The following is a 144,179-nucleotide window of genomic DNA, read 5'->3' on the forward strand; positions in this document are numbered from 1 at the left end:
TAGCGAGGTATAACTATTATACCTCACTATCAGCGAGGAGGTAAATAGCGAGGTTTAACTATTATACCACACTATCAGCGAGGAGGTAAATAGCGAGGTATAACTATTATACCTCACTATCAGCGAGGAGGTAAATAGCGAGGTATAACTATTATACCTCACTATCAGCGAGGAGGTAAATAGCGAGGTATAACTATTATACCTCACTATCAGCGAGGAGGTAAATAGCGAGGTATAACTATTATACCTCACTATCAGCGAGGAGGTAAATAGCGAGGTATAACTATTATACGTTTCTATCAGCGAGGAGGTAAAAAGCGCGGTATAACTATTATACGTTACTATCAGGGAGGAGGTAAATAGCGAGGTATAACTATTATACCTCACTATCAGCGATGAGGTAAATAGCGATGTATAAATATTATACCTCACTATCAGCGGGGAGGTAAATAGCGAGGTATAATGATTATACCTCACTATCAGAGGGGAGGTAAATAGCGAGGTATAACTATTATACCTCACTATCAGCGAGGAGGTAAATTGCGAGGTATAACTATTATACCTCACTATCAGCGATGAGGTAAATAGCGAGGTATAACTATTATACCTCACTATCAGCGGGGAGACAAATAGTGAGGTACAACTATTATACCTCACTATCAGCGAGGCAGTAAACAGCGAGGTATAACTATTATACCTCACTATCAGCGTGGTGGTAAATAGCGAGGAATAACTATTATCCCTCATATTAAGCGGGGATGTAAATAGCGAGGTATAACTATTTTACCTCACTATCAGCGAGGAGATAAATAGCGGGGTATAACTATTTTACCTCACTATCAGCTAGGAGGTAAATAGCGAGGTATAACTATTATACCTCACTATCAGCGAGGAGGTAAATAACGAGGTGTAACTATTATACCTCACTATCAGCGAGGAGGAAAATAGCGAGGTATAACTATTATGCGTTACTATCAGCGAGGAGGTAAATAGATAGGTATAACTATTATACCTCACTATCAGGGAGGAGGTAAGTTGCGAGGTACAACTACTTTACCTCACTATCAGGGAGGAGGAAAATAGCGACGTATAACTATTATACGTCACCATCAGCGGGGAGGTAATTAGCGAGGTATAACTATTATACGTCACCATCAGTGGGGAGGTAAATAGCGAGGTATAACTATTGTACCTCACTATCAGCGAGGAGGTAAATAGCGAGGTATAACTATTATACCTCACTATCAGCGAGGAGGTAAATAGCGAGGTATAACTATTATACCACACTATCAGCGAGGAGGTAAATAGCGAGGTATAACTATTATACCTCACTATCAGCGAGGAGGTAAATAGCGAGGTACAACTATTATACGTTACTATCAGCGAGGAGGTAAATAGCGAGGTACAACTATTATACGTTACTATCAGTGAGGAGGTAAATAGCGAGGTATAACTATTATACCTCTCTATCAGCGAGGAGATAAATAGTGTGGTATAACAATTATACATCACTATCAGTGGGGAGGTAAATAGCGATGTATAACTATTAACCTCACTATCAGAGAGGAGCTAAATAGTGAGGTATAACTATTATAGGTTACCATCAGGGAGGAGGTAAATAGCGAGGTATAACTATCATACCTCACTATCAGCGAGGAGGTAAATAGCGAGGTTTAACTATTATACCTCACTATCAGGGAGGAGATAAATAGCGAGCTATAACTATTATACCTCACTATCAGCGAGGAGGTAAATAGCGAGGTATAACTATTATATGTTACTGTCAGCGAGGAGGTAAATAGCGAGGTATAACTATTATACCACACTATCAGCGAGGAGGTAAATAGCGAGGTATAACTATTATACGTTACGATCAGCGAGGAGGTAAATAGCGAGGTTTAACTATTATACCTCACTATCAAGGAGGAGGTAAATAGCGAGGTATAACTATTATATCTCACTATCAGCGAGGAGGTAAATAGCGAGGTATAACTATTATACCTCACTATCAGGGAGGAGGTAAATGGCGAGGTATAACTATTATATCTCACTATCAGCGGAGAGGTAAATAGCGATGTATAATGATTATACCTCACTATCAGAGGGGAGGAAAATAGCAAGGTATAAATATTATACCTCACTATCAGTGGGGAGATAAATAGCGAGGTATAACTATTATCCCTCACTATCAGCGAGGAGGTAAATAGCGAGGTATAACTATTATACCTCACTAACAGCGGGGAGAAAAATAGCGAGGTACAACTATTATACCTCACTATCAGCGATGAGGTAAATAGCGAGGTGTAACTATTATACCTCTCTATCACCGAGGAGGTAAATAGCGAGGTATAACTATTATACCTCACTATCAGCGTGGAGGTAAATAGCAACGTATAACTATTATACCTCACGATCAGCGATGAGGTAAATAGTGAGGTGTAACTAGTATACCTCACTATCAGCGGGGAGGTAATTAGCGAGGTATAACTATTATACGACACTATATCAGCGGGGAGGTAAATAGCGAGGTATAACTATTATACCACTATCCACGCGGAGGTAAATAGCGAGGTATAACTATTATACCTCACTATCAACGGGGAGGTAAATAGCGAGGTATAACTATTATACCTCACTATCAGCGAGTAGGTAAACAGCAAGGTATAACTATTATACCTCACTATCAGCGCGGAGAAAAATAGTGAGGTACAACTATTATACCTCACTATCAGCGAGGCCGTAAATAGCGAGGTATAACTGTTATACCTCACTGTCAGCGGGGAGGTAAATAGCGAGGTATAACTATTATACCTCACTATCAGCGTGGAGGTAAATAGCAACGTATAACTATTATACCTCACGATCAGCGAGGAGGTAAATAGTGAGGTGTAACTAGTATACCTCACTATCATCGGGGAGGTAATTAGCGAGGTATAACTATTATCCGTCACTATCAGCGGGGAGGTAAATAGCGAGGTATAACTATTATACCACTATCCACGAGGAGGTAAATAGCGAAGTATAACTATTATCCTTCACTATCAGCGAGGAGGTAAATATTGAGGTATAACTATTATACGTCACTATCAGCGAGGAAGTAAATAGCGAGGTATAACTATTATACGTTACTATCAGGGAAGAGGTAAATAGCGAGGTATAACTATTATGCCTCTCTATCAACGGGGAGGTAAATAGCGAGGTATAACTATTATACCTCACTATCAGCGAGTAGGTAAACAGCGAGGTATAACTATTATACCTCACAATCAGCGGAGTGGTAAATAGCGAGGTATAACTATTATACCTCACTATCAGGAAGGAGGTAAATTGCGAGGTATAACTATTATGCCTCACTATCAGCGAGGAAGTAAATAGCGAGGTATAACTATTATACCTCACTATCAGTGAGGAGGTTAATAGCGAGGTTTAACTATTATACCTCACTATCAGCGAGGAGGTAAATAGCGAGGTATAACTATTATACCTCACTATCAGCGAGGAAGTAAATAGCGAGGTATAACTATTATACCTCACTATCAGTGAGGAGGTTAATAGCGAGGTTTAACTATTATACCTCACTATCAGCGATGAGGTAAATAGCGAGGTATAACTATTATACCTCTCAATCAGCGAGGAGGTAAATAGCGAGGTATAACTATTATACCTCTCTATCAGCGCGGAGAAAAATAGTGAGGTACAACTATTATACCTCACTATCAGCGAGGAGGTAAATAGCGAGGTATAACTATTATACGTCACTATCAGCGAGGAGGTAAATAGCGAGGTATAACTATTATACGTTACTATCAGGGAGGAGGTAAATAGCGAGGTATAACTATTATGCCTCTCTATCAACGGGGAGGTAAATAGCGAGGTATAACTATTATACCTCACTATCAGCGAGTAGGTAAACAGCGAGGTATAACTATTATACCTCACTATCAGGAAGGAGGTAAATTGCGAGGTATAACTATTATGCCTCACTATCAGCGAGGAAGTAAATAGCGAGGTATAACTATTATACCTCACTATCAGTGAGGAGGTTAATAGCGAGGTTTAACTATTATACCTCACTATCAGCGAGGAGGTAAATAGCGAGGTATAACTATTATACCTCACTATCAGCGAGGAAGTAAATAGCGAGGTATAACTATTATACCTCACTATCAGTGAGGAGGTTAATAGCGAGGTTTAACTATTATACCTCACTATCAGCGAGGAGGTAAATAGCGAGGTATAACTATTATACGTTACTATCAGGGAGGAGGTAAATAGCAAGGTATAACTATTATACCTTACTATCAGCGAGGAGGTAAATAGCGAGGTATAACTATTATACCTCTCTATCACCGTGGAGGTAAATATCGAGGTATAACTATTATACATCACTATCAGTGAGGAGGTAAATAGCAAGGTATAACTATTATACCTCACTGTCAGGGAGGAGGTAAATAGCGAGGTATTACTATTATACCTCACTATCAGCGGGGAGGTAAATAGCGAGGTATAACTATTACACCTCACTATCAGCGAGGAGGTAAATAGCGAGGTATACCTATTATACCTCACTATCAGCAGGGAGGTAAATAGCGAGGTATAACTATTATACGTTACTATCAGCGAGGAGGTAAATAGCGAGGTATAACTATAATACGTCATTATCAGCGAGGAGGTAAATAGCGAGGTATAACTATTATACCTCACTATCAGCAGGGAGGTAAATAGCGAGTTATCATTATTATTCCTCACTATCAACGAGGAGGTAAATAGCGAGGTATAACTATTATACCTCACTATCAGCAGGGAGGTAAATAGCGAGTTATCAATATTATTCCTCACTATCAACGAGGAGGTAAATAGCGAGGTATAACTATTATACCTCACTATCAACGAGGAGGTAAATAGCGAGGTATAACTATTATACCTCACTATCAGCGATGAGGTAAATAGCGAGGTATAACTATTATACCTCACTATCAGAGGGGAGGTAAATAGCGAGGTATAAATATTATACCTCACTATCAGCGGGGAGGTAAATAGCGAGGTATAATGATTATACCTCACTATCAGAGGGGAGGTAAATAGCGAGGTATAACTATTATACCTCACTATCAGCGAGGAGGTAAATTGCGAGGTATAACTATTATACCTCACTATCAGCGAGTAGGTAAACAGCAAGGTATAACTATTATACCTCACTATCAGCGCGGAGAAAAATAGTGAGGTACAACTATTATACCTCACTATCAGCGAGGCCGTAAATAGCGAGGTATAACTGTTATACCTCACTGTCAGCGGGGAGGTAAATAGCGAGGTATAACTATTATACCTCACTATCAGCGTGGAGGTAAATAGCAACGTATAACTATTATACCTCACGATCAGCGAGGAGGTAAATAGTGAGGTGTAACTAGTATACCTCACTATCATCGGGGAGGTAATTAGCGAGGTATAACTATTATCCGTCACTATCAGCGGGGAGGTAAATAGCGAGGTATAACTATTATACCACTATCCACGAGGAGGTAAATAGCGAAGTATAACTATTATCCTTCACTATCAGCGAGGAGGTAAATATTGAGGTATAACTATTATACGTCACTATCAGCGAGGAAGTAAATAGCGAGGTATAACTATTATACGTTACTATCAGGGAAGAGGTAAATAGCGAGGTATAACTATTATGCCTCTCTATCAACGGGGAGGTAAATAGCGAGGTATAACTATTATACCTCACTATCAGCGAGTAGGTAAACAGCGAGGTATAACTATTATACCTCACAATCAGCGGAGTGGTAAATAGCGAGGTATAACTATTATACCTCACTATCAGGAAGGAGGTAAATTGCGAGGTATAACTATTATGCCTCACTATCAGCGAGGAAGTAAATAGCGAGGTATAACTATTATACCTCACTATCAGTGAGGAGGTTAATAGCGAGGTTTAACTATTATACCTCACTATCAGCGAGGAGGTAAATAGCGAGGTATAACTATTATACCTCACTATCAGCGAGGAAGTAAATAGCGAGGTATAACTATTATACCTCACTATCAGTGAGGAGGTTAATAGCGAGGTTTAACTATTATACCTCACTATCAGCGATGAGGTAAATAGCGAGGTATAACTATTATACCTCTCAATCAGCGAGGAGGTAAATAGCGAGGTATAACTATTATACCTCTCTATCAGCGCGGAGAAAAATAGTGAGGTACAACTATTATACCTCACTATCAGCGAGGAGGTAAATAGCGAGGTATAACTATTATACGTCACTATCAGCGAGGAGGTAAATAGCGAGGTATAACTATTATACGTTACTATCAGGGAGGAGGTAAATAGCGAGGTATAACTATTATGCCTCTCTATCAACGGGGAGGTAAATAGCGAGGTATAACTATTATACCTCACTATCAGCGAGTAGGTAAACAGCGAGGTATAACTATTATACCTCACTATCAGGAAGGAGGTAAATTGCGAGGTATAACTATTATGCCTCACTATCAGCGAGGAAGTAAATAGCGAGGTATAACTATTATACCTCACTATCAGTGAGGAGGTTAATAGCGAGGTTTAACTATTATACCTCACTATCAGCGAGGAGGTAAATAGCGAGGTATAACTATTATACCTCACTATCAGCGAGGAAGTAAATAGCGAGGTATAACTATTATACCTCACTATCAGTGAGGAGGTTAATAGCGAGGTTTAACTATTATACCTCACTATCAGCGAGGAGGTAAATAGCGAGGTATAACTATTATACGTTACTATCAGGGAGGAGGTAAATAGCAAGGTATAACTATTATACCTTACTATCAGCGAGGAGGTAAATAGCGAGGTATAACTATTATACCTCTCTATCACCGTGGAGGTAAATATCGAGGTATAACTATTATACATCACTATCAGTGAGGAGGTAAATAGCAAGGTATAACTATTATACCTCACTGTCAGGGAGGAGGTAAATAGCGAGGTATTACTATTATACCTCACTATCAGCGGGGAGGTAAATAGCGAGGTATAACTATTACACCTCACTATCAGCGAGGAGGTAAATAGCGAGGTATACCTATTATACCTCACTATCAGCAGGGAGGTAAATAGCGAGGTATAACTATTATACGTTACTATCAGCGAGGAGGTAAATAGCGAGGTATAACTATAATACGTCATTATCAGCGAGGAGGTAAATAGCGAGGTATAACTATTATACCTCACTATCAGCAGGGAGGTAAATAGCGAGTTATCATTATTATTCCTCACTATCAACGAGGAGGTAAATAGCGAGGTATAACTATTATACCTCACTATCAGCAGGGAGGTAAATAGCGAGTTATCAATATTATTCCTCACTATCAACGAGGAGGTAAATAGCGAGGTATAACTATTATACCTCACTATCAACGAGGAGGTAAATAGCGAGGTATAACTATTATACCTCACTATCAGCGATGAGGTAAATAGCGAGGTATAACTATTATACCTCACTATCAGAGGGGAGGTAAATAGCGAGGTATAAATATTATACCTCACTATCAGCGGGGAGGTAAATAGCGAGGTATAATGATTATACCTCACTATCAGAGGGGAGGTAAATAGCGAGGTATAACTATTATACCTCACTATCAGCGAGGAGGTAAATTGCGAGGTATAACTATTATACCTCACTATCAGCGAGGAGGTAAATAACGAGGTATAACTATTATACCTCACTATCAGCGGGGAGAAAAATAGTGAGGTACAACTATTATACCTCACTATCAGCGAGGCAGTAAACAGCGAGGTATAACCAATATACCTCACTATCAGCGTGGTGGTAAATAGCGAGGTATAACTATTGTACCTCACTATCAGAGGGGAGGTAAATACGAAGGTATAAATATTATACCTCACTATCAGCGGGGAGGTAATTAGCGAGGTATAACTATTATACGTCACTATCAGCGGGGAGGTAAATAGCGAGGTATAACTATTATACCACTATCCACGCAGAGGTAAATAGCGAGGTATAACTATTATACCTCACTATCAGCGAGTAGGTAAACAGCGAGGTATAACTATTATACCTCACAATCAGCGATGAGGTAAATTGCGAGGTATAACTATTATACCTCTCTATCAGCGAGTAGGTAAACAGCGAGGTATAACTATTATACCTCACAATCAGCGATGAGATAAATAGCGAGGTATAAGTATTATACCTCTCAATCAGCGAGGAGGTAAATAGCGAGGTATAACTATTATACCTCACTATCAGCGGGGAGAAAAATAGTGAGGTACAACTTTTATACCTCACTATCAGCGAGGCCGTAAATAGCGAGGTATAACTGTTATACCTCACTGTCAGCGATGAGGTAAATAGCGAGGTATAACTATTATAGCTCACTATCAGCGAGGAGATAAATAGCGAGGTATAACTATTATCCCTCATATTAAGCCGGGACGTAAATAGCGAGGTTTAACTATTATACCTCACTATCAGCGAGGAGGTAAATAGCGAGGTATAACTATTATACCTCACTATCAGCGAGGAAGTAAATAGCGAGGTATAACTATTATACCTCACTATCAGTGAGGAGGTTAATAGCGAGGTTTAACTATTATACCTCACTATCAGCGAGGAGGTAAATAGCGAGGTATAACTATTATACGTTACTATCAGGGAGGAGGTAAATAGCAAGGTATAACTATTATACCTTACTATCAGCGAGGAGGTAAATAGCGAGGTATAACTATTATACCTCTCTATCACCGTGGAGGTAAATATCGAGGTATAACTATTATACCTCACTATCAGTGAGGAGGTAAATAGCAAGGTATAACTATTATACCTCACTGTCAGGGAGGAGGTAAATAGCGAGGTATTACTATTATACCTCACTATCAGCGGGGAGGTAAATAGCGAGGTATAACTATTACACCTCACTATCAGCGAGGAGGTAAATAGCGAGGTATACCTATTATACCTCACTATCAGCAGGGAGGTAAATAGCGAGGTATAACTATTATACCTCACTTTCAGCGGGGAGGTAAATTGCGAGGTATACCTATTATACCTCACTATCAGCGAGGTGGTAAATAGCGAGGTATAACTATTATACGTTACTATCAGCGAGGAGGTAAATAGCGAGGTATAACTATAATACGTCATTATCAGCGAGGAGGTAAATAGCGAGGTATAACTATTATACCTCACTATCAGCAGGGAGGTAAATAGCGAGTTATCATTATTATTCCTCACTATCAACGAGGAGGTAAATAGCGAGGTATAACTATTATACCTCACTATCAGCAGGGAGGTAAATAGCGAGTTATCAATATTATTCCTCACTATCAACGAGGAGGTAAATAGCGAGGTATAACTATTATACCTCACTATCAACGAGGAGGTAAATAGCGAGGTATAACTATTATACCTCACTATCAGCGATGAGGTAAATAGCGAGGTATAACTATTATACCTCACTATCAGAGGGGAGGTAAATAGCGAGGTATAAATATTATACCTCACTATCAGCGGGGAGGTAAATAGCGAGGTATAATGATTATACCTCACTATCAGAGGGGAGGTAAATAGCGAGGTATAACTATTATACCTCACTATCAGCGAGGAGGTAAATTGCGAGGTATAACTATTATACCTCACTATCAGCGAGGAGGTAAATAACGAGGTATAACTATTATACCTCACTATCAGCGGGGAGAAAAATAGTGAGGTACAACTAGTATACCTCACTATCAGCGAGGCAGTAAACAGCGAGGTATAACCAATATACCTCACTATCAGCGTGGTGGTAAATAGCGAGGTATAACTATTGTACCTCACTATCAGAGGGGAGGTAAATACGAAGGTATAAATATTATACCTCACTATCAGCGGGGAGGTAATTAGCGAGGTATAACTATTATACGTCACTATCAGCGGGGAGGTAAATAGCGAGGTATAACTATTATACCACTATCCACGCAGAGGTAAATAGCGAGGTATAACTATTATACCTCACTATCAGCGAGTAGGTAAACAGCGAGGTATAACTATTATACCTCACAATCAGCGATGAGGTAAATTGCGAGGTATAACTATTATACCTCTCTATCAGCGAGTAGGTAAACAGCGAGGTATAACTATTATACCTCACAATCAGCGATGAGATAAATAGCGAGGTATAAGTATTATACCTCTCAATCAGCGAGGAGGTAAATAGCGAGGTATAACTATTATACCTCACTATCAGCGGGGAGAAAAATAGTGAGGTACAACTTTTATACCTCACTATCAGCGAGGCCGTAAATAGCGAGGTATAACTGTTATACCTCACTGTCAGCGATGAGGTAAATAGCGAGGTATAACTATTATAGCTCACTATCAGCGAGGAGATAAATAGCGAGGTATAACTATTATCCCTCATATTAAGCCGGGACGTAAATAGCGAGGTATAACTATTTTACCTCACTATCAGCGAGGAGATAAATAGCGGGGTATAACTATTTTACCTCACTATTAGCTAGGAGGTAAATAGCGAGGTATAACTATTATACCTCACTATCAGGGAGGAGGTAAGTTGCGAGGTACAACTACTTTACCTCACTATCAGGGAGGAGGAAAATAGCGACGTATAACTATTATACGTCACCATCAGCGGGGAGGTAATTAGCGAGGTATAACTATTAAACGTCACCATCAGTGGGGAGGTAAATAGCGAGGTATAACTATTATACCTCACTATCAGCGAGGAGGTAAATAGCGAGGTATAACTATTATACCTCACTATCAGCGAGGAGGTAAATAGCGAGGTATAACTATTATACCACACTATCAGCGAGGAGGTAAATAGCGAGGTATAACTATTATACCTCACTATCAGCGAGGAGGTAAATAGCGAGGTACAACTATTATACGTTACTATCAGCGAGGAGGTAAATAGCGAGGTACAACTATTATACGTTACTATCAGTGAGGAGGTAAATAGCGAGGTATAACTATTATACCTCTCTATCAGCGAGGAGGAAAATAGTGTGGTATAACAATTATACATCACTATCAGCGGAGAGGTAAATAGCGAGGTATTACTATTGTACCTCACTATCAGCGGGGAGGTAAATAGCGATGTATAACAATTAACCTCACTATCAGAGAGGAGCTAAATAGCGAGGTATAACTATTATACGTTACCATCAGGGAGGAGGTAAATAGCGAGGTATAACTATTATACCTCACTATCAGCGAGGAGGTAAATAGAGAGGTTTAACTATTATACCTCACTATCAGGGAGGAGATAAATAGCGAGGTATAACTATTATACCTCACTATCAGCGAGGAGGTAAATAGCGAGGTATAACTATTATACGTTACTGTCAGCGAGGAGGTAAATAGCGAGGTATAACTATTATACGTTACGATCAGCGAGGAGGTAAATAGCGAGGTTTAACTATTATACCTCACTATCAAGGAGGAGATAAATAGCGAGGTATAACTATTATACCTCACTATCAGCGAGGAGGTAAATAGCGAGGTTTAACTATTATACGTTACGATCAGCGAGGAGGTAAATAGCGAGGTTTAACTATTATACGTTACGATCAGCGAGGAGGTAAATAGCGAGGTTTAACTATTATACCTCACTATCAAGGAGGAGATAAATAGCGAGGTATAACTATTATACCTCACTATCAGCGAGGAGGTAAATAGCGAGGTTTAACTATTATACCACACTATCAGCGAGGAGGTAAATAGCGAGGTATAACTATTATACGTTACTGTCAGCGAGGAGGTAAATAGCGAGATATAACTATTATATCTCACTATCAGCGGGGAGGTAAATAGCGAGGTATAATGATTATACCTCACTATCAGAGGGGAGGAAAATAGCAAGGTATAAATATTATACCTCACTATCAGCGGGGAGATAAATAGCGAGGTATAACTATTATCCCTCACTATCAGCGAGGAGGTAAATAGCGAGGTATAACTATTATACCTCACTATCAGCGGGGAGAAAAATAGCGAGGTACAACTATTATACCTCACTATCAGCGATGAGGTAAATAGCGAGGTATAACTATTATACCTCACTATCACCGAGGAGGTAAATAGCGAGGTATAACTATTATACCTCACTATCAGCGTGGAGGTAAATAGCAACGTATAACTATTATACCTCACGATCAGCGAGGAGGTAAATAGTGAGGTGTAACTAGTATACCTCACTATCAGCGGGGAGGTAAATAGCGAGGTATAACTATTATACCACTATCCACGCAGAGGTAAATAGCGAGGTATAACTATTATACCTCACTATCAGCAAGTAGGTAAACAGCGAGGTATAACTATTATACCTCACAATCAGCGATGAGGTAAATTGCGAGGTATAACTATTATACCTCTCTATCAACGGGGAGGTAAATAGCGAGGTATAACTATTATACCTCACTATCAGCGAGTAGGTAAACAGCGAGGTATAACTATTATACCTCACAATCAGCGATGAGATAAATAGCGAGGTATAACTATTATACCTCTCAATCAGCGAGGAGGTAAATAGCGAGGTATAACTATTATACCTCACTATCAGCGGGGAGAAAAATAGTGAGGTACAACTTTTATACCTCACTATCAGCGAGGCCGTAAATAGCGAGGTATAACTGTTATACCTCACTGTCAGCGATGAGGTAAATAGCGAGGTATAACTATTATACGTCTCAATCAGCGAGGAGGTAAATAGCGAGGTATAACTATTATACCTCACTATCAGCGAGGAAGTAAATAGCGAGGTATAACTATTATACCTCACTATCAGTGAGGAGGTTAATAGCGAGGTTTATCTATTATACCTCACTATCAGCAGGGAGGTAAATAGCGAGTTATCAATATTATACCTCACTATCAACGAGGAGGTAAATAGCGAGGTATAACTATTATACCTCACTATCAGCGGGGAGGTAAATAGCGAGGTATAACTATTATACCTCACTATCAGCGTGGAGGTAAATAGCAACGTATAACTATTATACCTCACGATCAGCGAGGAGGTAAATAGTGAGGTGTAACTAGTATACCTCACTATCAGCGGGGAGGTAATTAGCGAGGTATAACTATTATACGTCACTATCAGCGAGGAGGTAAATAGCGAGGTATAACTATTATACCACTATCCACGAGGAGGTAAATAGCGAAGTATAACTATTATCCTTCACTATCAGCGAGGAGGTAAATAGCGAGGTATAACTATTATACGTTACAATCAGCGGGGAGATAAATAGCGAGGTATAACTATTATACGTTACTATCAGGGAGGAGGTAAATAGCGAGGTATAACTATTATGCCTCTCTATCAACGGGGAGGTAAATAGCGAGGTATAACTATTATACCTCACTATCAGCGAGCAGGTAAACAGCGAGGTATAACTATTATACCTCACAATCAGCGGAGTGGTAAATAGCGAGGTATAACTATTATACCTCACTATCAGGAAGGAGGTAAATTGCGAGGTATAACTATTATACCTCACTATCAGCGAGGAAGTAAATAGCGAGGTATAACTATTATACCTCACTATCAGTGAGGAGGTTAATAGCGAGGTTTAACTATTATACCTCACTATCAGCGAGGAGGTAAATAGCGAGGTATGACTATTATACCTCACTATCAGCGAGGAAGTAAATAGCGAGGTATAACTATTATACCTCACTAACAGTGAGGAGGTTAATAGCGAGGTTTAACTATTATACCTCACTATCAGCGAGGAGGTAAATAGCGAGGTATAACTATTATACGTTACTATCAGGGTGGAGGTAAATAGCGAGGTATAACTATTATACCTCACTATCAGCGACGAGGTAAATAGCGAGGTATAACTATTATACCTCACTATCAGCGGGGAGGTAAATAGCGAGGTATAACTATTACACCTCACTATCAGCGAGGAGGTAAATAGCGAGGTATACCTATTATACCTCACTATCAGCGGGGAGGTAAATAGCGAGGTATAACTATTACACCTCACTATCAGCGAGGAGGTAAATAGCGAGGTATACCTATTATACCTCACTATCAGCGAGGAGGTAAATAGTGAGGTATAACTACTATACGTCATTATCAGCGAGGAGGTAAATTACGAGGTATAACTATTATACCTCACTATCAGCGGGCAGGTAAATAGCGAGGTATAACTATTACACCTCACTATCAGCGAGGAGGTAAATAGCGAGGTATAACTATTATACCTCACTTTCAGCGAGTAAGTAAATAGCGAGGTATAACTATAATACGTCATTATCAGCGAGGAGGTAAATAACGAGGTATTACTATTATACATCACTATCAGCGGGGAGGTAAATAGCGAGGTATAACTATTATACCTCACTATCAGCGTGGAGGTAAATAGCAACGTATAACTAGTATACCTCACTATCAGCGGGGAGGTAATTAGCGAGGTATAACTATTATACGTCACTATCAGCGGGGAGGTAAATAGCGAGGTATAACTATTATACCACTATCCACGAGGAGGTAAATAGCGAAGTATAACTATTATCCTTCACTATCAGCGAGGAGGTAAATATTGAGGTATAACTATTATACGTCACTATCTGCGGGGAGGTAAATAGCGAGGTATAACTATTATACCTCACTATCAGCGAGTAGGTAAATAGCGAGGTATAACTATTATACCTCACTATCAGCGAGGAGGTAAATAGCGAGGTATAACTATTATACCTCTCTATCAGCGGGGAGGTAAATAGCGAGGTATAACTATTATACCTCACTCTCAGTGGGGCGGTAAATAGCGAGGTATAACTATTATACCTCACTATCAGCGTGCAGGTTAATAGCGAGGTAAAACTATTATACGTTACTATCAGCGAGGAGGTAAATAGAGAGGTTTAACTATTATACCTCACTATCAGCGAGGAGGTAAATAGCGAGGTATAACTATTATACCTCACTATCAGGGAGGAGGTAAGTAGCGAGGTATAACTATTAATCCTCACTATCAGCGAGGAGGTAAATAGCGAGGTATAACTATTATACCTCGCTATCAGGGAGGAGGTAAATTGCGAGGTATATCTATTGTACCTCACTATCAGCGAGGAGGTAAATAACGAGGTATACCTATTATACCTCTCTATCAGCGAGGAGGTAAATAGCGAGGTATAACTATTATACCTCACAATCAGCGAGGAGGTAAATAGCGAGGTATAACTATTATACCTCACTATCAGCGAGGAGGTAAATAGTGAGGTATAACTATTATACCTCACTATCAGCGAGGAGGTAAATAGCGAGGTATAACTATTATACCTCTCTATCAGCGAGGAGGTAAATAGCGAGGTATAACTATTATACCTCACTATCAGCGAGGAGGTAAATAGCGAGGTATAACTATTATACCTCACTGTCAGCGAGGAGGGAAATTGCGAGGTATAACTATTATACCTCACTATCAGCGAGGAGGTAAATAGCGAGGTATAACTATTATACCTCACTATCAGCGGGGAGGTAAATAGCGAAGTATACCTATTATACCTCACTATCAGCGAGGAGGTAAATAGTGAGGTATAACTTTTATACGTTACTATCAGCGAGGAGGTAAATAGCGAGGTATAACTATAATACGTCATTATCAGCGAGGAGGTAAATAACGAGGTATAACTATTATACCTCACTATCAGCGGGCAGGTAAATAGCGAGGTATAACTATTATACCTCACTATCAGCAGGGAGGTAAATAGCGAGTTATCAATATTATTCCTCACTATCAACGAGGAGGTAAATAGCGAGGTATAACTATTATACCTCACTATCAGCGAGGAGGTAAATAGCGAGGTATAACTATTATACCTCACTATCAGCGAGGAGGTAAATAGCGAGGTATAACTATTATACCTCTCTATCACCGAGGAGGTAAATAGCGAGGTATAACTATTATACATCACTATCAGCGGGGAGGTAAATAGCGAGGTATAACTATTATACCTCACTATCAGCGAGGAGGTAAATAGCGAGATATAACTATTATACCTGTCTATCAGCGGGGAGGTAAATAGCGAGGTATAACTATTATACCTCACTCTCAGTGGGGCGGTAAATAGTGAGGTATAACTATTATACCTCACTATCAGCGAGGAGGTAAATAGCGAGGTATAACTATTATACCTCACTATCAGCGTGGAGGTTAATAGCGAGGTAAAACTATTATACGTTACTATCAGCGAGGAGGTAAATAGAGAGGTTTAACTATTATACCTCACTATCAGCGAGGAGGTAAATAGCGAGGTATAACTATTATACCTCACTATCAGGGAGGAGGTAAGTAGCGAGGTATAACTATTAATCCTCACTATCAGGGAGGAGGTAAATAGCGAGGTATAACTATTATACCTCGCTATCAGGGAGGAGGTAAATTGCGAGGTATATCTATTGTACAAGACTATCAGCGGGGAGGTAAATAGCGAGGTATAACTATTATACCTCACTATCAGCGAGGAGGTAAATAGCCAGGTATAACTATTATACCTCACGATCAGCGAGGAGGTAAATAGCGAGGTATAACTATTATACCTCAATATCAGCGAGGAGGTAAATAGCGATGTATAACAATTATACCTCACTATCAGCGAGGAGGTAAATAGCGAGGTATAACTATTATTCGTTTCTATCAGCGAGGAAGTAAATAGCGAGGTATAACTATTATACCTCACTATCAGCGAGGAGGGAAATTGCGAGGTATAACTATTATACCTCACTATCAGCGAGGAGGTAAATAGCGAGGTATAACTATTATACCTCACTATCAGCGAGGAGGTAAATAGCGAGGTATATCAATTAAACCTCACTATCAGCGAGGAGGTAAATAGCGAGGTATAACTATTATCCCTCACTATCAGCGGGGAGGTAAATAACGAGCTCTAACTATTATACCTCACTATCAGCGGGCAGGTAAATAGCGAGGTATAACTATTATACCTCACTATCAGCGAGGAAGTAAATAGCGAGGTATAACTATTATACCTCACTATCAGTGAGGAGATATATAGCGAGGTATTACTATTATACCTCACTATCAGCTGGGAGGTAAGTAGCGAGGTATAACTATTATACCTCACTATCAGCAAGTAGGTAAACAGCGAGGTGTAACTATTATACCTCACTATCAGCGAGGAGGTAAATAGCGAGGTATAACTATTATACCACACTATCACCGAGGAGGTAAATAGCGAGGTATAACTATTATACCTCACTATCAGGGAGGAGGTAAATAACGAGGTGTAACTATTATACCTCACTATCAGTGAGGAGATATATAGCGAGGTATTACTATTATACCTCACTATGAGCGAGGAGGTAAATAACGAGGTGTAACTATTATACCTTACTATCAGCGAGGAGGTAAATAGCGAGATATAACTATTATACCTCACTATCAGGAAGGAGGTAAATAGCGAGGTATAACTATTATACCTCACTATCAGGAAGGAGGTAAATAGCGAGGTATAACTATTATACCTCACTATCAGCGAGGAGGTAAATAGCGAGGTATAACTATTATACCTCACTCTCAGTGGGGCGGTAAATAGTGAGGTATAACTATTATACCTCACTATCAGCGAAGAGGTAAATAGCGAGGTATAACTATTATCCCACACTATCATCGAGGAGGTAAATAGCGAGGTATAACTATTATCCCTCACTATCAACGGGGAGGTAAATAACGAGCTGTAACTATTATACCTCACTATCAGCGGGCAGGTAAATCGCGAGGTGTAACTATTATATCTCACTATCAGCGGGCAGGTAAATAGCGAGGTATAACTATTATATCTCACTATCAGCGGGCAGGTAAATAGCGAGGTATAACTATTATACCTCACTATCAGCGAGGTGGTAAATAGCGAGATATAACTATTATACCTCACTATCAGGGAGGAGGTAAATAGCGAGGTATAACTATTATACCTCACTATCAGCGAGGAGGTAAATAGCGAGATATAACTATTAGATTAGATTAGATTCCCTACAGTGTGGAAACAGGCCCTTCGGCCCAACAAGTCCACACCGACCCGCCGAAGCGCAACCCACCCATACCCCTACATATACCCCTTACCTAACACTATGGGCAATTTAGCATGGCCAATTCACCTGACCCGCACATCTTTGGACTGTGGGAGGAAACCGGAGCACCCGGAGGAAACCCACGCAGACACGGGGAGAACGTGCAAGCTCCACACAGTCAGTCGCCTGAGGCGGGAATTGAACCCAGGTCTCTGGCACTGTGAGGCCGCAGTGCTAACCACTGTGCCACCGTGCCGCCCTTATACCTCACTATTTACCGCCCCACTGAGAGTGAGGTATAATAGTTATACCTCGCTATTTACCTCCCCGCTGATAGAGAGGTATAATAGTTATACCTCGCTATTTACCTCCTTGCTGATAGTGAGGTATAATAGTTATACCTCGCTATTATACCTCACTATCAGGAAGGAGGTAAATAGCGAGGTATAACTATTATACCTCACTATCAGGAAGGAGGTAAATAGCGAGGTATAACTATTATACCTCACTATCAGCGAGGAGGTAAATAGCGAGGTATAACTATTATACCTCACTATCAGGTAGGAGGTAAATAGCGAGGTATAACTATTATACCTCACTATCAGCGAGGAGGTAAATAGCGAGGTATAACTATTATACCTCTCTATCAGCGGGGAGGTAAATAGCGAGGTATAACTATTATACCTCACTCTCAGTGGGGCGGTAAATAGTGAGGTATAACTATTATACCTCACTATCAGCGAGGAGGTAAATAGCGAGGTATAACTATTATACCTCTCTATCAGCGGGGAGGTAAATAGCGAGGTATAACTATTATACCTCACTCTCAGTGGGGCGGTAAATAGCGAGGTATAACTATTATCCCACACTATCATCGAGGAGGTAAATAGCGAGGTATAACTATTATACCTCACTATCAGCGAGGAGGTAAATAGCGAGGTATAACTATTATACGTTACTATCAGCGAGGAGTTAAATAGCGAGGTATAACTATTATCCCACACTATCCGCGAGGAGGTAAATAGCGAGGTATAACTATTATACCTCACTATCAGCGAGGAGGTAAATAGCGAGGTATAACTATTATACCTCACTATCAGGGAGGAGGTAAATAGCGAGGTATAACTATTATACCTCACTATCAGCGAGGAGGTAAATAGCGAGGTATAACTATTATACCTCACTATCAGCGCGGAGGTAAATAGCGAGGTATAACAATTAAACCTCACTATCAGCGAGGAGGTATATAGCAAGGTGTAACTATTATACCTCACTATCAGCGGGGAGGTAAATAGCGAGATATAACTATTATACCTCACTATCAGCGAGGCGGTAAATAGCGAGGAATAACTATTATACCTCACTATCAGTGAGGAGATAAATAGCGATGTATTACTATTATACCTCACTATCAGCGAGGAGGTAAATAACGAGGTGTAACTATTATTCCTCACTATCAGCGAGGAGGTAAATAACGAGGTGTAACTATTATTCCTCACTATCAGCGGGGAGGTAAATAACGAGCTGTAACTATTATCCCTCACTATCAGCGGGGAGGTAAATAACGAGGTATAACTATTATCCCTCACTATCAGCGGGGAGGTAAATAACGAGCTGTAACTATTATCCCTCACTATCAGCGGGGAGGTAAATAACGAGCTGTAACTATTATACCTCCCTATCAGCGGGGAGGTAAATAGCGAGGTATAACTATTATACCTCTCTATCACCGAGGAGGTAAATAGCGAGGTATAACTATTATACCTCACTATCAGCGGGGAGGTAAATAGCGACGTATAACTATTATACCTCACTATCAGCGAGGAGGTAAATAGCGAGGTATAACTATTATGCCTCACTATCAGCGGGGAGGTAAATAACGAGCTGTAACTATTATTCCTCACTATCAGCGGGGAGGTAAATAGCGAGGTTTCCCTATTATACCTCTCTATCGGTGAGGAGGTAATTAGCGAGGTATAACTATTAAACGTTACTATCAGCGAGGAGGTACATAGCGAGGTATAACTATTATACCTCACTATCAGCGTGGAGGTAAATAGCAACGTATAACTATTATACCTCACGATCAGCGAGGAGGTAAATAGTGAGGTGTAACTAGTATACCTCACTATCAACGGGGAGGTAATTAGCGAGGTATAACTATTATACCACTATCCACGAGGAGGTAAATAGCGAAGTATAACTATTATCCTTCACTATCAGCGAGGAGGTAAATATTGAGGTATAACTATTATACGTCACTATCTGCGGGGAGGTAAATAGCGAGGTATAACTATTATACCTCTTTATCAACGGGGAGGTAAATAGCGAGGTATAACTATTATACCTCTCTATCAGCGGGGAGGTAAATAGCGAGGTATAACTATTATACCTCACTATCAGCGAGTAGGTAAATAGCGAGGTATAACTATTATACCTCACTCTCAGTGGGGCGGTAAATAGTGAGGTATAACTATTATACCTCACTATCAGCGAGGAGGTAAATAACGAGGTATAACTATTATACCTCACTATCAGCGAGGAGGTAAATAGCGAGGTATAACTATTATACCTCACTCTCAGTGGGGCGGTAAATAGTGAGGTATAACTATTATACCTCACTATCAGCGAGGAGGTAAATAGCGAGGTATAACTATTATACCTCTCTATCAGCGGGGAGGTTAATAGCGAGGTAAAACTATTATACCTCACTATCAGCGAGGAGGTAAATAGCGAGGTATAACTATTATACCTCACTATCAGGGAGGAGGTAAGTAGCGAGGTATAACTATTAATCCTCACTATCAGCGAGCAGGTAAATAGCGAGGTATAACTATTATACCTCACTATCAGCGGGGTGGTAAATATTGAGGTATAACTATTATAGCTGCAAACGTGTTGCTGGTCAAAGCACAGCAGGCCAGGCAGCATCTCAGGAATAGAGAATTCGACGTTTCGAGCATAAGCCCTTCATCAGGCGAAACGTCGAATTCTCTATTCCTGAGATGCTGCCTGGCCTGCTGTGCTTTGACCAGCAACACATTTGCAGCTGTGATCTCCACCATCTGCAGACCTAATTTTTTACTCGTATAACTATTATACCTCACTATCAGCGAGGAGGTAAATAGAGAGGTATTACTATTATACCTCACTATCAGCGGAGAGGTAAATAGCGAGGTATAACTATTATACCTCAATATCAGAGGGGAGGTAAAAAGCGAGGTATAACTATTATACCTCACTATCAGCGGGGAGGTAAATAGCGAGGTATAACTCCTATACCTCACTGTCAGCGAGGAGGTAAATAGCGAGATATAACTATTATACCTCACTATCAGCGAGACGGTAAACAGCGAGGTATAACTATTATACCTCACTATCAGCGGGGAGGTAAGTAACGAGGTAAACCTATTATACCTCACTATCAGCGTGGAGGTAAATAGCGAGGTATAACTATTATACCTTACTATCAGCGAGGAGGTAAATAGCGAGGTATAACTATTATGCCTCACTATCAGCGGGGAGATAAATAGCGCGGTGTAACTATTATACCTCACTATCAGCGGGGAGGTAAATAGCGAGGTATAACTATTATACCTCACTATCAGCGAGGAGGTAAATAGCGAGGTATAACTATTATACCTCACTATCAGCGAGGAGGTAAATAGCGAGGTATAACTATTATACCTCACTATCAGCGAGGAGGTAAATAGCGAGGTATAACTATTGTACCTCACTATCAGCACGGAGTTAAATAGCGAGGAATAACTATTATACCTCACTATCAGCCAGGCCGTAAATTGCGAGGTATAACTATTATACCTCACTATCAGCGAGGAGGTAAATAACGAGGTATAACTATTATGCCTCACTATCAGCCAGGCCGTAAATTGCGAGGTATAACTATTATACCTCACTATCAGCGAGGAGGTAAATAACGAGGTATAACTATTATACCTCACTATCAGCGAGGAGGTAAATAGCGAGGAATAACTATTATACCTCACTATCAGCGGGGAGGTAAATAGTGACGTATAACTATTATACCTCACTATCAGCGAGGAGGTAAATAGCGAGGTATAACTATTATGCCTCCCTATCAGCGAGGAGGTAAATAGTGAGGTATAACGATTATACCTCTCTATCAGCAGGGAGTTAAATAGCGAGTTATAACTATTATATCTCACTATCAGCGGGGAGGTAAATAGCGAGGTATTACTATTATACCTCATTATCAGCGGGGTGGTAAATAGCGAGGTATAACTATTATACCTCACTATCAGCGAGGAGGTAAATACCGAGGTATAACTATTATGCCTCACTACCAGCGAGGACGTAAATAGCGAGGTATAAGTATTATCCCTCAATATCAGAGGGGAGGTAAAAAGCGGGATATAAGTATTATACCTCACTATCAGCGAGAAGGTAAGCAGCGAGGTATAACTACTATACGTTACTATCAGCGAGGAGGTAAATAACGAGGTATAACTATTATACCTCACTATCAGCGGGGAGGTAAATAGTGCGGTCTAACTATTATACCTCACTATCAGCGAGGAGGTAAATACCGAGGTATAACTATTATGCCTCACTATCAGCGGGGAGGTAAATAGCGAGGTATAAATATTATGCCTCACTACCAGCGTGGACGTAAATAGCGAGGTATAACTATTATCCCTCAATATCAGAGGGGAGGTAAAAAGCGGGATATAAGTATTATACCTCTCTATCAGCGAGAAGGTAAGCAGCGAGGTATAACTACTATACGTTACTATCAGCGAGGAGGTAAATAACGAGGTATAACTATTATACCTCACTATCAGCGGGGAGGTAAATTGCAAGGTTTAACTCTTATACCTCACTATCAGGGAGGACGCAAAATAGCGAGTTATAACTATTATACCTCACTATCAGGGAGGAGGTAAATAACGAGTTATAACTATTATACCTCACTATCAGGGAGGAGGTAAATAACGAGGTATAACTATTATACCTCACTATCAGCGGGGAGGTAAATAACGAGGTATAACTATTATACCTCACTATCAGCGAGGAGGTAAATAGCGAGTTATAACTATTATACCTCACTATCAGGGAGGAGGTAAATAGTGCGTTCTAACTATTATACCTCACTATCAGTGGGGAGGTAAATAGCGAGGTATAACTATTATACCTCACGATCAGCGAGGAGGTAAATAGTGAGGTGTAAATAGTATACCTCACGATCAGCGGGGAGGTAATTAGCGAGGTATAACTATTAGATGTCACTATCAGCGGGGAGGTAAATAGCGAGGTATAACTATTATACCACTATCAACGAGGAGGTAAATAGCGAAGTATAACTATTATACCTCACGATCAGGGAGGAGGTAAATAGCGAGGTATAACTATTATACCTCACTATCAGCGAGGAGGTAAATAGTGAGGTATAACTATTATACCTCACTATCAGCGAGGAGGTAAATAGCGAGGTATAACTATTATACCTCACTATCCACGAGGAGGTAAATAGCGAGATATAACTATTATACCTCACTATCAGCGCGGAGGTAAATAGCGAGGTATAACTATTATACCTCACTATTAGCGATGAGGTAAATAGCGAGGTATAATTAGTGTACCTCACTATCAGCGAGGAGGTAAATAGCGAGGTATAACGATTATACCTCGCTATCAGCGGGGAGGTAAATAGCGAGGTATAACGATTATACCTCGCTATCAGCGGGGAGGTAAATAGCGAGGTATAACTATTATACCTCACTATCAGCGAGGAGGTAAATAGCGAGGTATAACTATTATACCTCACTATCAGGGAGGAGGTAAATAGCGAGGTGTAACTATTATACCTCTCTATCAACGGGGAGGTAAATAGCGAGGTATAACTATTATACCTCACTATCAGGGAGGAGGTTAGTAGCGAGGTATAACTATTATGCCTCACTATCAGCGAGGAGGTAAATAGCGCGGTATAACTATTATACCTCACTATCAGCGAGGAGGTAAATAGCGAGGTATAACTATTATCCCTCACTATCAGCGAGGAGGTAAATAGCGAGGTGTAACTATTATACCTCACTATCAGCAAGGAGGTAAATCGCGAGGTGTAACTATTATACCTCACTATCAGCGAGGAGGTAAATAGCGAGTTTAAACTATTATACCTCACTATCAGGGAGGACGTAAATACCGAGGTATAACTATTATACCTCACTATCAGCGAGGAGGTAAATAGCGAGGTATGACTATTATACCTCAGTATCAGCGGGGAGTTAAATAGCGAGGTATAACTATTATACCTCAGTATCAGCGAAGAGGTAAATAGCGAGGTATAACTATTATCCCTCACTATCAGGGAGGAGGTAAATAGCGAGGTATATCTATTATACCTCACTATCAGCGAGGAGGTAAATAGCGAGGTATGACTATTATGCCTCACTATCAGCGGGGAGGTAAATAGCGAGGTATAACTATTATACCTCAGTATCAGCGGGAGGTAAATAGCGAGGTATAACTATTATACCTCAGTATCAGCGAGGAGGTAAATAGCGAGTTTTAACTATTATACCTCACTATCAGGGCGGAAGTAAATACCGAGGTATAACTATTATACCTCACTATTAGGGAGGAGGTAAATAGCGAGGTATAACTATTATACCTCACTATCAGGGAGGAGGTTAGTAGCGAGGTATAACTATTATGCCTCACTATCAGCGAGGAGGTAAATAGCGCAGTATAACTATTATACCTCACTATCAGCGAGGAGGTAAATAGCGAGGTATAACTATTATACCTCTCTATCAGCGGGGAGGTTAATAGCGAGGTAAAACTATTATACCTCACTATCAGCGAGGAGGTAAATAGCGAGGTATAACTATTATACCTCACTATCAGGGAGGAGGTAAGTAGCGAGGTATAACTATTAATCCTCACTATCAGCGAGCAGGTAAATAGCGAGGTATAACTATTATACCTCACTATCAGCGGGGTGGTAAATATTGAGGTATAACTATTATAGCTGCAAACGTGTTGCTGGTCAAAGCACAGCAGGCCAGGCAGCATCTCAGGAATAGAGAATTCGACGTTTCGAGCATAAGCCCTTCATCAGGCGAAACGTCGAATTCTCTATTCCTGAGATGCTGCCTGGCCTGCTGTGCTTTGACCAGCAACACATTTGCAGCTGTGATCTCCACCATCTGCAGACCTAATTTTTTACTCGTATAACTATTATACCTCACTATCAGCGAGGAGGTAAATAGAGAGGTATTACTATTATACCTCACTATCAGCGGAGAGGTAAATAGCGAGGTATAACTATTATACCTCAATATCAGAGGGGAGGTAAAAAGCGAGGTATAACTATTATACCTCACTATCAGCGTGGAGGTAAATAGCGAGGTATAACTATTATACCTTACTATCAGCGAGGAGGTAAATAGCGAGGTATAACTATTATGCCTCACTATCAGCGGGGAGATAAATAGCGCGGTGTAACTATTATACCTCACTATCAGCGGGGAGGTAAATAGCGAGGTATAACTATTATACCTCACTATCAGCGAGGAGGTAAATAGCGAGGTATAACTATTATACCTCACTATCAGGGAGGAGGTAAATAGCGAGGTATAACTATTGTACCTCACTATCAGCACGGAGTTAAATAGCGAGGAATAACTATTATACCTCACTATCAGCCAGGCCGTAAATTGCGAGGTATAACTATTATACCTCACTATCAGCGAGGAGGTAAATAACGAGGTATAACTATTATGCCTCACTATCAGCCAGGCCGTAAATTGCGAGGTATAACTATTATACCTCACTATCAGCGAGGAGGTAAATAACGAGGTATTACTATTATACCTCATTATCAGCGGGGAGGTAAATAGTGCGGTCTAACTATTATACCTCACTATCAGCGAGGAGGTAAATACCGAGGTATAACTATTATGCCTCACTACCAGCGGGGAGGTAAATAGCGAGGTATAAATATTATCCCTCAATATCAGAGGGGAGGTAAAAAGCGGGATATAAGTATTATACCTCTCTTTCAGCGGGGAGGTAAATTGCGAGGTTTAACTATTATACCTCACTATCAGCGAGGAGGTAAATAGCGAGGTATTACTATTATACCTCACTATCAGCGAGGAGGTAAGTAACGAGGTGTACGTATTACGCCTCACTATCAGCGGGTAGGTAAATAGCGAGGTATAAATATTATCCCTCACTATCAGGGAGGAGGTAAATAGCGAGGTATAACTATTATACCTCCCTATCAGCGAGGAGGTAAATATTGTGGTATAACTTTTATACGTCACTATCAGCGGGTAGGTAAATAGCGAGGTATAACTATTATACCTCACGATCAGCGAGGAGGTAAATAGTGAGGTGTAAATAGTATACCTCACGATCAGCGGGGAGGTAATTAGCGAGGTATAACTATTATACCTCACGATCAGGGAGGAGGTAAATAGCGAGGTATAACTATTATACCTCACTATCAGCGAGGAGGTAAATAGTGAGGTATAACTATTATACCTCACTATCAGCGAGGAGGTAAATAGCGAGGTATAACTATTATACCTCACGATCAGGGAGGAGGTAAATAGCGAGGTATAACTATTATACCTCACTATCAGCGAGGAGGTAAATAGTGAGGTATAACTATTATACCTCACTATCAGCGAGGAGGTAAATAGCGAGGTATAACTATTATACCTCACTATCCGCGAGGAGGTAAATAGCGAGATATAACTATTATACCTCACTATCAGCGCGGAGGTAAATAGCGAGGTATAACTATTATACCTTACTATCAGCGGGGAGGTAAATAGCGAGGTATAACTATTATACCTCGCTATCAGCGGGGAGGTAAATAGCGAGGTATAACGATTATACCTCGCTATCAGCGGGGAGGTAAATAGCGAGGTATAACTATTATACCTCACTATCAGCGAGGAGGTAAATAGCGAGGTATAACTATTATACCTCACTATCAGGGAGGAGGTAAATAGCAAGGTGTAACTATTATACCTCTCTATCAACGGGGAGGTAAATAGCGAGGTATAACTATTATACCTCACTATCAGCGAGTAGGTAAATAGCGAGGTATAACTATTATACCTCACTATCAGCGTGGAGGTTAATAGCGAGGTATAACTATTATACCTCACTCTCAGTGGGGAGGTAAGTAGCGAGGTATAACTATTATACCTCACTATCAGCGTGGAGGTTAATAGTGAGGTATAACTATTATACCTCACTGTCAGGGAGGAGGTAAGTAGCGAGGTATAACTATTATACCTCACTATCAGCGAGGAGGTAAATAGCGAGGTATAACTATTATACCTCACTATCAGCGTGGAGGTAAATAGCGAGGTATAACTATTATACCTCACTATCAGCGAGGAGGTAAATAGCGAGGTATAACTATTATACCTCACTATCAGCGAGGAGGTAAATAGCGAGGTATAACTATTATCCCTCACTATCAGCGAGGAGGTAAATAGCGAGGTATAACTATTATCCCTCAATATCAGCGAGGAGGTAAATAGCGAGGTATAACCATTATACCTCACTATCAGCGGGGAGGTAAATTGCGAAGTATTACTATTATACCTCACTATCACGTAGGAGGTAAATAGCGAGGTATAACTATTATACGTCACTATCAGCGAGGAGGTAAATAGTGAGGTATAACTATTATACGTCACTATCAGCGAGGAGGTAAATAGCGAGGTATAACTATTATACGTCACTATCAGGGAGGAGGTAAATAGCGAGGTATAACTATTATACGTCACTATCAGCGAGGAGGTAAATAGTGAGGTATAACTATTATACGTCACTATCAGCGAGGAGGTAAATAGCGAGGTATAACTATTATACGTCACTATCAGCGAGGAGGTAAATAGCGAGGTATAACTATTATACGTCACTATCAGCGAGTAGGTAAATAGCGAGGTATAACTATTATACCTCACTATCAGCGTGGAGGTTAATAGCGAGGTATAACTATTATACCTCACTATCAGCGTGGAGGTTAATAGCGAGGTATAACTATTATACCTCACTCTCAGTGGGGAGGTAAGTAGCGAGGTATAACTATTATACCTCACTATCAGCGTGGAGGTTAATAGTGAGGTATAACTATTATACCTCACTGTCAGGGAGGAGGTAAGTAGCGAGGTATAACTATTATACCTCACTATCAGCGAGGAGGTAAATAGCAAGGTATAACTATTATACCTCACTATCAGCGAGGAGGTAAATAGAGAGGTATTAGTATTATACCTCACTATCAGCGTGGAGGTAAATAGCGAGGTATAACTATTATACCTCACTATCAGCGAGGAGGTAAATAGCGAGGTATAACTATTATCCCACAATATCAGAGGGGAGGTAAATAGCGAGGTATAACTATTATACCTCACTATCAGCGAGGAGGTAAATAGCGAGGTATAACTATTATCCCTCAATATCAGCGAGGAGGTAAATAGCGAGGTATAACCATTATACCTCACTATCAGCGGGGAGGTAAATTGCGAAGTATTACTATTATACCTCACTATCACGTAGGAGGTAAATAGCGAGGTATAACTATTATACGTCACTATCAGCGAGGAGGTAAATAGTGAGGTATAACTATTATACGTCACTATCAGCGAGGAGGTAAATAGCGAGGTATAACTATTATACGTCACTATCAGCGAGTAGGTAAATAGCGAGGTATAACTATTATACGTCACTATCAGCGAGTAGGTAAATAGCGAGGTATAACTATTATACCTCACTATCAGCGTGGAGGTTAATAGCGAGGTATAACTATTATACCTCACTATCAGCGTGGAGGTTAATAGCGAGGTATAACTATTATACCTCACTCTCAGTGGGGAGGTAAGTAGCGAGGTATAACTATTATACCTCACTATCAGCGTGGAGGTTAATAGTGAGGTATAACTATTATACCTCACTGTCAGGGAGGAGGTAAGTAGCGAGGTATAACTATTATACCTCACTATCAGCGAGGAGGTAAATAGCAAGGTATAACTATTATACCTCACTATCAGCGAGGAGGTAAATAGAGAGGTATAACTATTATACGTCACTATCAGCGAGGAGGTAAATAGCGAGGTATAACTATTATACGTCACTATCAGCGAGGAGGTAAATAGCGAGGTATAACTATTATACGTCACTATCAGGGAGGAGGTAAATAGCGAGGTATAACTATTATACCTCACTATCAGGGAGGAGGTAAATAGCGAGGTATATCTATTATACCTCACTATCAGCGAGGAGGTAAATAGCGAGGTATGACTATTATGCCTCACTATCAGCGGGGAGGTAAATAGCGAGGTATATCTATTATACCTCACTATCAGCGAGGAGGTAAATAGCGAGGTATGGCTATTATGCCTCACTATCAGCGGGGAGGTAAATACCGAGGTATAACTATTATACCTCAGTATCAGCTGGAGGTAAATAGCGAGGTATAACTATTATACCTCAGTATCAGCGAGGAGGTAAATAGCGAGTTTTAACGATTATACCTCACTATTAGGGAGGAGGTAAATAGCGAGGTATAACTATTATACCTCACTATCAGGGAGGAGGTTAGTAGCGAGGTATAACTATTATGCCTCACTATCAGCGAGGAGGTAAATAGCGCGGTATAACTATTATACCTCACTATCAGGGAGGAGGTAAATAGCGAGGTATGACTATTATGCCTCACTATCAGCGGGGAGGTAAATAGCGAGGTATATCTATTATACCTCACTATCAGCGAGGAGGTAAATAGCGAGGTATGGCTATTATGCCTCACTATCAGCAGGGAGGTAAATACCGAGGTATAACTATTATACCTCAGTATCAGCTGGAGGTAAATAGCGAGGTATAACTAGTATACCTCAGTATCAGCGAGGAGGTAAATAGCGAGTTTTAACGATTATACCTCACTATTAGGGAGGAGGTAAATAGCGAGGTATAACTATTATACCTCACTATCAGGGAGGAGGTTAGTAGCGAGGTATAACTATTATGCCTCACTATCAGCGAGGAGGTAAATAGCGCGGTATAACTATTATACCTCACTATCAGCGAGGAGGTAAATAGCGAGGTATAACTATTATCCCTCACTATCAGCGAGGAGGTAAATAGCGAGGTGTAACTATTATACCTCACTATCAGCAAGGAGGTAAATCGCGAGGTGTAACTATTATACCTCACTATCAGCGAGGAGGTAAATAGCGAGTTTTAACTATTATACCTCACTATCAGGGAGGAAGTAAATACCGAGGTATAACTATTATACCTCACTATCAGCGAGGAGGTAAATAGCGAGGTATGACTATTATACCTCAGTATCAGCGGGGAGTTAAATAGCGAGGTATAACTATTATACCTCAGTATCAGCGAGGAGGTAAATAGCGAGGTATAACTATTATCCCTCACTATCAGGGAGGAGGTAAATAGCGAGGTATATCTATTATACCTCACTATCAGCGAGGAGGTAAATAGCGAGGTATGACTATTATGCCTCACTATCAGCGGGGAGGTAAATAGCGAGGTATAACTATTATACCTCAGTATCAGCGGGAGGTAAATAGCGAGGTATAACTATTATACCTCAGTATCAGCGAGGAGGTAAATAGCGAGTTTTAACTATTATACCTCACTATCAGGGCGGAAGTAAATACCGAGGTATAACTATTATACCTCACTATTAGGGAGGAGGTAAATAGCGAGGTATAACTATTATACCTCACTATCAGGGAGGAGGTTAGTAGCGAGGTATAACTATTATGCCTCACTATCAGCGAGGAGGTAAATAGCGCGGTATAACTATTATACCTCACTATCAGGGAGGAGGTAAATAGCGAGGTATAACTATTATACCTCACTATCAGCGAGGAGGTAAATAGCGAGGTATGACTATTATACCTCAGTATCAGCGAGGAGTTAAATAGCGAGGTATAACTATTATACCTCAGTATCAGCGAGGAGGTAAACAGCGAGGTATAACTATTATACCACACTATCAGCGATGAGGTAAATAGCGAGGTATAACTATTATACCTCACTATCAGCGAGGAGGTAAATAGCGAGGTATGACTATTATACCTCAGTATCAGCGAGGAGTTAAATAGCGAGGTATAACTATTATACCTCAGTATCAGCGAGGAGGTAAACAGCGAGGTATAACTATTATCCCTCACTATCAGGGAGGAGGTAAATAGCGAGGTATATCTATTATACCTCACTATCAGCGAGAAGGTAAATAGCGAGGTATGACTATTATGCCTCACTATCAGCGGGGAGGTAAATAGCGAGGTATAACTATTATACCTCAGTATCAGCGGGAGTTAAATAGCGAGGTATAACTATTATACCTCACTATCAGGGCGGAAGTAAATACCGCTGTATAACTATTATACCTCACTATTAGGGAGGAGGTAAATAGCGAGGTATAACTATTATACCTCACTATCAGGGAGGAGGTTAGTAGCGAGGTATAACTATTATGCCTCACTATCAGCGAGGAGGTAAATAGCGCGGTATAACTATTATACCTCACTATCAGCGAGGAGGTAAATAGCGAGGTATAACTATTATCCCTCACTATCAGCGAGGAGGTAAATAACGAGGTATAACTATTATACCTCACTATCAGGGTGGAGGTTAGTAGCGAGGTATAACTATTATGCCTCACTATCAGCGAGGCGGTAAATAGCGCGGTATAACTATTATATCTCGCTATCAGTGGGGAGGTAAATAGCGAGTTATAACTATTATACCTCACTATCAGGGAGGTGGTAAATTTCGAGGTATTACTATTATACCTCACTATCAGTGGGGAGGTAAATAGCGAGGTATAACTATTATATCTCAGTATCAGCGGGGAGGTAGATAGCGAGGTATACTATTATACCTCACTATCAGCGGGGAGGTAAATAGCGAGGTATAACTATTATACATCACTATCAGGGCGGAGGTAAATAGCGAGGTATAACTATTATAACTCACTATCAGCAAGGAGGTAAATAGCGAGGTATAACTATTATACCTCAGTATCAGCGAGGAGGTAAATAGCGAGTTTTAACCATTATACCTCACTATCAGGGCGGAAGTAAATACCGAGGTATAACTATTATACCTCACTATTAGGGAGGAGGTAAATAGCGAGGTATAACTATTATACCTCACTATCAGCAAGGAGGTTAGTAGCGAGGTATAACTGTTATGCCTCACTATCAGCGAGGAGGTAAATAGCGCAGTATAACTATTATACCTCACTATCAGCGAGGAGGTAAATAGCGAGGTATAACTATTATCCCTCACTATCAGCGAGGAGGTAAATAGCGAGGTGTAACTATTATACCTCACTATCAGCAAGGAGGTAAATCGCGAGGTGTAACTATTATACCTCACTATCAGCGAGGAGGTAAATAGCGAGTTTTAACTATTATACCTCACTATCAGGGAGGAAGTAAATACCGAGGTATAACTATTATACCTCAATATCAGCGGGGAGGTAAATAGCGAGGTATAACTATTATACCTCACTATCAGCGAGGAGGTAAATAGCGAGATATAACTATTATACCTCACTATCAGCGAGGAGGTAAATAGCGAGGTATAACTATTTTTCCTCACTATCAGCAGGGAGGTAAATAGCGAGGTATAACTATTATACCTCACTATCAGCGAGGAGGTAAATAACGAGGTATAACTATTATACCTCACTATCAGCGGGGAGGTAAATAGCGAGGTATAACTATTATACCTCACTATTAGGGAGGAGGTAAATAGCGAGGTATAACTATTATACCTCAGTATCAGGGTGGAGGTTAGTAGCGAGGTATAACTATTATGCCTCACTATCAGCGAGGAGGTAAATAGCGCGGTATAACTATTATATCTCGCTATCAGTGGGGAGGTAAATAGCGAGGTAAATCTATTATACCTCACTATCAGGGAGGTGGTAAATTTCGAGGTATTACTATTTTCCCTCACTATCAGTGGGGAGGTAAATAGCGAGGTATAACTATTATATCTCAGTATCAGCGGGGAGGTAAATAGCGAGGTGTAACTGTTATACCTCACTATCAGCGAGGAGGTAAATAGCGAGGTGTAACTGTTATACCTCACTATCAGCGAGGAGGTAAGTAGCGAGGTATAACTATTATACCTCACTCTCCGCGAGGAGGTAAATAGCGAGGTATAACTATTATACCTCACTATCAGCGAGGAGGTAAATAGTGAGGTATAACTATTATACCTCACTCTCCGCGAGGAGGTAAATAGCGAGGTATAACTATTATACCTCACTATCAGCGGGGAGGTAAATAGCGAGGTACAACTATTATACCTCACTCTCCGCGAGGAGGTAAATAGCGAGGTATAACTATTATACCTCACTATCAGCGGGGAGGTAAATAGCGAGGTATAACTGTTATACCTCAATATCAGCATGGAGGTAAATAGCGAGATATACACTATATACCTCTATCAGAGGGAGGGAAATAGTGAGGTACACCTGTTATACCTCCCTGTCAGCAGGGACGTAAATAGGGAGGTGCACGTATTAGACATATCTGTCCACAGGTAGGTAAATATCATACCCCTCTGTGTCAGCTGGGAGGTGAATAGTGAGGTGTACCTAGTATACCACTCTTTCAGCAGAGAGATAAATAGTGAGGTATAGCTATCATACTTCAATCAGCCGTGAGATAAATGGCATGGTATAGTCATGATGCTTCTCCATCAGCAGAGAGGTAAATATATGTGTATTATATCTCTCTGTCAGCTAGTAGGTAGTTTGCGAGGTATGCCAGTTACACCTCTCTATCATTACACACCTGAGGGTGTATGTAACAAGGTATATTTGTTTTACCTCACTATCAGCAGGGAGGTAAATAGCGAGGTATAACTATTATACATCACTATCAGTGGGGAGGTAAATAACGAGGTACACCAACTACTCTCCCTCTCCATCTGCACTGAGGTATATTGCAGGATCTCTGAAAGCTTGCAATTTCAAAAAACACCTGTTGAGGTATCATGGTTGATATTTTCCTGGTTCAAATACTTACCGGTGTGCAAAATATAACTTAATTTCAGTTTGTATTGTTGGGCTGTTGGTTTTGTCTCATCCCCTCTGGTGAAGGACAAAAGCACAGTATCTGCCCCACAAGGTTTGCACTCTTGCAATACAATCGAAAATAATTTCAAATTCTTTGCATGCTCTGAGCACTCGTTTTCGTTTATGAGTCTTGGAATTATTGTCACATACCCCACATGACTGCAGTGAAATGTTTTTAAGTTGCCACCTATGGTATCATTTTCGATACAAAGGTACCTATGTACAGATCCTTAAGTACAAATTCTTTGGGAGAAATATTTAGGAAAGCAAAGAAATAAAAATTCTGGTGTGACCCATCATAGGAATGAATTCGAACAATCACGAAGTAAAAATGTTCAGAACGATGGTCCTTCCGATCCTCCAGCCTGGCACCTCGTCTCTGGTCTGAACTGGTCCTTGACTCCAGACTACACCGGGCTTCATTTTGAGGCTGGGAGACCGCTCTGGAATCATCTCGAGGCCGTAAGTTCACGCTGAGGCCACGCCGGACCATCGAGAAATTGCCACGCTGTGCCAAATGACCACCATGCCAGGCTGGGAAATGCCCTCACTGGGCGACTGGCTCTTGATCTCCTCATAGACTCTAGTGTGTGTGTGTGCGCGCGCGTGCATGACCATCAAATTTGAAAAGGGGAGCTGAAATATTGTTTTATACGCTGGGCTTTATGCAGGCAACGGTGAATATGCAGAATAGATCATTGATGCTTGTTGAAGTATCTTTTCTGGGTGGTGTGAGGGCTGTTATGGAGTTTTTTAATCATTCGCTGACATGTCTGGCTACCATGAGGGTAATGGAAGGTAATTCAATGACCGTTAATTTGTAACAGTTCTGATCTGTAAGAGGAATGCAAAGGGAAATTGTTGTGGTCAAGCTGATCCTGAAACCATTAGCCCCTCATTAATTTCATCAAGTCTGTATGGCAGCTTTCCTGTGTATTCTCGAGGTGAGTAATGTAGTACCCACTTTATTGCTTGTGGTTGCAGTCTCCAGTCGAAGCACAAACAAGGCACTCTGATTGATGAAGCAGATCTATTGCAAAGTCTTCATTCTCATCAGGCAGTGCAGTGGAATAGTCTCACAATAAAGACTGTGGATGCTGGAAATCTGAAACAATCAACAGGGAGTGCTGGAGGAATTCCGCAGGTCCGACAGCATCGATGGAGACAGACACAGAGCTCATGTCTCAAATCCGGTCTGACTCTCTTTCAGAACTGGACTCGAAATGTTAACTCTGTTTCTCTCTCCCTGTATGTGACCAGACCTGCTGAGTTTTGTCAACATCCTCTGAGCTTTGCCCGATAATTTGAGCTGGATTATCTGTGCTTTTTAGTTGTTAGTGTTTGTCTTTGGCCTTAAGCTGTCAACCCAACGCTCCCAGAAGGAAGTGGTCCTTTCACATCATGTGTTGTTGACGCTCACATGCCAGGTAATGGATTCTAAAAGGACTGGTCACATTCTTAAACAATATATGTTGAGGAAAGCCATGAAGGAGGAAAACTAGGAAACAAATAAATAATGTACATTGTGTCTCAAACTAAGATTTGGACAGTAGTAATGCTTCACATTGCAATAGCAGTATGAGTAGCAATCTGTTTAGGAATTGTTACTTTTCATTCACTGGCTGTCCGTTAGTTGAAGAATTGTTTTTAAAAGATCTGTAAAGGTGAAGTACTGTAGAAGAATTCAAAACATTTGACCATGAGGCCTACACCATTCACAGATACTGTCAGGGGTGTGATGTTAACCGCCACCATTCCAGCTGAGCACAGAGATGAAAACATTCAGACCCTCCAAATTATCTCCTGACTTTCTTCAAAACGTGGAAATGCAGAAACCTTGGAGCAGGCTGTTCAGCCTTTCAGGATGACCCCACTATTCAAAATGTTCATGGCTGATCCAGTCTGGAAATGGCAAATTCCTGTTTTCTCCACATCAGTTTCCAAATGATCTCGACAGCTCACCTTGACCGTGAAAGGTCAGATCATAGAACAAACCCCCGTGCCCTTCTTTGGGAAGTACCAGGGAATCCTTTGTGCTCATCAAAGAATGTTGAAGGAGGTGTCCAACTGATGCCACATCAGAAACAGGTCCTGCCTGTGAAACACTTGATTGTCAACTTCTGTTTTATCTTTAAGTCTCTGGAGTGGGACTTAGTGATAAAGTCATGCAGTACAGAAACAGATCCTTCGGTCTAACCAGACCACGCCAACCAAAATCCCAAACTAACCTAGTCCCACCTGCCTGTGCTTGGCCTATATCCTTCCAAACATTCCTTATTCATGTATTTATCTAAATGTCTTTTACATGTTGTAATTGTACCTGCATCCACCACTTCCTCAGGAAGTTCATTTCACACTCGAACCAACCTCTGTGTAAACATATTTGTTCCCCCCCCTTGTCTCTTATAAATCTCTCTCCTCTCACCTTAAACATGTGCCCCTCATCTTGAAATCCCCCATCCTAGGGAAAAGACAACTACCATTAACCCTATCTGTATCTCTCATTACCATATAAACTTCTACAAGGATAGAACCAGCAATTTTCTTTGATTCGTTCACAAGATGTGGGCGTCGCTGGCGGAACCAGCATTTATTGCCTGCCATGTTGGTGTTGCTCTGGACTTGCATTATCTACCGTGGCTGGATTTAAACCCAAGTACTACAACTTAGTCTGGATCTCGAGATTAATAGGCGAGTGATAACACCTCTCGTCAAAAAGTGTGGAGCTGGAACAGCACAGCCGAGGAGCAGGAGGGTTGACATTTCGAGCATCAGCTCTTCATCAGGATTTCCTGTTGACTCAGAAATCTTCTAGCTCAAACAGAAATTCCCATCCGGTTTAAGATGTGTCAGGACTTACTAGTCCTCATTGCCAACACGATCGTCCATTTCCAACGGCGCAAAGGCCAAATTTGTGATGACCCAGAATCGGCTGTGATCAGTGGTCCTGCAGAAAGGCCTGTGTAACAGAATGCACAAAGCAATCTGAAGAAGTGAGAGAGAGCAAGGAGATCGGCAGGTGCAAGACACGCTCTGCATTGCTGAGTTGAGATGTGTGAAGCTGGTATGTTAATCTGATTTAAACGGGAGGTTTAAAGATATTTTGCAATCGAGGGATGAGTCATTGAGCAATTATGGTGCACTTTGCAGAGTTATATAACAGATGTATGCCAGTAAAAATGGCTGGATAATGGGAATGAAATTGTGTAAAGCAATTAAGAAATGCTGAAGCCAGAATCTGGTAAATGGAGAGAAATAAATGTGTTGGAGGAAATAGAATAGGAACTAGATTAAAATTTACATGTGGAATTAACATGTGGAAGAGGAGCTAAGGTATTGAGGAGAAAAACAGTTGTGACTTGGCAGTGTTCAAGGACATTGTATTATGCCATGCCTGAGGGTACTGCCTACTTTGGTCAAAACTGGATACAAATCAGCTATTAAAATGGCTGCTGCATGTCATGTGACCCTGGACATTTGCACTACAGACAGTCCCATAACCCAAACAAATACTTAATTAAATATGGGCTCTCACAAGCCATCGAGGGGCTTCACACATCTCCCTGTTTTAGGGTGGACCAGCAACTTTGAGACCCACGTGATCCGATGCCCTTCTGATTGAATGGACTATTCACAACCAAAAAGATTGACATTCTCAAATCCTCGGTGCTGCTGATCCACAACAAAAGATGCGAAATCAACGTAACTTAATTCCCCCACACTATCCTATCCTTTTTGGTAAAGGGATTTGAAGTTGTAATAGTCACATGTTGAGAGGGCTATGAGTTTATAGAAACCCCACAGTGTAGAAAGAGGCCATTTGGCCCATCAAGACTACAACGACCCTCCGAAGTGCATCCCACCCAGACCTACCCGTCCTACCTATCTCTGTAACCCTGCATTTCCCCATGACTAACCCACTTAGCCTGCACATCCCTGCACACCATGGGCAGTTTAGTATAGCCAGTCCAAAGGTGTGCAGGTTAGTTGGCTAAGCCAACATCAGTTAAAGTACTCAACAGAAATTTGGCAGGCCTCGTAGTATCTCTGGAGAGAGAAAACAAACTCACATTTTCAGTCCAATCATTCTTCTTCAGTACTTTCGTTTCTTCTTTCAGATACCCAACATCCTCGGTATATTATAAATATTGTCACTGTGCCTTCGAAGTTTGAGATCCCAAAGGGAAAAGGAATCCCCAGCCTGTCCCAACTTCGGTTTCAACCGAGAAGCAGAAATTCGCCTGCAAAAGAACTCTTATCTGTTCCGAATTCCTCAATGCTGGCTCTAACTTTAAAACATCCGCTTAATTCAAGAAGGCAAATTTCCCTAGGGGGCTATAGAGACAATAACCTCAGAGGTTGAACCCATAATAAGTTTGAAGTTTCCTGCCTCTGTATGTGACTTGTCTTTGTGTGTATGTGTGTACCCGCATGCACAAGGGAATGTGTGTTTCAGGCATCAGGTTTTAAATTCAAGGCAAATGCCGATGAGTATATGACCCTTTAATTTAAAACATGCACAATCGTGTTGCTGTAATTATTTAATTAAGGGATCTCATGCCTGTTCCATGAAAATATCCCAACCATGATTAGTCAAAGTTACACACACTGTTTTACCTCTGACAACTGTTGGTGTGGAGCGGAATGCAATAAAGAGTTCTGAAGTTTCAGGACTGGCAAAAGACTGACTTAAGAAGAGGTCTGAATAATCAAAGCGAAAATACTGTGAATGCTAGAAATCTGAAACCAACACAGGAAACGCTGGGGGCAGCACAGAGGCTCAATGGTTAGTGTGTCGCCTCATAGCGCCAGGGACCCAGGTTCGATTCCAGCCTGAGGAGACTATGTGGAGTTTGCACGTTCTCCCTTGTCTGCATGAGGTTCCTCCCACAATCACAAAGATGTGCAGGTTAGGTGAATTGGCCATGCTTAATTGCCCATAGTGTTCAGGAATGTGTAGGTTAGGTGCATTAGTCAGGGGAAATGTAGAATAATAGGGTCAGGGAATGGGTCTGGGTAGGATACTTTTCAGAGGGTCGGTGTGGACTTATTAGGCCAAATGACCTGTTTCTACACTGTAGGGATTCTCTGATTATTCTATGAACTCAGCAGGTCTGGCAGCATCAGTGGAGATCTGCACAGACCCCAGCATTTTCTGAGTTCGTTTCTGAAAAACTGAGAGGAGGTGAGGAACCTGAAAGCTGTTTAGAAGTTTGAAGCGTAAGGAAAGAAAAAAAGATAACATTGTATTGAAAGGAATGAGAGTTAAATGTCTCATACAGAAATGAAAATTTTAATAATGTGTAATTTGAGATGATTTAGTTGACAATTTCGCCAAAGGGTTAAAGTACATGAGAAATTAGTCAAACATAACACCGAAGGAGGATATTGATTTCTGATTTGGGAGGAATTTATCCTTTACGTAATATAACTCTGCCTCCAGAGTACAGTAGTTGTTGTTATATAGGCAAAGACAGCAGTATATTTACACACTAAACTCCCTCAAATGGCAGTGGAACTTTAAAAATTGTTCAGGTGGAAATAAAGCACCTGAGGAAGGTGAAAGAATCCCGCTGGTAATTCCTGAGGACAGTCAGGCAAGTTATGGGATACCAGGAATGAACAATCGTGTTTCCAATTTGTTCACAAATCTCAGCTTCCTTTTGAAGTACAGATCTGTATATCGTGGGTGACCGTGTTTTTATGGGTGCCCTGCACTGTGGAATTTTAGACTCTTTCTAATGTACAAAGTCCACATTCCCATTAATGTATCAATTCTGAATCTGAGTGGGTTCCTGTGTTGTTACTTTTCATCTACACACAACACTGCTGGAAATGTTGGATTTCCCAAATTCTAGAACAGAACAAGTCAGTAAAATAAATCAGTGACCTAAACTTTCCATTTCTGATGTTCAAGTATTCCCTGTAGTGTGTTGGATGGCATCATATTTACCAATGTCCAGGCAAGTTACCTCACACGCATCTCAGCTCATGAGATGTTGTGCGAGGTAATGGACAGATTTTGTGGTGAGTGAGTTGGAAGTTTTTGCCAACCTTCTGGAAAATGAAGATTCTGGCAGCCATATTTGAAGGAGATGAGGTATGGGTACCACTTTGGGTGCTGCAAAATGCTGCCACTCTGTCACTTCACCTAATGAAGGAACAGCGCTCTGAAAGCTTGTGATTTCAAATAAACGTGTTGGACTATAACCTAGTGTCGTCTGACTTATGACTTTGTCCACTTCAGTGCAACATCAGCATCTCCACAGTCCTTCAGATGCTGCTGAATGGAGTCACCAACGGAGGGGCATCTTTGTTCAGGTGACTGCACTCGAAGGGCATCTCATCAGCCTGTGCCAAGAAGGCAGTGCAGGTCAGTGCTACTGGCAAGCAGAGCAGGAGAAAAGGCAATGATCTGCTGTGCTCTGCATTGTGAAGTGGCACCATCGTCGCACTGCTTCCTTGCACTCTTGGGGTTGTTGCTTGGCCGAGCTCTGCTGCTGCGCAGGGAGCTCACAAAGCCACACAGCTTGCAAGCCTTAGCTTCATGTGCATGGCGTGCACTCAAAGGCTGACACCATTCTCACCCTCATACATCCTTCAGGCTTGCTTGCTTGCCATTTGCTGGGAAGGTGTTGCCTCTCCACCTTGCATGGTCACCCATCCTCACCAACTCCTCTTGTAACCATACCCATCAATCCTTCCCTCTCTGAGCAAGTTGACAGGAGGCCTAAGCCTGGCGGGGTTGAGAGGGATTTGGATTACTTTGGATCCAGCTTTGGATTACAAAGTCCTCATTCCCTTTTGAGTCAAGAAGGTTTCAAACTTGCCAGAGAAGACCCAGACCGTTGCTGTGGTGACGGGGACCCACCATTGGCATGGGCTGTTGCGCTCTGCTGTTTGGATACGCACACACAGGTTGCTCCACCTACCCCACTCCACACCTCCACCAGCTATACCAGATCCCTCTTCTCCATCAGGGATGGAGACACAGATACTTGCTGTGGTGGGAACTCTTGCATCTTGACCCCGAGAACGACCAGTTCAAGGCCTCAGCCCTCCCATGTTGGCATTTATCCAGGCACAAGGTGAGCCTGTCACTGTTTAACAGGCACAGTAGTGCAGACTGAGTGGGCCGCTTGTCACCGTAAGATTATGGAGCCTCTTGATCAGTCAAGCAGTGCCCGATCAAGGGATTAGACTTCAGCAATGGGGCATGTCAATGAGAGGTGCCCCGTGCCCGCCCTTCCAACTCCTTTTATCCTCTGGATTCCACCTTGCAAAATGCTCCTCCATGTTACTTGCCAATGGCCCAGATCCTCAAGATATTGGGACTCCAGTGTGGGGTACAGCAATGGCTATAACCTTCTCAGTGGCACTGCTGAGCATAAGGGTTCCGATTATCAGTTCTCGCTAGGTAGGGCATCCAGTGGAAGACCCACAGGTGGCCTATCTACCGCCTGACTCAGATGTTTTATTTTGGCAGCACCACTCTCTTTCTGGCTCTCCACACAGCATAGGAGACCTCTGAGGCTTCAACAGGTTCTGCCCCCATTGTCCCTTGATGTTTCACTCTGTTCTTCCTCTCAGAATACTTTCTGAGCTGCCCATGTGAACTTCCAGAAGAGTCTGTGCAGTCTGCTGATCATCTGAATGCCCTCAAGATGTTTGAAATGGCCAATAATTTGCATTAAACACTGCAAATAAATAGTGTAATGGGAATTCTGTGGTTGAATAATTCAGCAACTTGGATGAAATGTAGAATACTTGACTTCTGACCTTTTTATAAATGAGCACGCCATTTTCTTCTGTACAATCTTTTGGTGCTATGTTGCATTATGCAGCTTTCTCAACATATCCACGAGCGTGTGATTTTGTACCTCCTTTAACACTGTTTGTGTAAGTTGGGGCCATGCAGGCTTTTGGTGTGTGCTATATTGAGCAGCTCTGCAAACAATCATCATCTTGATAGTGATTATACATTGAATAATGAGCTGCAACAATTCCACTTGAATGGATTTCACTCGACTATTTTAAATCAACTAATTCAGCAAAATTATTGTAAACAACCCCTGAGGAGTGATGTAGTGACAATCAGAAAATCAAAGGAGACTTATCAAGTGTAATTTGAATCTTGTTTTGCAGGACTACATACCCCAACCCTGATGAGGCCCACCAGTGGCAGAAGGTGCATTTCACTCTTGAAACCCTATGCCCAATTGGTATACAGTAATTTAGTTCAATTTAGTCCAGAATTTCCTTTATTGAATTTTCCAGTAGTATCCGTCCCTACATGGTCACGAACAGAGCTTTGCTTTTCCCTGTTTGATTATCTTAATTCATTGAGGACATTTGTAACCAATGTCATTGCGATTTGCTAAGAATTTCTTAATCGTGAGCCCATCCCATCTGTTTGCTGTTGTCTCAGTTCAGGTCTCCATTTTTACACAGCAGTGAGGGGGGAAGGTGTCAGGACTGACAGGAGAATATAGGTCGACTAGAGTGTTGGGCGGAAAAGTGGCAGATGGAGTTCAATCCAGACAAATGTGAGGTGATGCATTTAGGCAGGTCTAATTCTAGAGCGAGTTATACAATGAACAGAAGAGCCTTGGGAAAAGTTGATGAGCAGAGATCTGGGAGTTCAGGTCCATTGTACCCTGAAGCTTGCTGCACAGGTGGATAGAGTGGTCAAGAAGGCATATTGTTTGCTTGCCTTCATTGGACGGGGTATTGAGTATAAGAGCTGGCAGGTCATGTTAACATTGTACAAAACTGGAATACTATGTACAGTTCAAATTATCAAAAGTATGTGGACGCTATAGAGAGGGTGCAGAGAAGGTTTACGAAGATGTTGCTTGGTATGGAAGGTGCTAGCTATGAAGAGAGGTTGAGTAGGGTTGGCATTACTTTCATTAGAAAAAAGGAGATTGAGGGGGACCTGATTGAGGTTTACAAGATCATGAAGGGTAAAGACAGAGTAGATCGAGATAAGCTTTTTCCCAAGGTGAAGGATTCAGTAATGAGAGGTCACACTTTCAAAGTGAGAGGTGAAAAGTTTAAGGGGGATACATTCAGCAAGTACTTTACACAGAGGGTGGTGGGTGTCTGGAACGCGTTACCAGCAGAGGTAGTAGAGGCAGACACAGTAGATTCATTTGAGATGCATCTGGACAGATGCATGAGTAGGTGGGGAGCAGAGGGATACAGATGCTTAGGAATTGGGCGGCAGGTTTAGACAGTAGATTTGGATCGGCTCCGGCTTGGAGGGCCGAAGGGCCTGCTCCTGGGCTGTAAATTGTCTTTGTTCTTTGTTGTAGGTCAGAAGAAGAACTTAGCGTTTCTATGAAAACAGAAAGGACTGCGGATGCTGCACATCCGAAACTAAAACAGAGGTTGCTGAAAAAGCTCAGCAGGTCTGGCAGCATCTGTGAAGAGAAATAAGAGTGAAGGTTTCCAGTCCGGTGAAAGGTCACCGGACCCAAAATGTTTATTCTGACTTCTCCTTCTCAGATGCTGCTGGACCAACTTAGTATTTAGACTAGTTTAGGAGTTAATATTTATTTACGATCAATCCGGGATTTGCATTGAAGGTGATACCTATCAAAAGTGGCTTCCTTTTAGATATTAAGCAAAAGGAATGAGGCGGTTTTCCCTTCTGTCATTGTGCCCCAGTTGGTTTTAATATTAGATTCATTACACAACTGCATCTTCTACATTGTGGTCATCCAACCTAGAATTGTTACATTTCTCTTTATTTTCATATTTCTAACCAACTTGCTCAGAGATGGTATGATGCGTAGTGGCTCAGAGGAAGGAACACTACCACTGTGCCACACACACTCCACTTTGTGTTTCTTATATTGGTGTGGTATCTGTGATATTTATTGCTGAACGAAGTGGTCCAGCCTAAACAAATCAGCACATGAGGACCTCCCCACCCCAGCTTTCATCCGACCAATAAAGTTGTAACTCTGTATACCTCTTTTAGTCATATATTAAACTAAACTCTTGGTGGAGGTGGGTGGAGGAGAACGATAGACAAATCTTAAATATCTGCAATATTCACATTCCTGTCTTGGTGAAAGATATTCATAATGACCAAGGTGTCGGATTGTGTCACCAAAAAGCAACTCTTCTGAGTTCAGGTATCTTGCCGTGGTACTAGGATAACCATGTTCCTGGAAATTGTTTGAGTGCTTTCTGGAAACTTCTTCCACGGCCATTTTGTTTTAATGAAATAAAGAAAATAATTCAATCATTGTCACACAAAAACAAATTTACGTAATGCATTATCGTCTGTGCCTTTTACTTTCTTCACAAAAGCTTTATTGCTTGACCTCCTCAGCCCCTCACTGAACTCTGAATGTGGCATTGAGTAATTTCGAGTAATTTCCCAGCATGCATCCAGTACTTAAGTCAAAATAGGGTATTTTTCTTCACCTGTGGGCTGGCAGTGCTGATGTATGAAGAGAGAGATTGCATTGATTGGGACTATACTCATTGGAATGTAGAAGAGGGATTGGGGATCTCATAGAAACTTATAAAATTCTAATAGAACTGGACTGGGCAAATGCACAAAGAGTGTTTCCAATGACCGGGGAGATCGGGTACTAAGTTGAATGATCAGCCATGATCATGTTGAATAATGCAGCAGGCTCAATGGGCCAAATGGCCCTCTCTTGCTCCTATTTTCTATGTTTCTTTTAGAAACTTCCACTCTGCCTTTTGCAAATAACCTTTATAAATCAAGGAATTTAGACTAGACTTTTTTTCCCAAAGGTAAAATTGTGATCAAAGAGGTTGCACGTGTCTGGGAAGCAAATGTCGTGGTTGTGATTTCATGTTTACTCTTCATAAAGTTGACTAAACTTGCATTGGGTTAGGGGGAGAAGGAGATCAAGACAGAGGGAAGACCTTGTGAGTATTTTCTTCACACAGTGCTACTTGGAATTAGAAGTAGAATTTTGTATTGAATCTGCCGCACAGAAATTGGCCTGTTCAGGCGATGATACACTGCAAGATTCTTCTCTTACTTCCACTTGTTTATAGGAAATAAGCTTGCTGAGTTTAATTGTCCATCCCTAATGGCCCTGGAGAAGGTTGTGGTGAGTTGCCTCCTTGGACCATACAGTTCATGTGATGTAACGCTGTTAAGGAGGGACTTCCAGATTAATGACACTAAAGGAGCAGCATTAGTTTTGTAACATGTACATTGATGTCAAACACCTTTACTTAGCTATTGTCTCTCTGAGCTCCTTCGCTGCTGTTAAATTCCGCCACGTTATGGGAGATTTTGATTCAAGTCTACTGTTCAGTGAGGGCGTATGGTCAATGTGAAGAAGGAGAGTTGGTCCGAGTGAGACAGAGATAGAATTTGAGTGAGTGTATCTGAGAATTGGTTTCAAAGGGGAAATTCAGTGCAAAGGGTGAAAGAGGTGCTTTAAGTAAGACTGATTACAAAAAGTAATGGTATGCTGAGTGGGGAGCTTGTCAAGAAGTGAGGAAGGAGATGTTTTCTCTTCTGTTTTTCCAAACTTTATTGTTGATTTTTACCAGGTTCAATGTTTAAATTGCTGCGAATTAGATAAGTTTGTTATTTTAAAGAAATCACTGTACTTCAATAGAGCTGAGAATCAACAGGAATAAAGGAAAGTCATGGCCAATATCATAAGATAATGTAAGCATTCCAAAGCAGAACAAAGTTCACATAAGGCAAGGAAAGTAAAGACATGGCAGCACAGCTCGATCAAGTGGAATGCTTGGGAAGTCATGAAGCGTAATATGTTGGTGATGACCGCACCTTCCAGTTGGAGAAACTGGAGCTCCAGAAGATGAAGCTGGAGTCATTGTGTACAACCATGAGGCTCAGAGGTTCATGGAGAGCACTTTCACATAATGGTCACTCTACAGCTTAGGGCCTGGAAGCAGGAAGGCCATAGATGGCCGCTAGCCAGTGGTTAGCACTGCTGCCTCGCCACGCCAGGGACCCGGGTTAGATTCCAGCCTCGTGTGACTGTCCATGTGGAGTTTGCACGTTCACCCCGTATCTGCATGGGCTCCCTCTCACAGCCCATAGATTTTCAGGTTAGGTGGATTGGCTGTGCTAAATTACCCATAGTGTTCACGGAGGTGTAAGCTAGGTGGGTTAGCTATTGTAAATGTGGGGTTATAGGATACGGTAGGGGGCTGGATATGAGTGGGATGTTCTTTGGAAGACTGGTGTGGACTTGATGGGCTCTTTCTGCTCTGTAAGGGTTCTATGATAAGAGACAATATTAGAAAATAATACCAGTGTTCACACAATTCTTTCTCTTGCAGAGAGACAGATAGCACTAACATAGAGGGTAGTAAGTGAATAGGTGAAGTCAGAGTAAGGGACAAAGTAATGAAGTCTGAATGCTGTGCATGTTTGTAAACGCACCAATATGACTGGGGGTGCCCAGATGCTGATTACCATGTGGGATTATGATGTTGTAGCAATAACAGAGACTTAGTTTCAGGAAGGGCAAGATCGGGTGCAAGACGTTCAGAAGAGCTAGGAAAGGTGGCGGGTTGGCAATATTGATGAAATAGATCATTACAGTGCTGGATGTTTCAGAGGTTCAAGGACAGGATTAATTTGGCTGGAGCTAAGGAACAAAAAGAATACAATGGCATTGCTCAGCGTGGTCTACAGACCACCAAATAGTGAGAAGGATTAAATCTGCAGTGGAACTGGTGACACACCATTAGAGAGTAGTTATAATGGAGGACTTTAATCACCCAAATATAGACTGGGAACTCAGAGTGTGCAGGGTTAGTGAGGGGAAGGTATTCCTGGATAGTGTTCAGAAGAAATTGCAACAGCAGTGTGCGTCCACTCCAACAAGAAAGGATGTGTTGTTGGGCCTGGTTTTTGGAAATGGGATGAGCTAGGTCGACCAATTATCAGTGGAAGGGAAATTTAGGAGAGAGTGATCGTTCAAGATTTGGATAAAGATTTGTAGCGCGGGTGCTGACTGCCGTGGTTGTGGGTATGTTCACTGAGCTGTGAAGGTGGTTGGCAGATGTTTTGTCTCCTTGTCTAGGTGACACCTTCAGTACTTTGGAGCCTCCTGAAACACTGCTGTACTGTCTTCTGGAATTTATTTGGGTCTGTTCCTGCTGCGTCCGGTTGCCGGTTCCAATTGTTCGTTGTACAGCTACTAGGGACAGCTGGTCATGGCGTTTCGTGGCTAGTTGGTGTTCATGGATGCAGATTGCTAGTTGTCTGCTTATTTGTCCCATATCGTCCTGTAAGACTGCATAAAACACTGTATAGCCATACACATAGATGACAAGGACCACAAATTTAACTGGGGAAACCAGCAATCATAGGGCCAGCTAAACAGCCAGAGAATTTCTCGAGGAAAGGCGCTCATCCACATAGACCTAGACCCAATATACCAGCCACTACAACGAGCAACTGGAAGCAGCAGAAATGGAACCAAATAAATTCCAGAAGATACAGTACAGTAGCACTTCACCGGAGGCTCCCAAGAACTGAAGATGTCACCTAGACAGGGGAAGAGACGTCTGCAACACAACTTCACAGCTCGACAAACGTAGCCACAACTACCGCAACAATCATTGTGTGGTGAGGTTTAGGATAATGGTGGAGAATAATCATTGTCAATCCAGAAAATCAGTTGATGGGATATCTGATTTCAGTGGAGTGGGAAACACAGAAACTCAGGGGAGGGGTAGGCCATTCAGTTGTTCGAACCCTTCAGTATGATCATGGCTGATCCTCGACAGTCAGAGTAGATCTGGGCAGGATATGCTGCAATGGATCATTGGTGGGAAAAATTGAACCATGATCAACCTTCAAAGAGGAGACAGATCTTGACATTCCTCAGAATGGAATTGGCGTGGACAAAGAAATCCAGAGCTCCCTAAATGCCAAAAAGGATTGAAATTAAGGGGAGGCTGAAATGTTGTGCTTATGACAAGTGTCAGGTAGAAAACACAATTGAGAACCAAAGAGAACACAGAACGCTCAAATGAGAGGCAATAAAGCATATTAGAGGAGCAAAGAGGAGTAATGAGAAAAGACTGGCAGCCAACAAAAAGGGGAATTCTAAATTATTCTGTGGTCATATGAACAGTAAGAGTGATGAAAGGAGATTTACACATGGAGATAGACAGCGTAGATGTGGTATTAAATGAATACTTTGCATCTGTCTTAACCAAAGAGCTGTGTGGTACCCAGGTCATGGACAATGTGAATGAATGAATGATTTATGCATGAATGATTTATTGTCACATATATCTTGGGAGATACAGTGAAAAGTGTTCTGGGGGGTAATATGTGGATGTGTCGGACAGACACTAATATACAGTGGGACTATGGATCAGAATGACATGCAAAGGAGAGGATCTATGCAATACAGTGCACTGAGGTGGAGGGTGGAATTGGTGTTGGCAGCAGAAGATGCCCTTAAACTACTGGCAATATGGACAAATCAGGCAAAGTTACAAGTGGCTCACTGTGGTAGGGAGTCACCAGGGAAGTGCGAGAGAAGAGAGTAAACATTCTCTCAAATCTAGCTCCCCCCAAAACCAATGTTGTTTAAGTTGATCTTTTCTCACTTTAAAGGGGTTGTGCTGATGTAGGAAAGTGAACAAGACAGGAAAGAGTGATTATATCCAATGGCTGAGCAGTGAATTAACATTAATTCACAGTGACACGGCCAATGAGCTAAAGTGGTTTGTGAACTGACTCAGTTGGTTTATCGCTGTCCCTTATTCGCTAGATAAAAATGTTCCGATCTGAATGAGCACATTTTGATTCTTTCCCTCTGAAAACCGACAACTTCCAAAGTCCAGTACAGCCTCGTTCCCCAGGCCGTTTTGAGGGAATGTTGATGCCTTGGCAATTTTGCTTCCTACTCTTGGCTGCTGTGACTTCCAACAACAACTGCTCTCGCGTGAAAGGCAGTCTGGGAGTTTCGAGCCTTGATTGAGAATTTAGGAGACCTTAAATTGTTTTATTTTTCCCTCTTTTCCCCAAAGCACCATAACTGTACATTGCCTTCTAATGAATCTATGGTGTGTTGAATAATTTATCATCTTTGTAATTATTTCTGTCTGTACTTTGCAGTTGTTGTAAAAGATTGCTGCTGTATGTGAGGGCCAATAATTGGTTCGGGATTTAGATTTTGTGTAAAAGCTCATGAGATGCAGCAGCTTGTAAGATACACGCATGAGTAACATGGCCAAATTCCAATTGCCGACTTAATCTTGTTTGGTGATCCCTCATCTGAGGAAGGGTGTTCTGTTTATAAATGGAGTGTGACAAAGGTTTACCAGATTGATTCACAGGACTGACATGTGAATTGAGACTGGATCAGCTAGGATTATATTCACGGGGTTTCAAAGTATGAGGGGGGGTCTTACAGAACCTGTAAGATTCTAACAGGACCAGACAGAGTTATTGCAGGAAGGATGTCCCTCATGACCAGGGGTCAGAGTCTAAGAATGCGGGATAGGCCATTGGGACTGAGATGCGGAGAAATGTCTTCACCCAGAGAGTGAAGGTGAGCCTGTGGAATCCTCTGCCACTAAGAAAGGTCGAGGCCAAAACATTGAATGTTTTCAAGAAGCAGCGAGATATAGTCCTTAGGTTCAAAGGGATCAAAAGGTTGAAAGCTGGAACGAGACAGAGTTGGATGGTCAGTCATGATGCTATTGAATGTCGGAGTAGGCTCGGAGGGCCGAATGGTCTACTTCTCTCCCATTTGCTATGTTTCCGTGTAACCATCAGAACGGTACTTTGGACAAAAATAGATCTTTGATGAGGGAAGGAGAAATTTGGGGGAAAAGTAAGTGGAATAAATCAGTGGAATTGGAAACAGGTGAAGGAACAAAAGGGAGGTTTTTGTTTTAAAATAGGCTTTTGGCAACCACTCTAACTCCTCTTTGAAGAGAGTAGTCATGATAGAACTCTGAACGACTCCCCAGGGCAATGGGAATGGAAGGTTAACCGGGATCGTCACACCATGCCCAAGGTCCATGTTCATGTGGTCTGAGCTCTCACTCTTCTGTTTCTGACTGAAGTGACAAGTAGAAATAAGTCTTTGCAGAAGACACTGTGGGGTAAGGGTCCTTTTTTACTAAAGGAACAGCACCGTGACACAATGACAAAGCAAATATACAGAATTGAGAACGTAACTGTACAATGGTGGGGTGGGGTGGGGTGGGGGGGTGAAGAAGCAACAAATTCATTGTGTAAGGCTGGTACTTTGTGGGAAAAATCCAACCATGCACAATCCTTCAGTACAAGGGGTGAGGGGCTTTGTTGTTCCGGAGCTCTGAGCAGTTTCTTGATGGCATTGAAGTGAATCAAATTGACTGAAGCCTGGCATTTAGCAATGCTGGAGACCTCAGAAGGAGACTGAGATGGCACTTTTGGCTGAAGCGGGCTGTAGAGACTGCAGCCCTGAGGTTTGCACTAACGTGTTGGGTTTCCTGGTCATTCAGGATGGAGATGTTGATGGACCCTCTTCCTCCCATTTGTTGTTTTCGCTGTCCATCACCATGCGTGACTAGATTTTGGATCTGGTCTGTTGGTCAGCAGATCCTTGAACTCTGTCACATGCGGCTGTTGCTGGTTCACACGTGTCTCGCCCCTTGTTGCTATTTCACAAGATTGACTCTCGTTGAGAGAGTGCCAGAAGTGGTTTACAAGAATGGTTCCAGGAATGAGAAACTTCAGTGACTGGGGATAGATTGAAGGAGTTGGGAATTGGGCTCCTTGGCTAGGAGGAGATTTGATAGAGATAATCATGAAATATTTCCTAGTCAGAATGGTGAGTGGTTTGGAAGGGAACTTGAGGGTGGTGGTGTTCCCGTGTAACAGCTGCCCCTTTCCTTCTTAATGGAAGTGGTTGTGAGTTTTGAAAGGTGCTGTTTGAGGATTTTTGGTGAATTTCTGCAGTGCATTTTGTAGATAGTACACACCTCTGCTCTTGTGTATCAGTGGTGGAGGGAGTGGATCCTTGTGGATGTGGTACCCATCAAGGGGGGTGCTTTGTCCTGAATGGTGTCAAGCTTCTTAGGTATTGTTGGAGCTGCACTCATCCAGGCTAGTCAGGAGTATTCCATCACATTCCTGAGTATGGAATGCACTGCTTGGAAATGTGATTGCAATTTCACTTGAGGTATTTCAGAGGAAATAGGATGATTATGTGGATAGAAATGGTGTCTAAGGAAATGGAGGAAAATGCAGTAGATTCACACAGGGTGATTATGCTGTTCTAATGAGCTGGGGCAGGCATGGATGGATTGAATGGGCTCCTTCCATGCTGAGATTCTGGGACTGTTTCCCAGGGGGTTCTCCTACACTCAGTTTTAACCCGAGTTATGTCACCCCCCCACCCCCATGTGCCGAAGGCTGAGGCAGTGCTTGTCCAATCACAGGCCAATTCCCCTGAAAATCGAGATGAGGTTGTCCCTGTGTTGGGTTGATAGATAAGAACCATGTTCAGGCCCACTCTTCCCCCAGGCTCCAGTGCAAGCCAGCTGTTGCAAACCCACCGTGTGGCACAACAGACCTGCTGGACCCAGCCAACTCGGGCACTTCTGAGCTGCATTTGGAGATGCACGTTGAAGACTGGCACCTACAGGACCTTCTGTGCCCCTGGCACCTTCCGTGGTGGGGTCCAATCTGGAGAAGTAGTGCCTGCTGAAGGCGAGACCAAAATGGTGATAACCAGCAAAATCCTTTTTCTTCCACCTGATGCCATGATACTCTTCTCAAGGCATCACCCCCTGGGGGCATTACCTGCTGTCCACCCCTCTGTGGGGCCTATCCTAACCTGTCGGTGAGGTAACATGCCCCTGGGAAACGCGAAGGTGCCTGTAGCGTTTATTGCAATGTACAGTTCTGTGAGAATGTCGAGCGGCCACACTCCACCCTCGAACCCCATTGCTCCAACCGCAACAAGGATAGAACCCCACCCTGGTCCTCTCCTTCCATCCCGCAAATCTCCAGATACAGCGCATCATCCTCTGACGTTTCCACCACCTACCGACAGACAGGGATATATTTCCCTTCCCCACCCCTATCTGCGTACCGCAGAGACCATTCCCTCCACAACTCCCTTGTGAGGTCCACACCCCCTACCAACCCACCCTCCATGCCCAGCACCTTCCCTTGCCACTGCAAGATATATAAAATGTGTGCCCACATCTCCCCCCCCCCCCCCCCCCCCCCCCCACCTCACCACCATCTAAGGCCCCAAAGGATCATTTCAAATCCAGCAGAGATCTTCCTGCGCATCCACCGACCACATCTACTCTATCTGATGCTCTTGTTGTGGTCTCCTCTACGTTGGGGAGATAGGATGCCAACTCATGGATTGGTTCAAGGAACATTTCTGGGATGCACCCACCAAACAATCACACCGCCCTGTGGCTGACCACTTCCACTCCCCCTCCCACTGACCCAAGGACATGCAAGTCCTGGGCCGCAGCCTCCACCAAACCAAATCCACCCGTCAACTGGAGGAAGAACGCCTCATCTTCTGTCTTGGGACCCTTCAACCATACAGCATTAACATCGACTTCACCAGTTTCCAAATCTCATCTCCCCAACCTCATCCTAGATCCAACCCTCCAACTCGGCACTGTCCTCCTGAACTGTCCTACCTTCCCACCTATCTGCTCCACCCTACCCTCCCCACCGACCTATCACAATCAGCCCTTACCTGCATCCACCTATCACCTTCCCAGCTACCTTCACTCCCCACCCCATCCTTATCCCTGCCTTCCTATTTATCTCTCGGCCCCCTTACCCCTCCTCATTCCTGATGAAGGGCTTATGTCCGAATCGTTGACTCTTCTGCTCCTTGGTTGCTGCCTGACCTGCTGTGCTTTTCCAGCATCACACTTTTCGACTAACTTTTGCTTGACTTGTCAACGGGACATTTGTTGCACAAGCCCTTGGCTGTAACTGAGGAAGACTGTGTCGGATCGACTCGGTGTGATGTACCATTGCCACAATCCAAGCTGAAGGCTTTTGTTTTTAATCAAGCTTTTCGGAACTCCATTGATATGACCTGACTAAAAATAAGGGCAGAAGTGACTGGTGTGTGTGTCTGTGTGTGTGTGTGTGTCTGTGTGTTTGTGTGTGTCTGTGTGTTTGTGTGTGTCTGTGTGTCTGTGTATTTGTGTGTGTGTGTCTGTGTCTGTGAGTGTGTGAGTGAGTGAGAGACTCAACATTGTTGTTCACTATATTATCGCATTGGCTTCCATGACGCTGTGCCTGGGGTAATGAGAGAAAGGTGATCTCTTAATCGAGGTATCCAGAATTAATAGCTGACTGAGAGATTCGAGAGAAACCTGAATTGCAGTGACAAGACAATATTTATATGTAAATTTTTAATGAAATCCGGTATTCCTGCTTGCAGCTGATACTGTGCAAAAGCCATCTTTCCATTTAAATATCTCAAGTACAAATTAACACCTTCCCTATTGAAGCCAAGCCGTTTATTTTGTCTTGTTTCCGCGAGGAGAAATTGCCAAAACGTTTCCTGCTGATTTGCAGATGTGCCAATGCTTCTTGAAAGTGATGGCTTCTGTCGTTGCAATTTGGGTTCGGAATGACTTGAGAAAGGTAGAGCTGGTTCTGAGACCATTCCCAGCCTGCCATGGGCAAGTACAAACATGGGTACTACAGCCCGGGAACTGGCAAGGGTTTGCACTTCAGAAACAATGTTTGATCATAATTTCCTAAAAGCTGTTTTTTTTTAGCTTGTAATTTGTTTGCAGGCTGGTCAGCTTTCCTGGGATGGTTTTGTCATTTAGCACACTTGCTGCTTATTCCAGGTCGCTGTGTTAATTAAATCTCCCTCACTCGCCATTTGTTTCATAATTTATTTCTATTTCTGACTTTGTTCATTGTAAGTTGCGGCCCCCTGCCCCCCCTCCCCATACATAATTGAGAGGATCAGTGTTGCATTGCAATCCTCTGTCAGCGCAGTTTGTCTAACTAGGCCCAAGGATGTGTGTAGCCGGTTGCCCAGTGTGTTCATACAGCGGGCAGCACTTTTTCCTTCTGTGGCACGGAGCAAGTTGACTCAGTAAGAAGTTTGTTCCTCATCTGCCCTGGGCCTGTGGGTGTCACTGGCTGGACCCAGCATTTATTGCCCATCTCTTGTTGCCCCTCGAGAAGTTGGTGGTCAGCTGCCTCCCTGAAGTCCCTGCCCAAGTACAAGAGCCAATTCAGATCAGACCCGATGAGCTGCTGAGTGGGAATCACATTGAAGTGGGGAAGTAGAGGGCCGACTAGTGGAGCAAAGCGCGGTCGTTTGGCCCGCTAATTTGGTCATAGAGTCATGTGGTCCTTGCTCAGTTGGCTAATAGAAATGGGGTGAAGTTTCCCTGAATTTGCCCAGAGGTTTTTCTGTCCTGCACTCAGCAGTTGTTAGTGATCTGAAGGAAAAGGCATGCAGATGGGCCTGATGTCAATAGCCCTGATGGTCTTTGCTCATCCACATTTTGTTATAATTACATCTTAATGTCCAACGCCTTGGTGTTTTACCTTCAGACCCTTAAAGTGATCTTCAAGAGAACTGTACCCCGAGGAAGGGTGATGAAACAAGAACAAAGGAGTCAGAGTGTATGTCGTCATGAAAAAGTTTGAGATTTATAACTGGGTATTAAAAGTTAAATGTGACATTATGAATAAGATTCACTCTGTATCCCTTATTTATTCGTGGGATGTGGGTATCATTGGCTGGGCCCAGCATTTATTGCCCGTCCCTAGTTGCCCCTTGAGAAGGTGGTGGTGAGGCTGCTTTCTTGAACCCCTACAGTCCATATTGTGAGTTGACCCTTAATGCTCTTCAGGGAGGGAAATCCAGGATATTAACCTAATGCCAGTGAAGGAACAACGATATAATTCCAAGTCAGGATCGTGAGTGGATTGGAGGGGAACTTGCAGGTGGTGGTGTTCCCATGTATCTGCTACCCTTCTCCTTCGAGATGGAAGAGGTTATGGGTTTGGAAGATGCTGTCTGAGGTTCTTTGGTGAACTTCTGCAGTGCATCTTGTAGATAGTACACACTGCTGCTACTAAGCATCAGAGGTGGAGGGCGTGGATGCTTGTGGATGCGGTGCCAGTCTAGTGGGCTACTATGTCCTAGATGATGTCTTTGACTGTACAACAGCATTGTTTCAGATTCTCTCTTGTACTAGCTTAGATTAGATTACTTACAGTGTGGAAACAGGCCCTTCGGCCCAACAAGTCCACACCGACCTGCCCAAGCGCAACCCACCTATACCCCTACATTTGCCCCTTACCTAACACTACGGGCAATTCAGCATGGCCAAATCACCTAACCTGCACATCTTTAGATTATGGGAGGAAACCGGAGCACCCGGAAGAAACCCACACAGAAATGGGGAGAATGTGCAAACTCCCCACAGTCAGTCGCCTGAGGCTCTGTAGTTCCATTAGAATAAGCAAATCTGGGATGAAACAAGGTTAAAATGATGTAAAACAAAAAGAGCAGGAACCCTTGTAAGTTGTTTTAGTTGCTGCTGGCCCAACCTTGCTGTTTTGTGAGCAATGTATTTTACGTTGTAGTCAGTACCTTTATTGCTTTCCCTAAATTAATTCTTTTCAACTCTTTACATTGTTGAAGAAGGCATTACAAGCAACATTTGGAAAAATCCTTTACTTCAGAAAATATGTGTGCAATTCAATGGACATGTATGGTTTCTACTCCTACTAGAGCAAGAAGGCTTGAAATCCAGAGATCCAGATGAATCCTCTGGGGCACAGGTTCAAATCTGACAATTGATTTTAAATTCAATTGATTTTAAATTCAATAAACAAATTCTGGCACTGAAAACGAGTCTCAGTAATGGTGGCCATGAATCTGCCATTGAATGTTTTTTTAAAAAAGAAATGCTGGTTCACTGCTGTCCTTTAGGGAGGGAGATCTGCCGTCCTTATCTGATCTGGCCTATACTTGACTCTAGGCCCACAGAACTACGTGAAATAATTCCAGGAAGGCCTGTCACCAAATCACCCTTAAGTTATATGTGCACAGTACATGTCAATGACCCAGCTAGCACAGAGGAGTGAGCAGAGCCTCTGTCAGCCAGGGCTCCTTGATTGAACCAGGTTAGCAGCCGCAATCAGGGAACTCATTCTGCAAAATCCATCTGGCTGACCTCATTCTAGTCACTCCCCCTGTAGGTCCTGTTCCTTGTCCTATAGCTTCTCCTGGGGCATTTTTGCACCAAGTCCAGTTCCTCCAACTCTGCCTCGGATACTAGTACAAAGAATAAAGAAAATTTACAGCCCAGGACCAGGCCCTTCGGCCCTCCGAGCATGAGCCGGTCCAAATCTACTGTCTAAACCTGTCGCCCAATTCCTAAGCATCTGTATCCCTCTGCTCCCCACCTACTCATGCATCTGTCCAGACGCTTCTTAAATGAATCTATCGTGCCTGCCTCTACCACCTCTGCTGGCAATGTATTCCAGAGGCCCACCACCCTCTGTGTGAACTAATTGCCGCATGTATCCCCCTTAAACTTTCCACCTCTCACCTTGAAAGTGTGGCCTCTTGTTATTGAATCCTTCACCCTGGAAAAAAGCTTGTCTCTATCCACCCTGTCCATACCCTTCATGATTTTGTAAACCTCAATCAGATCCCCCCCTCAATCTTCTTTTTTCTAATGAAAATAAACCTAAACCAGTCAACCTCTCTTCATGGCTAGCATCTTCCAGACCAGGTAACATCCTCGTAAACCTTCTCTGCACCCTCTCCATAGTGTCCATATCCTTTTGTAATGTGGCGACCGGAACTGTATACAGTATTCTAAATGTGGCTGAACCAGTGTCTTGTACAATTTTAACATGGTGGTGTCTATCGGCCCGTCTCTTACATCTGAATCATCTCGGCTGAAACTCGTCTTCTTCAGGCAGTAATGGCGTCATGGCTGCTGTGTCTACCTCTGTCCTCAGAGGATTTCTTCAATGCTGGACAGACGGAGGGGAGAACCCGCGGGTTCCAACAGCCTGGCTGGATATTCTGTAGGGCTGTGTATGTTTTGCTCCTGCCCCATTTGCGAGGTTGCAGTTTTCATGTAATCCGTCTGCTTCCTCCCCAAATTTTGTACGCCACGCGAACTGACCTCTCATTGACCATGACCCATGCAGGACCATTCTACTGGTTTTCATAGAATCCCTACTGCGTGAGGGACAGGCCATTCATCCCAGCAAGTCCACACCGACCCTCTGAAGAGTAATGTATCCAGACCTATTCCCCTCCCCATCATCCTACATTTACCCCCAACTAATACATATCCCTGAACACTGTGGGGCAATTTAGCACGGCCAATTCACCTAACCTGCACATCTTTGGACTGTGGGAGGAAACCCACGCAGACACTGGGAGAACATACAAACTCCACACAGACGGTCACCCAAGGCTGGGATCGAACCCGGGTCCCTGTTGCTGTGAGGCAGCAGTGCTAACCACGGAGCCACCATGCCAACACCAAACTTCATGGCTGAAATAAACTGCCTCAGTCACTTGGAGGAGCCTTGTGTCTGTCATTGGCATCCCTGATGCCATCTCCCTATGGGTTGACTCTTAACTGCCCTCTTGAAAGACCCAGCAAGCATTGAGTTCAAGACTAGTCAGGGAAGGGCAACAAACACGTACCTTACAACAATGTCATGAAAGACAAAATGCAAGGTGAAAAGACCTACTTACAAAAGGAGGTAAGGCTATGCAAGTTTTATATCTGATTGTCCAAAAATATGTCTTGATATTGTACTATTTTGCCTCATGATCTTCTGGTTGGAGGTCAAGACTGTGGTCGTAGAGTTTTTGACTAACAAATGTCACCCAAGCTGAACCTTCGGTTGGATGAGAAACGGCAGGGGCAAATTATGGAGAGTTTAACTGACTTTTGGTGCAGGCTCACGGGCAATAACCATGATTGGCTGGGAGTAACCATGATTGTTGGTTAAAAATAGGCAAGGTCAAACATTGCTGGTCAATGCGTTTGCATTTTTCTGGAATGAATATTCTGAACAAGACCTGACTCTCGCTGTCTCGAAACTTAAGATCTGCCACTCACTTTCTGCATGGTACGATTGGAATTGTTTTCCTGTCTGTCTATGCACTGGCTTCAATCTCTCTGTGGGTTGAACTTTCCAGATGTGAAGGCAATTGCTAACCTGGTTTTCTGAGTTGCATTGAATTCAGGAGGGGATGTTTCTAAGGGGATCGGTTTTCTGTTCAGCAGTGGAAGTGTAACTATTTACTGTCCCCATGAAGCTGTCAGGCTATAGCAATGCAATATACTTCCTTTTGCCCCCTTCTCCAGTGTCTGCAATGAGTTAACCCCTTTCAGCTCTGCATTTACTGAGAGAGAATTCATCTTCACAGAATCTCTACAGTGTGGAAGGACCTATCAAGTCCACACCAACCTTCCAAAAAGCATCCCAACAAGAACAACCCAGTCCCTGTAATTCAGCATTTCCTCTGGCTAACCCCTCTAATCTACTTTAAGTTCACGTGGACCATCTCGGACTCCTCCCTCCCCTTCATGGACCTCTCGATCCCCATCTCCAGCAACCGGCTCAACATGGACATCTATTACAAAGCCACCGAATCCCATAGTTACCTGGATGATACCCCCCAACCCGTTAAAAAAAAGATCTGTGACTCTCAATTCCTCTGCCTCTGCTCCCAGGAGGAGCAGTTCCACTCCAGTACATCCAAGATGACCTCCTATTTCAAGGACCGCATTTTGCCCTCCCACAGGATCAACACTGCCCTCCAGCACATCTCCTCCACTTTCCACACCTCTGCCCTTGAACCCCACACCCCTAACCGCAACAAGGATAGAACAGCCCCCGGTCCTTACCTTACACCCCACTAATCTTTGGAAGCTGCGCATCATCCTCGAAACATAAGAACCCTAAGAGGAGGCCATTCAGCCCCTCCAAGCCTACTCCACCATTTGCTACAAGCATGGCTGACCTCACCTTGGCTCCAACTCCACTTATCCTGCTCTCCAGAACCCTTCAACTCATTACTAAATAAGAATCTATCAGTCACCTCCTCAAATTTACTCAATGTCCCAGCATCCACCACAGTCTGGGACAGCAAATTCCACAGATTCACGGCCCTTTGAGAGAAGGGATTCCTCCTCACCTCGCTTTTAAATCCGCTACCCCTTATCCTAAAACTTTTAACACTCGTTCTAGATTGCCCTGCATGAGGAAACATTCTTTCGACGCCGGCTTTGTCGATTGCTTTCAGCAATTTTGTTTGCCACAGTTAGATCTTTGCATGTTCTTCTGAATTCCAGTGTGAAAAGGCCTCAAATGCTCACTCTCTCCTCAGAAGACATCTCCAGAGTTAATGTAGTGAACTGTCTCTGAGCTGCTCCCAGTGCTATTCCCACCACACCGCCTCCCCGCACAAAAAAAATAAAGGAGACCATACCTGCTGTCATTTTGAAGCAAGTGAGCTGGTTAAGCTGAATGGAACAGAGCCAAACTTCACAATTCAGTCCAGTGCTTGAAGATTTCCCAATGTTCATTGTTTTGGTGCCAGAATCTTGTCAGAAGTCTGCCTTATTAACAACGTAACACATAATTGTTCAAGACTACTTCAAGTTTTGCTGTCGATGAAAATGTTAGTAATTCGGTGGAGCTGCGCATCGTCTTCATTCACTGGAGAGTGTGGGACTTTGCTCTGAAAGCATTTGCTTTTCGTCATTGAACCCACAGGTAGATGGTGGGGGAGGAGGTACAGGAGTCAGGACCAGTTGCTCAAGATTCCGCTTCAGGTCGGCTCAGTGGTTAGTACTGCTGCCTCTCAGGGTCAGGGACCCGGGTTCGATTCCAGCCTCGGGCGACTGTGCCGCGTTTGCACATTCTCCCAGTGTCCGCGTGGGTTTCAGGTTAGGTGCAGGTTAGGTGAATTGGCTATGCCCCATAGTGTTCAGGGGTGTGTAAGTTCGGTGCATTAGTCAGGGGACACGTAGAGTAATAGGGTAGGGGAATGGGTCTGGGTGAATGGATTAGGTGTGAACTTGTTGGGCCAAATGGTCTGTTTCTGCAACACCGGGATTCTATTAATCTGGGAAAAATCATCGAACATTCTTTCACCAGATCACTGCCATGGTTTTCTTTAATTCGCTCGTGGGATGTGGGTATCACTGGCTGGGCCTAGTTGCTCTTGAGAGTGTGGTGGTGAGCTGCCATCTTGAACCTGCTGTGAGTTTACCCACAATGCCCTTAGGGGTGGAATTCCTGGTTTTTGACCCAGCAGAAACGGTGATATATTTCCAAGCCAGGATGAGGAGTGGGGGCTTGGAGGGGAACCAGCAGGTGGTGGCGTTCCCTCGTATCTGCTGCCCTTATCCTTGTAGATGGAAGTGGTCATGGGTTGAGAAGGTGTAAGGATATTTAGTGAGTTTTGTATGTGATACCAGTAGGAGGAAAGCTAGGGCTCAGTTATGATTCCATTTGATGTAAAACATTTTGGCTCAGACAACAATAATAAGCATTTGAAGAAGATGGTGGAAGGTGGGGGGCAGTGTTGCTAGAAATGTGCTGCAGCATAGAGAAACGAGCATCTCTGAATAATAAACAAGTTGTCAAATCTTTCCTCCTTTTGCTCATCAGGACAGACACAAGGATGCCAGATTTCAAAGGGAACAACAATTTACGCTGCCTTAGAAACAGGATGCTGATTGGTTGGCAAGTGGGCTTTAATTGGTCAAGGTGTTGCCATGGAGAAAGCACCAGGCACAATTGCCCCAAAGCTTTAGTGTAGTTGAAAAAGTCAGATGCCTGGACAAATTTCATTTTCCTGTGGGGAATAGGGCCCTAACATAGGTGATCCATGTTATTGGTTATCTCTGGAATCCTTGGTACCTCAGGATTGTTGAGAAAGTGCCATCCCAATATGCCTCATGTTGGCCTGAGCTTTTCAAGCAACAGACTTTCCAACAGCTGAAGGGGCATATTATTTGATATGACCCACAAGGAGAAATTTGTTGAAACACAGCACACTATCCTTGTCACTCCCATTAGAGATGCTAGTTTTTTTTTTATTGATTTTGAGTTCCTGTTGTTTATAATTGGGAAATTCTTGTATCTCCGATGCTGTCGATTCCTGCCAAGATCTGTCACCATGGGACTCCATCAGTTTGTTTGAGCTTCCCAGTGCAAGTCTCTCTTTCCTAATGGTCCATGGGGTACATCGCTCAGCAGCTCGCTGTTTTGGTGTAGAAGCAGAGAGGGAAAAGCGAATCCAAATTCAACACTTCCAGTGTTTCTAAACAATGAGTCTGAGTAGAATAGTTAACAGTGGAGCGTGATGCGATTTGTGAGACCCCAAAGGTCACTACAGAAAGCAGTGTCCTCTAGACTTGGCTGGACAATGAAACAATTACTCAACTCTGAACTAGATTATATCCGAACAGTGCAGCATACAAAGCACATTTGATCTGTCTTTTGTAAATGACAGGATAAATTACACCTAAAACGCACTTCTACCTGACTGAGTACGCATGTGCAATTTCTACCGTACACTTTTTGATTCTACTCAGTTAAAATTTTTATATGTAAGGTCAAATATATACAATGCAGAAAAAAATGTGCAATTTTAATAGAGCAATCATGATGTATTATCAATGACGATGTAATGAACTGCAACAGCAGGGAATTGAGATTCACAGTGCCAGGTGATCACTTCACATTATGGATTTTTGTGTGTCCAATAAGTTTAGGTCACGTCTGGGGTCACTGTGGGGTCTGGGCCGGGGTCACTGTGGGGTCTGGGCCGGGGTCACTGTGGGGTCTGGGTCACGGTCACTGTGGGGTCTGGGTCACGGTCACTGTGGGGTCTGGCTCACGGTCACTGTGGGGTCTGTGCCACGGTCACTGAGGGGTCTTGGTCACAGTCACTGTGGGGTCTGGCTCACGGTCACTGTGGGGTCTGTGCCACGGTCACTGAGGGGTCTTGGTCACAGTCACTATGGGGTCTGGGTCACGGTCACTTTGGGGTCTGGGTCACGGTCACTGTGGGATCTGGACCAGGGTCACTGTGGGATCTGGACCAGGGTCACTGTGGGGTCTGGGCCGGGGTCACTGTGGGATCTGGGCTGGGGTCACTGTGGGGACTGGGCCGGGATCATTGTGGGGTCTGGGTCGCGGTCACTGTGGGGTCTGGACCAGGGTCACTGTGGGGTCTGGGCCGGGGTCACTGTGGGGTCTGGGTCGCGGTCACTGTGGGGTCTGGGTAACGGTCACTGTGGGGTCTGGGTTGTGGTCACTGTGGGATCTGGGTAACGGTCACTGTGGGGTCTGTGTCGCGGTCACTGTGGGGTCTGGGTCACGGTCACTGTGGGGCCTGTGTTGCGGTCACTGTGAGGTCTGGGACACGGTCACTGTGGGGCCTGTGTTGCGGTCACTGTGGGGTCTGGCTCACGGTCACTGTGGGGTCTGGGCCGAGGTCTCTGTAGGATCTGGGTCACGGTCACTGTGGGGTCTGGCTCACGGTCACTGTGGGGTCTGTGTTGCGGTCACTGTGCGGTCTGGCTCACGGTCACTGTGAGGTCTGGGCCGTGGTCACTGTGGGGTCTGTGTCGTGGTCACTGTGTGGTCTGGGTCACGGTCACTGTGGGTGTCGGCCAGGGTCACTGTGGGGTCTAGGACACGATCACTGTGGGGTCGGGGTCACAGTCACTGTGGGGTGTCGGCCAGGGTCACTGTGGGGTCTGGGTCGGGGTCACTGTGGGGTCTGGGTCGCGGTTACTGTGGGGTCTGAGCCGGGGTCACTGTGGGGTCGGTTCGGGGTCACGGTCACTGTGGGAACTGGGCAGGGAACATTGTGGGGTCTGTTCTGGGGTCACTGTGGAGTCGGGGTCACGGTCACTGCGGGGTCTGGGCCGGGGTCACTGTGGGGTCTGGGTCACGGTCACTGCGGGGTCTGGGCTAGGGTCACTGTGGGGTCTGGGCCAGGGTCACTGGGGGGTCTGGGCCGGGGTCACTGTAGGGTTTGGGCTAGGGTCACTGGGGGGGTCTAGGTCACGGTCACAGTGGGTGCTGGACCGGGGTCACTTTGGGGATGGTGGCGGGGTCTGGGTCATGGTCACTGTAGTGTCTGGGCCGGAGTCACTGTGGGATCTGGGTCACGGTCACTGTGGGGTCTGTGTCGCGGTCACTGTGCGGTCTGGGCTGGGGTCACTGTGGGATCTGGGCCATGGAGACACTTTGGGGCCGGGGTCACGGTCGGGTCGGGGTCATGGTCACTCTAGGGTCTGTGTCATGGTCACTGTGCGGTCTGGGCCAGGGTCACTGTGAGGTCTGGGCCAGGGTCACTGTGGGGTCTGGGCCAGGGTCACTGTGGGGTCTGGGCCGGGGTCACTGTGGGGTCTGGGTCACGGTCACTGCGGGGTCAGGGTCACGGTCACTGCGGGGTCAGGGTCACGGTCACTGCGGGGTCTGGGTCGGGGTCACTGCGGGGTCTGGGTCGGTGTCGCTGTGGGTTCTGGGTCGCGGTCACTGTGGGGTCTGGGTCGCGGTCACTGTGGGGTCTGAGCCGGGGTCACTGTGGGGTCGGTTCGGGGTCATGGTCACTGTGGGAACTGGGCAGGGAACATTGTGGGGTCTGTTCTGGGGTCACTGTGGAGTCTGGGTCGCAGTCACTGTGGAGTCGGGGTCACGGTCACTTTGGGGTCTGGGTGACTGGCACTGCGGGGTCGGAGCCAGGGTCACTGTGGGGTCTGGGCCGGGGTCACTGTGGGGTCGGGGTCACGGTCACTGTGGGGACTGGGACACGGTGACTGTGGGGTCTGGGTCGCAGTCACTGTGGGGTCTGGACCATGGGCACTGTGTGGTCAGGGTCACGGTCACTGTGGAGTCTGGGTCGTGGTACCTCTGGGGTCTGTGTCGTAGTCACTGTGGGATCTGGGCCTGGGTCACTTTGGGGTCGGGGGTCACAGTCACTGTGGGGTCTGGGTCACGGTCACTGTGGGGTCTGGGTTGTGGTCACTGTGGGGTCTGGATCACGGTCACTGTGGGGTCTGGGCCAGGGCCACTGTGAGGTCTGGGCCAGGGTCACTGTGGGGTCTGGGTCGTGGTCACATTGAGGTCTGGATTAGGGTCACGATGGGGTCTGAGTCGCAGTCACCGTGGGGTCGGGGTCGCGGTTACTGTGGGGTCTGGGTCCCGATCACTGTGGGGTCTGGGCTGGGGTCCCTGTGGGGTCTGGGCCGGGGTCACTGTGGGGTTGGGCCAGGGTCACTGAGGGGTCTGGGTCACCGTCACTGTTGGGTCTGGGCTGGGGTCACTGTGGGGTCTGTGTCACGGTCACTGTGGAGTCTGGGCCGGGGTCACTGTAGGGTTTGGGCTAGGGTCACTGGGGGGGTCTAGGTCACGGTCACAGTGGGTGCTGGGCCGGGGCCACTTTGGGGCTGGTGGCGGGGTCTGGGTCATGGTCACTGTAGTGTCTGGGCCGGGGTCACGGTGGGGTCTGTGTCGCAGTCACTGTGGGATCTGGGTCACGGTCACTGTGGAGTCTGGACCAGGGTCACGATGGGGTCTGGGTCGCAGTCACCGTGGGGTCTGGGCCACGGTCACTGTGAGGTCTGGGTCACGGTCACTGTGGTGTCAGTGCCGGGGTCACTGTGAGGTCTGGGTCACGGTCACTGTGGTGTCAGTGCCGGGGTCACTGTGTGGTCTGGGTCACGGTCAGTGTGGAGTCTGGGTCGCTGTCACTGTGGGGTCTGGGTCACGGACACTGTTGGGTCTGGGCTGGGGTGACTGTGGGGCCTGGGCCGCAGTCATAGTGGGGTCTGGGTCAAGGTCACTGTGGGGTCTGTGTCAAGGTCACTGTGGGGTCTGGCTCACGGTCACTGCCGCGGTCACTGTGGGGTCTGTTCTGGGGTCACTGTGGGGTCTGGGCCAGGGTCACTGTGCGGTCTGGGCCAGGGTCACTGTGAGGTCTGGGTCAGGGTCACTGTGGGGTCTGGGTCACGGTCACTGTGGGGTCTGGGTCATGGTCACTGTCGGGTCTGGGCCGTGGTGACTGTAGGATCTGGGTCGCGGTCACTGTGGGGTCAGGATCGCAGTCACTGTGCGGTCTGCTCCAGGATCACTGTGGGGTCTGAGCCGCGGTCACTGTGGGGTCTGCCTCTCGGTCACTATGGGATCTGGGTCACAGTCACTGTGGGATCTGGGTTGCGGTCACTGTGGGATCTGTGCCATGGTCGCTGTGGAATCTGGGTCAGGGGTCACTGTGGGGTCTGGGCAGAGGTCACTTTGGGGTCTGGTCTGGGGTCACTGTGGGGCCTGGGTCACGATGACTGTGTGGTCTGGTCATGGTCACTGTGGGGTCTGGGTCAAGGTCACTGTGGGGTCTGGGTCGCGGTCACTGTGGAATCTGAGTCAGGGGTCACTGTGGGGTCTGGGCAGAGGTCACTTTGGGGTCTGGTCTGGGGTCACTGTGGGACCTGGGTCACGGTGACTGTGGGGTCTGTGCCGGGATCACTGTGGGATCTGAGTCATGGTCACTGTGGGGTCTGGGTCGCGGTCGGTTTGGGGTCTGGGCCAGGGTTACTTTGGGGTCTGGGTCATGGTCACTGTGGGGCCTGGGCCGGGGTCACTGTGGGGTCTGGGCCGGGTCACTGTGGGGTCTGGGTCGTGGTCATTGTGGTGTCAGTGCCGGGATCACTGTGTGGTCTGGGTCACGGTCACAGTCACTGTGGGGTCTGGGCCGGGGTCACTGTCGGGTCTGGGTCACGGTCACTGTGGAGTCTGAGTCGATGTCACTGTGGGGTCTGGGACGGGGTCACTGTGGGGTCAGTGCCGGTGTGACTGGGGTCTGGATCCCGGTGACTGTGGGGTCTGGGTCACGGTCACTGTGGGGTCTGGCTCGCGGTCACTGTGGGGTCTGGGTCGCGGTCACTGTGGGGTCTGGGTCGGGGTCACTGTGGGGTCTGGGCTGGGGTCACTGTGGGGTCTGGGCTGGGGTCACTGTGGGGTCTGTGTCGCGGTCACTGTGGGAGTCGGCCAGGGTCACTGTGGGGTCTGGGACACGGTCACTGTGTGCCCAGGGCAGGGGTCACGGTCGGGTCGGGGTCATGGTCACTCTAGGGTCTGTGTCATGGTCACTGTGGGGTCTGGGCCAGGGTCACTGTGAGGTCTGGACCAGGGTCACTGTGGGGTCTGGGCCAGGGTGAATGTTTGGTCTGGGCCAGGGTCACTGTGGGGTCTGGGTCACGGTCACTGTGGGGTCTGGGCCAGGGTGAATGTTTGGTCTGGGTCACAGTCACTGTGGGGTCTGGGTCATGGTCACTGTCGGGTCTGGGCCCTGGTGACTGTAGGATCTGGGTCGTGGTCACTGTGGGGTCAGGGTCGCAGTCACTGTGCGGTCTGCTCCAGGATCACTGTGGGGTCTGAGCCGCGGTCACTGTGGAATCTGGGTCAGGGGTCACTGTGGGGTCTGGGCAGAGGTCACTTTGGGGTCTGGTCTGGGGTCACTGTGGGGTCTGGGCAGAGGTCACTTTGGGGTCTGGTCTGGGGTCACTGTGGGGCCTGGGTCACGGTGACTGTGTGGTCTGGTCATGGTCACTGTGGGGTCTGGGTCAAGGTCACTGTGGGGTCTGGGTCACGGTCACTGTGGAATCTGGGTCAGGGGTCACTGTGGGGTCTGGGCAGAGGTTACTTTGGGGTCTGGTCTGGGGTCACTGTGGGACCTGGGTCACGGTGACTGTGGGGTCTGTGCCGGGGTCACTGTGGGATCTGAGTCATGGTCACTGTGGGGTCTGGGTCGCAGTCGGTTTGGGGTCTGGGCCAGGGTTACTTTGGGGTCTGGGCCGGGTCACTGTGGGGTCTGGGCCGGGGTCACTGTGGTGTCAGTGCCGGGATCACTGTGTGGTCTGGGTCACGGTCACGGTCACGGTCACTGTGGGGTCTGGGCCGGGGTCACTGTCGGGTCTGGGTCACGGTCACTGTGGAGTCTGAGTCGATGTCACTGTGGGGTCAGTGCCGGTGTGACTGTGGGGTCTGGATCCCGGTGACTGTGGGGCCTAGGTCAAGGTCACTGTGGGCCCGGGACAGGAGTCACTTTGGGGCCGGGGTCACGGTCGGGTCGGGGTCATGGTCACTGTGGGGTCTGGGCCAGGGTCACTGTGAGGTCTGGGTCACAGTCACTGTGGGGTCTGAGCCGCGGTCACTGTGGAATCTGGGTCAGGGGTCACTGTGGGGTCTGGGCAGAGGTCACTTTGGGGTCTGGTCTGGGGTCACTGTGGGGTCTGGGTCACGGTCACTGTGAGGTCTGGGCCGGGGTCACTGTGGGGCCTGGGTGGCGGTCACTGTGGGGCCTGGGTGGCGGTCACTTTGGGGTCTGGGTCGGGGTCACAATAGGGTCTGGGTCACGGTCACTGTGGGGTCTGGGTCACGGTCGCTGTGGAATCTGGGTCAGGGGTCACTGTGGGGTCTGGGCAGAGGTCACTTTGGGGTCTTGTCTGGGGTCACTGTGGGGCCTGGGTCACGGTGACTGTGTGGTCTGGTCATGGTCACTGTGGGGTCTGGGTCAAGGTCACTGTGGGGTCTGGGTCGCGGTCACTGTGGAATCTGAGTCAGGGGTCACTGTGGGGTCTGGGCAGAGGTTACTTTGGGGTCTGGTCTGGGGTCACTGTGGGACCTGGGTCACGGTGACTGTGGGGTCTGTGCCGGGGTCACTGTGGGATCTGAGTCATGGTCACTGTGGGGTCTGGGTCGCGGTCGGTTTGGGGTCTGGGCCAGGGTTACTTTGGGGTCTGGGTCATGGTCACTGTGGGGCCTGGGCCGGGGTCACTGTGGGGTCTGGGCCGGGTCACTGTGGGGTCTGGGTCGTGGTCATTGTGGTGTCAGTGCCGGGATCACTGTGTGGTCTGGGTCACGGTCACGGTCACTGTGGGGTCTGGGCCGGGGTCACTGTCGGGTCTGGGTCACGGTCACTGTGGAGTCTGAGTCGATGTCACTGTGGGGTCTGGGACGGGGTCACTGTGGGGTCAGTGCCGGTGTGACTGTGGGGTCTGGATCCCGGTGACTGTGGGGTCTGGGTCACGGTCACTGTGGGGCCTGGCTCAAGGTCACTGTGGGGTCTGGGTCATGGTCACTGTGGGGTCTGGGCTGGGGTCACTGTGGGGTCTGGGCTGGGGTCACTGTGGGGTCTGGGTCACGGTCACTGTGTGCCCAGGGCAGGGGTCACGGTCGGGTCGGGGTCATGGTCACTCTAGGGTCTGCGTCATGGTCACTGTGCGGTCTGGGCCAGGGTCACTGTGGGGTCTGGGTCACGGTCACTGTGGGGTCTGGGCCAGGGTGAATGTTTGGTCTGGGCCAGGGTCACTGTGGGGTCTGGGTCACGGTCACTGTGGGGTCTGGGCCAGGGTGAATGTTTGGTCTGGGCCAGGGTCACTGTGGGGTCTGGGTCACGGTCACTGTGGGGTCTGGGTCATGGTCACTGTCGGGTCTGGGCCCTGGTGACTGTAGGATCTGGGTCGCGGTCACTGTGGGGTCAGGGTCGCAGTCACTGTGCGGTTTGCTCCAGGATCACTGTGGGGTCTGAGCCGCGGTCACTGTGGGTCTGCCTCTCGGTCACTATGGGGTCTGGGTCACAGTCACTGTGGGATCTGGGTTGCGGTCACTGTGGGATCTGTGCCACGGTCGCTGTGGAATCTGGGTCAGGGGTCACTGTGGGGTCTGGGCAGAGGTCACTTTGGGGTCTGGTCTGGGGTCACTGTGGGGCCTGGGTCACGGTGACTGTGTGGTCTGGTCATGGTCACTGTGGGGTCTGGGTCAAGGTCACTGTGGGGTCTGGGTCGCGGTCACTGTGGAATCTGGGTCAGGGGTCACTGTGGGGTCTGGGCAGAGGTCACTTTGGGGTCTGGTCTGGGGTCACTGTGGGACCTGGGTCACGGTGACTGTGGGGTCTGTGCCGGGGTCACTGTGGGATCTGAGTCATGGTCACTGTGGGGTCTGGGTCGCAGTCGGTTTGGGGTCTGGGCCAGGGTTACTTTGGGGTCTGGGCCGGGTCACTGTGGGGTCTGGGCCGCAGTCACTGTGGTGTCAGTGCCGGGATCACTGTGCGGTCTGGCTCACGGACTCTGTGGGGTTTGGGCCAGGGTCACTGTGGAGTCTGGGTCGCGGTCACTGTGGGGTCTGGGCCAGGGTCGCTGTGGGACATGGGTCGCGGTCACTATGGGGTCTGAGCTGCGGTCACTGTGGGGTCGAGTTCGGGGTCACAGTCACGTGAGAACTGGGCCGGGGTCACTGTTGGGTCTGGGTTGCGGTCACCGTGGGGTCTGGGCAGGGGTCACTGTGGGGTCTGTGCCGCGGTTGCTGTGGGGTCTGGGTCGGGGTCATGGTCACTGTGGGGTTTGGTCTGGGCCGGGGTCACTGTGGCGTCTGGGCCGGGGTCTCTGAGGGGTCTGGGTCACGGTCACTGTGGGGTCTGGGTCAAGGTCACTGTGGGGTTTGGGTCACGGTCAGTTTGGTGTCTGGGTCACGGTCACTGTGGGGTCTGGGTCAAGGTCACTGTGGGGTTTGGGTCACGGTCAGTTTGGGGTCTGGGTCACGGTCAGTTTGGTGTCTGGGTCATGGTCACTGTGAGGTCTGGGCCGGGGTCACTGTGGGATCTGGGTCACGGTCACTGTGGGGTCTGGCCGGGGTCACGATGGGGTCTGAGCCACGGTCAATGTGGGGTCTGGACCAGGGTCACAATAGGGTCTGGGTCATGGTCACTGTTCGGTTTGGGTCATGGTCACTGTGGGGTCTGGGTCACGGTCACTGTGAGGTCTGGGTCGTGGTCACTGTGGGGTCTGGGCCGGGGTCACTGTGGGGTCTGCGCCGCGGTCATAGTGGGGTCTGGGTCACGGTTACTGTGGGGTCTGGGCCGGGGTCACTGTGGGGTCTGGGTCGCGGTTACTGTGGGGTCTGGATCACGATCACAATGTGGTCTGGGCCGGGGTCACGTGGGGTCTGTGTCACGGTCACTGTGGGGTCTGGGCCTGGGTCACTGTGGAGTCTGGGCCGGGGTCACTGTGTGGTCTGAGTCACGGTCACTGTGGGGTCTGGATCACGATCACAATGTGGTCTGGGCCGGGGTCACGTGGGGTCTGGGTCACGGTCTCTGTGGGGTGTGGGTCGCTGTCACTGTGGGGTCTGGGCCGGGGGTGACTGTAGGGTCTGGGCTGGGTTCACAGTGGGGTCTGGGCTGGGTTCACAGTGGGGTCTGGGCCAGGGTCACTGTGGGGTCTGGGTCGTGGTCACTATAGGGTCTAGGCCGGGGTCACTGTGGGGCCTGGGCCGGGGTCACTGTGGGGTCTGGGTCACGGTGACTGTGGGGTCTGGGTCACAGTCATTATGGGAACTGGGTCACGGCTTCTGTGGTGGCTGGGTCACTGTGGGGTCTGGATCATGGTCACTGTGGTGTCAGTGCCGTGGTCACTGTGGGACCTGTGTCACGGTCACTGTGCGGTCTGGGCCAGGGTCACTGTGTGGTCTGGGCCAGGGTCACTGTTGGGTCTGGGCCAGGGTCACTGTGGGGTCTGGGTTGTGGTCACTGTGGGGTCTGGGCCGTGGTCACTGTGGGGTCTAGGTCGCGGTCTCTGTGAGGTCTGGGTCGTGGTCACTCTGGGGTCTGGGCCAGGGTCACTGTGAAGTCTGGGTCACGGTCTCTGTGGGGTCGGGGTCACAGTCATTATGGGAACTGGGTCACGGCTTCTGTGTTGTCAGGGCTGGTGGCTGGGTCACTGTGGGGTCTGGGTCACGGTCACTGTGGGGTCTGGGCCTGGGTCACTGTGGGGTCCGGGCCGGGGTCACTGTGGTGTTTGGGCCGGGGTCACTGTGGGGTCTGGGTCCCGGTCACTGTGGGGTCTGGGTCCCGGTGACTGTGAAGTCTTGGTTGCGGTCACTGTTGGTTCTGGGTCGCGGTCACTATGGGGTCTGGGCCGCGGTCACTGCGCGGTCTGGGTCATGGTCACTGTGGGGTCTGGGTCACGGTCACTGTGGGGTCGGGGTCGTGGTCACTATAGGGTCTGGGCCAGGGTCACTGTGGGGTCTGGGTCACGGTCACTGTGGGGTCTGGGCCAGGGTCACTGTGGGGTCGGGGTCACAGTCATTATGGGAACTGGGTCACGGCTTCTGTGGTGTCAGGGCTGGTGGCTGGGTCACTGTGGGGGTCTGGGTCACGGTCACTGTGGAGTCTGGGCCAGGGTCACTGTGGGGTCTGAGTCACGGTCACTCTGGGGTCAGGGTCGCGTTCACTTTGGGCCCGGGGCAGGGGTCATTTTGGGGCGGGGGTCACGGTTGGGTCTGGGTCATGGTCACTCTAGGGTCTGTGTCATGGTCACTGTGGGGTCTGGGCAAGGGTCACTGTGGGGTCTGGGCCAAGGTCACTGTGTGGTCTGGGCCGGGTCACTGTGGGGTCGGGGTCACGATCGGTTTGGGATCTGGGCCAGGGTCACTGTGGGGTCTGGGCCAGGGTCACTGTGGAGTCTGGGTCACGGTCTCTGTGGGGTCTGAGTCGGGGTCACAGTGGGTGCTGGGTCGGGGTCACAGTGGGTGCTGGGTCACGGTCATGGTAGGGTCTGGGCCGGAGTCACTGTGGGGTCAGGGTCACGGTCACGGTAGGGTCTGGGCCGGAGTCACTGTGGGGTCTGGGTAAAGGTCACTCTTGGGTCTTGCCAGTGTCACTGTGGGGTCTGGGCCCGGGTCACTGTGGGGTCAGGGTCGTGGTCACTGTGGGGTCTTGGTCGCGGTCACTGTGGGGTCTGGGTCGCGGTCACTGTGGGGTCTGGGTCGCGGTCACTGTGGGGTCTGGGTAACGGTCAATGTGGGGTCTAGGTTCCGGTCACTCTGGGTCTAGGTCTCGGTCACTGTGGGGTCTGGGTCACAGTCACTGTGGGGTCTGGGTCGGGGTCACTGTGGGGTCTGGGTCGGGGTCACTGTGGGGTCAGGGTCACGGTCACTGTGGGGTCAGGGTCACGGTCTCTGTGGGGTCTGGGTCACGGTCACTGTGGGGTCTGGGTCTTGGTCACTGTGGCGTCTGGGCCGGGGTCACTGTGGGGTCTGGGTCTGGGTCACAGTGGGTGCTGGGACACGGTCACGGTAGGGTCTGGGCCAGAGTCACTGTGGGGTCAGGGTCACGGTCACTGTGGGGTCTGGGTCACGGTCACTGTGGGGTCTGGGTCACGGTCACTGTTGGGTCTGAGTCGCGGTCACTGTGGGGTCTGAGTCGCGGTCACTGTGCGGTCTGAGTCGCGGTCACTGTGCGGTCTGGGCCAGGGTCACTGTTGGGTCTGGGCCAGGGTCACTGTGGGGTCTGGGTCGTGGTCACTGTGGGGTCTGGGTCGTGGTCACTGTGAGGTCTGGGTCGTGGTCACTCTGGAGTCTGGGCCGTGGTCACTGTGGGGTCTAGGTTGCGGTCTCTGTGAGGTCTGGGTCGTGGTCACTCTGGGGTCTGGGCCAGGGTCACTGTGAAGTCTGGGTCGCGGTCTCTGTGGGGTCGGGGTCACAGTCATTATGGGAACTGGGTCACGGCTTCTGTGGTGTCAGGGCTGGTGGCTGGGTCACTGTGGGGTCTGGGTCACGGTCACTGTGGGGTCTGGGCCTGGGTCACTGTGGGGTCCGGGCCGGGGTCACTGTGGTGTTTGGGCCGGGGTCACTGTGGGGTCTGGGTCCCGGTCACTGTGGGGTCTGGGTCCCGGTGACTGTGAAGTCTTGGTTGCGGTCACTGTTGGGTCTGGGTCGCAGTCACTGTGGGGTATGGGTCGCGGTCACTATGGGGTCTGGGCCGCGGTCACTGCGCGGTCTGGGTCATGGTCACTGTGGGGTCTGGGTCACGGTCACTGTGGGGTCGGGGTCGTGGTCACTATAGGGTCTGGGCCAGGGTCACTGTGGGGTCTGTGCCGGGGTCACTGTGTGGTCTGCGTCGCGGTCACTGTGGGGTCTGGGTCACGGTCACTGTGGGGTCTGGGTCACGGTCACTGTGGGGTCTGAGTCGCGGTCACTGTGGGGTCTGGGTCGCGGTCACTGTGGGGTCTGGGCCGGGATCATTGTGGGGTCAGGATCACGGTCACAGTGGAGTCTGGGCCGGGGTCACTGTGTGGTCTGCGTCGCGGTCACTCTGGGGTCTGGGTTGTGGTCACTCTGGGGTCTGGGTCGCGGTCACTGTGGGGTCAGTGCCGGGTTCACTCTGGGGTCTGGGTCCCGGTGACTATAGGGTCTGGGTCGCGGTCTCTGTGGGGTCAGTGCTGGGGTCACTGTGGGATCTGGGTCGCTGTCACTGGGGTCTGGGCTGGGGTCACTGTGGGGTCTGGGTCACGGTCACTGTGGGGTCTGGGTCACGGTCACTGTGGGGTCAGGGTCGCGGTCACTGTGGGGTCTGGGTCATGGTCACTGTGGGGTCTGGATCACGGCTTCTGTGGTGTCAGTACCGGGGTCACTGTGTGGTCTGGGTCACGGTCAATGTGGAGTCTGAGTCGCTATGACTGTGGGGTGTGGGCTGGGGTCACTGTGGATCTGGATCATGGTCACTGTGGGTCAGTGCCGGTGTCACTGTGCGGCTGCATTCTGGTGACTGTGGCGTCTGTGTCGCGGTCACTGTGGGGTCTGGCTCACGGTCACAGTGGAGTCTGGGCCGGCGTCACTGTGTGGTCTGCGTCGCGGTCACTCTGGGGTCTGGGTCGCGGTCACTGTGGGGTCTGGGTCACGGTCACTGTGGGGTCAGTGCCGGGTTCACTGTGGGGTCTGGGTCCCGGTGACTGTGGGGTCTGGGTCGCAGTCACTGTGGGATCTGGGTAGCGGTCACTGTGGGGTCAGTGCCGGGGTCACTGTGGGGTCTGGGTCGCGGTCACTGTGGGGTCTGGGTCGCAGTCACTGTGGGGTCGGATTCGCGGTCTCTGTGGGGTCAGTGCTGGGCTCACTGTGGGATCTGGGTCGCTGTCACTGGTGTCTGGGCTGGGGTCACTGTGGGGTCTGGGCTGGGGTCACTGTGGGGTCAGGGTCGCGGTCACTGTGGGGTCTTGGTCATGGTCTCTGTGGGGTCTGGGTCACGGCTTCTGTGGTGTCAGTGCCGGGATCACTGTGTGGTCTGGGTCACGGTCAATGTGGAGTCTGAGTCGCTATCACTGTGGGGTGTGGGCCGGGTCACTGTGGGGTCAGTGCCGGTGTCACTGTGGGGCCTGCGTCCTGGTGACTGTGGAGTCTGGGTCGCGGTCACTGTGAGGTCTGGGTCGCGGTCACTGTGGGGTCTGGGTCGCGGTCACTGTGGGGTCTGGGTCGCAGTCACTGTGGGGTCTGGGTCAAGGTCACTGTGAAGTCTGGGCCCCGGTCACTCTGGGGTCAGGGATGCGGTCACTTTTGGGCCGGGGTCACTGTCGGGTCTAGGTCATGGTCACTCTAGGGTCTGTGTCACGGTCACTGTGCGGTCTGGGCCAGGGTCACTGTGGGGTCTGTGTCACGGTCACTGTGGAGTCTGAGTCATGGTCACTGTGGGTTCTGGGTCCCGGTCACTGTGGGCCCAGGACAGGGGTCACTTTGGGGTCTGGGTCACTGTCGGGTCTGGGTCATGGTCACTCTCGGGTCTGTGTCACGGGCACTGTGCGGTCTGGTCCAGGGTCACTGTGTGGTCTGGCCTGGGGTCACTGTGGGGTCTGGGTCACAGTCACTGTGGGTGCTGGGTCGGGAACACTGTGGACCTGGTGGCGGGATCACTGCGGGGTGTGGTCACGGTCACTCTTGGGTCTTGCCAGTGTCACTGTGTGGTCTGGGCCGGGCTCACTGTGGGGTCAGGGTCACGGTCGGTTTGGGGTCTGGGCTGGGGTCACTGTGGGGTCTGGGTCATGGTCACTGTCGGGTCTGGCCCGGGGTCACTGTGGAGTCTGAGTCAAGGTCACTGTGGGAGCAGGGTCACGGTCACTGTGGGGTCTGGGTCACGGTCCCTGTGGGGATTGGGCCAGTGTCACTGTGGGATCTGGGTCATGGTCACTGTGGGGTCTGGGCCGGGGTCACTGTGGGGTCTGGGCCGGGGTCACTGTGGGGTCTGGGCCCCGGTCACTCTGGGGTCAGGGATGCGGTCCCTGTGGGCCCGGGGCAGGGGTCACTTTGGGGCGGGGTCACTGTCGGGTCTAGGTCATGGTCACTCTCGGGTCTGTGTCACGGGCACTGTGGGGTCTGTGTCACGGGCACTGTGCGGTCTGGTCCAGGGTCCCTGTTGGGTTGGGCCAGGGTCACTGTGGGTCTGTGTCATGGTCACTGTGGGGTTTGGGCCTGGGTCACTGTGGGGTCTGGGTCATGGTCACTGTGGGGTCTGTGTCACGGTCACTGTGGGGTCTGGGTCACGGTCACTGTTGGGTCTGGGTCACGGTCACTGTGGAGCTGGTGGCGGGATCACTGCGGGGTCTGGTCACGGTCATTCTTGGGTCTTGCCGGTGTCACTGTGGGGTCTGGGCCGGTGTCACTGTGGGGTCTGGGCAGGGGTCACTGTGGGGTCTGGGCAGGGGTCACTGTGGGGCCAGGGTCGCGGTCACTGTGGGGTCAGGGTCGCGGTCACTGTAAGGTCTGGGTCACGGTCACTCTGGAGTCTGTGTCGCGGTCACTGTGGGTGCTGGGCCGGGGTCACTGTGGGGACTGGGTCACGGTCAATGTGGGGTCTGGGCCATGGTCACTGTGGTGTCAGTGCCGTGGTCACTTTGGTGTCTGGGTCGCAGTCACTGTGGGGTCTGGGCTGGTGTTACTGTGGGGTCTGGGTCGCGGTCACTATGGGGTCTGGGCCAGGGTCACTGTGGGGTCTGGGTAAAAGTCACTGTGAAGTCTGAGCACGGTCACTCTGGGGTCAGGGTCGCGGTCACTGTGGGCCCGGGGCAGGGGTCACTTTGGGGACGGGGTCACGATCGGGTCTGAGTCATGGTCACTCTAGGGTCTGTGTCACGGTGACTGTGGGGTCTGGGCCGGGGTCACTGTGGGGTCTGTGTCACGGTCACTGTGGGGTCAGTGCCGTGGTCACTGTGGGATCTGTGTCACGGTCACTGTGGGGTCTGGGTCACGGTCGGTTTGGGGTCTGGGCTGGGGTCAGTGTAGGGTCTGGGTCATGGTCACTGTGGGATCTGGGTCATGGTTACTGTGGGGTCTGGGCCAGGGTCACTGTGGGGTCTGGGCCAGGGTCACTGTGGGGTCTGGGTAAAAGTCACTGTGAAGTCTGAGCACGGTCACTCTGGGGTCAGGGTCGCGGTCACTGTGGGCCCGGGGCAGGGGTCACTTTGGGGACGGGGTCACGATCGGGTCTGAGTCATGGTCACTCTAGGGTCTGTGTCACGGTGACTGTGGGGTCTGGGCCGGGGTCACTGTGGGGTCTGTGTCACGGTCACTGTGGGGTCTGGGTCACGGTCGGTTTGGGGTCTGGGCTGGGGTCAGTGCAGGGTCTGGGTCATGGTCACTGTGGGATCTGGGTCATGGTTACTGTGGTGTCTGGGCCGGGGTCACTGCGGGGTCTGGGCTGGGGTCACTGTGGGGTCTGGGTCACGATCACTGTGGGGTCTGGGTCACAGTCACTGTGAGGTCTGGGCTGGGGTCACTGTGGGGTCTGGGTCATGGTCACTGTGGAGTCTGGGTCACGGTCACTGAGGGGTCTGGGCCGGGATCACGGTGGGGTCTGACTCACGGTCTCTGTGGGGTCTGGGTCGCAGTCACTGTGGGATCTGGGCCAGGGTCACTGTGGGGTCAGGGTTGTGGTCACGGTGGGGTCAGGGTTGTGGTCACGGTGGGGTCAGGGTCACAGTCACTTTGGGGGTCTGGGTCATAGTCACTGTGGGGTCTGGGCCGGGATCACTGTGGGGTCTGGGTCACGGTCGGTTTGGGGTCTGGGCTGGGGTCACTGTGGGGTCTGGGTCACTGTCACTGTGGGATCTGGGCCGGGGTCACTGTGGGGTTTGGGCCAGGGTCACTGTGGGGTTTGGGCCGGGGTCACTGTGGGATCTCAGCCGGGGTCACTGTGGGGTCAGGGTCGCGGTCACTGTGGGGTCAGGATCACGGTCACTGTGGGGTCTGGGCCGGGGTCACTCAGGGTCTAGGTAACGTTCACTGTGGGGGCTGGGTCGGGGTCACTGTGGGGTCTTGGTCGTGGTCAATGTGGGGTCTAAGCCGGGATCACTGTGGAGTCAGGGTCACGGTCACTGTGGTGTCAGGGTCACGGTCACTGTGGGGTCTGGGCCAGGGTCATTGTGGGGTCGGGGACGGGGTCACTGTGGGGTCAAGGTCGCAGTCACTGTGGGGTCTGGGCCGGGGTCACTGTGGGGTCTGGGTCTCGGTCACTCTGGGTCTAGGTAACATTCATTGTGGCGTCTGGGTCACAGACTCTGTGGAATCTGGGCCAGGGCCACTGTGGGGTCTGGGTCACGGTCACTGTGGGGTCTGGGCAGGGGTCACTGTGGGATAAGGGTCACGGTCACTGTGGAGTCTGGGCCAGGGTCACTGTGGGGTGTGTGTCACAGTCACTCTGGGGTCTGAGTCACGGTCACTGTGGGATCTGGTTCGGGATCACTGTGGAGTCTGGGCAAGGGTCGCTGTGGAGTCTGGGTCGCAGTCACTGTGGGATCTGGGCCGGCGGTCACTGTGGGGTCTGGGTTGCGTTCACTCTGGGTCTAGGTCTCGGTCACTGTGGGGTCGGGGTAACTTTCACTGTGGGGTTTGGGCGGGGTCACTGTGGTGTTGGGGCCAGGGTCACTGTGGGGTCTGGGCCGGGGTCACTGTGGGGTTGGGGCCAGGGTCATTGTGGGCTCAGGGTCGCGGTCACAGTGGGTGCTGGATCACGGTCACTGAGGGGTCTGGGTCACGGTAATAGTGGGTGCTGGGCCGGGGTCAGTGTCGTGGTCACTGTGGGGTCAGGGTCACGGTCACTGTGGGGTCTGGGCCAGGGTCACTGTGGAGTCTGGGTCATGGTCACTGTGGGGTCAGGGTAAAAGTCACTGTGAGTTCTGGGCCACGGTCACTCTGGGGTCAGGGTCGCGGTCACTTTGGGCCCGGGGCAGGGGTCATTTTGGGGCGGGGGTCACGGTCGGATCTGGGTCATGGTCAGTCTAGGGTCTGTGTCACGGTCACTGTGGGGTCTGGGCCGGGGTCACTGTGGGGTCTGGGTCACGGTCACTGTGGGGTCTGGGCCAAGGTCACTGTGTGGTCTAGGCCGGGTCACTGTGGGGTTGGGGTCACGGTCGGTTTGGGGTCTGGGCTGGGGTCACTGTGGGGTCTGGGTCACGGTCTGTTTGGGGTCTGGGCAGGGGTCACTGTGGGGTCTGGGCCGGGGTCACTGTGGAGTCTGGGCCAGGGTCACTGTGGGGTCTGGGTCACGGTCACTGTGGAGCCTGGGTCGCGGTTACTGTGGGGTCTGCTCCGGGATCACTGTGGGGTCATGGTCACTGTGGAGTCTGGGCCAGGGTCACTGTGGTGTCAGTGCCGTGGTCACTTTGGGGTCTGGGTCGCAGTCACTGTGGGGTCTGGGCTGGTGTTACTGTGGGGTCTGGGTCGCGGTCACTATGGGGCCTGGGCCAGGGTCACTGTGGGGTCTGGGTAAAAGTCACTGTGAAGTCTGAGCACTGTCACTCTGGGGTCAGGGTCGCGGTCACTGTGGGCCCGGGGCAGGGGTCACTTTGGGGACGGGGTCACGATCGGGTCTGAGTCATGGTCACTCTAGGGTCTGTGTCACGGTGACTGTGGGGTCTGGGCCGGGGTCACTGTGGGGTCTGTGTCACGGTCACTGTGGGGTCAGTGCCGTGGTCACTGTGGGATCTGTGTCACGGTCACTGTGGGATCTGGGTCACGGTCGGTTTGGGGTCTGGGCTGGGGTCAGTGTAGGGTCTGGGTCATGGTCACTGTGGGATCTGGGTCATGGTTACTGTGGGGTCTGGGCCAGGGTCACTGTGGGGTCTGGGTCATGGTTACTGTGGGGTCTGGGCCAGGGTCACTGTGGGGTCTGGGTCACGATCACTGTGGGGTCTGGGTCACGATCACTGTGGGGTCTGGGTCACAGTCACTGTGAAGACTGAGCACGGTCACTCTGGGGTCAGGGTCACGGTCACTGTGGGCCCGGGGCAGGGGTCACTTTGGGGACGGGGTCACGATCGGGTCTGAGTCATGGTCACTCTAGGGTCTGTGTCACGGTGACTGTGGGGTCTGGGCCGGGGTCACTGTGGGGTCTGTGTCACGGTCACTGTGGGGTCTGGGTCACGGTCGGTTTGGGGTCTGGGCTGGGGTCAGTGCAGGGTCTGGGTCATGGTCACTGTGGGATCTGGGTCATGGTTACTGTGGTGTCTGGGCCGGGGTCACTGCGGGGTCTGGGCTGGGGTCACTGTGGGGTCTGGGTCACGATCACTGTGGGGTCTGGGTCACAGTCACTGTGAGGTCTGGGCTGGGGTCACTGTGGGGTCTGGGTCATGGTCACTGTGGAGTCTGGGTCACGGTCACTGAGGGGTCTGGGCCGGGATCACGGTGGGGTCTGACTCACGGTCTCTGTGGGGTCTGGGTCGCAGTCACTGTGGGATCTGGGCCAGGGTCACTGTGGGGTCAGGGTTGTGGTCACGGTGGGGTCAGGGTCACAGTCACTTTGGGGGTCTGGGTCATAGTCACTGTGGGGTCTGGGCCGGGATCACTGTGGGGTCTGGGTCACGGTCGGTTTGGGGTCTGGGTCACTGTCACTGTGGGATCTGGGCCGGGGTCACTGTGGGGTTTGGGACGGGGTCACTGTGGGATCTCAGCCGGGGTCACTGTGGGGTCTGGATCACGGTCACTGTGGGGTCTGGGCCGGGGTCACTCAGGGTCTAGGTAACGTTCACTGTGGGGGCTGGGTCGGGGTCACTGTGGGGTCTTGGTCGTGGTCAATGTGGGGTCTAAGCCGGGATCACTGTGGAGTCAGGGTCACGGTCACTGTGGTGTCAGGGTCACGGTCACTGTGGGGTCTGGGCCAGGGTCATTGTGGGGTCTGGGCCAGGGTCATTGTGGGGTCGGGGACGGGGTCACTGTGGGGTCTGGGTCATGGTCACTGTGGAGTCTGGGCCGGGATCACGGTGGGGTTTGGGACGGGGTCACTGTGGGATCTGGGCCGGGGTCACTGTGGGGTTTGGGCCAGGGTCATTGTGGGGTTTGGGCCGGGGTCACTGTGGGGTTTGGGACGGGGTCACTGTGGGGTCGGGGACGGGGTCACTGTGGTGTCAGGGTCACGGTCACTGTGGTGTCAGGGTCACAGTCACTGTGGGGTCTGGGCCGGGTTCACTGTGGGGTCTGGGCCGGGTTCACTGTGGGGTCTGGGTCACGATCACTGTGGGGTCTGGGTCACAGTCACTGTGGGGTCTGGGCCGGGTTCACTGTGGGGTCTGGGTCACGATCACTGTGGGGTCTGGGTCACAGTCACTGTGGAGTCTGGGCCGGGATCACGGTGGGGTTTGGGACGGGGTCACTGTGGGGTTTGGGCCAGGGTCACTGTGGGATCTGGGCCGGGGTCACTGTGGGGTTTGGGCCAGGGTCACTGTGGGGTTTGGGACGGGGTCACTGTGGGGTCGGGGACGGGGTCACTGTGGGGTTTGGGCCAGGGTCACTGTGGGGTTTGGGACGGGGTCACTGTGGGGTCGGGGACGGGGTCACTGTGGGGTTTGGGCCGGGGTCACTCAGGGTCTAGGTAACGTTCACTGTGGGGGCTGGGTCGGGGTCACTGTGGGGTCTTGGTCGTGGTCAATGTGGGGTCTAAGCCGGGATCACTGTGGAGTCAGGGTCACGGTCACTGTGGTGTCAGGGTCATAGTCACTGTGGGGTCTGGGCCAGGGTCATTGTGGGGTCGGGGACGGGGTCACTGTGGGGTCAAGGTCGCAGTCACTGTGGGGTCTGGGCCGGGGTCACTGTGGGGTCTGGGTCTCGGTCACTCTGGGTCTAGGTAACATTCATTGTGGCGTCTGGGTCACAGACACTGTGGAATCTGGGCCAGGGCCACTGTGGGGTCTGGGTCACGGTCACTGTGGGGTCTGGGCAGGGGTCACTGTGGGATAAGGGTCACGGTCACTGTGGAGTCTGGGCCAGGGTCACTGTGGGGTGTGTGTCACAGTCACTCTGGGGTCTGAGTCACGGTCACTGTGGGATCTGGTTCGGGATCACTGTGGAGTCTGGGCAAGGGTCGCTGTGGAGTCTGGGTCGCAGTCACTGTGGAGTCTGGGTCGCAGTCACTGTGGGGTCTGGGTCTCAGTCACTGTGGGGTCTGGGTTGCGTTCACTCTGGGTCTAGGTCTCGGTCACTGTGGGGTCGGGGTAACTTTCACTGTGGGGTTTGGGCGGGGTCACTGTGGGGTTGGGGCCAGGGTCACTGTGGGGTCTGGGCCGGGGTCACTGTGGGGTTGGGGCCAGGGTCACTGTGGGCTCAGGGACGCGGTCACAGTGGGTGCTGGATCACGGTCACTGAGGGGTCTGGGTCACGGTAATAGTGGGTGCTGGGCCGGGGTCAGTGTCGCGGTCACTGTGGGGTCAGGGTCACGGTCACTGTGGGGTCTGGGCCAGGGTCACTGTGGGGTCAGGGTAAAAGTCACTGTGAGTTCTGGGCCACGGTCACTCTGGGGTCAGGGTCGCGGTCACTTTGGGCCCGGGGCAGGGGTCATTTTGGGGCGGGGGTCACGGTCGGATCTGGGTCATGGTCACTCTAGGGTCTATGTCACGGTCACTGTGGGGTCTGGGCCGGGATCACTGTGGGGTCTGGGTCACGGTCACTGTGGGGTCTGGGCCAAGGTCACTGTGTGGTCTAGGCCGGGTCACTGTGGGGTTGGGGTCACGGTCGGTTTGGGGTCTGGGCTGGGGTCACTGTGGGGTCTGCTCCGGGATCACTGCGGGGTCTGGTCACGGTCACTCTTGGGTCTTGCCAGTGTCACTGTGGGATCTCAGCCGGGGTCACTGTGGGTCAGGGTCACGGTCACTGTGGGGTCTTGGTCGTGGTCACTGTGGGGTCTTGGTCGTGGTCACTGTGGGATCTCGGCCGGGTCACTGTGGGGTCTGGGTCACGGTCACTGTGGGGTCTTGGTCGTGGTCACTGTGGGATCTCGGCCGGGGTCACTGTGGGGTCGGGGATGGGGTCACTGTGCGGTCTTGGTGGTGGTCACTGTGGGGTCGGGGATGGGGTCACTGTGGGGTTGGGGATGGGGTCACTGTGCGGTCTTGGTCGTGGTCACTGTGGGATCTCGGCCGGGGTCACTGTGGGGTCGGGGATGGGGTCACTGTGGGCTCTGGGTCACGGTCCCTGTGGGGTCTGGGCCTCAGTCACTGTGGGGTCTGGGTCACGGTCACTGTGGGGTCTGGGTCACGGTCACTGTGGGGTCTGCTCCGGGATCACTGTGGGGTCTGGGTCATGGTCACTGAGGGGCCTGGGTCACGGTCACTGTGGGGTCAGGGTCATGGTCACTCTGAGGTCAGGGTCACGGTCACTGTGGGCCCAGGACAGGGGTCACTTTGGGGTCGGGGTCACTCTCGGGTCTGTGTCACGATCACTGTGCGGTCTGGTCCAGGGTCACTGTTGGGTTGGGCCAGGGACACTGTGGGGTCTGGGCCGGGGTCACTGTGGGCTCAGGGTCGCGGTCACAGTGGGTGCTGGATCACGGTCACTGAGGAGTCTGGGTCACGGTCATAGTGGGTGCTGGGCCGGGGTCACTGTGGGGTCAGGGTCGTGGTCACTATGGGGTCTGGGCCAGGGTCACTGTGGGATCTGGTTCGGGATCACTGTGGAGTCTGGGCAAGGGTCGCTGTGGAGTCTGGGTCGCAGTCACAGTGGGATCTGGGCCGGGGGTCACAGTGGGGTCTGGGCCTGGGTCACTGTGGGGTCTGGGTCTGGGCCTGGGTCACTGTGGGGTCTGGGTTGCGTTCACTCAGGGTCTAGGTCTCGGTCACTGTGGGGTCGGGGTAACTTTCACTGTGGGGTTGGGAGCAGGGTCACTGTGGGGTCTGGGCCGGGGTCACTGTGGGGTTGGGGCCAGGGTCACTGTGGGCTCAGGGTCGCGGTCACAGTGGGTGCTGGATCACGGTCACTGAGGGGTCTGGGTCACGGTCATAGTGGGTGCTGGGCCGGGGTCAGTGTCGCGGTCACTGTGGGGTCAGGGTCACGGTCACTGTGGGGTCTGGGCCAGGGTCACTGTGGAGTCTGGGTCATGGTCACTGTGGGGTCTGGGCAAAAGTCACTGTGAGTTCTGGGCCACGGTCACTCTGGGGTCAGGGTTGCGGTCACTTTGGGCCCGGGGCAGGGGTCATTTTGGGGTGGGGGTCACGGTCGGATCTGGGTCATGGTCACTCTAGGGTCTGTGTCACGGTCACTGTGGGGTCTGGGCCAAGGTCACTGTGTGGTCTAGGCCGGGTCACTGTGGGGTCGGGGTCACGGTCGGTTTGGGGTCTGGGCTGGGGTCACTGTAGGGTCTGGGTCACGGTCGGTTTCGGGTCTGGGCTGGGGTCACTGTGGGGTCTGGGCCGGGGTCACTGTGGGGTCTGTGTCGCGGTCACTGTGGGGTCTGGGTCACGGTCACTGTGGGGTCTGCGTCACTGTCACTGTGGGGTTGGGGCCAGGGTCACTGAGGGGTCTGGGTCATAGTCACATTGGCTGCTGGGCCGGGGACACTTTTGGGCTGGTGGCGGGATCACTGTGGGGTCTGGTCACGGTCACTCTTGGGTCTTGCCAGTGTCATTGTTGGATCTGGGCCGGGGTCACTGTGGGGCCACGGTCACGGTCACTGTGGAGTCTGGGCCAGGGTCGCTTTGGAGTCTGGGTCACGGTCACTGTGGGGTCTGTTTCAGGGTCACTGTTGGGTTGGGCCAGGGTCACTGTGGGGTCTGGGCCAGGGTCACTGTGGGGTCTGGGTCACGGTCACAGTGGGTGCTGGGTCGGGATCACTGTGGAGCTGGTGGCGGGATCACTGTGGGGTCTGGTCACGGTCAGTCTTGGGTCGGAGTCACTGTGGGGTCTGGGCTGGGGTCACTGTGGGGTCTGGGTCACGGTCACTGTGGGGTCTGGGTCACGGTCACTCTTGGGTCTAGGTCTCGGTCACTGTGGGGTCGGGGTAACGTTCACTGTGGGGTCTGGGCCGGGGTCACTGTGGGGTCAGGGTCATGGTGACTGTGGGGTCTGAGTCGCGGTAACTGTGGAGTCTGGGCCAGGGTCACTGTGGGGTCTGGGCCCCAGTCACAGTGGGGTCAGGGTCACGGTGACTGTGCGGTCTGGGCAGGGGTCTCTGTGGGATCTGGGTCGCGGTCACTGTGGGGTCTGGGTCGCGGTCACTGTGGGGTCTGCGTCACTGTCACTGTGGGGTCTGGGCCGGGGTCACTGTGGGGTCTGGGCTGGGGTCACTGTGGGGTCTGGGTCACGGTCACTGTGGGATCTGGTTCGGGATCACTGTGGAGTCTGGGCCGGGGTCACTGTGGGATCTGGGTCGCGGTCACTGTGGGGTCTGGGTCGCGGTCACTGTGGGATCTGGGTCGCGGTCACTGTGGGGTCTGGGTCGCGGTCACTGTGGGGTCTGCGTCACTGTCACTGTGGGGTCTGGGCCGGGGTCACTGTGGGGCCTGGGCCGGGGTCACTGTGGGGTCTGGGTCACGGTCACAGTGGGTGCTGGGTCGGGAACACTGTGGAGCTGGTGGCGGGATCACTGCGGGGTCTGGTCACGGTCACTCTTGGGTCTTGCCAGTGTCACTGTGGGATCTCGGCCGGGGTCACTGTGGGTCAGGGTCACGGTCACTGTGGGGTCTTGGTCGTGGTCACTGTGGGGTCTTGGTCGTGGTCACTGTGGGATCTCGGCCGGGGTCACTGTGGGTCAGGGTCACGGTCACTGTGGGGTCTTGGTCGTGGTCACTGTGGGGTCTTGGTCGTGGTCACTGTGGGATCTCGGCCGGGGTCACTGTGGGGTCTGGGTCACGGTCACTGTGGGGTCTTGGTCGTGGTCACTGTGGGATCTCGGCCGGGGTCACTGTGGGGTCGGGGATGGGGTCAATGTGGGGTCTGGGTCACGGTCAATGTGGGGTCTGGGCCTCAGTCACTGTGGGGTCGGGGATGGGGTCACTGTGCAGTCTTGGTCGTGGTCACTGTGGGGTCGGGGATGGGGTCACTGTGGGGTCGGGGATGGGGTCAATGTGGGGTCTGGGTCACGGTCACTGTGGGGTCAGGGTCATGGTCACTCTGGGGTCAGGGTCACGGTCACTGTGGGCCCAGGACAGGGGTCACTTTGGGGTCGGGGTCACTCTCGGGTCTGTGTCACGGTCACTGTGCGGTCTGGTCCAGGGTCACTGTTGGGTTGGGCCAGGGTCACTGTGGGGTCTGGGCCGGGGTCACTGTGGGCTCAGGGTCGCGGTCACAGTGGGTGCTGGATCACGGTCACTGAGGAGTCTGGGTCACGGTCATAGTGGGTGCTGGGCCGGGGTCACTGTGGGGTCAGGGTCGTGGTCACTATGGGGTCTGGGCCAGGGTCACTGTGGGGTCTGGGTGAAAGTCACTGTGAGTTCTGGGCCACGGTCACTCTGGGGTTAGGGTCGCGGTCACTTTGGGCCCGGGGCAGGGGTCATTTTGGGGCGGGGTCACGGTCGGATCTGGGTCATGGTCACTCTCGGGTCTGTGTCACGGTCACTGTGGGGTCTGGGCCAAGGTCACTGTGTGGTCTGGGCTGGGTCACTGTGGGGTCTGGGTCATGGTCACTGTGGGGTCTGCTCCGGGATCGCTGTGGAGTCTGGGCCAGGGTCACTGTGGGGTCTGGGTCAAGGTCACTGTGGAGTCTGGGCCAGGGTCACTGTGGGGTCGGGGTCATGGTCACTGTGGGGTCTGGGTCATGGTCACTGTGGGGTCTGCTCCGGGATCGCTGTGGAGTCTGGGCCAGGGTCACTGTGGAGTCTGGGTCACGGTCACTGTGGAGTCTGGGCCAGGGTCACTGTGGGGTCTGGGTCACGGTCACTGTGGAGTCTGGGCCGGGGTCACTGTGGGGTCTGGGTCATGGTCACTGTGGGGTCTGGGTAACGGTCACTGTGGGGTCTGGGTCACGGTCACTGTGGGATCTGGGCCGGTGTCACTGTGGGGTCTGGGTCGGGGTCACTGTGAGGTCTGGGCTGGGGTCACTGTGGGGTCTGGGTCGCGGTCACTGTGGGGTCTGCGTCACTGTCACTGTGGGGTCTGGGCCGCGGTCACTGTGAGGTCTGGGCTGGGGTCACTGTGGGGTCTGGGTCATGGTCACTGTGGGGTCAGGGTCACGGTCACTGTGGAGTCTGGGCCGGGGTCACTGTGGGGTCGGGGTCATGGTCACTGTGGGGTCTGGGTAACGGTCACTGTGGGGTCTGGGTCACGGTCACTGTGGGATCTGGGCCGGTGTCACTGTGGGGTCTGGGTCATGGTCACTGTGGGATCTGGGTCATGGTCACTGTGGGGTCTGCTCCGGGATCGCTGTGGAGTCTGGGCCAGGGTCACTGTGGGGTCTGGGTCATGGTCACTGTGGGGTCTGCTCCGGGATCGCTGTGGAGTCTGGGCCAGGGTCACTGTGGGGTCTGGGCCGGGGTCACTGTGGGCTCAGGGTCGCGGTCACAGTGGGTGCTGGATCACGGTCACTGAGGAGTCTGGGTCACGGTCATAGTGGGTGCTGGGCCGGGGTCACTGTGGGGTCAGGGTCGTGGTCACTATGGGGTCTGGGCCAGGGTCACTGTGGGGTCTGGGTGAAAGTCACTGTGAGTTCTGGGCCACGGTCACTCTGGGGTTAGGGTCGCGGTCACTTTGGGCCCGGGGCAGGGGTCATTTTGGGGCGGGGTCACGGTCGGATCTGGGTCATGGTCACTCTCGGGTCTGTGTCACGGTCACTGTGGGGTCTGGGCCAAGGTCACTGTGTGGTCTGGGCTGGGTCACTGTGGGGTCTGGGTCACGGTCACTGTGCGGTCTTGGTCGTGGTCACTGTGGGGTCTGGGTCGGGGTCACTGTGAGGTCTGGGCTGGGGTCACTGTGGGGTCTGGGTCGCGGTCACTGTGGGGTCTGCGTCACTGTCACTGTGGGGTCTGGGCCGGGGTCACTGTGAGGTCTGGGCTGGGGTCACTGTGGGGTCTGGGTCACGGTCACCATGGAGCTGGTGGCGGGATCACTGCGGGGTCTGGTCACGGTCACTCTTGGGTCTTGCCAGTGTCGTTGTGGGATCTGGACAGTGGTCACTGTGGGGTCAGGGTCACGGTCACTGTGGTGTCAGGGTCACGGTCACTGTGCGGTCTTGGTCGTGGTCACTGTGGGGTCGGGGATGGGGTCACTGTGGGGTCAGGGTCGCGGTCACTGTGGTGTCAGGGTCACGGTCACTGTGCGGTCTTGGTCGTGGTCACTGTGGGATCTCGGCCGGGGTCACTGTGGGGTCGGGGATGGGGTCACTGTGGGGTCAGGGTCGCGGTCACTGAGGGGTCTGGGTCACGGTCACTGTGGGGTCTGCTCCGGGATCACTGTGGGGTCTGGGTCACGGTCACTGTGGGGTCTGTGTCACGGTCACTGAGGGGCCTGGGTCACGGTCACTGAGGGGCCTGGGTCACGGTCACTGTGGGGTCTGGGTCACGGTCACTGTGGCGTCTGGGCCAGGGTCGCTTTGGGGTCTGTGCTGGGGTTACTGTGGGGTCTGGGTCATGGTCACTGTGGGGTCAGGGTCATGGTCACTGTGGGGTCAGGGTCACGGTCACTGTGGGCCCAGGACAGGGGTCACTTTGGGGTCGGGGTAACTCTCGGGTCTGTGTCACGGTCACTGTGCGGTCTGGTCCAGGGTCACTGTTGGGTTGGGCCAGGGTCACTGTGGGGCCTGGGCCAGGGTCACTGTGTGGTCTGGGTCACTGTCGGTTTGGGGTCTGGCCTGGGGTCACTGTGTGATCTGGGTCACTGTCGGTTTGGGGTCTGGCCTGGGGTCACTGTGGGGTCTGGGTCACGGTCACTGTGGGGTCTGGGTCACTGTCACAGTGGGTGCTGGGTCGGGAACACTGTGGAGCTTGTGGCGGGATCACTGCGGGGTCTGGTCACGGTCACTCTTGGGTCTTGCCAGTGTCACTGTGGGATCTGGGCTGGGGTCACTGTGGGGTCAGGGTCACGGTCACTGTGGAGTCTGGGTCACGGTCACTGTGGGGTCTGGGTCACGGTCACTGTGGAGTCTGGGCCAGGGTCGCTGTGGAGTCTGGGCTGGAGTCACTGTGGGGTCTGGGCCAAGGTCACTGTGTGGTCTGGGCTGGGTCGCTGTGGGGTCTGGGTCATGGTCACTGTGGGGTCTGCTCCGGGATCACTGTGGGGTCTGGGTCACGGTCACTGTGGAATCTGGGCCAGGGTCACTGTGGGGTCGGGGTCATGGTCACTGTGGGGTCTGGGTCATGGTCACTGTGGGGTCTGCTCCGGGATCGCTGTGGAGTCTGGGCCAGGGTCACTGTGGGGTCGGGGTCACGGTCACTGTGGAGTCTGGGCCAGGGTCACTGTGGGGTCTGGGTCACGGTCACTGTGGAGTCTGTGCCGGGGTCACTGTGGGGTCGGGGTCATGGTCACTGTGGGGTCTGGGTAACGGTCACTGTGGGGTCTGGGTCACGGTCACTGTGGGATCTGGGCCGGTGTCACTGTGGGGTCTGGGTCGGGGTCACTGTGAGGTCTGGGCTGGGGTCACTGTGAGGTCTGCATCACGGTCACTGTGGGGTCTGGGTAACGGTCACTGTGGTGTCTGGGTAACGGTCACTGTGGGGTCTGGGTCGCGGTCACAGTGGGATCTTGGTCGGGGTCACTGTGAGGTCTGGGCCAGGGTCACTGTGGGGTCTGCTCCGGGATCGCTGTGGAGTCTGGGCCAGGGTCACTGTGGGGTCTGGGTCGCGGTCACTTTGCTGTCTGGGCCGGGGTAACTGTGGGGTCTGGGTCACGGTCACTATGGAGCTGGTGGCGGGATCACTGCGGGGTCTGATCACGGTCACTCTTGGGTCTTGCCAGTGTCGTTGTGGGATCTGGGCAGTGGTCACTGTGGGGTCAGGGTCGCGGTCACTGTGGTGTCAGGGTCACGGTCACTGTGTGGTCTTGGTCGTGGTCACTGTGGGATCTCGGCCGGGGTCACTGTGGGGTCGGGGATGGGGTCACTGTGGGGTCAGGGTCGCGGTCACTGAGGGGTCTGGGTCACGGTCACTGTGGGGTCTGCTCCGGGATCACTGTGGGGTCTGGGTCACGGTCACTGTGGGGTCTGGGTCACGGTCACTGAGGGGCCTGGGTCACGGTCACTGAGGGGCCTGGGTCACGGTCACTGTGGGGTCTGGGTCACGGTCACTGTGGCGTCTGGGCCAGGGTCGCTTTGGGGTCTGTGCTGGGGTTACTGTGGGGTCTGGGTCATGGTCACTGTGGGGTCAGGGTCATGGTCACTGTGGGGTCAGGGTCACGGTCACTGTGGGCCCAGGACAGGGGTCACTTTGGGGTCGGGGTCACTCTCGGGTCTGTGTCACGGTCACTGTGCGGTCTGGTCCAGGGTCACTGTGGGGCCTGGGCCAGGGTCACTGTGTGGTCTGGGTCACTGTCGGTTTGGGGTCTGGCCTGGGGTCACTGTGTGATCTGGGTCACTGTCGGTTTGGGGTCTGGTCTGGGGTCACTGTGGGGTCTGGGTCACGGTCACTGTGGGGTCTGGGTCACTGTCACAGTGGGTGCTGGGTCGGGAACACTGTGGAGCTGGTGGCGGGATCAATGCGGGGTCTGGTCACGGTCACTCTTGGGTCTTGCCAGTGTCACTGTGGGATCTGGGCTGGGGTCACTGTGGGGTCAGGGTCATGGTCACTGTGGGGTCTGGGTCACGGTCACTATGGGGTCTGGGTCACGGTCACTATGGGGTCTGGGTCACGGTCACTGTGGAGTCTGGGTCACGGTCACTGTGGAGTCTGGGCCAGGGTCACTGTGGAGTCTGGGCTGGAGTCACTGTGGGGTCGGGGTCACGGTCACTGTGGGGCCGGGGTCACTCTGGGTCTAGGTAACGTTCACTGTGGCGTCTGGGTCACGGTCACTGTGGGGTCTGGGCCAGGGTCACTGTGGGGTCAGGGTTACAGTCACTGTGGGGTCTGGGTCGTGGTCATTGTGGGTCTGCTTCGTGGTCAATGTGGGGTCTGTGCCAGTGTCTCTGTGGAGCCTGGGTCACGGTCACTGTCGGGTCTGGGTCACGGTCACTGTGGGGTCTGGGTCACGGTGACTGTGGAGTCTGGGTCGCGGTCACTCTGGGTCTCGGTCGCGGTCACTCTGGGTCTAGGTCTCGGGCACTGTGGGGTTGGGGTAACGTTCACTGTGGGGTTTGGGCGAGGTCACTGTGGGGTTGGGGCCAGGGTCACTGTGGGCTCAGGGTCGTGGTCACAGTGGGTACTGGATCACGGTCACTGAGGGGTCTGGGTCACGGTCATAGTGGGTGCTGGGCCGGGGTCACTGTGGGGTCAGGGTCGCGGTCACTATGGGGTCTGGGCCAGGGTCACTGTGGGGTCTGGGTAAAAGTCACTGTGAGTTCTGGGCCACGGTCACTCTGGGGTCAGGGTCGCGGTCACTTTGGGCCCTGGGCAGGGGTCATTTTGGGGCGGGGTCACGGTCGGATCTGGGTCATGGTCACTCTCGGGTCTGTGTCACGGTCACTGTGGGGTCTGGGCCAAGGTCACTGTGTGGTCTGGGCCGGGTCACTGTGGGGTCGGGGTCACGGTCGGTTTGGGGTCTGGGCAGGGGTCACTGTGGGGTCTGGGTCATGGTCACTGTGGAGTCTGGGCCGGGGTCACTGTGGGATCTGGGCCAGGGTCACTGTGGGATCTGGGTAACGTTCACTGTGAGGTCTGGGTCGCGGTCACAGTGGGATCTTGGTCGGGGTCACTGTGAGGTCTGGGTCATGGTCACTGTGGGGTCTGGGCCGGGGTCACTGTGGAGTCTGGGTCGGGATCACTGTGGAGTCTGGGTCGGGATCACTGTGGGGTCTGGACTGGGGTCACTATGAGGTCTGCATCACGGTGACTGTGGGGTCTGGGTAGCGGTCACTATGCGGTCTTGGTCGTGGTCACTGTGGGGTCGGGGATGGAGTCACTGTGGGGTCTGGGTCACGGTCACTGTGGGGTCTGGGTCACGGTCACTGTGGGGTCTGCTCCGGGATCACTGTGGGGTCAGAGTCACGGTCACTGAGGGGCCTGGGTCACGGTCACTGTGGGGTCAGGGTCATGGTCACTCTGGGGTCTGGGCCGGGGTCACTGTGGGGTCTGGGTCACGGTCACTGTGGAGTCTGGGTCACGGTCACGGAGGGGCCTGGGTCACGGTCACTGTGGGGTCTGGGTCATGGTCACTGTCGGGTCTGGGTCACGGTCACTGTGCGGTCTTGGTCACGGTCACTGTAGGGTCTGGGTCACGGTGACTGTGGAGTCTGGGTCATGGTCACTGTGGGGTCTGCTCCGGGATCAATGTGGAGTCTGGGCCAGGGTCACTCTGGGGTCTGGGTCACGGTCACTGTGGAGTCTGTTCCGGGGTCACTAATGGGGTCGGGGTCATGGTCACTGTGCGGTCTGGGTCATGGTCACTGTGGGGTCTGCTCCGGGATCACTGTGGAGTCTGGGCCAGGGTCACTGTGGGGTCTGGGTCACGGTCACTGTGGGATCTGGGTCGGGGTCACTGTGGGGTCTGGGTCGGGGTCACTGTGAGGTCTGGGCTGGGGTCACTGTGGGGTCTGGGTTGCGGTCACTGTGGGGTCTGGGTTACAGTCACTGTGGGGTCTGGGCCGTGGTCGCTGTGGGGTCTGGGCTGGGGTCACTGTGAGGTCTGCATCACGGTCACTGTGGGGTCTGGGTCACGGTCACTGTGGGGTCTGGGTCACGGTCACTGTGAGGTCTGGGTCACGGTCACAGTGGGATCTTGGTCGGGGTCACTGTGAGGTCTGGGCCAGGGTCACTGTGGGGTCTGGGTCGCGGTCACTTTGCTGTCTGGGCCGGGGTTACTGTGGGGTCTGCGTCACGGTCACTGTGGGGTCTGGGTCACGGTCACTGTGGGGTCTGGGTCACGATCACTCTTGGGTCTTGCCAGTGTCACTGTGGGGTCTGGGCCGGGGTCACTGTGGGGTCAGGGTCACGGTCACGGTCACTGTGGAGTCTGGGCCGGGGTTACTGCGGGGTCAGGGTCATGGTGACTGTGGGGTCTGGGTCGCGGTCACTGTGGGGTGTGTGGCACGGTCACTGTGGGGTCTGGGTCGCGGTCACTGTGGGGTCAGGGTCACGGTCGCGGTCACTTGGGGTCTGGGCCGGGGTTACTGTGGAGCTGGTGGCGGGATCAATGCGGGGTCTGGTCACGGTCACTCTTGGGTCTTGCCAGTGTCACTGTGGGGTCTGGGCTGGGGTCACTGTGGGGTCAGTGTCACGGTCACTGTGGGGTCTGGGTCACGGTCACTGTGGGGTCTGGGCCAAGGTCACTGTGTGGTCTGGGCCGGGTCACTGTGGGGTCGGGGTCACGGTCGGTTTGAGGTCTGGGCTGGGGTCACGGTCGGTTTGGGGTCTCTGTGGGGTCTGGGTCATGGTCACTGTGGGGTCTGGGTCATGGTCACTGTGGGATCTGGGTCATGGTCACTGTGGGGTCTGGGCCGGGGTCACTGTGGAGTCTGGGTCGGGATCACTGTGGGGTCCGGGCTGGGGTCACTGTGAGGTCTGCATCACGGTCACTGTGGGGTCTGGGTAACGGTCACTGTGGGGTCTGGGTCGTGGTCACTGTGAGGTCTGGGTCGTGGTCACTGTGGGGTCTGGGTAACGGTCACTGTGGGGTCTGGGTAACGGTCACTGTGGCGTCTGGGCCGCGGTCACTGTGAGGTCTGGGCCTGGGTCACTGTGGGGTCAGGGTCATGGTGACTGTGGGGTCTGAGTCGCGGTAACTGTGGAGTCTGGGCCAGGGTCACTGTGGGGTCTGGGCCCCGGTCACAGTGGGGTCAGGGTCACGGTGACTGTGCGGTCTGGGCAGGGGTCTCTGTGGGGTCTGGGTCGCGGTCACAGTGGGGGCTGGGTCACGGTCACTGTCGGGTCTGGGCCAGGGTCACTGTGGGGTCTGTGGCACGGTCACTGTGGGGCTTGGGTCGCGGTTACTGTGGGGTCTGCTCCAGGATCACTGCGGGGTCTGGTCACTGTCACTCTTCGGTCTTGCCAGTGTCGTTGTGGGATCTGGGCCGGGATCACTGTGGGGTCAGGGTCACATTCGCGGTCACTGTGGGGTCTGGGCCGGGGTTACTGTGGAGCTGGTGGCGGGATCACTGCGGGGTCTGGTCACGGTCACTGTGGTGTCAGGGTCGCGGTCACTGTGGTGTCAGGGTCACGGTCACTGTGCGGTCTTGGTCGTGGTCACTGTGGGGTCGGGGATAGGGTCACTGTGGGGTCAGGGTCGCGGTCACTGTGGTGTCAGGGTCACGGTCACTGTGCGGCCTTGGTCATGGTCACTGTGGGATCTCAGCCGGGGTCACTGTGGGGTCGGGGATGGGGTCACTGAGGGGTCAGGGTCGCGGTCAATGTGGGGTCTGGGCCTCAGTCACTGTGGGGTCTGGGTCACGGTCACTGTGGGGTCTGGGTCACGGTCACTGTGGGGTCTGCTCCGGGATCACTGAGGGGTCTGGGCCAGGGTCGCTTTGGGGTCTGGGCCGAGGTATGGGGTATGGGTCATATTCACATTGGCTGCTGGGCCGGGGACACTGTGGGGCTGGTGGCGGGATCACTGCGGGGTCTGGTCACGGTCACTCTTGGGTCTTGCCAGTGTCACTGTGGGGTCTGGGCTGAGGTCACTGTGGGGTTGGGGCCAGGGTCACTGTGGGCTCAGGGTCGCGGTCACAGTGGGTGCTGGATCACGGTCACTGAGGGGTTTGGGTCATGGTCATAGTGGGTGCTGGGCCGGGGTCACTGTGGGGTCAGGGTCGCGGTCACTGTGGGGTCTGGGCTGGGGTCACTGTGGGGTTGGGGCCGGGGTCACTGTGGGGTTGGGGCCAGGGTCACTGTGGGCTCAGGGTCGCGGTCACAGTGGGTGCTGGATCACGGTCACTGAGGGGTTTGGGTCATGGTCATAGTGGGTGCTGGGCCGGGGTCACTGTGGGGTCAGGGTCGCGGTCACTATGGGGTCTGGGCCAGGGTCACTGTGGGGTCTGGGTAAAAGTCACTGTGAGTTCTGGGCCACGGTCACTCTGGGGTCAGGGTCGCGGTCACTTTGGGCCCTGGGCAGGGGTCATTTTGGGGCGGGGTCACAGTTGGATCTGGGTCATGGTCACTCTCGGGTCTGTGTCACGGTCACTGTGGGGTCTGGGCCAAGGTCACTGTGTGGTCTGGGCCGGGTCACTGTGGGGCTGGGGTCACGGTCGGTTTGGGGTCTGGGCTGGGGTCACTGTGGGGTCTGGGTCACGGTCGGTTTGGGGTCTGGGCAGGGGTCACTGTGGGGTCTGGGTCATGGTCACTGTGGGATCTGGGCCGGGGTCACTGTGGGGTCTGGGTCACAGTCACTGTGGGGTCTGGGTCGCGGTCACAGTGGGATCTTGGTCGGGGTCACTGTGGGGTCTGGGCCGGGGTCACTGTGGGGTCAGGGTCATGGTGACTGTGGGGTCTGAGTCGCGGTAACTGTGGAGTCTGGGCCAGGGTCACTGTGGGGTCTGGGCCTCGGTCACAGTGGGGTCAGGGTCACGGTGACTGTGCGGTCTGGGCAGGGGTCTCTGTGGGGTCTGGGTCGCGGTCACAATGGGGTCTAGGTCTCGGTCACTGTGGGGTCGGGGTAACGTTCACTGTGGAGTCTGGGCCAGGGTCGCTGTGGGGTCTGGGTCATGGTCACTGTGGAGTCTGGGCCAAGGTCGCTGTGGGGTCTGGGTCATGGTCACTGTGGGGCCTGTGTCGCGGTTACTGTGGGGTCTGCTCCGGGATCACTGCGGGGTCTGGTCACGGTCACTCTTGGGTCTTGCCAGTGCCGTTGTGGGATCTGGGCCGGGGTCACTGTGGGGTCAGGGTCACAGTCGCGGTCACTGTGGGATCTGGGCCGGGGTCACTGTGGGGTCAGGGTCACGGTCGCGGTCACTGTGGTATCTGGGCCGGGGTCACTGTGTGGTCTGGGTCACGGTCACTGTGGGTGCTGGTTCGGGAACACTGTGGAGCTGGTGGCGGGATCACTGCGGGGTCTGGTCACGGTCACTCTTGGGTCTTGCCAGTGTCACTGTGGGATCTCGGCCGGGGTCACTGTGGGGTCAGGGTCACGGTCACTGTGGTGTCTGGGTCAAGGTCACTGTGGGGTCTGGGTCATGGTCACTGTGCGGTCTTGGTCGTGGTCACTGTGGGATCTCGGCCGGGGTCACTGTGGGGTCGGGGATGGGGTCACTATGGGGTCAGGGTCGCGGTCACTGTGGAGTCTGGGCCTCAGTCACTATGGGGTCTGGGTCACGGTCACTATGGGGTCTGGGTCACAGTCACTGTGGGGTCTGGGTCACGGTCACTATGGGGTCAGGGTCGCGGTCACTGTGGAGTCTGGGCCTCAGTCACTATGGGGTCTGGGTCACGGTCACTATGGGGTCTGGGTCACAGTCACTGTGGGGTCTGGGTCACGGTCACTGTGGGGTCTGGGTCACGGTCATTGTGGAGTCTGGGCCAGGGTCGCTGTGGGGTCTGGGCTGGGGTCACTGGGGGGTCAGGGTTACAGTCACTGTGGGGTCTGCTTCGTGGTCAATGTGGGGTCTGTGCCGGTGTCTCTGTGGAGTCTGGGTCACGGTCACTGTCGGGTCTTGGTCACTGTCACTGTGGGGTCAGGGCCGGGGTCACTCTGGGTCTAGGTAACGTTCACTGTGGGGTCTGGGTCATGGTCACCGTCAGGTCTGGGTCACGGTCACTGTGCGGTCTTGGTCACGGTCACTGTGGGGTCGGGGACAGGGTCACTGTGGGGTCAGGTCGCGGTCGCTGTTGGCTCTGGGCCGGGGTCACTCTGGGTCTAGGTAACGTTCACTGTGGCATCTGGGTCACGGTGACTGTGGGGTCTGGGTCACGGTCACTCTGGGGTCTGGGTCACGGTCACTCTGGGGTCTGGGTCACGGTGACTGTGGGGTCTGGGTCACGGTCACTCTGGGGTCTGGGTCACGGTGACTGTGGAGTCTGGGTCGCGGTCACTCTGGGTCTAAGTCTCGGTCACTGTGGGGTCTGGGTCGCAGTCACTGTGCGGTCTGGGTGGGGTCACTGTGGGGTCTGGGTCTCAGTCACTGTGAGGTCTGGGTTGCGTTCACTCTGGGTCTGGGTCTCTGTCACTGTGGGTCGGGGTAACGTTCACTGTGGGGTTTGGGCGGGGTGTCTGTGGGGTTGGGAGCAGGGTCACTGTGGGGTCTGGGCCGGGGTCACTGGGGTTGGGGCCAGGGTCACTGTGGGCTCAGGGTCGCGGTCACAGTGGGTGCTGGATCACGGTCACTGAGGGGTCTGGGTCACGGTAATAGTGGGTGCTGGGCCGGGCTCACTGTGGGGTCAGGGTCGCGGTCACTATGGGGTCTGGGCCAGGGTCACTGTGGGGTCTGGGTAAAAGTCACTGAGTTCTGGGCCACGGTCACTCTGGGGTCAGGGTCGCGGTCACTTTGGGCCCGGGGCAGGTGTCATTTTGGGGCGGGGTCACGGTCGGATCTGGGTCATGGTCACTCTAGGGTCTGTGTCACGGTCACTGTGGGGTCTGGGCCAAGGTCACTGTGTGGTCTGGGCCGGGTCATTGTGGGGTCTGGGTCATGGTCACTGTGGGGTCTGCTCCGGGATCACTGTGGAGTCTGGGCCAGGGTCACTGTGGGGTCTGGGCCGGGTCACTATGGGGTCGGGGTCACGGTCGGTTTGGGGTCTGGGCTGGGGTCACTGTGGGATCTGGGTCACGGTCACTGTGGAGTCTGGGCTGGGGTCACTGTGGGGTCGGGGTCATGGTCACTGTGGGGTCTGGGTCATGGTCACTGTGGGATCTGGGCCGGGGTCACTGTGGGGTCTGGGCCGGGGTCACTGTGGGGTCTGGGCCGGGGTCGCTGTGGGGTCTGAGCTGGGGTCACTGTGAGGTCTGCATCACGGTCACTGTAGGGTCTGGGTAACGGTCACTGTGGCGTCTGGGTAACGGTCACTCTGAGGTCTGGGTCGCGGTCACAGTGGGATCTTGGTCGGGGTCACTGTGAGGTCTGGACCAAGGTCACTGTGGGGTCTGGGTCGCGGTCACTGTGGGGTCTGGGTCACGGTCACTGTGGGGTCTGGGCCGGGGTTACTGTGGGGTCTGGCCTGGGGTTACTGTGGGGTCTGGGTCGCGGTCACTGTGGGGGCTGGGTCACGGTCACTGTTGGGTCTGGGTCCCGGTCACAGTGGGTGCTGGGTCGGGAACACTGTGGAGCTGGTGGCGGGATCACTGCGGGGTCTGGGTCACGGTCACTCTTGGGTCTTGCCAGTGTCACTGTGGGATCTTGGCCGGGGTCACTCTGGGTCAGGGTCACGGTCACTGTGGGGTCTGGGTCACGGTCACTGTGGGGTCGGGGTCACAGACACTGTGGGGTCTGGGCCGGGTCACTGTGGGGTCGGGGTCACAGTCGGTTTGGGGTCTGGGCTGGGGTCACTGTGGGGTCTGGGTCATGGTCACAGTGGGGTCTGGGTCACGGTCACTGTGGAGTCTGGGCCAGGGTCGCTTTGGGGTCTGGGCCGAGGTCACTGTGGGGTATGGGTCATAGTCACTGTGGGGTCAGGGTCACGGTCACTGTGGGCCCAGGACAGGGGTCACTTTGGGGTCGGGGTCACTCTCGGGTCTGTGTCACGGTCACTGTGCGGTCTGGTCCAGGGTCACTGTTGGGTTGGGCCAGGGTCACTGTGGGGTCTGGGCCGGGGTCACTGTGTGGTCTGGGTTACTGTCGGTTTGGGGTCTGGCCTGGGGTCACTGTGGGGTCTGGGTCACGGTCACTGTGGGGTTGGGGTAACGTTTACTGTGGGGTTTGGGCGGGGTCACTGTGGGGTTGGGGCCAGGATCACTGGGCTCAGGGTCGCGGTCACAGTGGGTGCTGGATCACGGTCACTGAGGGGTCTGGGTCACGGTCATAGTGGGTGCTGGGCCGGGGTCACTGTGGGGTCAGGGTCGCAGTCACTATGGGGTCTGAGCCAGGGTCACTGTGGGGTCTGGGTAAAAGTCACTGTGAGTTCTGGGCCACGGTCACTCTGGAGTCAGGGTCGTGGTCACTTTGGGCCCGGGGCGGGGTCACGGTCGGATCTGGGTCATGGTCACTGTGTGGTCTGGGCTAAGGTCACTGTGGTCTGGGCCGGGTCACTGTGGGGTCGGGGTCACAGTCGGTTTGGGGTCTGGGCTGGGGTCACTGTGGGGTCTGGGTCATGGTCACAGTGGGGTCTGGGTCACGGTCACTGTGGGATCTTGGTCGGGGTCACTGTGAGGTCTGGGCCAGGGTCACTGTGGGGTCTGGGTCGCGGTCACTTTGGTGTCTGGGCTGGGGTCACTGTGGGGTCTGGGTCGCGGTCACTTTGCTGTCTGGGCCGGGGTTACTGTGGGGTCTGCGTCACGGTCACTGTGGAGTCTGGGCCGGGGTCACTGTGGGGTCAGGGTTACAGTCACTGTGGGGTCTGGGCCGGTTTCACTGTGGGGTCTGGGCCGGGGTCACTGTGAGGTCTATACCAGGGTCACTGTGGGGTCTGGGTGGCGGTCACTTTGGTGTCTGGGCTGGGGTTACTGTTGGGTCTGGGTCATGGTCACTGTGGGGTCTGGGTCACGGTCACTGTGGGGTCTGGGCCGGGGTTACTGTGGGGTCTGGCCTGGGGTTACTGTGGGTCTAGGTCTCGGTTACTGTGGGGTCTGGGTCACGGTCACTGTGGGGTCAGGGTCGCGGTCACTGTGGAGTCTTGGCCAGGGTCACTGTGGGGTCTGAGTCACGGTCACTGTGGAGTCTGGGTCACGGTCACTGTGAGTTCTGGGCCACGGTCACTCTGGGGTCAGGGTCGCGGTCACTTTGGGCCCGGGCAGGGGTCATTTTGGGGCGGGGGTCACAGTTGGGTCTGGGTCATGGTCACTCTAGGGCCTGTGTCATGGTCAGTGTGGGGTCTGGGCCAAGGTCACTGTGTGGTCTGGGCCGGGTCACTGTGGGGTCGGGGTCACGGTCGGTTTGGGGTCTGGGCTGGGGTCACTGTGGGGTCTGGGTCACGGTCGGTTTGGGGTCTGGGCTGGGGTCACTGTGGGGTCTGGACCACGGTCACTGTGGGGTCTGGGCCGGGGTCACTGTGTGGTCTGAGTCACGGTCACAGTGGGTGCTGGGCCGGGAACACTGTGGAGCTGGTGGCGGGATCACTGCGGGGTCTGGTCACGGTCACTCTTGGGTCTTGCCAGTGTCACTGTGGGGTCTGGGCCGGGGTCACTGTGGGGTCAGGGTCACGGTCACTGTGGTGTCTGGGTCAAGGTCACTGTGGGGTCTGGGTCACAGTCACTGTGGTGTCTGGGTCACGGTCACTGTGGGGTGTGGGTCACGGTCACTGTGCAGTCTTGGTCGTGGTCACTGTGGGGTTGGTGATGGGGTCACTGTGGGGTCAGGGTCGCGGTCACTGTGGGGTCTGGGCCGGGGTCACTGTGGGGTCTGGGTCGCGGTCACTGTGGAGTCTGGGTCAGGGTCACTGTGGGGTCTGGGTCGCGGTCACTGTGGTGTCTGGGTCGCGGTCACTCTGGGTCTAGGTCTCGGTCACTGTGGGGTCGGGGTAACGGTCACTGTGGGGTCTGGGTCGCGGTGACTGTGGGGTCTGGGTCGCGGTGACTGTGGGGTCTAGGTCGCGGTCACTCTGGGTCTAGGTCCCGGTCACTCTGGGTCTAGGTCTCAGTCACTGTGGGGTCGGGGTAACGGTCACTGTGGGGTCTGGGTAACGGTCACTTTGGGGTCTGGGTCGGGTCACTGTGAGGTCTGGGTCGCCGTCACAGTGGGATCTTGGTCAGGGTCACTGTGAGGTCTGGGCCAGGGTCACTGTGGGGTCTGGGTCGCAGTCACTTTGGTGTCTGGGCTGGGGTCACTGTGGGGTCTGTGTCACGGTCACTGTGGGGTCTGGGTCACGGTCACAGTGGGGTCTGGGTCACAGTCACAATGGAGTCTGGGCCGGGGTCACTGTGGGGTCAGGGTCGCGGTCACTTTGGTGTCTAGGCCAGGGTCACTGTGGGGTCTGGGTCGCGGTCACTTTGGTGTCTAGGCCGGGTTCACTGTGGGGTCTGGGCCGGGGTCACTGTGGGGTCTGGGTCGGGGTCACTGTGGGGTCTGGGTCGGGGTCACTGTGGCGTCTGGGCCGGGGTCACTGTGGGGTCTGGGTCGGGGTCACTGTGAGGTCTGGGCCGGGGTCACTGTGGGGTCTGGGCCGGGGTCACTGTGGGGTCTGGGCCGGGGTCACTGTGAGGTCTGGGCTGGGTTCACTGTGGGGTCTGGGCCGGGGTCACTGTGGGGTCAGGGTCGCGGTCACTTTGGTGTCTGGGCTGGGGTTACTGTGGGGTCTGGGTCGGGGTCACTGTGGGGTCTGGGCCGGGTTCACTGTGAGGTCTGGGCCGGGGTCACTGTGGGGTCTGGGTCGCGGTCACTGTGAGGTCTAGGCCAGGGTCACTGTGGGGTCTGGGCCGGGTTCACTGTGGGGTCTGGGCCGGGGTCACTGTGTGGTCTGGGCCGGGTTCACTGTGGGGTCTGGGTCGGGGTCACTGTGAGGTCTGGGTCGCAGTCACTGTGGGATCTTGGTCGGGGTCACTGTGAGGTCTAGGCCAGGGTCACTGTGGGGTCAGGGTCGCGGTCACTTTGGTGTCTGGGCTGGGGTTACTGTGGGGTCTGGGTCACGGTCACGGTAGGGTCTGGTCACAGTCACTGTGGGGTCTGGGCCGGGGTCACTGTGGGGTCTGGGTCGGGGTCACTGTGAGGTCTGGGTCGGGGTCACTGTGGGGTCTGGGTCGGGGTCACTGTGAGGTCTGGGTCGCAGTCACTGTGGGATCTTGGTCGGGGTCACTGTGAGGTCTGGGTCGGGGTCACTGTGAGGTCTGGGTCGCAGTCACTGTGGGATCTGGGTCACGGTCACTGTGGGGTCTGGGCCGGGGTCACTGTGGGGTCTGGGTCACGGTCACTGTGGAGTCTGGGCCGGGGTCACTGTGAGGTCTGGGTCGCAGTCACTGTGGGATCTGGGTCACGGTCACTGTGGGGTCTGGGCCGGGGTCACTGTGGGGTCTGGGTCACGGTCACTGTGGAGTCTGGGCCGGGGTCACTGTGGAGTCTGGGCCGGGGTCACTGTGGGGTCTGGGCCGGGGTCACTGTGGGGTCTGGGTCACGGTTACTGTGGGGTCTGTGCCGGGGTCACTGTGGGGTCTGGGTCGGGGTCACTGTGAGGTCTGGGTCGCAGTCACTGTGGGGTCTGGGTCGGGGTCACTGTGGGGTCTGGGCGGGGTCACAGTGGGTGCTGGGTCACGGTCACTGTGGAGTCTGGGCTGGGGTCTCTGAGGGGTCTGGGTCACGGTCACAGTGGGTGCTGGGCCGGGGTCACTTTGGGGCTGGTGGCTCGGTCACTGCGGGGTCTGGATTATGGTCACTGTGGTGTCAGTGCCGTGGTCACTGTGGGGTCTGAGTCACGGTCACTGTGTGGTCTGAGTCACGGTCACTGTGGGGTCTGAGTCATGGTCACTGTGGGGTCTGGACCAGGGTCACTGTGGAGTCTGAGTCATGGTCACTCTGGGGTCAGGGTCGCGTTCACTTTGGGCCCGGGGCAGGGGTCATTTTGGGGCGGGGGTCACGGTCGGGTCTGGGTCACGGTCACTATGGGGTCTGAGTCACGGTCACTGTGGGGTCTGGACCAGGGTCACTGTGGAGTCTGAGTCATGGTCACTCTGGGGTCAGGGTCGCGTTCACTTTGGGCCCGGGGCAGGGGTCATTTTGGGGCGGGGGTCACGGTCGGGTCTGGGTCATGGTCACTCTAGGGTCTGTGTCATGGTCACTGTGGGGTCTGGGCCAGGGTCACTGTGGGGTCTGGGCCAGGGTCACTGTGGGGTCTGGGCCAGGGTCACTGTGGGGTCTGGGTAAAGGTCACTGTGGGGTCTGGGCCGGGTTCACTGTGGGGTCTGGGTCACGGTTACTGTGGGGTCTGTGCCGGGGTCACTGTGGGGTCTGGGTCGCAGTCACTGTGGGATCTTGGTCGGGGTCACTGTGGGGTCTGGGTCGGGGTCACTGTGAGGTCTGGGTCGCAGTCACTGTGGGATCTTGGTCGGGGTCACTGTGGGGTCTGGGTCGGGGTCACTGTGAGGTCTGGGTCGCGGTCACTGTGGGGTCTGGGTCGGGGTCACTGTGGGGTCTGGGTCACGGTTACTGTGGGGTCTGTGCCGGGGTCACTGTGGGGTCTGGGTCGGGGTCACTGTGAGGTCTGGGTCGCAGTCACTGTGGGGTCTGGGTCACGGTCACTGTGGGGTCTGGGTCTGGGTCACAGTGGGTGCTGGGTCACGGTCACTGTGGAGTCTGGGCTGGGGTCTCTGAGGGGTCTGGGTCACGGTCACAGTGGATGCTGGGCCGGGGTCACTTTGGGGCTGGTGGCTCGGTCACTGCGGGGTCCGGATTATGGTCACTGTGGTGTCAGTGCCGTGGTCACTGTGGGGTCTGAGTCACGGTCACTGTGTGGTCTGAGTCACGGTCACTGTGTGGTCTGAGTCACGGTCACTGTGGAGTCTGGGCCAGGGTCACTGTGGAGTCTGGGTCACGGTCACTATGGGGTCTGAGTCACGGTCACTGTGGGGTCTGGGCCAGGGTCACTGTGGAGTCTGAGTCACGGTCACTCTGGGGTCAGGGTCGCGTTCACTTTGGGCCCGGGGCAGGGGTCATTTTGGGGCGGGGGTCACGGTCGGGTCTGGGTCATGGTCACTCTAGGGTCTGTGTCATGGTCACTGTGGGGTCTGGGCAAGGGTCACTGTGGGGTCTGGGCCAAGGTCACTGTGTGGTCTGGGCCGGGTCACTGTGGGGTCGGGGTCACGGTCGGTTTGGGATCTGGGCCAGGGTCACTGTGGGGTCTGGGCCAGGGTCACTGTGGGGTCTGGGACAGGGTCACTGTGGGGTCGGGGTCACGGTCGGTTTGGGATCTGGGCCAGGGTCACTGTGGGGTCTGGGCCAGGGTCACTGTGGAGTCTGGGTCACGGTCTCTGTGGGGTCTGAGTCGGGGTCACAGTGGGTGCTGGGTCGGGGTCACAGTGGGTGCTGGGTCGGGGTCACAGTGGGTGCTGGGTCGGGGTCACAGTGGGTGCTGGGTCACGGTCATGGTAGGGTCTGGGCCGGAGTCACTGTGGGGTCAGGGTCACGGTCACGGTAGGGTCTGGGCCGGAGTCACTGTGGGGTCTGGGTAAAGGTCACTCTTGGGTCTTGCCAGTGTCACTGTGGGGTCTGGGCCGGGGTCACTGTGGGGTCAGGGTCACGGTCACTGTGGGGTCTTGGTCGCGGTCACTGTGGGGTCTGGGTCGCGGTCACTGTGGGGTCTGGGTAACGGTCACTGTGGGGTCTGGGTAACGGTCAATGTGGGGTCTGGGTAACGGTCAATGTGGGGTCTAGGTTCCGGTCACTCTGGGTCTAGGTCTCGGTCACTGTGGGGTCTGGGTCACAGTCACTGTGGGGTCTGGGTCGGGGTCACTGTGGGGTCTGGGTCGGGGTCGCTGTGGGGTCAGGGTCACGGTCACTGTGGGGTCAGGGTCACGGTCTCTGTGGGGTCTGGGTCACGGTCACTGTGGGGTCTGGGTCTTGGTCACTGTGGCGTCTGGGCCGGGGTCACTGTGGGGTCTGGGCCGGGGTCACAGTGGGTGCTGGGACACGGTCACGGTAGGGTCTGGGCCAGAGTCACTGTGGGGTCAGGGTCACGGTCACTGTGGGGTCTGGGTCACGGTCACTGTGGGGTCTGGGTCACGGTCACTGTTGGGTCTGAGTCGCGGTCACTGTGGGGTCTGAGTCGCGGTCACTGTGGGGTCTGGGTCACGGTGACTGTAGGGTCGGGGACGGGGTCACTGTGGGGTCTGGGTCACGGTCACTGTGGGGTCAGGGTCACGGTAACTGTGGGGTCTGGGCCGGGGTCACTGTGGGGTCTGGGCCGGGGTCACTGTGGGGTCTGGGTCACGGTCACTCTTGGGTCTTGCCAGTGTCACTGTGGGGTCTGGGCTGGGGTCACTGTGGGGTCTGGGTCACGGTCACTGTGGGGTCTGGGTCACGGTCACTGTGGGTGTTGGGCCGGGAACACTGTGGGGTCAGGGTCACGGTCACTGTGGTGTCTGGGTCACGGTCACTGTGGGGTCTGGGTCACAGTCACTGTGGGGTCTGGGTCACAGTCACTGTGGGGTCTGGGCCGGGGTCACTGTGGGGTCAGGGTCACGGTCACTGTGGTGTCTGGGTCACGGTCACTGTGGGGTCTGGGTCACGGTCACTGTGGGGTCTTGGTCGTGGTCACTGTGGGGTCAGGGTCGCGGTCACTGTGGGGTCAGGGTCGCGGTCACTGTGGGGTCTGGGCCGGGGTCACTGTGGGGTCGGGGACGGGGTCACTGTCGGGTCTGGGCCGGGGTCACTGTGGTGTCAGGGTCACGGTCACTGTGGTGTCTGGGTCACGGTCACTGTGGGGTCTGGGTCACGGTCACTGTGGTGTCAGGGTCACAGTCACTGTGGGGTCTGGGTCACGGTCACTGTGGGGTCTGGGCTGGGATCACTGTGGGGTCTGGGCCGGGGTCACTGTGGGGTCTGGTCCGGGGTCAGTCTGGCATCTGGGTCACGGTCACTGGGGTCTGGGTCACGGTCACTGGGGTCTGGGTCACGGTCACTGTGGAGTCTGGGTCACGGTCACTATGGGGTCTGAGTCACGGTCACTGTGGGATCTGGGCCAGGGTCACTGTGGAGTCTGGGTCACGGTCACTCTGGGGTCAGGGTCGAGTTCACTTTGGGCCCGGGGCAGGGGTCATTTTGGGGCGGGGGTCACGGTCGGGTCTGGGTCATGGTCACTCTAGGGTCTGTGTCATGGTCACTGTGGGGTCTGGGCCAGGGTCACTGTGGGGTCTGGGCAAGGGTCACTGTGTGGTCTGGGCCAAGGTCACTGTTTGGTCTGGGCCGGGTCACTGTGGGGTCTGGGTCACGGTCGGTTTGGGGTCTGGGCCAGGGTCACTGTGGGGTCTGGGCCAGGGTCACTGTGGGGTCTGGGACAGGGTCACTGTGGGATCTGGGCCAAGGTCACTGTGGGGTCTGGGTCACGGTCACTGTGGGGTCTGGGTAAAGGTCACTGCGGGGTCTGGTCACGGTCACTGTGGGGACTGGGTCGCGTTCACTTTGGGCCCGGGGCAGGGGTCATTTTGGGGCGGGGGTCACGGTCGGGTCTGGGTCATGGTCACTCTAGGGTCTGTGTCATGGTCACTGTGGGGTCTGGGCCTGGGTCACTGTGGGGTCTGGGCGAGGGTCACTGTGGGGTCTGGGCCAAGGTCACTGTGTGGTCTGGGCCGGGTCACTGTGGGGTCGGGGTCACGGTCGGTTTGGGGTCTGGGCCGGGAACACTGTGGGGTCAGGGTCACGGTCACTGTAGGGTCTGGGTCACAGTCACTGTGGGGTCTGGGCTGGGGTCACTGTGGGGTCAGGGTCACGGTCACTGTGGGGTCTGTGTCACGGTCACTGTGGGGTCTGGGTCACAGTCACAGTGGGGTCTTGGTCGTGGTCACTGTGGGGTCGGGGACGGGGTCACTGTGGGGTCAGGGTCGCGGTCACTGTGGGGTCTGGGCCGGGGTCACTGTGGGGTTGGGGACGGGGTCACTGTAGGGTCTGGGCCGGGGTCACTGTGGTGTCAGGGTCACGGTCACTGTGGTGTCAGGGTCACGGTCACTGTGGGTTCTGAGTCACGGTCACTGTGGTGTCAGGGTCACGGTAACTGTGGGGTCTGGGTCACGGTCACTGTGGGGTCTGGGCTGGGATCACTGTGGGGTCTGGGCCGGGGTCACTGTGGGGTCTGGGCTAGGGTCACTGTGGGGTCTGGTCCGGGGTCAGTCTGGCGTCTGGGTCACGGTCACTGGGGTCTGGGTCACGGTCACTGTGGGGTCTGGGTCACGGTCACTGTGGGGTCTGGGTCACGGTCACTGTCACGGTAACTGTGGGGTCTGGGTCACGGTCACTGTGGGGTCTGGGCTGGGATCACTGTGGAGTCTGGGCCGGGGTCACTGTGGGGTCTGGGCTAGGGTCACTGTGGGGTCTGGTCCGGGGTCAGTCTGGCGTCTGGTTCACGGTCACTGGGGTCTGGGTCACGGTCACTGTGGGGTCTGGGTCACGGTCACTGTGGGGTCTTTTTTTTATTTGCAATCTGGAGTCCAAGTTTGGAGTCTGTGTCGGGCAATATCTCCTTAAGAACAGTGTCAGAAATGATTGTTCTTGCTGTTATGAGCGGTTTTCGGTTATTATATCTGGTTTACAACAGTCCAACACAGATACAGAAATATAACAGCACCGATTTCAGTCTTTGACTGATTTACATGGGGCTCCAGAAGCGCAGGGGACATTCTGTCTCCTGCTGCCCAGCCAGCTCTCTATCCATCTCACTCGTATACCCTGGACCCCATGCGACTTCACCTTCTGCATCAGCCTACCATGGGGAACTTCATCAAATGCCTTACTAAGGTCCATGTATGTTACATGTACAGCCCTTCCCTCATGAGTCAACTTTGTCACTTCCTCAAATAATTAAGTTGGTACGACATGACCTTCCCTGCACAAAACCATGCCGTCTATCTTTGATAAGCCCATTTTATTCCAAATGGGAATAGATCCTATCCTTCAGTAACTTCTCCAGCAACTTCCCTACCACTGAGGTCAGGATCACCAGTCTATAATTATTGGATTATCCCTCCTCCCCTTCTTAAACAAGGGGACAACATTACCAATTATCCAGTCCTCCGGGACCTCAACAATGTTCAAGGATGCTGCAAAGATATCTGTTAAAGTCCAAGCTATTTCCTCTCTCTGTCCGGGATCTGGGATAGATCCTATCTGGACCTGGGGACTTGTCCAACTTAATGTCTTTTAGAATGCACAACACTTCCTCCTTATGCCGACTTGCCCTAGAGTAATCAAACATTTATCCTTAACCTGAACATCCATCATGACCCTCTCCTCGATGAACACCGATGCAAAGTACTCGTTAAGAATCTCACCCATTTTCTCTGACTTCACACATAACTTCCCTCCTTTGTCCTTGAGTAGGCCGATCCTTTCTCTAGTGACCCTCTTGCTCCTTATATACGAATAAAAGGCTTTGGGATTTTCCTTAACCCTGTTTGCCAAAGATATTTCATGAGCCCTTTTCGCCCTCTTAATTCCTCATTTCAGATTGGTCCTACACTCTTGATATTCTTCCAAAGCTGCTTCTGTCTTCAGTTGCCCAGATCTTACGTATGCTTCCTTTTCCTCTTAGCTAGTCTCTCAATTTCACCTGTCATCCAAGGCTCCCCAATCTTGCCATTTCCATCCCTCATTTTCACAGGGACATGCTTCTTCTGCACTCTAATCAACCTCTCTTAAAAAGCCTCCCACATATCGAATGTGGGTTTACCTTCAATTTAGCACTCTTCCTTTAGGCCACTCTCACCTTTGTCCATGAGCATTCCAAAACTTACGGAATTGTGGTCACTATTCCCAAAGTAATCCCCTACTGAAACACCAACCACCTGGCCGGGCTCATTCCCCAACACCAGGTCCAGTATGGGCACTTCCCGAGTTGGGCTATTTACATACTGCTCTAGAAAACTCTCTGGATGCTCCTTACAAATTCTGCTCCATCTAGACTGCTAACATGAAGTGAATCCCAGTCAATGTTGGGAAAAGTAAAATCTCCTATCACCACCACCCTATTGCTTCTACATCTTTCCGTGATCTGGTTACATATTTGTACCTCTATCTCACGCTCGCTATTGGGAGGCCTGTAGTACAGTTCAACATTGTTGCCACACCCTTCCCACCTCTGAGCTCTGCCCATATTGCCTCACTGCTGGAGTCCTCCATAGTGCTCTCCTCAAGTACAGCTGTGATATCCTCTCTGTCCAGTAATGCAACTCTGCCACCCCTTTATCGTCCCTCTCTATCCCACCTGAAGCATCGACATCCTAGAATATTTAGTTGCCAATCTTGCCCTTCCGTCAACCAAGTCTCAGTAATAGCAATAAAGTCCTACTCCCAGGTACTAATCCAAGCCCTAAGTTCATCTGCTTTATCTACTACACTCTTGCATTTAAACAAATGTATCTCAGACCACCAGTCCCTTTGCCTTCATCATCTGCTCCCTGCCTACTCTTCCCCTTAGTCACGCTGACTTCATTATCTAGTTCCTTACAGGCTTTAGTTACTAGCCCCTTATTGTCCACGAACCTCCTCATTTGGTTCCCATCCTTCTGCCACATTAGTTTAAACCCTCCCCAACAGCATTAGCAAAAACACCCCCTAGGGCATTGGTTCCAGTACAACTCAGGTGAAGACTGTCCAGTTTGTAATGGACCTCCCCCAGAACCGGTCCCAATGTCCCACATATCTGAACCCCTCTTTCCTGCACCACCTCTCAAGCCACGCGTTCATCCTACTTATTCTATCATTCCTACACCGACTAGCGCGTGGCTCTGGTAGTAATCCTGAGATTACTACCTCGGAGGTCCTACTTTTTAACTTGGCTCCTAACTCCCTAAATTCTGCTTGTTGGACCTCATCCTTTTTTTAAATCTATATCATTGGTGCCTAAATGCACCATGACAACTGGCTGTTCACTCTTCCCCCTTCAGAGTGTTCTGCAGCTGCTCTGAGACATCCCTAACCCATGCACCTCAGAGACAGCATACCATTTGGGAATCTCATTTTCGACCACAGAGCCACCTGTCTACTCCCCTTACAATTGAATTCCCTATGACTGTAGCTGCTTCCACTCTTTTTCCCGCCTTTCTCTACAGCAGAGCCAGCAACATGACCGCCCTTCATGAAGGTCATGCTGCCTTCCCCTGGTGAGATATCTCCCCCAACAGTATCCAAACAGGAGAGAGAGATGGCCGCCGGGGACACCTGTACTGCCCTCCTGCTCTTTCTCTGCCTTTCGGTCTCCCATTCCTTTTCTCCCTCTGCAATCCTAATCTGCGGTGGGACCAATTTGCTAAGCGTGCTATCCACGACCCCCTCAGCATCGCGGTTGCTCCAAAGTGAGCCCAGAGATGTGCAGCTCCGGAGATGTCATGCGGTCTGACAAGGGCTGCAGCACTTCCTGCACACTTTTCCAAAATGCTCAGCAAAAGTACATTCCAGTGAAAAGGAAGGACTGTAAGAAAATCTGCCATGGGTGTCGAAGGAAGTAAGGGAGGCTGTCAAATTGAAAGAGAAGACATACAAAGTGGCCAAGATCAGCAGGAAACGAGAAAATTGTGAAAACTTTAAAGGTCAACAGTAAGCCACAAGAAGAGCTCTAAAGAAAAGTAAGACAGAACATGAGAAAAAAACTAGTCCAGACTATAAAGACAGATAGCAAAGGTTTCTATAAATACATTAAACAAAAAAAGAGTGGCGAAAGTAAATGTTGGTCCTTTAGAGGATGAGAAGGAGCATTGAATTATGGGATATGACAAAATGGCCACGGCATTGAAGAGGTATTTTACGTTGGTCTTCACAGAGGAGGACACTAATAACATGTCCGTAATTGACAGCTAGTTGAGGACCTGGAAACAATCACTCTTATGGAAGAGTTAGTGTTGGGAAAGCCAGTGGAGCCAGAGATAAATAAGTCTCCTGGCCCTGATGGAATGCATCCCACAGTACAAAAAGATTTAGCGGGAGAAATAGCAAGTACACTGGTGGTCATTTTTCAAAATTTGCTGAACTCTAGGGCAGTCCCAGTAGATTGGAAAACAGCAAATGTGATATCACTGTTTAAAAAGGGAGGGAGACAAAAGATGGGAATGATAGACCAGCAGCTTAATCTCTGTTGTGGGAAAGACGCTTGAGTCTACCATCAAGGAAGAAATAGTAAGACATCGCAACAAAACATTATCCCATCAGGCAGATGCGGCATGGGTTCATGAAGGGCGGTCATTCATCATTAATCTTTTGGAATTCTATGAAGACACTGAGGGCACGGTGGACAACGAGGACCCAGTGGATGTGGTGTACCTAGATTTCCAAAAGGCCTTTGACAAGGTGCAGCACAAGAGGCTGCTGCATAAGATAAAGATGCATGGCATTATGGGTAAAATATTAGCATGGATAGAGATTTAGTTAACCAACTGGAAGCAAAGAGTGGGGATAAATGTGTGCTATTCTGGTTGGCAATCAGTAAGTAATGGTGTATCTCGGGGAACGGTGTTGGGACCACAATTACTCACAATTTACAGAGATGGTTTGGAGTTGGGGACCATGTGTAGTGTGTCAAAGTTTGCAGATGAGACTAAGATGAGTGGCAGAGCAAAGTGTGCAGAGGACTGTGAAACTTTGCAGAGGAACATAGATACATTGGGTGAGTGAGCAAAGGTCTGGCAGGTGGAATACAATGTTAATAAATGTGAAGTCATCCATTTTGCTCAGAGTAACAATAAAAATGACTATTACTTGAATGGTAAAAGGTTGCAGCATGCTGCTATGCAGAGGGACCTGGGTGTCCTAGTCCATGAATCACAGAGGGTTGGTCTGCAGGTTCAACAGGTAACTAGGAAGGTAAATGGAATTTTTTCATTGCTAAAGAGGTTGAGTTTAAAAGCAGGGAGGTTATGTTACAGATGTACAGGGAGCTGGTGAGGCCACACCTGGAGTACTGTGTACAGATTTGGTCTCCTTACTTGAGAAAGGAAGTACTGGCACTGGAGGGGGTGCAGAGGAGGTTCACTAGGTTGGTTCCGGAGTTGAGGGGGTTGGTTATGAGGAGCGACTGAGTAGACTGGGATTATTTTCAGTGGAATTCAGAAGAATGAGGGGGATCTTATAGAAACATATAAAATGATGAAGGGAATCGATAAGGTAGAAGTAGAGAGGATGTTTCCACTGGCAGGTGAAACTAGGACAAGAGGGCATGGCCTCAAGATTAGGGGGAGCAGATTTAGGACTGAATTGAGAAGGAACTTCTTCACCCAGAGGGTTGTGAACCTATGGAATTCCCTACCCAGGGAAGTAGTTGATGTTACTTCAGTAAACGTTTTTAAAGCTAAGATAGATTTTTTTTGAACAATAAAGGAATTAAGGGATACGGTGAGAGGGCGGGTAAGTGGAGTGGAATCCATTTATATCAGTTCACTCACCTTCCCAGAGTGCAATTCGACTGTTCCCACTCAGCTCCTCGCTCTCACTGCACCTGCTGCTGCTGCAAAATGGAGGCCGCTGATTCCACCATGTAAATATTTCTGTCCTGCATGCGATTTACGTATCTTAGTTGTGTTGGGCTTGGTGGTGTCATTTCCGGTTTTGTTGCTGGTTCTGTTTCTGAGTGGTTGGTATATGCACTCCAAATTTACAGGCTTGTTAATGGGGTTTCGAGTTGAGTTTCAGGCTTTCAGGAATTCCTGTGCCTGTCTCTGTTTGGTCTGTCGTAGGGTCGATACATTGTCCCAGTGGAATCGTCTGTGTGAAGTGATACAAGTGATAGCTGTCATGTCTCCTGGTGGCTAGTTGGTGTTTGTGTACCTTGGTGGTTAATTTCCTTCCTGTTTGCCCTATGTTGTGTTGCTGTCAGCGTTTACATCGTATTTTGTGTATAACGTTAGTCCTGTTTGGTTGTGGGAAAGAATCCTTTACGGTTGTTAGCAGTTGTCGTAGTGTGTTAGTTGGCTTGTGGGGTACCATGATACCTCAGGATTGGAGTAGCCTGCTGATCATTTCTGATATGTCCTTAATGTATGGCCGTGTGGCCAGTGTACCGGGTGTGTTATGTTTTCCTATTGTGGTCTGTCGTGTAGGTATCGGCAGATTAGGCTTTTTGTTGTTTCTGCAGACTTGGTGTAGCTGTTCTTTGTTCTGCTTTGCACAGCTCCTGGGTGCTGCGGTGTGTTGTGGCTTGCTTCAGCAATGTTCGACGCAGTTCTGTTTGTGGGTGTTGGAAATGACGCCATCAACCCCAGCAGAAACAGACACATAAATAGCAACTGGGACAGAAGACCAGCGCTTCATCGGAGGCTCACTGATGATGTTACCTAGCATGGTGACAAAACGTCTGAGAGCAAGTCAACTACTCCACTCACAACCTGAGCTACAAATCTTCTTGAATTCTCTCTGTACCATGTGGCCATCGATACTTTGGGAAGCCTTTACAGGTTTTGGCAAGAGTCCCAGTGTTTCAGTTTGTGTTGTCGGGTTGGCAAAGAGTTAGCAGAATCAAGAGTGCGGTGCTGGAAAAGCACAGCCGGTCAGCCAGCATCTGAGGAGCAGGAGAGTCGACGTTTCAGGCATACTCCCGTCAGGAATCCTGATGAAGGGCTTATGCCCGAAACGTCAATTCCCCTGCTCCCTCGGATGCTGCCTGACCTGCTGTGCTTTTCCAGCACCACACTCTCGATTCTGGTCTCCAGCATCTGCGGTCCTCACTTTCTCCACCAAAGAGTTAATGGGAACACGTTTAACTTATGATACACCAAAACTACAACATCTGTCCATTCCCCTCTGCGTTGATTTAGCAGTGGGGATGTTCCAGTTTTCCAAATGGTAAAGTGAATGCGGAAATGTTCAAATTTAAGGACATGTAGTTTGGTATCACTTGGTCATGCCAGAGCGATTCACATTTCGAAAAATATGACTGATAAAGCAATCAAGTAATGGGGAAATCAGCAAAATTGTTTAAAGGAGCAGAGTTGAGAAAGACAACTTTGTAGGAAAAGGAACTATAGTGAGCTTTTGAAGGGTGAGGAACTTGTCGGAGTGACTTCCAGGCAGGAGGGAACTGTCCTGGATGTTGAAAGTCGTGTGGAACTGTAAAGACTAGGAGCTAGTTGACCATGTTTTGCTGGCTCAGGATCCTCCGTCATTTTAAATTTCAGCTCATCCAGTACTTGCATATCAACACCAAGTCCCCACTCCTTGGTTCCTGGCTGTCAGATGTCGGCTGCTCCTCGCCATGTTCAATTTAATATTCTCATTCATGTGTTCAAATCTGTCAATAGCCTCAACTCTCTCCATCTCTGTCAGTGCCTCCAACCCCACAGGCTCCCCATATCCCTTGAAGAACTTTCTGATTCTCACACCCTCCTTTTGAATACATTCTCCTTTTCTTTTGGTTCATCTCCGGTGACCCAGGGTCCATTTCCTTCACAAAGTCATCCAGGAGCCCTATCTAACTTCAGGACTTGACTTAAATCCTACCCATTGGTTCTGGCTATAGTCAACTTTCTCAATATCTGAGCACGCTCCTTTGGGAAGTTCTTGGGGGAACCTTCTATGATGAAAGTTTTCTATAAATGTCAGAATGATTCATGTCCTGCGTCTTTCATTGCAAAATCAGATTTGTCTTTTCCTTTGCCATATATCAGAACTGTACTTAGCTCTGCAGGAAGATCACTTTGCTTCTATTTGACTCACTGTTAAGTACCTTGAATATCATTCATCTCTTCAGGAACCTGCTGGCTTTCCATCGAACTGTGTCTTCAGAAATCTGACACTAAGTGGTAAACGTGGAAAAGGAAAATTGTAATGTGGTGTTTCCACCTCCCGCTGTTGGTCTGAGGCACTCCTGGTTTTTAGCAGGCCTCGATTAGCTCAGCAAAAGTTAAGGTGCTCAGTAAAACCAATCATATTGGGAAAAAAAGTTACTTCAGCCCATGTCAAAATTACAAAAATATATCCATATTGGCAACACCACCAGGAAACCTGCTCTGATCAGGAGTTCCATCAGGATGGAACATAATTGCTTTTTTTTCTCAGTTCTGAGGATTATTGTGTTGAATGTGACTGGATTTTTAAATCTCCGTTAACGAAGAGGGACAGATGATCTGTCCTGAAGTCTGCCTGATGGTCTCTGTAGGTGGACTGACTGACTGAGATTAAAGGAGAAAGCGAAGACCGCAGATGCTGGAGAGTCAGAGGAAAAAAGTGTGGCGCTGGAAAAGCACAGCCGGTCAGGCAGCATCCGAGGAGCAGGAGAGTCGATGCTTCAGGCATAAGCCCTTCATCAGGAATGTGTGGTGTGGGGGGAGGAGCGGGGCTGAGAGATAAACAGGGGGTGGGGCGGAGGGGGAAGGTACTGGGAAGGTGATAGGTAGATGTAGATGGGGGTAATTCTGATAGGTTGGTGGGGAGGGTGGAGTGGATAGGTGGGAAGGAAGATAGACAGGTCGGACAGTTCAAGAGAGCGGTGCCGAGTTGGAGGGTTGGATCGAGGATGGGTGGGGGGTGTGCGGGGTGGGGAAGGGAGATGAGGAAATTGGTGGAGTCAGTGTGAGATTAAAGAAATACTTTGGATATCTTGCAGCCAAGAAGGTGTGAGGTAGTTAAACTTGGAAACAATGGCAGTAGTTCTTTTTCCCATGCCATTAGTGAATGCCAAAGTGCCCCAAACTACAGAATTATAGGTATATAGGTATTATATAGGTATTGTGTTGTTTCCTTTTCAATTTAGTTGGTATTGCGAATAACTAACGTTTCTACTTGAATTCAAAGCATTCAGAATGTGCTTTCTTACACTTTGATTTGAGACTAAATTGGGAAGGTTTTAAGTGAGGCTGGAAGATTTGCCTAACTTAAAGCTCGAGGGCAGGAATCTATTGTGGAAGCTTCAGAGTGATGTCTGTTCTGGGACCTGCATAGGAAAGGGAAGAGGAAAAACATTGGGAGTTGAGAATAATTTTGGACCTGTCCAATTTAAAGATAGCAACAGATTTTCATGCCCCAAATCATATGGGGATTTCTTTGCTGAATTTTGAAGTGAAAGTTCTTTGTGAGAAAGAAAGTGACATTTCATCATCATTCTTTATTCTGCTTTTATCCATGTCACTTTCAGTATTTGAAACCCTCTTCAAAAGTTCCTGGTCTCCACAGAGCTTGTAACAAATAAAATATTTTGTCGCAAATTGATGATTCTGAACAACAGTTTGCAAGTCCAAGTGTTCTAAGGTAGTGGTCAATGTCCTCCTGTATATTGTTGGACTTTCGTTGACTAATTGAGAAATAGTGTGCAGGATATGGGGGAAAGGCAGGAGATTTCACTCGTTCTGTAACCTAATGTCAGGCTCGATGGGCTGATTGGCTTCTTCTGCACTGTTGAAAATGTGTTGCTGGAAAAGCGCAGCAGGTCAGGCAGCATCCAACGAACAGGAGATTCAATGTTTCGGGCATGAGTCCTTCTTCAGGAATGAGGAAAGTGTGCCAAGCAGGCTAAGATAAAAGGTAGGGAGGACGGACTTGGGGGAGGGGCGTTGGGAATGCGATAGGTGGAATGACGTTAAGGTGAGGGTGATAGGCCGGAATGGGTGTGGGGCGGAGAGGTCAGGAATAAGATTGCAGGTTAGGAAGGTGGTGCTGAGTCTGAGAATTGGGACTGGGACAAGGTGGGGGGAGGGGAAATGAGGAAACTGGAGAAAACTGAGTTCATCCCTTGTGGTTGGAGGGTTCCTAGGCGGAAGATGAGGCGCTCTTCCTCCAACCGTCATGTTGCTATGGTCTGGCGATGGAGGAGTCCTCCTTCCAACTATTGCATCTCCAACGCCCCTCCCCCAAGTCCCTCCTCCCTACCTTTTATCTCAGCCCCCTTGGCACACTCTCCTCATTCCTGAAGAAGGGCTCATGCCCGAAACGTCGATTATCCAGCTCCATGGATGCTGCCTGACATGCTGCACTTTTCCAGCAATACATTTTTAGCTCTGATCTCCAGCATTTGAAGTCCTCACTTTCTCCTTGGAGATTCTTTCTGCACTGTGCCCATTCTGAGATGCTGTACTCTCCGGGCATTAGAAAACTAGCCCCTGGATGTCAGTCAGTGTGCAGTTATGATGGAGGTATTTTTGATGGACACAGTCACATTTTCAGACCCATTGTTTTCCAGAATTTTCTCCGACATTATGACTTGCGAGATGCTGCTGCTGCCTCCACTTTTAAAGAATACGCATCTGACGGTTTAATGCACAGAATTGTGATTTCCATTGGTAAATCGGTGATTTTAATAAGCAGAATATTCCAATCCATGTTGTCACAAGTGCCACGTGTTTTAGTAGTTTTGCCATATGTGGGGACTCTCTGTTCATTGCTACTCAATGGTGTCTGTGCTTGTGTTTAGCTTCCGTCTCAGTTTTCCAGAGCTACATCCTGGGAGAGGTGTATAATCCTGTCATTGCTGTTTAACTTCACAACAGTTGACTGTTGTTCCACTAATTTCTCTGGTGGTTTTCCCAGGCCACGGCTCCATGAGTACAATTTGTCATCTGGTCAGTTGACAAAATGGCTGCCATCTAGCTACAAACCATCCGTGTGTGTTGGCAGTTGACAAAGTGTTTCTTTAGACTTGCTTTCTGCCCTTTCTTTCCTCACTCCCCCTTCTCTGTCTTCCTCCCTGTCCCCTAATCATCCCTTCTCTTCCTCTTCCCTCCTCCTTTCCTGTCTTCATCTCCCTCTCCTTTTCTCCCTTAAGAAAGGTTCCCCCTGTAAGGAAACACACGCAGACAAGGGGAGAATGTGCATACTCACTCAGACAGTTCCACCCTGAGGCTGGAATTGAACCCGGGTCCCTGGCACTGTGAGGCAACAATGCCTACCATTGAGCCACTGTGCCATCCAAATGTTTCCACTACTGGGGGCATCGTGAACTAGGGGACCCCATGTCTACGTGGATTTCCTCCGGGTGCTCCGGTTTCCTCCCACAATCCAAAGATGTGTAGGTTTAGGTGAATTGACTGTGCTAAACTGCCCTTCAGGGATGTGTAGGTTAGGTGCATTAGTCAGGGGTAAATGTAGAGTAATAGGGTAGGGGAATGGATCTGGGTGGGTTACTCTCTGGTCGGTCGATGTCGACTTGTTGGGCTAATTGGCCTGTTTCCACACTAGGGATTCTGTGATTTCTATGAATCAGGGAACTGAGATGTGAAGGAATTTCTTCTTCCAGAGAGCAGTGAATGTCTGAAATTTTCCACGCCAAACAGTTGTGGAGGTTACATCACTGACAATATTTAGAGAGGAGACTGACTAACTGAATCTTGCCATTCTGGGGAGATGAGGGTTATGAAGAGCTGACGTGAAAGAAGATATGAGACCTGGGGAGATCAGCTATGATCTGACAATCTTGAGGGGCTGATTGGCCTACTCTTGCTCCTATTTCATATCTTATGTTCTCTCCTCCTCTCCCACTTTTCTCCCTCTCTCGCTTCTCCCCCTCTCCAGCTTCCTTCCATCTCTCTCAAATTACCTACATTGATTGTCCCTATCCCTCTTTCTCCTCTTTGCCTATTCCCTTCTTTTTCACTAGTGTGGCCCTGTCTTTCCTTTCTCCCTTCCCCAGCCTCCTTTCTACTCATCATTCCCTCTCTTTTCCCATTCCCTCTCTTTTCCCATTCCCTCCTTTCTCCCATGTGCCCACTATCTTCCCATCCCCTCTCTCTTTTCTCCCATCCCCTCTTCCCCCTCTTCACTTCCCCACTTCTCTTCCCCCTTCTCTTGCCCGCCTTCTCTTGCCCTCCTTTCTTTTCCCTATACCCTTCCTCCCACCTCCCCTTTCCTTCCCTCTTTCTGTTCCCTCCTCTCTTACCCCCTTTTCCCTATCCTCCTCCTTCACACCCTTTTCTTTTCCCATTCCCGCTCTTTTTCTCCCATCCCCTCTCTTCCCCCTCACATTTCCACTATATCCAAATCTTTTGTTCCTCCTCCTCCCCCCATTTCCCTCTCCTTGGTCTTTGTACCCACCCCCCTTCTCTTTGCTCCCACATCCCTTTCTCATTTCCCTCATCCCCACTGACCCCTCTTGCTGACTGGGGAAACTGAAAGAAGAATTCAGAGTGATGTTAGCCCGTGAAATATTATTGTCACGTTACTGGGTAAACTCGCGTCCCTTTTACTCTCGTATTTCAATATTTCAATTACAAACTACAAAGTACCTGTTTTTCACCAGAGAGCAAACATACTCTGGGAGTGTTGGTGTGAGGTATAAGAACAAGCGTTTAGCAATTGAGATGTGCTTGCTGGAGCATAAAATTAAAAGAAACAATATAACCGCGATGATTTAATACTGCCTGTGTTTTACTTAACTGGGAATTTGGACTTACGTTGACAATTCTATTGGGCACGAGGCTGACATTTGCTGGGGCAGGGTCTCTCTCTGTTCTGTGCGGACAGTCTTTTGGGTCTGCAGCCAGGACCTGGAGGAACCCAGATGGTCACGGCCTGACAAACAAGTGACGTGACCCTGTGACCTTGAGAAAAAGCAGGAGAAACCATGACCCAAGGCTGGTGGAGAATGGTGAAGCTGACCCTTTGGTCAACTAACCTACCACTGCTGATCTCTCGTCCGCTCCTGAGGAAGCAGTTTGTTTAGTCAAGACTGTTTCTCCTTTGGATGTGGACTTGTGTCTCACTGCTTAATTGTTGCGTACATCTTTTTTATTATGCCAGGGCCCTGTTGATTTTATGGTAAGGTGATGGCTCTCTGCAACGTTCAAGGAAGGATACAGCACTAAAAACACTGTCACTGGTTGCCAAGCATTTGGTCATTTTATCTGTGCAGTAATTAGAACCTTAGCTGACCATCTTGTTAGCCCTCTCCATGAAGTTATTGATCCTTGCAGCCCAGAAGCACTCAGGTTTGAGTACTGTGTTCACTTTGCTGTTTGTAACTGGCCTCAGCGGTATTGGGCCCAGGCGGGCTCCTTAAAGACTCTTCCATGAGACTTGGCCATTTCTGGCTAGGGCAGCATTCATCGAGGGTAGTTAAGGATCCACCACATGGGTCTGGGGGCACACGTAGGCCAGACCAGGTAAGGACGGCAGATTTCCTTCCCTAAAGGACATTAATGAACCAGCTGGGTTTTTGTGATAACTGAAATGATTAGATTCCCTACAGTGTGGAAACATGCCCTTCAACAAGTCCACACCGACCCTCTGAAGAGTAACCCACCCAGACCCATTTCCCTCTGACTAATGCACCTAACACTACAGGCAATTTAGCATGGCCAATTCACCTGACCTGCACATCTTTGGATTGTGGGAGGAAACCGGAGCACCCGGAGGAAACCCACGCAGACACGGGGAGAATGTGCAAACTCCACACAGACAGTTGCCCGAGGCTGGAATCGAACCTGGGTCCTTGGTGCTGGGAGGCATCAGTGCTAACCACTGAGCCACTGTGCTGCCCACAAAATGGTTGCAACTCGAGAAGACTATTTTTTTAATTACAGGTTTTTATTGAATTCAGTTTCCACTGGTTGTCATAGTGGGATTTAAACACCTGACCCCCAGAACATTAACCTGGGGTTCTGGATCATTCGTCCAGTGACATTATGACTACACCACCTCTTTGGTAAACTGAGCTTGGGTTACCACTCCAGTGGGTTTCACTGGAAAGTTAATGGTTTGAGGCCGTTAACTTGAGGATAGTTTAGAGTTTTGCTTTGGAGCTCCCTGTGCTTGGAAAAGCTGAGGCAACTTGGAAGAGCTCCAACAGTACCTCCTAGGGCAGGAGCGGTGTCCACAGACACGGGGCACTTCTTTTGGATTTACAGTATGAAAGCAGCATATTTGGTCTAACTGGGCCATACCAGTGTTCAGTCACTTCCCACCACTCATTCATCTCACCCTTTGATGAATTCCTTTCTCCCTCATTTTTTTTTATTTAACTTGCCCTTAAATGCATCGACACCATTTTCATAGAAGCGTAGAATATAGGAGCAGGAGGAGGCCACTCAGCCTTACTCTGCTATTCAGCAAGATCGTGGCTGATCATCCAACTAAGCCCCCATCCCCACTTTCTCCCCTGAACTACCATCTGGGAGTTTCATTTCCCAACTGCTCTTTGAGTAAAGAATATTCTCCTGAATGCCCAATGGATTTCTTTGGGACTGTTAGGTATCAATGGCTGATAATTCTGGTCTGCTGTGCAACTATCAATGCCACCTCCAGGTGGCGCAAAGAGCATCTATACATTGTCAAGCAATGGGAAACCGAATGCCCTGTATGACAAAAATAGAGTAGATTTTTCTTTCTCCCAGCTGCCTCCCCCTCTCTCCCAGATGCCATAGGAAGCTGGCTTTCAGTATGGGCCTGTCCATTGCACGTCTCCTCCAGACTCCTGCACGCCTAGTTGCAGGACTTGTTCCCCTACCGTTGACCTGCTGAGGACTCAGCCTTACCTTTATGGCTCCCTTGTCAGCAGCACAGAATGATGGGATATCATGGGCGCATTTGGAGTCACTTCCTGCATCTTATCCTGTCATGGCTGGCATCACTGACCACATCTGCACACTTACGATGGCGGTATTGAATTATGGGTAATCATGCGCTTGGAAAATCATCTAAATACCCGCCTTGTTACTCCTACACATCCATTCACACTTCTACCTTTTTCCTCCCACAAAGTAAAGCCCCTTGCTTGCCCAATCTTCCTTGATTCATATTACATCTCAGATCTGGTATCATTCTTAAATCTTCTCAGTATCTGTATGTCCTTTTTACGTTACACCAAGGTTGGAGCTGTGCACTGCGCTGAGAAGTGGCTGTCTCACTAGGGTTCCAGTGTAAGTCCTCACTTAAGGTTGATGTTGCATTCCTGATAATGGTGTCTTCAAGTGAAGCAGGGGTTCCCATAGGAATCGATACTGAAGCCAGAGTTAGGGACTTTGTATCTTTCCAGACAACAACTATCCTGGTGTACAAGCTCAAATAATGCACCAAATGTGCAGTAGCGTGCATTCCTCACTGTTTAAAAAAAAGCAAAGGAAATTCAATCATCAATTTCAAATCCACTCACTATACAGGGTTCATAGGTTAACCAAGCTTCCTATCATGGCTGAAGTCAGTCAGTGCTGGAGTTCCATTACTGTCTGACCATGACCACTAGTGGAAGTGCAGAGCATTGGGATATTCAGGAATGGGTGAAGCCAGGAGATGGACCTTGAGGCCTAGGGTGAGCAATGAGTTTGGAAGGCAAGGGCTGAGGGAGATGCAAGGTCCAGATCGAGGGGAAGAAGCTCCTCTTCTTTGTGATTTATGAGTTTGTACACTATGAGGGGCTGGAGTCAGGGAGGGTGGTTGGGAATCACCCAAAATTATTTATTTTTCCACCAAATTTCCAAATGACCAAATGCCAACCAGAATTTGTATCTGCAGATAGACCCTTGCGTTCTTCCGAGAGGTAGGAAGAATTTTGGAGCAGTACAGGGTCATACATCGAACATTACAGCCCAGCACAGGGTCCTTCGGTCCTCGATGTTGCGCCGACCTGTCATACCAATCTGAAGCCTATCTAACCTACACTATTCCATGTACGTCCATGTGCTTGTCCAATGACGACTTAAATGTACTTAAAGTTGGCAAATCTACTATCGTTGCAGGCAAAGCATTCCACACCCTTACTACTCTCTGAGTAAAGAAACTACCTCTGACATCTGTCCTATATCTATCACCCCTCAATTTAAAGCTATGCACCCTTGTGCTCACCATCATCATACTTGGAAAAAGGCTCTCCCTGTCCACCCTATCTAACCCTCTGATTATCTTTTTTGTCTCTATTAAGTCACCTCTCAACCTTCTTCTCTCCAACAAAAACAGCCTCAAGTCCCTCAGCCTTTCCTCGTAAGACCTTCCCTCCATACCAGGCAACATCCTGGTAAATCTCCTCTGCACCCTTTCCAAAGCTTCCACATCCTTCTAATAATGCGGTGACTAGAACTGTACACAATACTCCAAGTGCGGCCGCACCAGAGTTTTGTACAGCTGTAGCATAAACTCATAGTTCTGGAACTCGATCCCTCTATTAATAAAAGCTAAAACATTGTGTGCCTTCTTAACAACCCTGTCAACTTTCAAGGATCTGTGTACCTGGACACCGAGATCTCTCTGCTCATCCACACTGCCAAGAATCTTACCATTAGCCCAGTACTTTGCATTCCGGTTACTCCGACCAAAGTGAATCACCTCACACTTGTCCGCATTAAACTCCATTTGCCACCTCTTAGCCCAGCTCTGCAGCTTATCCATGTCTCTCTGAAACCTACAACATTCGTCGTCACTGTCCACAACTCCACCGACCTTAGTGTCGTCTGCAAATTTACTAACCCACCCTTCTACGCCCTCATCCAAGTCGTTTATAAAAATGGCGAACAGCAGTGGACTCAACACTGACCCTTGCAGTACACCACTGGTAACTGTACTCCAGGATGAACATTTCCCATCATACCAGGAGCTCCCAGGAGGGCCAGTTCCAATACCATACAACCCAGATGGCCTCCTTCTTCAAAGACCGCAATTTCCCCCCAGACGTGATCGATGATGCCCTCCACCGCATCTCCTCCACTTCCCACTCCTCCGCCCTTGAGCCCCGCTCCTCCAACCGCCACCAGGACAGAACACCACTGGTTCTCACCTACCACCCCACCAACCTCTGTATACAGCGTATCATCCGCCATCATTTCCGCCACCTCCAAACAGACCCCACCACCAGAGATATACTTCCCTCCCCTCCCCTATCAGCGTTCCGAAAAGACCACTCCCTCTGTGACTCCATCGTCAGGTCCACACCCCCCACCAACCCAACCTCCACTCCCGGCACCTTCCCCTGCAACCGCAAGAAATGCAAAACTTGTGCCCACACCTCCTCCCTTACTTCTCTCCAAGGCCCCAAGGGATCCTTCCATATCCGCCACAAATTCACCTGCACCTCCACACACATCATTTATTGCATCCGCTGCACCCGATGTGGCCTCCTCTATATTGGGGAAACAGGCCGCATACTTGCGGAACATTTCAGAGAACACCTCTGGGACACCCGGACCAACCAACCCAATTACCCCGTGGCTCAACACTTCAACTCCCCCTCCCACTCCACCAAGGACATGCAGGTCCTTGGACTCCTCCATCACCAGACCACAGCACCTCATCTTCCGCCTAGGAACCCTCAAACGACAAGGGATGAACTCAGATTTCTCCAGTTTCCTCATTTCCCCTCCCCCCACCTTGTCTCAGTCAAATCCCTCGAACTCAGCACCGCCTTCCTAACCTGCAATCTTCTTCCTGACCTCTCCGCCTTCACCCCACTCCGGCCTATCACCCTCACCTTGACCTCCTTCCACCTATCATATCTCCATCGCCCCTCCCCCAAGTCCCTCCTCCCTACCTTTTATCTTAGCCTTCTGGACACACTTTCCTCATTCCTGAAGAAGGGCTTATGCCCGAAACATCGATTCTCCTGTTCCTTGGATGCTGCCTGACCTCCTGCGCTTTTCCAGCAACACATTTTCAGCTCTGATCTCCAGCATCTGAAGTCCTCACTTTCTCCTCGAAGATTTCCCATCAACCACGAGCCTCTGTCTCCTTTCAGCAAGTCAATTACTGTTCCAAACTGCATTCCACAATCCCATGCCTCCTCATTTTGTACAATAGCCTACTGTGGGGAACCTTATCGAACGCCTTGCTGAAATCCATATACACCACATCAACCGGTTTACTCTCATCTACCTGTTTGGTCACCTTCTCAAAGAACTGAATAAGGTTTGTGAGACACGACCTACCCTTCATAAAACCGTGCTGACTATCCCTAATCAAACTATACTTTTCTATGATGATTATAAATCCTGTCTCTGGTAACCTTTTCCAACACTTTACCAACAACTGAAGTAAGGCTCCCTGGGTCTGTAATTACCAGGGTGGTCTCTACTCCCCTCCTCGAACAGGGGAACCACACTTGTGATCCTCCAGTCTTCTGGCACTATTCTTGTAGCTAATGATGATTTAAAGATCAATGCCAAAGGCTCAGCAATCTCCTCCCTGGCTTCCCAGAGCATCCTAGGATAAATCCCATCCGGCCCAGGGGACTTATCTATTTTCACACTCTGCAGGATTTCTAATATTCTGGATTAGTGGTGCTGGAAGAGCACAGCAGTTCAGGCAGCATCCAAGGAGCAGCGAAATTCCTTGTGAACCTCAATCCCACCTAGTCTAGTAGCCTATATCTCAGTAATCTCCTCGACAACAAGAGTGAATACTGTCAAATAATATTTATTTAGTGCTTCCCCTATCTCCTCTGACTCCACACACAACTTCCCACTACTGTCCTTGATTGGCCCGAATCTGACTCTCGTCATTCTTTTGTTCCTTAAATACCTATAGAAAGCCTTAGGGTTTACCCTGATCCTATCCACCAACAACTTCTCATGTCTCCTTCCTGGCTCTTCTGAGATCTCTTAGGTCTTTCCTGGCTACCTTGTAACCCTCAAGCACCCTAACTGAGCCTTCACATCTCATCCTAACATAAGCCGCCTTCTTCCTCTTGACCAGAGATTCCACTTCCTTCGTAAACCACGGCTCCCGCACTCTACAGCTTCCTCCCTGCCTGACAGGTATATACTTATCTCGGACACACAGGAGCTTTTCCTTGAATAAGCTCCACATTTCTAATGTGCCCATCCCCTCTGACCTCTGAATATCAGGGTCAGTCTTGACAGTCTCGGTAGAAATTTGTTTTTCCTCTACTATTATCATTGGAACAAGTGGGATTTGAAATATTTACGTAAAACCTGCCATATTTGAGATCTCAGAATCAGGAAGGCAATTACCTAGTGGTGTTATTATTAGGCTGTTAATCCAGAGACCTGGATAATGTTCTGGGGATCCAGGTTCAAATCCTAGAATGGGAGATGGTGGAATTTCAATTCAATAGAAATCTGGAATTAAGGGTTTGACGATGACCATTGTCAATTATATGGGAAAAACCCAGATGAGTTCACTAATGTCCTTCAGGGAAGGAAGCTGCCATCTGTATCTTGGTCTGGCCTACATGTGACTCCCGATCCATAGCAAAGTGATTGACTCGTAACCACACTCTTGATAATTAGGGATGGGTAATAAATGCTGGTCTAGACAGTGAGAAACTTGACAGGTCTCAGAAAAGATTTGCAAGGATGTGGCCAGGATTGGAGGGTTTGAGTTATGGGGAGAGGCTAAATAGGCTGGGGTTGTTTTCCCTGGAGCATTGCAGGCTGAGAAGTGGGCTTATAGAGGTTTATAAAACCATGAGGGGCATGGATAGGGTAAATTGTCAAGATCTTTTCCCTGGGGTGGGGGAGTCTAGAACTAGAGAGCATAGGTTTAGAGTGAGAGGGGAAAGATATAAAAGGGACCTAAGGGGCAATTTTTTCATGCAGAGGGTGGTACGTGTATGAAATGAGCCGCCAGAGGAAGTAATGGAGGCTGGAACAATTACAGCATTTAAACGGCATCTGGCTATATATATGAATAGGAAGGGGTTAGTGCTGGCAAATGGGGCAAGATTAGGTTAGGATATCTGATAGGCGTTGGACCTGTTTCCATGCTGTACATCTCTGTGATTCTATGACATTCCCTCATCTCGTGAATGAATTAAAAAAGAAAGCTTGTTTTGGAGTTACAGCCATTTTAACAAATCCAACCAAAAATGTTTCAACAACTTCAAATGTCGTTGTTAGTTGCTGAATTATAGGTTTTACTGTGATTTTAGAGTCTTGAAACAGTAATTTGACAATTGTGCTGAATTTGGGCATTTTTTTCCATTGAGTAAAGAGCGATTGTGAATTCCAAACTAAAAACAAAAAAAAAATTCAGAACACTTTTGTTGTGAACTGAAGTAACTTAGATCTCCACAGTGATTTAAACAAAAGTAAAACTGGTGTGCAGCTTTCACTTCAAGCAAGAAACCTTTACTGATTACTTTGATTGACAGGCCATCCAGTATGGCCTTGCTTTTCCATTCTCAGCAGTATAAGATTCACTTTGACAGGCGAACCTGTTGGGGATATTGGGGTGAGTTTCAAAAGTACTTTGACAGTGTTGGGCGTTTATTAAAGGAGTATTTTTGTTTGAGGTTTGTTTTCCAAATGAGTACCAATTTGAGGGTACTTAAGCTGATTAGTTGGCAAGTGGCTCGGTTCAGCCTGGCAGCTAACTGTCAATCAGCATCAGTGGATGCAGTCTCGTCCACTTGCTAACCAATCAGCACTCTCCTCTCATGGAGTATAAGTGTTGGTTTTCCCCGTGAATTGTTATTCCTGCGAATTGTCCTGTGAGTGCAAGATGAAAATGCACGTTTTTTTTCAGGTAATGTTTGCGTTTCGTGAGGCCAAGCAGCAACTCCGAGAGTCCAAATTATTTACGGCAACGATGACCAACAGTGGTGCTTGGTTGAAAATCGCACAACGCCAGGTTATAGTCCAATAGGTTTATTTGGAAACATTAGCTTTCGGAGCACAGCTTCTTCATCAGGTGGTTGTGACAGTGGTTCCAGCGCTGATCATTGACACAACTCACCTGCTAGGCGGACGTGAGGACTGCAGATGCTGGAGATCAGAGTCTGGATTAGAGTGGTGCTGGAAAAAGCACAGCAGGTCAGGCAGCATCTGAGGAGTAGTAAAATTGACATTTCAGGCATCCTAATGAAGGGGTTTTGCCCGAAACATCTCACCTGCTACCAGATGAATTTCTTCAAAGAAATAAATGTTATTGAATTCCATTGCACACATGTCTCATGGTTTGAAAGACTGAGGCACCTCACTAGAATTGCATTCCTCAGGGTGTTAAAGGCTGGAGCTGTGTACAGAATTTAACTCAGTCTACAGCCTTTCAAATGGCAGGTTTCCAACTTACAAGTGCAGGAGAGGGCGAGGACAATAGGTCCTGAAGGAAGCATAGACAGCAAATCAATTTTATGAACTGCTTTGACACTCCCTGTTATTGCAAGCTCAGACTTAACGAGCAATTGACATGTGAGCTGTGTTGCGAGGGTCTGGCGGTCTGGGAAGTTGCCAATCACCTCACTGCTGAAGGCTGCTGAGGCAGACGGCTGTTTGTGTTGTCTTATGTCACCTGTGTCCCATCAGATCCAGCCTGGGCCACCACGATGCACGAAAGGCAATGATGAATTTCCAAACCAGATGATTTTGTCCATAACTGCCCTCCTTGAAATGGAGTACTTTTTTCCTTTTAATTGCAGAGGGGCAGCTGGCCCTTATGTTTGACATTGTTTAGGAAATTCTCAATATTTTCTATCAGAATTATAGAGATAAAATATTAGGTGTGTCTCAGCAGTGCTCTTAAACTAATCCAATTGATATAATCTTTCTCTCTCTCTCTCTCTCTCTCTCACTCTCCCCCCGCCCCCTCTCTCTCCTTCCCTCTTTCTCTCTCTCCCTCCCCGGCTTTGTCTCTGTCTCCACCGAACTGCTGCTTTCTCTGTGTAGGCTTTTCCTATCTTAAAAAAAGTGCTACAATCTCTGCCTCAAGTATTCCCCAAGTCAAAGTATTCCTTCCTAAAATGGGTCTCTGTTTAAAAATGTTTTAAAAATCACTATCTCTGTCCCCACTTGTCAGGTTTTAAATTAATTTGTCGACGTATTCCTGTCTAAGGAAAATAGCCTTTCCCTACTTGTGCTGTCGAAGCTCTGTATAACTTTAAACATCTCTATTACATTTCTTAGCTGCTGCTGCTGTGGAGAAGATCACTATCTTGACTTAACCCTCATCATTCTGCTTTACCACCCATCTCATCAGCCTGGTGATAGTTGTGCTACAATGAGCCAGTGTTCCCTTGTCCAAATCCTGTAGTTTAAGTTAAAACAATAATCTCTCTCCTCAAAAGTCAATTCCTTTGCATCAGGAATCAGCCTCTTTTCTTTCAGCTCTCAGCCCATTTGCACATTTTAACACCCCCCTCCCCTTTTCTGATGACTTCCCTGCCCTGTGACACGAAGATGTGTTTTGACTGAGCAGCTGTGCTTTTTACTAGGAGTCTCATTTCCATCTGGTTTCTCTATCCCTCTGAAATCCTTAGCGCTCCCCTCTGCTGAGGTCCATAACTCCCACGGTGGTACTATGTAAAGCTGTTGTGTTTAGCAGTTTGCGGGACGCGAGCATTACTGGCTGAGCCAGCATTAGTTACCCATCCCTAATTTCCCTTGAGAAGGTTGTGGTGAGCTGTTGCATTGAACTGCACATGGTGCAGGTACATCCATAATGCTGGAAGGAAGGGACCCATCTCGACTTGGCGAGTGCCACAGTGGCTCAGTGGTTAGCACTGCTGCCCCACAGCGTCGGGGACCCAGCTTTGATTCCAACTTCAGTGACTGTCGGTGTGAAGTTTGCACATTCTCCCAGTGTCTGTGTGGGTTTCTCTGGGTGCTCTGGTTTCCTCCCACAGTCCAACGATGTGCAGGTCAGGTGGATTGGCCGTGCTCAATTGCCCGTAGTGTTCAGTGATATGTAGTTTATGTGGATTAGCCATGGGAAATGCTGGATTACAAGGAGAGGGTCTGGATGGGATGTTTGTCAGAGGGTCAGTGTGGACTCAATGGGCAGAATGGTGTACTTCCACCCTGGAGGGATTCTATGATTTTGATGTAGTGACTATAAAGGAGTAGCAATATATAACCAGGTCAGGATTGTGAGTGACTTGGAAGGAAGTTGAAGTTGGTGGTGTTCCCATGTATCTGCTGCCTTTGTCCTTCTGAATGGGAGAGATCCATGTTTGGAAAGTGCAGTCTAGTGTGCCTTGGTGACTTACTGCAATGCAGCTGGTAGATTGTACTGCTGCTGTGCATTGTTGGTAGAGGCCGTGAATGTTGAAGGTGGTGGGTAGGGTGTTAATTAAGCAGGCTACTTTGTCCCTAGATGGTGTCAAGCTTCTCATCCAGACATGTGAGGGAGCTTCCATCACACTTCCTAACTTGTGTTGAGACTGAATTTTAATTGAAGGGTTCTGATGGGTTTTACATTCCCCTGGAGTGAGTTACAGACTGGAATCTAATGGAGGGGTTCAGATGGTTTATATGTAGAATATAGGAAATGAGTTCCTCACCTCTGACCTGCACTGATAGTGATGATATTTATATGGTTGGTAAGATCCTGGCCATAGGATGTTGATAATTAGGGATTTATTGATGGTTGAATGACAAGAGTAGATGGTTGTATTGTCTTTTGTTGTAGACATTCATTGCTAAGCATTTGTCAGGCATGCCCAAGACTGAGTATTTTCCAGATCTTATTATACTTGGGCATAAATTGTTTAAGTGTCTGAGGAATTAGTACTATTACCATCACTGAATTCCAACACCTCCACCCCAATCAACATCCTGGGGTCTACCATTGACCAGAAACACCACTGGACTAGCCATATAAAGACTGTGGCTGCAAGAGCAGGTCAGAGACTATGAGAAACTCCCCTCCTGATTCCCCAAGTACCATCCAACATCTACAAGGCACAAGTCAGGAGTGTGATGGAATACTCCCCTCTTGTACAGACGGGTGCAACTCCAACAACACTCAAGAAGCTTGACACCATCCGGAACAAAGCAGCTGCTTGACGGGTACCAATCCACAAATGTTCACTCCCTCCCTCAGGAGCAGCAGTGTGTGCCATCTGCAAGGCTGGAATCTACTTGAGGATTTATATACAGAACACTGGATACCCATCAGTTAGTTACATGTTGGGATCTAATCAAGGAGTTCAGATAGTTTATATATAAGATAATGGATACCCAGGTTGAGATTTGGATTGAAATCTAATGGAGGGATTCAGGTGGTTCGTATATATAATAATGGATTCTCCCAGAGTGAGTTACAGACTACAATCTAATGGAGCGGTTCTGGTGGTTTGTAAGTGGAATACTGGATACCTGGGAGTGAGGTACAGACTTGCATCTAATCGAGAGGTTCAGATGTTTTATATGTAGTATACTGGATACCCGAGAGTGAGGTACAGACTGGAATCCAATTGAAGATTCCCGAACTGATTGTCAGTTTGCGATTGTGATTTGACTGTTCTGTTGGTACTGGAGCCTGGGGAACTGTACCTCAGAAAGAGCTGGTTTGTCCAACAGCAGCAACAGTGAGGAGCAGGAAGGCCAGGAGTGGAGAGCAATGGCTTAATTCCAGCCGATGTGTTTGTCCCAGATGTAAATTGCTGCTGGGGGAGAACCTTCGTTGATGGGAAAGATAGCAGAGAATTTGTCGGTAGGGTTTGGCTCTGAAGCATGAACAGTGCATTCTGAGATTCTCATATATTTCTGCTGAATACTGAAGGTCTGTAGTTTGCCTGAGACAGTTTAATGAAATACTCCACTCCATCACTGTCAGCAGTGTAACAATAGAGTAATTTGCAGTGCTGGCTGCAGTCACTCAATTCTTTGCTGTCATTATCCGGTTTAGGGAAGCAATGCAGGGAGTCAGCTTATCGAACAAATTGTGCTTTGAAATGCAAAGCACATCTTGATGGACCGTGTCCAAGTACTTGTCCAGAAATGGGATCGATAGAATGATAAGGTGTTAGCTGTTGCCATGGTCTGTTAAAAGTAAATTTGTAAATGAGGAAAGAGTGTTGTCAGGAGGAATCATTACAACAGGGTTTTGATAAAATGTACACGGGAGCAGGAGGCTGAAGGGGCAGGAAATTTGAAACAATATGGTAAGCATTCAATGCTGATCATTGACGCTCTCTCAGTGGCTTTTTTTTGGAAAAGAAGTGCCAGGTTATTGAAGGAAAGATTTTGAGTTCACAACCAGATGTGAAAATCAGTGAGAGAACACAGGTTATCTCCGACTTCAACCTGAGCATCAACTTCACCCCCGCCCCGTGAAGTTTTGCAGCGTTCGCCTTTGTTAATTATCCTCATCAAAGCAGAAGTCGTGCCTCTTAAAAGGTGGTGGAGGGCGTAACAACATGGAGGGAGGGGACAAACGATCCTGGATAAGTAAAAACAAGACACTGGAGGCTGGTAAAGGTTAGCCGGTCAGGATGGAAGAGGAGCAGAATCACCGTTTGAGGGTCAAGGAGATCTTTTCCCCATGAGGATTGGAGATGAATGCTTGCTGACAGCTTCTTATTGGTGGGCACTTTTCCATTGAGCCTGTTACTGGTGGGTACTCCCTCATAGAGCTCACTGCCTGTTCGGAGGTTAATATAAGTGGGGACTCAATCATGAGGTTCCCTTCAGATTGTGATGGAGGAAGGCTTGGATATTGGACTTTTCTAGAAAGTTTAAGGTTGGGCACATCAACTAAAAGCCAAAACCATGGGGTGTTCAACTTTAACTCCTGTCTTTCAAGGCTATTCCATATGGGAGATCTCCCTTTAGCCCATCATACAGAAGAAGGGCAAGAGCATTGGAGGACTGCATCAAACTTTGGAATATTTGGACTCTGTGTTCCCAGCCCCAAAAAATGGCAGCCATATGCCAAGTGCATATGTGCAGTTGCATCCGTGATAACACTCCAACACAACATTAATTTTTAAACTACTTGCAAGATCTGGAAAAAAACAGAGCAAAGAGTAAATGATTTTGAAAAGAGATTTTGATTTTAACTATTATGAATGAATAAAGTGTGTTTTGCTTTAAATCCAGTAGTTTGACCAATCGAATTGCATCTGGGTTGCAACACCTCACATTTACCTTTAAAATAGGGAAATGTTAGGGTCTGGACTAACTTCTGAATATCTTGAGGGGGTTTGGACTGGTCCATTACACCATTACTTTTCCTAATGACTGCAAACTAACTTTTTGTGTTTTGTGCATGATGACACCCAGATCTCTCTGCAGCTCTGAATGCTGCCGTTTCTATACTATTATCATTTTTTCCTCTCGGAAAGACAACCTTGTGTTTTGCCTGAGCTTTGCGTCAGCAGAGACCAGTGTGATGACATCACCTTGGCAATTGCCATCATAGTGTTAGATTTTCTGTAAACTGCCTGATTTTCAATAGTAAAGCTCCCCCCTGTTCCCACCCAGTCCTTGTTTCTCAGTGGAGATTACAATTTCTGTTCTCTTCTCCACACTGAAGCGTGCACCCAACTCATCCTGACCAATTACTTGAATCTATATTTCCCTCTTCTATCATTTATTCATTGTCTCCTGCTGGTTGCCATCTCTCATCGCTCACTCCCTGTTTACTCTGTTCTTGTTTCACCAGGCTCTTTACACACGTGGGCTCTGAACTCCAGTTAATATTGTATTCATAGATCTTTTTCATTTAATAATTTACAGATTACACCTCGAATTTATGGTGTCCAGTGACAAATTTAACAAGTTCCAGTGTTGCCATCTCCTGCCAGGTATTGCTTTATGTAGAAATTTACAGAAGGTACATGCCTTCAAATCTGTAACTGGGATAGAGGTTTGTGTTAGGGTCTTCTCTTGTTAATGAAATAACATGTGAAAATGCCTATAATAGATGATCCTTTAAGCCTTAACATTGGAATGCTGCTGGTATGACAAAGCTTGTAGATCTTAATGAGAATTATCAATAGAGTCTTTTATTTCTAAACTGATCAGAGGCCAAGATGCTGGGAAAATGTTCCTGGTCGTTTGAGAGTTATTGGACACTCTGTGTTATGCTGCAGAGCCATGTGGTAGGAATTGAGTCTACCTCCTGACAATAACACTCAATATTGCATTTTTTTAAAAATTGATTTACATAATTCAACATTCTAAAGACTTTATCACATGGTACCAAAGGTAAAAAGTTCCATAGCAGGAACAGGATGTGACATCAATCACTGCATTACCTCACAGACACAGGAAATGGAAACAGGTAGATAAATATGTCTACAAGAAGGTCAGAACTGCACAAGAAATCAGATTTGACCTCGCATTACAACAGATGTTAACAGTTGATTTGACCTCTTCAATCAACTACTATTGACTGTAGTGCTCGGTTGATTTGTGCATGATTAGTTGAGGTTGTTTATAATTGATCCTCTTGATTAGTTAATCCTGGGTGTGGATTCTGAGGAAGGTTCACTGGAATCTCAAGTTAGAAGCAAGGAGTGGACGTTTTAAAGTATTGTGAATAATTCCTGGTGCATGAATAAGAACTTGTTATCTCTGTAGAGCTCAGAGATTAACTATTTCAACAAACCTGTGGGGAAGTTGTTTTTACGTGGAATGCAGGCACTACCATGCAAAATGGAATCAGAACATTAAATTCACAGCACAGTCTTCCTCACTCCAACGATAGCCATCTGACTGGGAGAGACACTAATGGGTTGCCATGGAAGGTCATTAGGGGTTGAATTATATCTACGGATAAGTCTTTGCTGAAATGTTTGATGGTGGGATATGTGAGCTATCATGGCACACTTGCCAGATGCGGGGAATGACCATATACAATGCAAAGGTCTTTACCAGCTTGAGTGTCTCTGTGAGTTGTACACAGTGTATTCAACAAAGGCCATATGTGAGCATTCTAACAGTCACACTGGTGGCAGAGGTTGACTGGATTGGGAAGATGCTAACTAAACCGAGCACTTTTCAATCAATATTTCAGGCAAAGATGCCCAAGAATGTCCTGTTTTGATGCTTTGTGAGTGAATGCAGGCTACAGCGAGATAAAGACAGTAATATTTGGGCGTGCACTCTCAGAGCATCTTTGCACTTGATGGCTGATGGGTCAAAAGACTAATGCTGACAGAGTCTTTAATTTGAATTAATGAGCTTTGTTCAGTTAGATGAGGCATGTCTGCAGCAATACATCGCTGAATTTTACCCGGAGTTGCTGGTGCTGCATTTCAATAGCAGCATTCTGGCCCCATTACCACTTGCTGCATACCACCTTCCAGCATTGGAAACACCAGGATTTATTTGCAACTCCTAATGAATATTTCCTTTCTATCTGTAATGATACTTGGATTCCTTTTGGCTCCGAATACTGAGTTGCAACACAAACAAAGCGAAAGAGTGGGCAGGGTTTTCATGAGAGGTTTCTAAACCCTCAGCTTTAATGGGGGTCAGAATCCTCTTCCCCCCTCCCCCCAGCCCAGGTGTGGAACGTGATTTGGGACAATTAGTGGCCAAAGGGCAGGATTGGTGGCTGATGAACTATGAACAGCTCTCCAAGCTGAAATGCCAATGGTGGGCCTTTCAAATTGACAGCATCTTCTGATGGGTGTAAATGAAAAGGTGTCTCATCGCCAGTACCATCACATTTAGAATGGGCCTGGAGGGTCAGGCCACCACTCTGGGCGGGGTGGGGCAGAGCTCCTCTGCGTGGTAGGGCGTGTGTCAGGCAAGGTGGGCCTCTAAGTCTGTTTTGTATACTCGCTCGCCACCCCCTTCCTCCCCTTTTCTCAGTCTGTTGCCTGGGTGCCATCTCCAAGGAGGGCTAGGCCCACTGCCCCGCCCCCTCCCCTGCCCTCCGAACCTGGCTGATAATCCCCACGTGGCCTCCATTGTCAGGCCTTCGCTGGCCTTGTACCCGAACAGGGTCCTCTACTGGTTGTGGTTCCACTGCCACCCTCCCAACCCATCTGGGGGGGGAGGGCATCCCAGAGTTGGATGGAGATGGGGAACTGGCATATCAGCTGACATCTACCCACCTCTGTAGCTGACCCCAGCAGCAGCCAGATGTCCTGTTCCCAGCAGCTTTGGAGTTGGGGTCATTTGCAGGTAGGGGCGTGTGCTGGAGGCAGAAGCAAACAAGCAGATTTCCCTGCCCTGTTTGAGCGATAGCTTTGGATTCTGTTTGGGTGACTGGTGTAGAACGATCACTTCTCAGGTGTTGATGCCCCAAGGTAGGCCGCAGCGGCTGCTGTTCAGGTGCTAGTTATTTCCAAAGCCCACCCAACCTCGCTACTCTAACTCCAGTGGGCGGCACGGTGGTTAGCACTGCTGCCTCACAGCGCCTGAGAACCGGGTTCAGTTCCCGACTCAGGCGACTGACTGTGTGGAGTTTGCACGTTCTCCCCGTGCCTGTGTGGGTTTCCTCCGGGTGCTCTGGTTTCCTCCCACAGTCTAAAGATGTGCGGGTCAGGTGAATAGGCCATGCTAAATTGCCCACAGTGTTAGGTTAGGGGTAAATGTAGGGGTATGGGTGGGTTGCGCTTCGGAGGGTCGGTGTGGACTTGTTGGGCCGAAGGGCCTGTTTCCACACTGTAAGTAATCTAATCTAATCTAATCCACTATGCCAACCTACTGGGCTGCACTAACCTGACCAAAACCTCCATCAGTTCCTCACCGCCTTCACCAGCTCACCCACACCAATTACAAAAGGAGGTTTCCTGTGCTCTGTGTTTAGAAGCAAGGCTCATACAAATGAGTGCAGTACATTTGATGCAGTCTCTGCCCATGACCTCAGGTTTGTAATTGGAATCATGGGTGTGTCATATCCTCCTGATTATCATACACGCCACTGCAACAGGTAAATACCACCCCATCTCCAGCATCCAATCAAAACTGACCTGGCACAGGAAGAGCACTGAAAGACAATGTAAAATAGGGTCTGCAATTCTAAAGGAAGTGTAGGAGAAGAAGGATGTGAGTATAGATGTGCACTGAAGGTGGCAAGATAGGGGGAGACAGCTGTAAGTAAGGCATACAGTATTCTCAACTTTATTAATAGAGGCATCGAGTACAAGGCCTCAACTGGAGTGTTGTGCACAGTTGAGGACACCACACTATAGGAAGGATGTGAACGCACTGGGGAGAGTGCACAAGTGATTTACTGGAGAGGTTGCAGGACCGAGAAACTTCAGCAATGAGAATAGATGGAAGAATTTGGGACTGTTCTGATTGGAGAGGAGGCCGAGAGGAGATCGGACAGAGGTTTCCAAAATCGTGAGCAGGCTGGATAGAGAAGATAGGGTGAATCTTGTAAATGATACGAGAACGAAAGTGCGTCGATTTAAAGTGCTGTGCACGTGAAGCAAGTAGTTATGGTACGGGATGCACTGCCTGGAAAAGTGATGCAGCCAGGTTCAACTGAGACATTCAAAGGGGCATTGGATGGTCATCTGGATAGAAATGGGTGTGTGGGGATATGGGGGAAAGGCAGGAGTTTGGCACCAGTTCAGCTGCTCCAGGCACGATGGGCTGAATGATAGAATCCCGACAGTGTGGGAGCAGCCCTTTTGAGTCCACACTGACCCTGCAAAGGTCCAGAACCATCCACCTATCCTTCCCTGTAACCCTGCATTTCCCATGACTAATTCACCTAGCCTGTACATTCCTGGACACTATGGGGCAATTTAGCATGGTCAATGCACCTAACCTGCATATCTTTGGACTGTGGGAGGAAACCAGAGCACCCGGAGGAAACCCAAACAGAAACAGGGAGAATGTGCAAACTCCACACAGACATCGTCTAGGGCTGAAATCCAACCCAAGCCCCTGACACTGAGAGACGACAGTGTTAACCACTGAGCCACCGTGTATCGCGAGTAGTTATGGTCCTTTTGAGCCATAATAACTTTGAGATTCTATGGCATTCAAGCCATTGACCTACAATGTAAATGACGTCCTCCATGTCTCCAGTGTTCACGTTCTTCCTAGTTCTCCATCACATGTCGCCTGCTATCTCTGGAAACAGGGTTCAGGTTAACGATGTGAATGAACTTGTAACTCCAAACTCTCCTTCACCCTGCACATGAGAGAACCAATTCAGTTCTAATAGGAGGATCTGCTGTGGAGAATGGAAAGATGTCACGTGGCATATTATGTCTTAACTCTCCAGTGTAGAAATCTCTGGACTCTAATTGCCCACTGCCCCTTCACTACTTGGTTGTAATCTTGAGAGCACAGTGTGTGGACAGTTCTGATCATTCCATACTCCAGTGGGTTGTAACACTCTGAACTGGCCAGTGAACAAAAGGGAAACTGTGGATCACAAAGCAGGCTGGCAGGATGAGCAGAGTTTAGCACTGGGACAGAAAGTGGTGCCATAAATGCAATGAATCCAAACATTGCAAATTAACCATTCCCACCTGGGAATGATAACAGAATTGCAATACCTGCTAAATCTCGAATGTTGAGCTCATCGTCCTCCAGTACACATGGTAGGTGATAATTAATAGAAGCAAGAGGCCTTGCAGCGTATTACAGAAGTGGACAGAGCTGAAGGAGGCCACTGAGACCATCTTGCCTGCACTTGCTCGATGAGTGAGGACCCAGTGCTAAACTTCTGTGTTTTCCCCATTTCCTTGCACAGTGTTTTCATCAAATCTTGCCTGACATCTGGAGCTGAGCTGCATCACTTTTTGTTGGGAAGGTGTCCCTGCGTTAGGTGGTAGTTGGGCACAGGCGAGAGGTGGACCAAAGGGGCAGAAGATCCAACCGCTACTGGCCAGCTGGAGACTGGCAAATTGAATGGCAGTGCTCCTGGGGAGGTGGTGGTGCCAACTTGGCCATGAATTGTCCACTTGTGGGCATCAGTTAATGGAGAGGCATAAAGGACATTGCAGGCACAATGAGGTTAGAGGTGTGAATGCACTGGGCTCCCCACTTGCTACCTCCTTCCCAGTCAATAATAGGACCGTAATGTATTGAAGCAGAATTAGGCCATTCGGCCCAACGAGTCTGCTGTGCCATTCCATCAAGGCTGATATGTTTCTCAACTCCATTCTCCCACCTTCTCCCAAACCATCTGCCTCAGCATCCCTCAAACCCATTGTGGGGTAAATCTGTGTGGAGGAAAAGCATGTCTGCAACGCACTTGCAAGTATGTTTACATCCGTTTTTCTAAAATGCTGAAATTGTGTTTATCGCTTGGAGCAGGAGTGGAGAAGAACTATAGATACTGTTTGATGTTATTATAGTATGAGAAACATTGATCCGTCATCATCAATATTTAGGAGCTTCACCCATCAGCCTGTCAGCAAATTCAGGGATATTACCTTCTGAGCTGATTGATTTTGCAAGCTCTCAGCGCTAACACTAACATTGAAAGCAACACTGTGATTGCAGTAATAAAAGCTGCTCAAGCATTAACAATCACTTTATTCAGGAAGGTCAACCCTAAACCTTGTGTACTGTATCTGCCCTTTCTGTTTCCTTTCATTTTTTTCTTGCCTGTTTTCCCTCTGTATTGGTCCATTAGGCTTTTTGATTACTTCTTGCAGTTGACACCAGCGTTTGATGATTTATATACTTAAATGCCTCAATCTCTTTGTTTCTCAATGATTCCTCATCCTGCACAGATTTAAAGTGGACATCCCCACATTTCCATACGTTAAGCTCCATCGCCATCACTTTGTAGACTCAATTAGTCCATCTCTCTTGTCTTCTAACTAGCTACCCCCACTCCCTACGCTAATCGATGGGGTTCAAAGAATACAGAGGAGAGTCGATGAAAAATACTATGTTATGTCCACAGCTCATGACCCTGTGGACATTTCTAAAAAAAAAATCAAACACATTTATAATTCTAAAATCTTTTTATTTTACAAGGTGGCTAACAGAGGCAAAAAAATTGGCTGCAGATGTAAATTAAGTGGAAGTCTGGGCAGAAACACCCGACAGAATGTCACACCCATGGATGCAAAACAAACATTAAATACCACCCCTTACAAGTAGGGAGGGAAGAGGCAAGTCAAAACAGACTGTACTGTGGCCTGTTCTGACTACAAATGTAACTGGGGGCTGATAGCCTCCTACCCAAGTGAATCTCCCATTGTGGGGGGGAGGGGGGGAGATGGTGGTGTTATGTCCTAAACAGCAGACACAGTCTGTGACTTCCCCCACGAAAGAAATCCAAGGGCAGAAGTTTAAAATAAGAAGCCAGTTTGAATTCTACTGGAGTGAACTAGTGGGACTGAATTCTTTTGTACATGCCAGCTTAGCATTTTGCGATGGTCACAGTTGAGGAATCTCGTTACCCCTGTGTTGCAGGCGAAGGCTGTCTCTCACTCTGAGTGCTGACAGCCAGTCAAAAGGAAATAGGAAAATGGAAAGGACTCTCTCACCCTGAATGCTGGAAATCAGTAATGGTCAAAAGGAATCAGAATCTCAACCAACCTGCAAAATAAAGGATCATGAAATTAGCAGTAACCTCCACTGAAACGGCCACAAAATTCAACTATCTGTTGTTTGCAAACAATTCAGAGTCTGATCCATATATCGTATTTCTAACTTTCACCCTTTTAGACCCGGCTCGTATTCTTAATGCGTGTTGCGTTACTAATTATTTTCATGTTTAGGAATAAATTAACTCAACTTGTTCATTCATGAAAGCTGGTTAACTTGGGTCTTTTAGATCATAGTTAATTTGTGAGGAAGGAGTCCATAAGGGAATGGAATCCTTTTTGTCAAATTAACATTGTTGCGACCAACTCGAGGGATGGGTGAATAAAGAAGGAGAGTCCGTTCATCCCTCCTCACCTGGGAGCGTAACAGTTTGGGGTATCCCATCTGGGAGGTTAATAAATTGGGGAACCTGGCCTGGGGTCTAACTGAGAGGTTCTGCCACCTCAGTAGCCACTTGTTAAAGATTCCACGAGAACTTGAGCAGCTCAGAGCACTGTGCTCTGCTGTTCTATCATTGTGTATATTGATAATAAATACTACTTAAATGGTAAAACATTAATTCAAGAAAAGTACATTTCTGCAGGTTTCTGTTCATTACTAAATGAGCTCTGCTTATATACTTCTTTCACTGGAACGTAAGAGGTTGAGTTGTGACATTGTCGAGGTTTATAAAATCATGAGGTGTGTAGATACAGTGACTGCCAGGTGTCGTTTCCCTGGGGTGGGGGATTTCAAGGTTGGGGTATATTTTTAAGGTAAGAGGAGAAAGATTTTAAAAAAGACGGAGGGGCAATATTTTTTACACAGAGAGTGGTTTGTGTGTGGAATGAACTTCCAGAGGAAGTGGTGGATGTGGGTACAGTTACAACGTTTGGAGCGCAGTTAGATAAGTACATGAATAGGAAATGTTTGGAGGAATATGGACCAAGCCTAGGCAGGTGGGACTCGCTTAGTTTGAGATTGTGGTTGGCACGGACTGGTTGGACCGAAGGGTCTGTTTCTGTGCTGTATGACTGTATGATTCTGTATGAACATGAAGCTTTCCAAATGTGACTTTGGAACATTTGCTGCAGCGACTTACTAGTGGACCAGCGAGTCAGGTACAGCCAGTTCACATTTGACCATGATCCTGACCTTTGACCACAGTCAGATAGGCATGGGAAGACTTAAGTGACCTTTACTTCAAAAAAAAGTCACACCCTTTTGGTTTAAAGCTTAGCATCTTTAATTTAAAAAATTTTTAAAAACTGAATTTACAGTTCTGAAGTATCGCTCCTCACAGTAGCATTGCAATGAATAAAGAAAGTCAGTGCATGAGGGTGAACACGGTATGATGTGATAGCACAAATACAATGTGGCAGTGCATCCATTCCTATTGAATAATACTTCAATTAGAATATGGAAGAAGCATAAGATTTTGTCTTGAGCTTTGAGCTTTTTGAGCTTTGCAGTATAATTATTCATCAATACACTTTATTAAGATAATGTGCAAAATCACACTCTATTTTCAAGTCTTGCCTTCCTGGCAATAAAATATACTAGTCATTTTGGGATTTTCTTTACGTATGAAATTAATGTTTTGTTTTTCCTCCATTTGGAAAGAATCCTGGTCAATATCTCATTCTTCAGAGTGAACCGACAGTGTCAGATCCCAGTTGGCCACCTCCTCAGCTTTGCGTTTGGTAATGGATAATGTAGGAGGATGTTTCTGACGATCAATCTCACTCTCTGTTGGGGGGCTGAGGGAGCTAGGCATCCAGCCCTCTGACTGAGGTAGCTTTGGGAAAGAAATCAGTCACTCAGTGAGGTTTTATGAGCTGAATTGATGTGTTACACAATGTGTGTTGCTGCTTTATCAGCCATGTTTTTGGTTTTTGATGTCTCTTTCTGCCTTTCCAAACTGATACCCTTTCCACCTTCTCTCAAATGCGACATTGTTCTTCACAACTTTAAATGTGTCAGCAGCACGGACTGAAACCTGTATTATACCAGATTTACAAATGTGGTTTGCAATGTGATCGGATTATTATTCTGATGATATTGCTTGAGGATCAGAACAGTGTTCTCCTTCAAATGATGCTCGGGGTCTTTCATGTCCACCTGAATCAGTCGATGAGATCTCAGCTCATCGAAACGATAGTACCTAGGAAAGCTCTAGTGCTCCCTCAGTACTGCTCTGGAATGTCTGTGGGCGTCGGTTAGCTCACTTGGCTGGACAGCTAGTTTGGCTTCAATCCCTGCACCAACTGAGGTTACCCCAAAGGACTGTCCTTCTCGAACTCTCCTCTCTCCCCTGAGGTATGGTGACTCTGAGGTGAAACCACCACCAGCCATTTCTCTCTGTCTCTGTAATGAATGTGCAGTTCTGTGGGTTTGGTGAGAATGTAGTGAATTTACAGGGACTATATCTGCCTTGCTTCTTGTGCTTAAATGTGATGGGCCGAAGAGTCTGTTTTTGTGCTGTTGTACTCTATGATTCTAATCCCTGGAGTGAGATTTGAACTTGGGACCTTGTGGTTCCCAGAGGAGAGAGCACTAATCCACTGAGCCGCAGTTGGGAAATGCACTGCTTGCTGTGATTGTCTCGTATCATCATGCTCTTCCTGCCCAAAGATATGACTTCCTCCTTCATTATACCTCACCAGTACCTGCCTTAGACTCCAAATGAAGCCAACCTCTACTTCCTCAGAAGACTAAAGAAGTTCGGCATGTTCACAATGACTCTGTAGATGCACCACAGAAAGCATCTTATCTGGGTGCATCACAGTGTGGTCTGGCAACTGCTCTGCCCACCACACAAAAAAACTACAGAGTCGTGAACACAGCCCAGTCCATCACACAAACCAGCCTTCCATCCATTGACTCTTGTCTACACTTGCCACTGTCTCAGGAAAGCACCCAATATATAATCAAAGACCCCTCACATCCCAGTCATACACTTTTCCACCCTCTTCTGTCAGGCAGAAGATATAAAAGTTGGAATACACGTACGAACAGACTCAAGAACAGCTTCTTCCCTGCTGTTATCACACTTATGAACGAACCTCTCATACACTACAGTTGATCTTTCTCTGCATCCTCCCTGTAGCTAAAGCTCTATATTCTGCATTCTGTTCTGTTGCTTAACTTATGTTAAGGTATGGTTTGTCTGGTTAGCACACAAAACAATATTTTTCACTGTGTCTTGGTACATATGACAGTAATAAATCAAATCAAATCAGTGTTGTTGGTCTTTTGTTTGAGGTTAGTTTTCAGAACCGAATTGAAGAGCTCACTGTTCCAAAACAGATTCCAGGATAAGATCTGTAAAATATTTTTAAAAACTGGTTAGGAATTAATTATTGTCTCTCGTTAAATTAGATATTTTCACCTTGGTTTTACACCATTTCCTTCCATCGAGACTTTAAACCTGATTACATTATGATCACTTACTTAGTTGTTAGTATAGCTTGAGTATTGGTGGAGTTTTATTGAAGTTTTCTTCATGTTGCATTCATCAGACCAGTTTCAGAGAAATGCCACAGCAAAGGAGGACCAGCATTTACTCTTTTGTGAGAAGGGAGAGCTGATTGATTTCCAGGTGTCAAGTACAAATGTTGTTTTTCCTTTCACTTTAGTAGTTCTTGCGAATTCTCCCGATAAGCGCAAGATGAAAAGTCTTTTTCAGCAATAGGAGAAAGTGAGGTCTGCAGATGCTGGAGATCAGAGCTGAAAATTGTGTTGCTGGAAAAGCGCAGCAGGTCAGGCAGCATCAAAAGAGCAGGAGAATCGACGTTTCGGGCATAAGCCCTTCTTCAGCAATACTTAATTATGACTACTATTGCTAACTATTCTCCCATCAAAGCATTTACCTCATTTTCCTTTCCAAGAACTGACTCACCCTCATGAGACAGAAACATACAGATAAAGAAAGATCTCCTGTCCACATTTTGATTCTTCAGCCTACTCGCCCTATGTGCTAATTTTATCCCAGTCTGTACCAGGATAATTGAAGTTGTCTCACTATTCCATTATATTTATATTTCTATGGATTTATCAACAGCTTTGTTCCCCTCTCTATTTGTGGATCTATAGTGAACAGCTAGCAATGTAACAGCTCCTTTTTGAAGCCACAATACTCACTTTCTGTCTTTTCTTATCCTTCCTAAGTACATAGCAACAAAGAACATTTGATTCATATTCACATTTGAATCAGGTCTCTGCGTTACTTTTAGTTGCTGAATCATAATCCTGAATGCCTGCACCTCATCAACGACAGAAATGTTTGGATGCTCTAGGGATACCATGGGAAATTGCAACTGAGGTAAAAGGTCAATCTTAATCTGCTTGAAGGGCAGAACAGGTTTAAAGGGCTGAATGGTCAACACTGGCCTCATTAGTTTATGTTCCTTGCATGCACATGCATGTGTTCCACCATGTTCGTCAGCTTTTCTATGTTACTCCTGTTCTTTCCACACTAGGTTTCTATTACTGTTTATTTCTCCCAGATTTCCACACACATAATCGATTCTCCTCTCGGAAGTGATGACCTGGTTTCCTGTCCCCCTGCCATGATGTTTAAACTCTCGTCTACCTCAGATTCAGTTTGCCTGACCAGCCTGTGTGGTGTAATCAGTCCAAAGAATCTTTAAGACTCCAAAACACCCTTTAAATGGGAGATTACTACCTGTCTTCTGAACACCCTGTCCCAAGTGTGGAAGAGTCTAGCTATTGTAAGGGATCAAAACAAAAATTAAAAGCAGGGCAAAGGACAAAAGCACAAACATTCCATGGTTATGGATCCTGTGCCATCCTCTACATTCTGTAATACAGTTCAGTTTTCTGCGAAACAGCTTTTGACACATTACTTCAGAAAGATGCTGCTAATGAAATATTACAATGCATGACTGTACGTCCTCCCAGTTCTCTTGTATCAACCTGCAAAACTGAATCGGTGATACAGCATTGTAATATTAAGTGGTCATCCTCTTAAAAATCAGTTACTACCATCTGCATCTTCCAGCTTTCTGAACAGTGTTGACTAGAAGGTGCGCTGGTAAGTTTCCTGCTGTTTCAGTTGTTTTAATGCTATGAATT

Source organism: Hemiscyllium ocellatum, chromosome 17, assembly GCF_020745735.1.
Source record: "Hemiscyllium ocellatum isolate sHemOce1 chromosome 17, sHemOce1.pat.X.cur, whole genome shotgun sequence".
Taxonomy (NCBI): domain Eukaryota; kingdom Metazoa; phylum Chordata; class Chondrichthyes; order Orectolobiformes; family Hemiscylliidae; genus Hemiscyllium; species Hemiscyllium ocellatum.